The sequence below is a fragment of the Amblyomma americanum genome, chromosome 9 (assembly GCF_052857255.1).
Source record: "Amblyomma americanum isolate KBUSLIRL-KWMA chromosome 9, ASM5285725v1, whole genome shotgun sequence".
In the NCBI taxonomy this organism is placed as follows: Eukaryota; Metazoa; Arthropoda; class Arachnida; order Ixodida; family Ixodidae; genus Amblyomma; species Amblyomma americanum.
The window spans coordinates 75109370-75253548 of NC_135505.1; the positions used below are offsets into that span (position 1 = coordinate 75109370).

General features: G+C 44.1%; 2 protein-coding genes across 2 annotated transcripts; one reads left to right on the top strand and one right to left on the bottom strand.

The window, feature by feature from the left end:
* The first annotated feature begins 3551 nt into the window (after positions 1-3551).
* Positions 3552-36736, top strand: LOC144104657 (uncharacterized). The gene is made up of 13 exons (XM_077637792.1): positions 3552-3661; positions 5535-5663; positions 9519-9575; positions 11851-12234; positions 13829-14176; positions 17148-17233; positions 20776-20847; positions 22698-22902; positions 24372-24665; positions 30331-30431; positions 32812-33022; positions 34740-34915; positions 36481-36736. Exons 1-13 carry the CDS (start codon positions 3619-3621, stop codon positions 36574-36576), a joined length of 2202 nt encoding a protein of 733 aa, XP_077493918.1. The 5' UTR covers positions 3552-3618; the 3' UTR covers positions 36577-36736.
* An 8754-nt stretch (positions 36737-45490) lies between these two features.
* Positions 45491-116305, bottom strand: LOC144105357 (multidrug resistance-associated protein 1-like). Its single transcript, XM_077638499.1, is given in 29 exon segments — positions 45491-45693; positions 49227-49421; positions 54665-54831; positions 55523-55681; positions 57935-58081; positions 68201-68302; positions 71618-71744; positions 73920-74116; positions 74705-74870; positions 76786-76930; positions 78607-78823; positions 82772-82977; positions 86624-86804; positions 87793-87960; positions 88794-88970; positions 89774-89967; positions 90263-90347; positions 93595-93798; positions 95736-95990; positions 97415-97589; positions 98902-99066; positions 99970-100098; positions 101079-101143; positions 101223-101360; positions 105787-105821; positions 105824-105923; positions 108162-108287; positions 112612-112788; positions 116144-116305. Coding segments are annotated over 29 exon segments (4344 nt in total). The 5' UTR covers positions 116174-116305; the 3' UTR covers positions 45491-45581.
* Positions 116306-144179: the final 27874 nt, after the last annotated feature.

Consider the following 144179-nt stretch of genomic DNA (forward strand, 5'->3'; position numbering starts at 1 on the left):
TCCTATCAGCGTAGAAAAACATGAGGTCATCAGCATAAGCGAATAGTTTGAGTTCGTTACCCATAATGACAAAAACCATTTACACTGTGAATGGTTTTTACAGCAACTCTAGTGTTTTTAACCTTTATGCAAAGTGGCTTCTATTGCGAACAGCACAGGGAACAGTGGTCAACCATCTTTCACAGAAGGCTAACTGAGGACTTGTTGTGAAACACAACCATTTACAATCAGGCACGTGAAATAGTTTTTGTAACAAAGGCATATAAAACAAGAATAAAAACAAAATTGGCATGATTAAAAGAGAAAAATGAATGAATGCATGGGGCACCCGAACGAATGTTTTTGTGATGTTAATTTGCAGCTGTGCTAGTTTGTTATGGCGTCACTGTACTACTGCAACAATGTGCGAGCTTCATGCAAGTCAGACTGTACGGACGTCACCCCTCCTAAAAACACATATTTGATGAGGTACAATCCAAGTAGCCGTTGCAAGCTGTAGCCGATTTGTGAGGGCTTTAGCAAAATCTTTAATAGCAATAGAAATCTCGATAGGTGTGTAGTCAGCTGCATATTTTAGCTGTCCTCATCTTCAGTGTTAAGACTATATGACCTCTTTTAAAGTTCTGTGCCGAAAATCCAACATTACAACTGGTCTCAAAAATTCCTAGCAGTACAGGGCAGAAAACATATCAAAATGTCTTGTAAAATTTCCTGAGCAGCCGTCATGTGCCGGGGATTTCGAAACAGGCAATCGATAAAATGCATCTTGCAATTCACTCAAGGTTAAAGAACCACATATTACCGAACACTCGTCTTCAGAAAGCGGCGCTAGCATGGACACTATGTGCTCTAAATGACCATCATCATCAATGTTACAAATGTATGAAGCCGCAGCAGATACAACCGCCACATGTGTTTTATGATGCCGTTGCTATGCAGGCAGGATGTAGAGATGTAGCGCCGGGTTCAGAATTTTTACACCGTATTACAAATCCGAGCGAACCGCAATAAAATATAGCACAATGCTCTGTGTGAAGGACGTGTAGGATGGACATCATCTCTAGCAATTAATGTGGCTGTAATTGCGTACAGCGTTCATTCGTGCCGAAGCACCCACTTACAGGCACATAGGCGGTAATTTAGAACTATAAGAAAAGAAAATTAAAGAAATGCAGACTACTTTTCAGTATTCTTCTTGCGTTTAGTGAGGGAGATCGAAAGGTTTTCCATAAAGAAAGTGAACAGGACACCCACGATAAATCGAGGAAATAAGAAATCTAATTATTCTTTCAACAGCAAGGTCCACGCTAGGATGAAGTGAAGGTGGCGGGAAAAAATGTGAGTCAATGTGGAACAAACGTAAATAAGTTGTTACATGAGCAGCAGAGGTTGCTTTAAGAAAACGATTGAACAACAGATATGAGAGGAGAAGAAAAACAAAGTTAAAAGGAACGCCGGACCCAAAAAATTGTAGTGGGCCGTGGGCAATACTATGATAACGTTGTTAAACCGAGCAGACGTGCAAAAGCTTTTACTTAGCCTGAATTTCTCATGGCTTTGATGTGCTGGGTCGTCGGCAGGCCTGCCGGAGGTATTACACCGATAGTAATGAAGAGTGGCTTAATGGCACGCGGGAATTGCCGGCGACGAAGAGTTTTGCACAAGTTATCGACGCAGAAACCGGGTGAGAAACCGGAAAAGAAGCAGCAGTTCTCCAGAGCGAGCAGCAGCCGGCGCCCTCAGGAGCCTCGTATGACCTTTTTTCACCACACTTACATTGAGCATTAGGTATGTAAGCAAAATATTTTGAAATGTTTACACTGTAGACACTAATATTTAAAAAACCAACGTACATTTTGTTCCCGAGAAAAATTTAGTTAAAGATTGCTTTTAATGGCACATAGACAAATCGCCGATAATGCGCTTACGCAGAGTTGGAAAACTCATCACAAGAATTTTTACATGTGATTTCCTCCACGGAAAAGTTCTCGGTTTGAAAGCAAGCGACTTGGGAGGGACAAGACACAGCGCTTTGAAAGATCAGATATCTTTATACTTGCTAAAAATAATTTCCCACTCGCTTAGAAAACGTTAAATCATACACCGCTTTCTTGGCGTTCGCAAATTTGAGATCATATTTATCTTCAAGAAACAGAACTTTCATGGAAATATAAGTCACCTGCAAAGTAGACTTCATCTGTCGAAGGAAAGCCTACCAACTATCTGAAGTTCTAATAGTAACAACAAAGACATAGAAAATCCGTTTCTTTCTTATTAAATAATCCAATGAGAATGAACGAAGGCATTTTCTTTTGTCATTGAAACTGCGGACAACCGCTTATTTTTTTCTGTTCCGTCAACCTTGTTACTGCAGGTATGTTCTAGGCACAACGGCTGCAAATTAGTAGAGGCTTCCGCGGAAGTCTTGCTTAAGGCGCGACGCGCTAGAATTGCAACATCATAAAAAATAGTGCGGTCGCTAGCAGCAGGGTCTATCACGCAGGCAGAGAATCTTATGTTACACACGCGGAGCTTCGCCGCACTAGAAGAACAAGAAAATAAGCGGAAAGATATGAAGGGGAACGTATCGTCGCAGCAACGCTTCGCGCATAGAAATAAACATAAAACCAACAACATGCTCCTGAGCATCTAAAACCAGAGAGTAACTAAGGTCGGCTGGCTGATAAACGCGCCCTGAGAGCGACCATCGTCTTGAGCTGTCACCAGTCTGTGAAGAGCGAAACGGAAACTATGCGCCCGGATTGTTTTCGGCCGCGGTGCCCTCGTACTGCCCTCAAGGCATCCGTATCGCTCTTAAGAGGGGTGTTCCTCTATGCACTAGGAGTGGCATACAATTCAGGTTTGGCTAGGGCTATTTCGACGTTTAGTTTGATGAGCAGGAAAACTCGACGCGACGCCACTCTCGTGCCTGTTCGAATCTGCCGCTGCCCGCACAGTCGCATCCGGATTACCAGCGTTCCACACCAAATATTGATGTGAGCGTTTGCGGGGTTACACCGAGAATTAGTATAATGAAGATTTTTAATTCGGATTTTTAATTCGGTGGCAAAGAATTCGGACGACTGAAGTACTAAACTTACACTCAACTGTATTTGCTGTGCACTTCCTGTTCCAAAACACGGATAAGGCGTACTTTTACTCGTTATCTGTACACAGTGACAGGATTAGAAGTGAAGAAGGCATGGGCGCTATGCGAAGTTAAAAGCCTTTGCGCTTTAATAACAAAATGTATAGGGTTTCAATCCTATCCTGTATCGCCGCTTCAATGCTAAGCACATTTTTACGTATCCACGACTTCGTATGCGTTAAAACACCTGTAGCCATTTGCTTCCCGCATGTCGTCATTGCCTAAAAGGAAGGCACATCTTTATTTAGAGTATCCCACCGCAACAAGCTCGTTGGTGTCCTCACATCGCGTGCACTCTAGAAACTCGAAACCTTGAGACCTTATCAAAGAGATGTGGGGGAGCGTTGGCCTTCGACGCCATATCCTTTCCACAGCTGTCGTCGCATGTTGACTCTCCTTAGCTCTGAGATCGGGTTCAGCACACCCCTCGAAGCGGCTAACGAAAAAAGAGCTGCGGACCGCTTGGAACCATGAAATATATTCTCCTTATTGTCCTCCTGGATGCTGTAACAGGTGAGGTCTTGGTATATTACCGCCTGTTGTTTTGGTTTGGGCTCCTTCAACGCTACTGAAAAAAAGTTTATTGATTGAGGCACCAAAATTAACACTTTTGGAAGCTTTCTCACAATTTTGTAACATTTTCTTCTTTCTAAAAAAGATATTTTCTATGAACAGTTTGTGCCTATATTCTGCGAGCATATTTTTGATCTGCATTACAAGTCAACGTAAAGGAGGCTTGCAAATATTCGTTCAAGCAGTGGCCACTCGTTACTATAGACTGGCGCATTTGAAATTGAAGAATTCATAAGCGCTAACTGAGTCCTTTAAACAGCGGCGCTTTGCATAGAATTATGAAAAATGCTTGGAGTTACTCCGCAGATAAATTTTCAGAGCACAACAAATACCATGTTAACAAATTTTTAAAAACTTAAGCTGGTTAATTTTTTAAATGCCGTTCATAATATAGTTTCTATATTATTTTTTTGCCCAATTCTTAAGTTTTTACCTAAAACATCTAATATTGAAACTGTGCTAGGCAGCAAAAATTGGGTTGACGTATGCGGGTAGCAATGAAAGGGAAATTGCGACTTCAGCGGAGATGTAATAATATCCAGTATTCCTGAGCACTGAAAAATATTTAATATTGGAATTACCCAAAATGTAATTCACTTGAAGTTACGAAGTTCTCGTCACCAGAACGAACCTTTGTGCAAAGCTGTCTTTTGAATTATAACGTTCTTAATACATAACACGCCGCATTAGCTTAAATTTATGAGCGAATAAGCGATACGGCTTAATCGCGATATGCATTGTTTACAAGTTTTCAAGCCTGTAGGAAGTTCTCTACGGCTACTATGTTAAAATGGTTTTTATTGTATTTAACCCTATGATGTGAGAATGCGATTCTTTCTTTCAGTGCCGCCGCAGGTAGCCCAATAAATGGCCATATGACTGAGACGTCAGATTCTAAAGCTGGCTTATTTTAAACTAGAAAATATTTGTACCCATTGCGTCCTTGTTGAACATTGCTGCGCTGCTTAACTTACTTTCGGTACAATACTCACCTTTTGTGGATTTATGCCGTTGGGCTGGAAAATAGTGCACTTAGATCTACAATACCAACTAGCCCGAAACCTAACTCTACTGAAGTTGCGTTCATATACATCGCGCTCGCCTTTCCTTAGCGTTTCTATTCTTCAGGATGTGAATGTGAACGTGCTCCAGGCCAACATCGCCAGTGCGACAGTTGCACTGTGTTTAGTCCTTCTTGTTTCCTTCTTTGCCCATTTGCCGTTGCGTTGGAAAGCTATGAACCTAAATCTGCACTCTGCTGCGCTGCACAATTTGCATCAGAATGATGCACACCTATATATGAGGATTAGTACTGCGTCGGAGGACGAACTTTCTGTCTGTCCTCTCTAAACAGTGGTGTTCTGAAGCAGTGATAATAATATTAATAATTGGTTTTTTGTGGAAAGGAAATGGCGCAGTACCTGTCTCATATATCTTTGGACACCTGAACCGCGCCTTAAGGGAAGGGATAAAGGAGGGAGTGAAAGAAGAAAGGAAGAATAGGTGCCGTAGTGGAGGGCTCCGGATTAATTTCGACCACCTGGGGATCTTTAACGTGCACTGACATCGCACAGCACACGGGCGCTTTAGCGTTTTTCCTCCATAAAAACGCAGCCGCCGCGGTCGGGTTCGAACCCGGGAACTCCGGATCAGTAGTCGAGCGCCCTAACCACTGAGCCACCGCGGCGGGTCTGAAGCAGTGCAATTGTGTTACTCGATGTTTGGGTACTATTCTGATGAGGAATATAACTGAAAACGTTGAGGAGTGAAAAAAACTAATACGAAGATAACTCTTTTTTTTGCATCTTTTCAGCACTGATATCACATCACTGCCCCTTTACTGGGGATGTAATACCAAATCAGTTTCGATGTCAGGACGACCGCAAGTATATCCCGCTTACTAAGGTTTGCGATGGAGACGAAGACTGCAGCCGCAGTAGGAGTAAGCGAAAATTCCTTGTTTTCTCCTGATATATAAATATATATTTGAAGTGTTTTCCGCGCGACGAAAAGTTGCGACCACCACTCGCGCATTTTTCAATTGCGCATCTCTGGCTCTTCAACACTTCTTCTTTACAATGAATAAGTTAGGCAATATATGTGCCGAGTGACACGGGACAACTTGGAGTGCAAAATGGCCTAATCTTTTGTCATTGCAAAGTAAATTAGCAAAGCAATAGAAGGTGTGAAAAAAATCAGAAGCTATTGGTGTTTTTTTTTTCAGAACATCTCATTTGAACCAGCTCTACAAGCGCAAGTTTTCAACTGAATCTTGTGAAAAGAGGGAACATTAACAGTTTTAACGGACATACAACTCTTTTAATTTTTTCACCTGAGAATGTAAAATTCTAGTAGTCCGAGGTTCGAAAGTTGGAAACAGCAGTTGTATTCTCGCATTTAGAAATGAATTCCAATATTAACAAAATAGAAGTACAATGATCTTTAGCAAACGGTTTGAAGGTAGTATCACTCAAAGTACGCGTCTCTTTAGAGGGGTATTACAATATCCAATTTAAAGCTGCGTCCTGATTTAGCGAAGCAGCGCATTATTCTTCGCGGTTCAATCTGAACTCAGCATCTGAATGAAAATCGTCCATTGAAACCAGCTCTTCGGTTATGAGCACCATGAAAGTTACTGCGTACGTCCGATTACTTATTTTTATTATAGTTTATATGGAGAATGGTTGTTTCCAATGTGGAAAATCTCTTTATTCTGGTTATCTGAGTGCCTTTTGTTCGTATTTTATTTTTGTTCCAGGTCTCTCATAACAATCAGCGGATATATCCTTATCGAATCTTGTTTTTTTCTGAATTTCATCAATACCATCACCGAATCTTACCCTTTTGTTCTAATTCATCTATTGCGGTTAGGCAGATGCATTATTCGTCCCATTTGTAGTAGTATTATTTCTGTTCTTTTTTGGTAGCCGTAAATCTTTGCGTGTTTCGCACAGTCACTACACGCATACATTATGCCCGTACGCTAAAAGGGATGGCGCGATGGCAGGTCAAAATTCTTTGTTTTAGGGTTGAGGAATAAAATTTTGCATGCATATTGAAATGTACACTCAATGCTTAAATACCAGCTTTCAGTGAAGTATCTCAAGAAATTTTGACATTAGAAAATAGATTTTCTTCATTCTTGTAGCAACTACAGAAAGTTTGGTGTGAAAACGAAACATCGTAGCAGCCTGCAGTCACTCTTAGGTTTTACCCAATAGAATGGTTGCTGCAGCACCATTGTCCGAATATTTACAGAAGGCTAATATATTTCTACAAAAAGTGTTATATTCATGCTTGCATACATCACTTTCTGTAATCATGACAAATTGGTGCTTAAGTAAGTCCAAAATGAGGAAGCAATTAAAAAAAATTAAAAATATTGGACCCTAATGGCTTATGTAAATTTTCAACAAATACATTGCAACAAACCGCATAGAAATCTTTGAAGTTATTGTCCCTCTGTGCTTTCTGCAAGCAGGGCAGCCAGGCATAAAAATGCTGTAGAAAATTGAAAACCTAAATTGTAGAAGCAGGTCGTGTGCACCAAAATGTCTCAGGATTGTTTTTTTATGTGTGCGACAGTGAAAGGCCTCGCTTATCTCTTTATCTCTCTCGTTCTTTTGTTCTGCCTTGCATGCCATTTTGTTTTTTCTCTCGGTCCCTTTGAGCTGAGAGCGAGAGAGGGGAAACTCCCGCTCCGTCGCAGACATCGCGCGAATTTAGTCGCCGGCGCTGAACACTTCTTTCCGCCGGCTCTACACACGTCCTTTGTAATCGAGACAACTCGGCAAACCCGGCGGCGGAACCCACGCTGTCGCAAAAACGAAACTTTACCCGCGTAGGAACAGCGCTGTGTTGCTTTGCTGAGTTGTTTACGCGTCACAAATGTTTCTGCGTTCTCTAGAGGGTGTTTGACATTGAGGCGTAGGTCGGCCACTGACGCCAAATTGCCATGATCATCCCTGGATGAACTTACGTTCGCATGCTGCTTCACCATCGCATCGATAAGCGTAATCAGTTGGTATAAATTCCTCATCGTAGTCTCTCATCGTAGCACTGAACGATCCTCGTCGCTTTCACTGCCGCTCTGGTTTCTTTGTATTTTTGAAGGAACATAGAACGCGCTGATCTTGTTCGTCACTCATGGCGGCCCGGCACGCGCTATCTCACGCATGCTTCCTCTGAAACGTGTGACGTCACTGGCGCACAGAACCTCACGAAACAAGAAATGCTGTCTCGGAGAATTGGATCAGCAGACTCGCCGACTGCCGACAAGTCAGCAAAAGCGTGCACGCACGACACCGAAGCATACGGGCAGAGAGATATAGCCAACGAGCAGCCACACCTAATGCGCACTGAGCGACCCGTTGCAGGCCAGACCACTCGGCTATAAGCAGCAGCTACCTGGAGGCGATCGCAGTTTACCTTTTTGTGATTTTGGTTTCATCGTAGACATTTAATTCTAGTGGGAAAAAGACTGCCCTGACGACAGATTTCTCGTCACAGCAATGTGGAAGCGAGCGACAGCGCAACATCGGAACTATCGCGTATGGCGCTAGAAAATCGGCCATTTTCACAGACATTTCAGTCAGTATTTTGGTACACACGGTCAGAAAAACATTTTTCAAGAAACTTCTGGGCTGGTGTCGAGGAACATTTTTCTGTATATAAATGACAAAAATCCTTGATATGCTTACCCTACTGTTTTTTCAATCAGTTTATGTAGATTTCCGCAAATGTATCCTCGCCTCAGCCCGTAAGCATTTTCGATTAATATTGAAATGTTGTTTTATACCTATCTATTTTTTAAAAAAGAATTATGTAGTTTTTTGCATTATGAACATCACATATTTTCACTGTTCCATTTCTGTTTTGTCGTGGGCAAAGTTACGTTTTCTTGACAACATCCCTCAAGAGAAAAGTGTACAACAGCTGTATGTTATCGATACTCACCTACGGAGCAGAAATGTGGATGCTAATGAAAAGGGGTCAGCTTAAGGTAAGGACAACGCAGCGAGCCATGCAAGGAAAAATGATAGGTGTAACGTTAACAGACCGCAAGCGGGCGCAGTGGGTGAGCGAGCAAATGCGTGTTAATGACATCCTGGTCAAAATCAACGGGAAGAAATGGGCTTGGGCAGGGCATGTACTGCGAAGCAGGATAACCGCTGGTTCTTAAGGGTAACAGAGGGGATTCCAAGAGAAGGCAAGCGTAGCAGGAGGCGGCAGATGGTTAGGTAGGCGGATGAGATTAGGAAGTTTGCAGGCATAGGGTGGGCGCAGCTGGCAAAGGACTGGGTTGATTGGAGGTCATTGCCCAGCAGTGGGTGCAGTCAGGATGATAATGATGATGATTATGAATAAGCGTACATAGATGCTGAAAAGTCTTAACGCTTTAAGTTTGCACGTTGCCCAATTCATATGCTTCGCTATGATCGCTAGTCATAGCCTAGGAAAAGTATTTATTTGGTGGCTTGCTTGTTTTCTTTCTCCGTCGTTCTACTACGTGCTACTCCTGCCACTGACGCATTTCCACAAATCTGCTCAAACTTCTTCCCCCCCAGACACAAGAAAGGTGCACCGTGGCACACAACAGCGGTATCACGACACCGTGAGTATGGGTAGGGACGTGTTAATTGAAAGCGGGTGTTTGAAGTCTGAGGCGGTGCTGTGTCTTATTAAAGCTTTTGTGGCAGTGAAATATCATGAGAAACCGAGTTAATTTCCCACCTTGAAAACATCGAAAAATTTAGACAATCCAAAGCATATGTTCACTGCTGCTTTCTGGTTTCAGATTATGACCGTTACTCGTGGAGTAGGACAGCCCAGGACGAGGACCCCAACATATGTGGTAAGTCAAACTTCCCCGTAAAGTGACATGACATCCTTCTTTCTCGCTCTTTTTTTTGGACTTTACCGAAAGCACATGAATAGCCCAAGCCTAAATATAGTATATTTTTCGCGTAATAATGCTCTTCCTAGGCAGCGCAGATTGCAAACACCCGAATAAAAGATGCACAATTATGCCTTCGCATTTATTATTTATATCAAAGCAATAAAATTGTAGCCTTAATGCTTGCATATGTATCTTCACTTGCACAGCCAGAAAATGCTGTTTTAGGATAGCCCAATACCTACGGCAGAATATTTGGAGCACCTATTTTGTTTCAACATGGTCGCGTTCATTCTGGAACGAGGGTTAGTAAATAGTGGTTTCTGTCTAATATTCTCCGCCCTGATTATTTCGCGTGCTCCTTTAGAAATGGCAAATATTTTATTACTAAGCCTCACCAGGCCCCAACATTGAATCGCAAAAGAGGGTGGGAATCGGAAGACTCTGTTTGCTATCAGCCCATGCTACTGCCGTGCTCATGTATGACAGGGGTTGAGGAATCAGTTAAAAGTTACTATTAATGTGCCACAGGTGCTATATTGTGCGAAACGTACCTTCTAGTGTGACCTATCTAAATAAACAGAGCAGGCAAAACGACGTGCAAGAACGCCATTCATTGCACAGAGTAATGCCGTCGTATAGAACGCGAGCTCTGTGTGGAGGAAGTCAACTAGAGATAAAATGCTAGCGTTGGCCAAATTTACATAGATAATCAAGGCCAGTGCTAGGACGAGTCGTGGGGCTAAATAGTCGAGTGTAGGCCTGATATATAGATTTATCTAAGTTGGATGGCGACCGGAGCCGTCGATTTTAATCAACCAGTTATACCATTTGCACATGTCACAAAACTAAGCGTTGACTCAACGTCTCTTCTCTAAATTGAGCGCTGCTACCCACTCATTCAATCAGACTGCATATAAACACGCACGAGGTTGTTTTGAAAGGCGAGCTCTTTCAGCGCTCTGAGCTTTTTGTGATGTCTGCAATACACGGCGCTCAAATTTAAACCTTGCGAATCTGTATGGTATTACAATATGGCGAGTTTACTTATACTTCATTCTAAACCCATTTTTATTGCCTTCTTAAAGATGTCCATACAATTATAAGCGAGCGATGTTTACAACAGAGGCATCAAAAAGCATGACAGCTCCAAATCAGTCTCAGCGAAATGAACACACGCGAACTGATCAAACCACGGAAACGAAATTTTCCTATTGTACGGTCGAAGAACGAAAAATCGAAAATGTTTCAAGAAAGATAATAACACGCTTGATGGCATGAGAAAAAAAGACGGCGTGTACGTAATACGTAAAATGATGCACGGAAAACTTTGTAAACGCTGTATCCGAGGTTTTGCTTTGCATGGCCGAATATTTATGCACCGTTATAAAAGTATGATGATAAGGCGAACATGGGCAACAAAAAGCGCATTTTCGACACATAGCCAGTGCCTTTAATGATCGCGTTGTTGATCGAAGATCAGTTCTGGAATAAATAGTTTGTATGACTCTCACGTGGATAGAAATACGTAACTCTCTATGAGATGTGAGCACGCAGTGAACAAGAGAGGGGGGCCTCATGACGCTCAGCTGAAGTTTGGACAAGAAGACTTGCCTTAGTCTGGGCAAAACGTTCCTCATTGGCAGCGGTTCAATTATTCTTTCCCTCCAGGAAGAAAGCTCGGGGGTGGGGTTAAGAGGCTGTGCTGTGGGATGGGTGGGGGGGGGGGGGGAATCGTAATCAGGCGTGAGGGAAGGTAGTCTCACTGCTCTCAGTGTAATCAGTACATGAAGCCTTCTTTTAATGGTGGTAGGAAAAAGCGAAGTCTTGAACCTGTCATTAAAATACGCATTCTGGCGAGGGAAAACCTCTCTAGGCCACCTGCTCCGGAAGAGCAGCCGATACCTCAATTATTCTCCGCCGGCTGTAGAACACATTTGTCGGGGTGAAATAGCAGTATCTTAGCTTTCACATTCACAAGTGTCGTCTCCTGCTTGTGCCTAAGATTACAGCTATCGGCTTAATTTACAAACGACGCGGTCCAGATGACTTTTCCTTAGAATATACATTGATTTCTGTATACTGGCTGTATACTGGCGTTTATGCCGTAATGGTGAGGTTTAGAATAAGGTAAGTACTTTAGTGAGTAAGATCTGCTGCACTTGTAATGCGCTCGATACAACTGATTTTTAGTTTATGGGCGTCAACATTTTCTTGCATTTTTCCCGAACAGCAAAAGATTTTTTGTGGCAGACAATGGATCTCAGCAGCGAGACGAATCCCAACGGGTCAATCACGGTATCGTGGGCGTGGCGCCACGGCCACTCACCCAGCATCTACAACCTGGCCGGCTACTACATGATTGGACGCTCTGAGCAGCATAACTTCGAGGTCACTCTGCCGCCAACGCATACATGGTACACGCCGAACTGCATGCTTGTGCACACCGAGTACGAGATCTCGCTCTGGCCCTTCTACAAACGGCGGTCTGGAGATCTCAGCAGTGATGAGCTACGACGACACATGGCTGGCTCTGACCACCCGCGGTACTTGTCGCTGGTGCAGCTGGGGAAAGTAGGGAAAGCTACTATGCATAAAGTTCGAACTCCGGCTTCAGGTGAGTATATTTAAAAGAAATACCTCGAGCGTTTACCAAGCAGTTTACAGTGTTTATTGTCGCAGAGACTGCGTGTAAGCCCTTAATGTATTCTAGGATAGGTTTAGCGCATTATAGTACGGATCACAGATGACGGTACCCGCCTTCGGGTCATGAAGAGCTTGCATTGCAATCTTTTAGAAGGTGGAACGCGCGATCGCTCTTCTTTCTTTGCTGCTTTTGGAATGTAGCGTGGTGTGCCAGCGTAACCGTTAACCTGCGGAGATGAGGATGTGGTGCTAGCATACGCTGCTGCGAACGATGAAACATTCGTTTTGGTTTCCGTGTCAATGCAACTCAAATATTAACGCGGTAGCGTTAAAGGTTCCGTTCGGATGGAAGCGCGATGTTCGAGAGGCTAGTGATGTAGAAAACTGTTTCGCTGAAAAAAAAAAACATTTTGAGCAAGCGGAATCAAACCTCTGCGTTTTGGTTGGAGCCGCAAAACTGCAGTGTAGAGAGAGAAGGCTTCCGAAAATTTATATCAAATGCAGGAGATTTTGTCACGTGGGATCATTCCTGGCGTATATCTAAGTTGGGGAAGACATCGTTATTAAGAGGGTCATGTTACAATCGTTTGAATAGTGCCCGAGCACGCCGAACAATGGTTTCTGTTTTTGAGTCTTGTTCGCGCGTTATAGCTGTATTGCAATAAGAGCGTCCTGTTTTCACTTTAGGTTCAGTAATGCGCAGGGCACATAGTTAAACTGGTTAAGTCCTCCCAATCTGAATTTATTTTAATTAATGCTGCAATGTCGGCGAGCTATTACTGATTGATTGTTTAATTCACCGTCGCGCCATTCTGCGCTATAAAAATTAATGCTGCAATGTCGGCGAGCTATTACTGATTGATTGTTTAATTCACCGTCGCGCCATTCTGCGCTGTTACACGACGTAGTGAACATACTTGGGTTATTCTCAGTTTTAGATCCTTATCGATGCCTATTTGCGTGACTGTATATGCGATACTGATATGGGATACGCGGTGGGCCTAGTGGTTTCAGCGTCCTCCTCGCATGCGGGAGGTGTGGGAATCGATCCCCAGTGCTGCCGCGTACCCACCGGTGATACAATGAGTACAAACTTCCCCCAGGCATGATGCTCGGCTCCTTTAGGATGAAATGTTTATAAATGAGTCTTTCAACCCATCCAGACAAGATGAAACAAGTTGTGTCATGGTGCTCTTTGGCCCCAGATGCCCCTGTGCAGTAAAAATTCACAATAATCACTGATATGGGATATGTTTTGTGTGCGGCAATGATATGTGACAGATATGTGATGGTGTAGGTATATGAGAGAGATACAGACGCTATTGAGAATCCCCATTTCGTGATGCACGTAAGGCTGGTCATTGAGGGTGGGCACTCATGGAGGGTAGGGCTTTCATACGTGCAACTGCCGTGGTTGTGCCAAACCACACAACAACACCCTGCAAGCGGAGAAAAGGAAGCTTTTTGTAGCGCATACAATCAATGTGATCAAAGGTGACCGTACACAGCTAAAGAATATTGATGGAGTGATTTCCTCCAAGAAAGCAGAGTGCAATTTCTTTCAGCGCCGAGTGCGGTGGCATGGATCCGGCCACAGCTTGCAAAGGACGAAGAGGGTCATGCGGCGGGCCAGCTCGTCGTCCAAATCCGAGGCCCAGAGAGATGGAACTCTCAACCCGCCGGCTTCCACCTGCGCTGGAAACAGGCTGGAGCAGAAGAGACGGCTGAGAAGGATTTTGAACTTCCCCGGCTTGCCTACGATAGGTACAGAAAAGGCACGGACTTGAACGCCACTTTGTCACTGAAGCCGGGACGTCAGTACATCCTACACGCCAGTGCGCGAGGCCTGGGAGGTAGGGGAGAAATCTTGGCAGGACCCGAGACTTCGACGATCGTGGAGATTCCTCCTGTAGGTGAGAAAGAGGCATAGCAGCAACAACTTCTCCGAAGAAGGCTGTTAAATAAACGTCGGCATGGGGCGAGGAGGAAAGAACACACATGATTAAGACACCGGTAGTGTGGCAGAACTTCATTTATGGACAAAAATAAATGCGAAGTTAATCGTGCCCTTCGGTTGGTGGTGCAAGTGCGGTAACACTTAGTTACATGAGTTAAATGATAAAGTGGATATTGGGAAGTGTTGAGCTTATAATATTTCCCAGTTGGTGGCTCCCTTAACCACCTGATTTTTTATGCTTGTTGTTAGCGTCCTAAGCGTAACCCAGCAAAACATATGCTATTTAGAACTCACTTTTTATTAATATGGTCAAGCTATTCGTAGTTTGAAGGCTTTTTATAGCATACCGCAAAGAAAATATACACTGCTCAGCGGTGCGGTTTTTATAATATCATGCTAGACTTAAAAAAAAACGCTTTTCTTATCAACTATAAAAATTGAGATGCTGTTTTCCCTTCTGGTACCAATATTTTAATCAGCCCAATTCGATCAACTTTTCAAGGAAAAATCTCTCTGGCAGGTTGTTCATCTCTCGGCTGCTTACTTTTGAAAAAAACTACTTACCATTGATTTCTTCTCTTCTAGGGTTCCTGTCATGAACTGAAGATATTCAAAGCCAGCGAGAAAAAGAGCCTACTGTATTTCAGTATTGCTGTGCTAGCTAGCAATCTTACCACCGTTGTTGTTCGAACTGCTTTCCTACAGTAGTATACAACTAAAGAAATAGTTACTAACACTGGGCTATTGTCCGAAGCCTCCTGTATTACTCCACGGGCCAGCCGGAACAGTAAAGGAAATCAAGTTTTTAATTTGTTGTTACAATGAACCAGCCAATGATCATAATTCTAGAGCTTATAATTTTCTTCTCGTTATAACCTTCTTTTTGGGTATACAGAAAAGTTACAACAATAGAGTACTTTCTCGACGTGAAATAATTTTGTGCGGCGGCCTTCAATGTACGCGCAGCTTTACTGCAGGCTTAAGTTGTATCCGACTATAGTCAAAGCCCTTCTCCGCGGTTCTACCTCTCGTGTGGGTGTTGTCCTCTCACCGGCGGTGCAGCTTTCTAGCGGATAAACGAACAACGGGACTTGAGGTCTCTCACTCAGCTTGTGTAAGGATATTTGTTAGTAAAAAACAAGTAACACAACACGCACCCATCCAACTTAAAAGAAAATCGCCAATTGAATACAAAGAAATTTGTAAAATAAGCCACTGTAGATACTACTCATATTACGCGGTTGAATACGCACCGAATAAATAATATTTTACTATGATCGACATTGTCTAAGTACATGTAATTTATACGAGCAGGGCAAGAGGTACTGGTTTGAACATACGTATGTTTTCCATAAACATGAAAAGGTAGCTCAACAGTTGTTTCCTTTAAGTATTTAACTGTTTTCTGTACTGTGTCACGATATTTGTCAGTGAACGTGGATGTTCTAAACCTCCAATAAATATCAATATTTTGTGGCCTTCTGTTAATATTTTTAACAAATAATAGCACTAAGATAATTGCTGATTTAATATTGTATAATCTTCGTGCTAAGTTAGACTTTTCCTAATCTGTACTTGCTTTAAATGGTAAAATTCTGTTCAAAAAATAGCAGTGCAGAATATGGTTTCGTATACGTCTATCTAACGAATCTTATGGAGATTTATATTAAATATGCACGTGTTTACGAGGCACAGCAAAAGCTGATCTCGATGCTTTTTGGCTGTAATTTAGCTGGAAATTAGGCATATTACAATTTATCATATGCACCATCTCTAACTATGCCGTGTGCAAACCTGTAATACCAAAAACCTCCTGATGCAAGTTTCTTGCTTAGTTAATCAAACTGAGAAATCTTATGCTTTTTGGTGCTGCATGGCTTGTATATATTCTGTTTTATCCTCAACAAACATTAGTTGCAAGTCAGCGCTCGTCGTTTTTTTTTGCTCTTCGTCGATGTCTTTAGCGCTGTTTATTCATTATGTCACCGTACCAACTAGTCCAGATGACTCTACTATTGCTGAGGAAATCACTCAAGGGCACCGGGCAGATTTATGCCTAGGCTTATTCATTTATTTGATTAAGTACATTTCTTCGGTCCTTGCATGCAGCATTGTGCTAAAGCAATTGTTTTAAACTGTTTACCTGAAACAAGACGAATGCCTTTTTTAATTAAATATTGGTAACGCTCCAATCATTGGCAAAAAATACGTGCGCAATATTTATACATGCTCGGCACAGAGAGCTATTACGCAGAGGAAAAATAATTTTAAAAGTTATTACTGATTTAACGTCTTCTGCGGTACAGACAAATAGTAAATAGCAAAGCGATATGTAATATTGCCTGGGTTAACCTTTAGTTACATTTTGCAACCATGGCTTTCACTCGGGCATGTGCACTCCAGGCCGCAGCAGTAAAAAACCTTTACAGTAGCGAGTATTGGCACAGCGGACGAAGGGTCGATAAAAGTATCGCCGCACGTTCCGAGAGGAAAGGGTACGGGTGAGGGGGTCGGGGTTGGCAGCTGTGGCAGCTACAACAGTCGCTGCCCATGACCAGTTGGAATTCAATTGTTCTAGTGTTCGTCTTAGAGCACCTCCGCTAAGCTAACACTGCAACTTCTTCGTCACCTTCTAGCGATTGCATCTTCGTAACACAATTTGTATCATTTTCACAGGTATATACATTGATGACACCGTTTGGTACTTTTTGAATAAAAAAATAAAGATTGCATCTAGCTCAGATGCCCTCCTGTGTTATCCCCTGTATACAACTCCGAGCGTATGAAATCCATTTGCGAAAAGTTTGCTTTATCACACATGTTATCGAGAAGTATGAAAGAGAAATGTTTTGTTTGGTCATTTATGCACAACATGTTTCGTTATATGTTTGCGGAATTCAGGACGCACCGTCGCAACTTTTTTGCAGTTCCCGTCGACTTGGTAGTCGAAGTAGTTGATCCTACGAAGCTTATTCTTTCGTGGCGCGTTGGAAGTCCTGCGAAAAAATTTGCGGTAAGTGAAAGTAATCTGAGTCTTTCACGGACTTTTTCGCGAGTGAATGATTAGTTTACGACATGGCCATTATAGTAACTCAATATACTGTCTAGTGTGTCGAGGGTGCGCGCTCTCGTGGGACGCCTTCCACAGCCACCAAAAGGCGGCGCTGCCAACCGCTAAGTTGCTAGGTGTCTTGAGCCACCACTCGATTTAAAGGGTTCAGCCGTATCCACCCATCCATCCATGCTACCGCGCCGCGTGCGCGGAAAAACATGCCTACCTAGCACCGTTCGCTGAAAATCTGCAACATAAATAATTTCACAAGACTGACGAAGCGTTTATCACGCACTACCAGATCCAGTCTGGTAATTTTTACTAATTTTTAATTCTGCTGAGAGGCTGAGGAAGTGAAAAAGAAAAGTCAAATTGAATTCCCAGTCTCCAGCGAGAGACCCAGCTTACGAAGTCCTATCAAACACCGAAGCTATACACGCTAGTCGCAATAAGTCATTTTAATGATCGATTGAGTTTGATTAGGGCTCGTTTTCCGTTTACATGAACATTTCGATCGCGATTTTGCTCAATCTAGTACAATCTACTGCATTCGCGCATCGCGATCTCTCATCTCAGTAGCGATCGTATTATGCGGTTTCGGCGTAATGCTGACTGAGCGCAACCACAGGCATCCAGGTGGTTGCTCCGCGTAAAAGCTACAATTCTTATTCACCATAAAAAAATTGACCAGGAAAAGATTGATGGCGATCTTGCAGAAGTACCCGTGTGACATTGGTAATGAAAAATATCATTCATATTTTTTGCAGAGGTCCATACACTACCTTTAAATTCTGTGGGAATTTTTTTTCTATGCCCAAATGGATCTCTTGTGTCAGTAGAGGCCCCGTACTGTCGGATAAGTTTTGACGTTTCTGCTGCCGAACCGTGCCTACTGCAATGTTGATATAGCAGTCAACTGAGGTTCATTGGCTTCCCTATAAGCAAAAGAAAACAAGGGACACTATCAATCTTTTTTCAACATATGGCATCTGTCTACACAGCAGATACGAGCAGTCTCAATATGGCACACTATTCATGCATTTTGTTTTCAAGGCACAACTCAATTTGTACAGAAATGTTTTGCAGTCTTTTTTTGCAACAAAAATGGCAACGCAAGAACAAAAGAAAAATAGGGGTTGCATCACTGATTTTAATCTAAAAGAGTCTTTGTTAGCACGAACTGCAAAAAGCTACAGCAATGATAAACAAATATAACATTTTCCCATCACTGCTAAACGTTTATAACCAAATAAGCATGGCATTGAAATAATTGTTCAGCTACTGAACAATGAAATATCTAATGTTGGTTGCTATAAATAAGACTGTCTCAAAGGACCGGTCTCTTTCTGGCGAGCTAGTTGACGGTGCCTCGGACTGAAACTTTAAACGTTTTTTCGGCATAACTGTCCTCAAAGGACCGGTCTCTTTCTGGCGAGCTAGTTGACGGTGCCTCGGACTGAAACTTTAAACGTTTTTTCGGCATAACTGTCCTCAAAATTCTTCCCGCAGACAACGTATATTGAAGTCAGCTTGCGGTCTTCGCTTTTGTTTAGCCGCTCTCGATCTACAAGCAGTTCTGGGTCTGAAAACGCGCAGAACAGTGAGAAACAGAAATAGAATTAGAAATGTTTTTTTAATTTTAAAGGTATCAAATCCAGTCAGAAAATATATACCGCTTCAGAGAGAGTTGACGCTTGATATCAGCGTAAAAACCAAACAGAAAAATTCCTACACACATATATATACATAAAAATATATATCTCATGAAGGAGCCAACAGTCACCGATACCAAGGTGCATAGGGGAATTTTCAATTAATTTTTTTTTGTGCGTGTAGTGCTTATCAGTGGGATAAAATTAGTTCGATTAATAAATCGCTTAAAAAGAATTCCTTAAAAAGCAGCAGAAAAACATCCATGCCGCCGGTGGGATCCGAACCCACGACCTCCGAATATCGCATCCGGTGCTCTACCAACTCAGCTACGGCGACGGCTGTCCAATCTGCTGCTCTCGTGGGTATTTATGTTTATTGGGTGTAAGCGAACCTTGAGAATGTTCACCAGCTTCACCCTCGTCCATAGCGGCGGAAGCAGCACGTCCTGTATTACCGCGAATGCGACGTGGAACGTCATCTACTGGCGAGGGCGGAAACTGTGCGAGAGCCCTCATATGCTGCCTATGGCATCAAGACTGCCAGAACCGAGACCCTCGTTAAGCTATTAGCAGACAAATTAAGGAAATGAAGGGCTCGTTTGATAAACTTATGAATGGAGCCAACAGTCACCGTTACCAAGGTTCATAGGGGAATGTTTAATTTTTTTTTACGTGTAGTGCTTATCAGTGGGTGAATAATAGTTCGATTAATTAAGCGCTTAAAGAAAATTACTTATAAAGCAGCAGAAAAAAACCAACCATGTCACCGGTAGGATGCGAACTGATGACCTCCGAGTATATATAAGATAAGAAAGATACTCAAAATTATACCCTCCTTTCGCTGTGATCAGTACTGCAGAGCTACGGTGGTTAAATGACCTACGCATAGCCGGTACTAACGCGCATAAATAAAGCACGCATACATAAAACATATATCGACCAGAGCCCTTCATATACCAGTAGCCGAGAGGTATGTCGCAAATCGTTTGTCTACGTGTATACATGGGAACTGTGTTGGCAGTTTCTGGCTCATCCTGTTTTTCTTTTATATATAGAGACGGAATTCAGGAACCTTCTGCCTAATAATAGTGTTGCTGTCAACAAAGCAAGGGTAAACAACTACTCTGTGTGTGTGTGTGCCTCCTCGAAATCCAGCGTGGTCAAATTATTGTAATGAATTTGAATATAACATCCTAATTCCCTGCATAATTTAGCGAGCTGCATCCGACAATTGCTGGCGTAAAAAGCGCTGTCAAAATTTTTCAGCGATAAGTTGATAAACTGCTTCATTCTGACCAAACTTCTCGACATTGTGCACGGTTGTACTACTGGGGACAAGAGTTTCCGGGGCGCGAGTTCTAGAAAAAACATTTATTGTAGCTCCACCTCTCTACTCCATCGCCAGATATTGTGAAGAGATTAAGGGACATTTCTTTCTTTAATGCCTTCATACAATATCAGGCGACTGGGTTGTGAGGTCGAGCTAAAATAAACGATTCTCGTAGAGCTCGCGTCCGGGAATCTTTTGTCCCCAGTAGTGCGTACCGCCAAGAGAGCGCAATTTCTTTTCTAAAAACGTTCCCAACGTTCGTTAGTCGATTTTCTGTTACAGGTGCCTCTTTGCCCAGCACGCACGATTAGGCATTACCAAGTCTTAGGGCAGTAATTTAGCAGTATAAAATTACACCTATTCAATATGCTGAAAATGTTCTTCTCCATTCTAAAATTGCGTCGCCGTTTATTAAAGCTCCACATTTCTTGCTGCACGATATGAATACTCGTAGTGTCCTTGAATAACGGCCCAAATAATTTTATTCAATCGCTAGCTGTTCAATGTTTCAATCTTTTCAGGTGGCATTTATTAGGCGAAGATCATTGGAACAAAAATGTGTAGAAGAAATGTCCAAACTTGATTTTTCGTCGGTAAGTTCCTAAGTTTCTTGATCACCTCCCCGATAGAAAATTTCTTAACAGAGTTTTGTTTTTTATTAATAAATTCCTTAAGCAGCTACGCATGAAAATATACCCTTAAAAATTGTGTACAGACTGAGGGATGTTTTAAAAGCCTGAAACAGCGGCCATATCTAACTAGAATAATATATAGCAATGCGTAACGCAAATCACACTTTCAAAGCTCAAGTTCAGCATTCCGCCACTTTTTATATAATTTATTGAGCAGTAGTCGCTGTGGGAAAGTACATTGAAAAGAGCAATGCGTTGTGGTATCACAACCATAGCCTCATGTATCGAATATAAATGAACGTCGGAAATCTGAAAAAGCGGATCGAAGTTGGCCACCAAACAGGACGCTGTAAGTCACACCACATTTCTTGCTCTTTAAAACATCTTAAAATTTGGCCAGGCTCTAAAAAATTCTCACGAACTCCTAAAAAAAAACGACTAACTAACTATACCCGTTAGCGATTGGTGGGTTTAGTAGCGGCCTTTCGGTTGATGCTGCTTATTAATATTTCTTCTGAATACGGGTGGTCAAGGAAACGTTTGACTGATAGTCATAAGCAGAAACCTTTTTCGTCGAACGAGGATATGCTTTATAAAAACATTCATGATAAAAGAGGTAATATGATTCAAGATGACTTTCGCAGGCAATAAAATTTACTCAAAACAAAGAGCACAAATATATATGCACATGGGAGGGAGATATGTTACTAAGCTACATGTTTGCTCTCATTATAATGTCGTAACTGGTGCCAGCACACTCCCAGAAAGAGGTGCTGGAGTACTGAAATCAGTGATAACTTTCGATAATTTATGTGCTTAGAACACGCAGTTTTGTCGAGTTATTGCGTTCTATTCAACGACATCATCTGGCAGGTAACAGAAAAACATAGTTGATATGGAAGACAGCTGTGCAATTAATAACTACGTCGAAGGTTGCAGAAAGTTCCATGACTAATCGTAACCCCTTCCTAGAAGTATGGACACCTATCGCAAGTGAATAAGACAGCACTCATTTCACAGACTGGAAGCAAGCAACAGATATAATAGAAGCATATACATTAAAAATAATGCATTGCATTACAGGAAATAAGCATACACTAAAATAATAAATGTGGAAGTTAAAAAGTACCCCACATTCTCTTAATTTCCCTAGGGCACTCTCTTTGAATCTCTGAAATTGATTTGCAAACTGGGGCAGTCTCATCTTTTTGCTCTTTATGTTATATCTGGGTATATATGACTCATAACAGTGGCTTCATTATCACTTAATGCTAGTAAAATCAATTTTGCGATGAAAAGTTACTTTGATTTCTAAAAATATATTAAAATTTGATACCCAAGACATGCCTAAACCACTCTGTCACCACTGAGGTAGCCCTTGAAGGATCTGTTCGACCAGTTTATTCAATTTTTTCTTCTTCTTTTCTTTAATTTCTGATTTCTGGGGAGCTGGGAACTAGTCAAGCTCAATTTTGAGCTTTTTCTCCCTAACTCCCTGACTTCATTAGTGAAATAAAGGATTTTATATTATCATATATTGTTTTTAAGTTTTCTAGAATTACTAAAGCCTTCTTGCACAATGTCAGTTTTTCTGAAGCGTGTGTATGATCACGAAGTTTTCTTTGCAATGTTATTGTATATTGAAAAATATGTAATATCTCCACAGCAACAGAAACAATTAAAACAGGCACAGAATATGTGAACAAATCAGTGTTGCAGGACTCGCGCTTTCGCAATATTTTTGAGGCTTTATTCAGAATTCTCTGACGTACAGCAGTGGCGAGTAATTGGCCTTAATACTTTTGTTGCAGGAGCTGTCAGTGACACCATCGTGCACCGACAGCGATGGCAAAGAGATCATCCTCCTAGTAGGAGGCAGCGAGGAGGAGTCTTCCGCGTACACGCTTCCCGTGTTTGAACTCACCCCGTTCAGCGAGTACGAGGTCCGCGTCAAGGCTTGCGGGGCCTCCCTCTGCAGCCAAGACATGGGCGTCGTCTTTCGGACGCCTCCTTTAGGTATTAAAACCTTTGTTTTCAACTGCTTAAGTCCCAAAAATATTCATTAGAGTTCCGTGCACTGCAAAATATTTAGATTTCATGCAAATGGGGTGTGCAAGCCTCAAATCTTCAAATATTACATGACTCGAGGAAAAACAAAATAAAAATCTCTTTTTGCCTCGATTCGCTTCGCATGCCACCTCTACGCGAGTATTATGTCAGTCAAAAGCCTCTGATGACAAGGGATGAATAATTTCAGGGCAACCAGTCCAGTCTACCTCTTGCTAATTGATTAGGCATTATGGGCACCACAAGAACCAAAGCATTATGGGCACCACAGACAAATACAGTTTTCAAGCTGGTCTGCTTGAAAGCTTTACAAAAGAGATGACAATTTTTCTCATGACAAGGGATTAATAATTTCAGTGAAACCGGTCTAGGCAACCTCTTGCTAATTGAATAGGAGAATATAACACGACAGCATTTTAGCTTCAAGGCACTGTATGGTCTGCACAAAGAAGCTGCATAGACAAATTTAGTTTCGAACCTTGTTCAACTGTTTCCATTACTGCGTCTGAATTTCACTGGTCCTTTCTTTTTGTTCGTTTCTTTAATCCTGTGCGCTTTTTGAGAATCCACTTTACTCGTTCGTTTATGCTAAATGAGTAAAAGTAACTGGATGTGACACTGAGTTTCACCACCTCAGTGATTAGATGCGAGCTGCCAAGAATCTTCTATCGTAGACGTCGAAGACTACTAAGTCGTTTTCTTTCTACATGCATCTTTACTTAGCTGAGCAGCTATTAAGCTACCTTGATTCCCGGCCACCTGCAATTAAGCCATCTGCACGAATACTTGCGAACGTATTTACAGAGTTACGGACAACCTTGTGTCCATAACTGAGCAAGCAGCAATCGTAAAAGACACCCAAACAACTTGATGGCACAGATGTTCACAGGAATAAGCAGTCATTTAAGAGCAGACGAATGCTGCAAGAATTGTCGCAGTAAAAATAGATGTCTCATAAATCCATGAGCCAAACGCAGGAAGGCAATGAGTGCGGGCAGACAATAAAAAGCGAAAGTTCAAAGCTAATTCAGAGATGTTTTTGATTATCATCCAACAATAACCTCGGAAAGACAATGCGTGGCCCGCGGCACATAGTATGTATTAGGCTGTCTGGAAATTTAGCAATTCTCTGCTGCTTCCCACATGCGCGGCTTCATAGGGAAGAAAATGCCTCTTTCCGGATCAGCTCGGCTAATATTTTTGTCTGAAACATTGAAATGACAACTCAATATTGAATAACCTATTAGGTTCCTACACATAACGTAACTCATAATGATAGACGTTTAAGGCAACCGGCGAAAGAAGCGCTTTTGAAAAGCAGCTTCTGTGCTTTTATAAAACGTATATATTGTAGACGACTCCGTAAGAGCGGGTTACCCGTCTTAATTCAGTGTATTTCATTATTTGAACTATTTCAGAAATTTCCTCGCCCGTGTTCACGACGGTCCTATCAAACAACACGAGCTCCATCTACCTGGAGTGGGACTGCGAGCTCTCTCAAGAAGCCCCAGGAATGAATATAGAATTCGAGTTGGTGGTGAAGACGAATGCATCCTACCGGAATATTCTAACGGCCAACAGTTCAATAGGCATTAATGACTTGCTTTCAGGAACGCAATATGAGGTACAGGTACGCACCACTTTGGAATATGTGCCTGGGAAGAGGGAGTATGGCCCTGCGGTGAAAGCCATCGTAAGCACTTGGCCGATCGGTAAGAACACCTGCCTTTTACTGTACGTTGTATAAGTCCAAGCACGTTCCCATAAATTACAAATGAAATATATGTACTTAAGTATTCTAATAGAAGGCACGTGTATATTTGGTTACTTTCTATCTGTGGGCAGAGTTCAAGATTTCCTGTAACGGACGGTGCAGTGTAAATGGCCGTAAAATTGTTGGTTTGTCTTCCCGATATCTTCTCTGTAGAAAACTTTGGTGCAAAGAAAATATGCCGGCGTTGCGCCCACAGCCGCAGCTTCAGTTGTAGTTCGCTGGCAATTGTAGCGGCCAGTCGCCGCATTTGGACGTTGTGTCTTTGAGTGCTTTTTGTCTGAAGCTGGTTTGTGGCAGGTTGCTATCCTGCCCAGCGGAAGGTCGGCGACCTGCTCATATATATATATATATATATATATATATATATATATATATATATATATATATATATATATATATATATATATATATATATATATATATATATGTGTGTGTGTGTGTGTGTGTGTGTGTGTGTGTGTTGTGTGTGTGTGTGTGTGTGTGTGTGTGTGTGTGTGTGTGTGTGTGTGTGTGTGTGTGTGTGTGTTGTGTGTGTGTGTGTGTGTGTGTGTGTGTGTGTGTGTGTGTGTGTGTGTGTGTGTGTGTGTGTGTGTGTGTGTGTGTGTGTGTGTGTGTGTGTGTGTGTGTGTGTGTGTGTGTGTGTGTGTGTGTGTGTGTGTGTGTGTGTGTGTGTGTGTGTGTGTGTGTGTGTGTGTGTGTGTGTGTGTGTGTGTGTGTGTGTGTGTGTGTGTGTGAAGGGAGCCAACAGTCATTGATACCAGGGTGCACAGGGGAATGTTAAATTTTTAGTATGTAGTGCTGAACAGTGAAATAATAATACTTCGATTAATCTATCGCGTAAAGAAAATTACTTATAAAGCAGAAAGAAAAACAACCATCCTGCCGGTGGGATCCGAACCCATGTTTCGACCGCGGTCCGGTCTTTTTCAGGACAGCAGTGGTATCGCATTAGAGTGACGTTTTAAGCTTGTGAACTGCAGAGGAGAGCGAAAAATAAAGTAACACGCCAATAACAGCAAAAGATGAAAAATAAATAAAACATTGGAGGTCATGGCAGTAGAGAGGGGTAAGGTGGCGAGATGCGGAAAAAAAGTATAAAAAATTGGGAAAAAACTAGCAATGAGGAGACGGTCAAGAAAGAGATGGCGAAACAAGATAAAGGGAGAGGACGACGCTGTGGGGGATATGGGCAGCGCGGCGACGACAGGCGTACAAAAACCAAACAAACAGACAAAATACAGTTGGGCACAGCTGTGCATGCGTGAGCAAACTAGGAGACGCTGCGCATGACATTTGCCTTGTTTACATGAGCCCGAAAGTCAAGGGATCGAGCTGATCAATGTCAGCTTGTTTACATGAACTCGGTTTCACTTATTCCCCGTGAGCAGACAGTTGCAATGGTAGAGAAGGAAACGGCTAAGTTGTCACAAGCACGTGGGTAAGAACGCACACGAGGGTTCTGGGTTTCAGTGAACAATGCTTCCTACCGGCGGCTCAGATTGATTCTCCCTGGGCGGTTCGTCGTACCGACTTCCTCGGGGGTACCTGTTTGCGGTGGCGGAGGGCCAGGCTGTGTACAAATCTTTCAAGTTCTCCCAAGAAAAAATGAAGAAAAAAACTTCCAAAGGGCCACGGTTAAAATTTATCAGTGCTGTACGAGGCAGGATAATGTAAGGACGAGTATGAAGGCATGGGATGTATACCTGGATTTATAAAGGATTTATCGTTGTTTGAAAATCAGCTAGAAGTGTAGGATTATTATGTCTTGGGCCCAAGCAACCCAAGGGCCACCGTTAGCAGGACCTGCCCTAGAAGAGCAGTGGCGCATCTAAACTTGGCCGCTGCAGCACGCAGCCAGGAATGGCAAAAAGGCTCGCAGGTATCAATGAATGGAGAGAACGATCATTTCCGCATATATGGATATTAACCCATTATCGCTATCCTAGAAATTGCCATAGGGGATTACGGGATCTGAACGCCGGAACCGAAGGGAAAACCGAGCTGCTAGCGCACCTAATCCGCCTTTTTCATATTCCTGTGCTGCCAACTCGCGTAGAACACTAGAACCTCACTGGAAGGGTACTGTGCGCCGAACCCGGCCGGACTGAGTGCCGCTGCGGAGCACGTTTTGTTGGAATCTGTCAACGATGGCCTGTCCTGGGCAGCACCTGGTACCTGGAGGATTTCTGGGATTGGCTGATGGCTGGCTGCGAAGTCCGAAGCAGGCTGCTGTGCCCACCGAAGAGCAACTTCTTCAGTATCTACGATCAACCCGCATGCGATGCGAACGCCAGCTGAGCAAGGGCCGCCGCTTCAGAGATGAAGGCTACATTCGGAGCATAATGTTCAATGAAATATCCCCGATCAGTGAGGTTGGCGTTTTCCGCTGTGTATGCATGCCATCCATTATAAGGCGGATACTACATCGTGCACGCCGTAGCACAGAAAACGACTGGGGACAACAGTTTTCACAAACAATCGTTGTGCTCTAGCGCTGCCGAATAGCTACACGAACTACTAAAGCACAAGCGTACTCGCAACATGGCAGCTCTGCTAGAATTTCACTTTATTTTCCCACAGCACACCGCTGCATACGTTAAACAAGCATGCGCGTCTATAAAGACGAGCGCGAGGGGCGCACATTGAGTCATTCCGGCGATACCACGCAGCACTCTTCATCTTGGATATGATGCGAACACACGCATAACTCACATTCTTCTTCTTCTGCCTCTTAATACCTGACACATACCCACACCGGGGGATTGGCCAGGGTGTAGTGGCATAAACAAGGAAATTTTCATAGAAGATTATGACAAAACTCTAGCACCATGCGTGAATGCTCCCGTAGCTTCTTTTCGTTGTCAGCGCCATCGCGCGTTGAGAGCGGCTCACAGCACCTGCCCATTCGGCCTTCTTGCTTGAAAAAGCAAAAAGCGTCGGAACGAAGTATAAATGCCGCGGTGACATTCGAGGCCTTCCTGGCCATGAATAAAACCTTTTGTGATAGACTGCACATGCATCTAAACGCAGTACCTCAACCGTACCTGTCACAAAGTGATTCTCGCGCGGTCTTGACGTGCTTGACGGTGCCCAAGGGCGGCCACGATCGTCGAGCCGGCGAACTACTTTTATCCACGCTTTGCGTCGAAGGCGGTCCCGGGAAGCGTTCGGAAAGCGATAAAATCCGAGTTTGCTTCCCTTCACATATTGGACATTGCATCCGTATGTAACACATGTCGTATGCATCGCCAAATGCGTCGCGCTGCACGCCCGCCGGCTGCAGCAACGCACCCCGCGTAAGAAGCCGGTTTGTTTACACTTCCACGGCCGGTCTCGAGTGGAGCGTGCGATCTTTCCAATATGTTTCGCGACGCCGCCGCCAGGGGATGGGCGCATGCGCAGTCGCGTCGTGAAAAAGGTGGATTGGCAGTTGGCCTAACTACGCAAATTGACCATCATTTTTTTTTTATTCTCTCATATCCTCCTTGCTAAGGGCATACTTTTTATGTACAGAGGGCAAAACGCTTGTCTAGAACACGTCTTGGCATGAGTTTCGGGCTGAACATGCGATATCTAGCCATAACGTTTGGTTAAAAATAGCCTGGAAGTAAGTTTGCGCATTTTAGCTCATAGGATTTCATCTGCAATTTTTGCCGGCCTGGGCGCAGCGGCTTCGGGAGCTGCGGAATACACAGCTCGGTCGTTCAAGACATGTGTTCGGCCCTCTGCACGTGTTGTTGCAGGAAAGCCCGCCACTATTGCTCTAAAGTAAGCATTCCAGGTACTCCAGACCGTTTGTGCTGGAGCACGGGAATGCGCAGCGCAGGGGAGGCAGAAAGCGTTGACTGGAATTTGTGGCTTGGTGTTACGAGCAGTATTGGGCAATACTGAGCACGAGTCATATCAGTGCAGGCGGTTTTACAAAGCCGCGTTGACGGCTAAATTTTTTGAGCAGGAAAGCCGAGGGCAACCCATATTTAATAACTCTCGTAGCTAATACGAGTATTTCTAACGGACAGCTAGAAAATCTCTTTCGGCAACCAGGTGCCCTAAGTAAATGCTTAAAAGTGAACTATAGATATTAGCTTAATGGCATTACAGGAAAGATAATTCCCCTTTCTTTATGTGTGCCTGAAATTACCTGACTTGAAAAATTAATGCTGCGTTTTCTTGAAACGTCTTGAAGCCATCGCGTCATAATCTTAAGGCGGCGCTTTGGTGTTCCCTCAAATATTTTACTGTGCTCTGTGCTATTCTTGTGCTTGCAATTCAGGGTTATTCTACTGACAACACTGCCTTTGTGTCGGCACACGAATGCCTGCCCGTACATATACCTCTTGGTTTTCTACAGAACAATGCATGCAGCTTTATTTTTAGTCCTTTTAAAGGAGTATAGACATCTAACTTTTGGGTGGTTGTTTTCTTGTTTGCAGCAATCCGTAAGACATTATGATACACGGAATGTTATGTGGTATCCTCCCACGATCGCTATATATTTTATAATCAAATTTCTTTCTCGTGGACTTTCGGTTTCAGCTTCAACAGCAGAAAAATGACTGTGACGTAACACAAAGGACATAGATCACGTGAGGCATGAAAAACTGCAACCTAATCGATTCTTCTTCCGGATCTTCGTTGTTATTCCGGATCTTTAGGAAGGCTGGCTTCAGCACTGTAGTGAACTAAAACGATAAAGCAGTGACCATATCCCAGATTTTCATGCGTCACGTCATCTAAAACCTCTCTTGCTTCACAGCCAACGTTCGGTGGCTAAAATCGAAACCGAAATATCATCACAGAAAAATTCGACTATGAATTATTCAGCTCTCGTACGCGCATATCACATGGCGATTCTTGCATAGTAGCGTCTTTCAAATCATTATAGAAAACAAAACGCGCGGCCAAAATAAAGTCTCTTACTCTTTTAGGAATTTTTATGCATGTGATTACCGCTTGATATCACCAGTCAGGCCATTCACCGCACGCACAAGAGCATTGCGAAAAATATTTTCCTATTTAATTCCTGAATTATGGTCAAGCGAGCTTCTAGTTCAGTTTCCTGCGTATGCCGGTTATAATTTGGTATAGTTTCAGCAAAAAAGAAACAATTAAAAATTATAGAGACCGGTACGTTACAATGTATGTAATTAACAACTCTGTACTTTCTACTCTGTACCCTTCAAGAGATAATTTCTTAGCTTGCAGGGGGAAAAAAAAACTCGTGTATAAGTGTATTTGAATATTCAGAAAAATTTCTACATGCTCAGCCGCCTGAAAACTTGGAATTTCATTATGTCTTCATGTCACAAAAGTTAACACAAAAGAAAAAAATTTTTGTCTAGAACTCAAGCAAAAACGCTTTTCCTGCTAAAAAAATGATATTAATTAGGTCTTGAAGTTCATTACGATGTCGAGAAAAAAATGCCGTATTGTTATTCTTAGGAAAAACTGAAAGAGAAGTGCTGTCCTACGCAATTATTGAGACACTTTTCTGTCTTGATGTTCTTTAGGTTTTCACAGGAACCTTAGTATATTTTAGCCGTTTAGGAAAAAACGTTTTCTGAACCTTTCTGCCTAATTCTTGCAATGTGTACATTAAACAGTACCCCTGGCTGCAACGCTGTCTACAGAAAGCTTCCAAACTGCTCCCGATGTCGTGGTTGTGTTTGGCGAGTTTGTCAACAGCACCGTCAGCTACGTTGAGGTAAGCAGTATATGCCGTATGTCTAGAAGTTTAGGTTAGATTGCCAAATTATGTTGTAGGAAGTGTCGTGTATTTCCAGTCAACAGTGCGACAACATGCATAGAACTAGGCATACCGTATTTCCTCTTACTAGTCATCTGCTATGTTGAAGCCTTTCTTCTTCCTTGCTTCTCGACTAAAACAGGCTCTCGTTCTACATAGTCGTTTTCAAGACACATCTCAGACGGCACTCTGTGGCAGCCCCGCTCAGAAATTTTTCAACCGGAATGTGCTCGTACCTCCAAAGAAACATGTGAAATTAATAATTTTTGCCCTCGTTGGCTGCGCTGAAAACATTAAATTAAATATTTCTATCTCTACAACAGATTCCGCTTGCGTGTAGGGCAGCTTGTGGGAAGCAGCATACAAGTGAGGCAGATAATCTCCGAGAATAGCGGTGAATGAAACCTAGCCCAAAAGAAACTTTCATAGAAAAATCACAAGCGCTACCTGTCTTTGTACATCTGATGAATGAACAGGCGCCTCTGCTTGCGTTGTTCACATTAAGAAGTTGCTATGACAAGGCAGGTATAGAAACGAATAGCTGGCTACTGTATTCGCTAAGCTTACGTGCGTTCTAGGTGGACTTCATCCGCTCTTAATCGCTTGGGATGCGGGTAAGCACTTGACTGGTACACATAAACAAAATCGGCACTTTCTTCGGTGAAGCTGAGCACAGTACGGATATAATTATAAAAAAACGTGAAAGCTGTCCTTCCTGACTGATTTCTTGAAAATACATCAGTAAGGTGCTTTTGTCCTAGCCTCCTCTGAGGTTCAGTCACTATTGTGTTCAGCTGCTAATCCTGATCTTGCTCCATAGGCGTGCGGCAGCAGTAGGAAGTTCAAAGTAAAGCGTGCAATAGCAAAACGTGCGTCTGCTGCGCGATGCCTGTCCACAATAAAAAAATATTAAGTCCTCTAGTGCGACAGCTCTCAAATCGCATGTAGAGCTTCTGGACGCCAACCGCACGTGCCATAAAAGTGGTTTACTTGTGTACGAAAACTGCCATGCTGAGAAGCCTCACAAACATAAGCACTTTATTTCGCTCAATGCTGAGTGCATGGGAGTAGGAGGGTAGGCTTATCGCTATATACTGTGGACCATAACGTCCATGTAAGATGAATGTACTTTAAGCGCTAAAACTAGCACATGGCACGCACCGACTGTCTACGAAATAAATTGTTTGGCTTCTTATAGCTCTCTTTTTTTTAAGGAGGGGGGGGGGGACGGGGGGGGGGGTGCATTTTCAGCTAGGGTTTTCATAAAGTGGTGGTAATCGTACGGTACTCAGACTGCTGAAACACCTTGTGCCAAATTACGAGGACAGCATTGCTTGGGGAAGCAGATCTTTTTTATCGTAATTGTCTTTGTCGACTTATTAAGTTGTGGTCAGAAGGAATATATTACGGTTCCAGTATAGCGAGTGCAATACAGTACATCTCATATCTAAGCGTAATCGAGTGCAACAAGCAAGTTTTTTTTTTTCTTTCAGTGCCTGTGCCTTCAAGTCTTTATAGCCAGAACTAGATGGGGCGGAAAGAATCATTTGTTCTAGTGCTCGTTTCTGATAGTGGCAATATGTTTCAGAGCTTCTAGAAGTCTCGAAAATGTATTTAGCAGGGTTGAGAGAGCTATGATCTAGAAACTTTGTTGGACTAGCGTACCTGATAGGAAGACTGCATCGTTGCTGAAGGCTACACTGTTCATCAAATTGTACGCGAGTTTTCTACAAGTGGCTTCATGTCAGCCAAATTTTATTCGTGCCGTAAGCTCGCTTTGATCCGCAAATGAAGCTTAGTGGCACATAAATCATTCAAAACAAGAAAATTCTAAGCTCAAGACCACGAGAGCACATTGGTATTCTTCACTGCCAACACAGCTCGAACACTGCCTAGTAATCGCAAGCAGACCCTATATTGTAATTTTTTTTACCCCTTTGGTGCCATGGCTCAAGCTCATATGTTGCCTCATGTCCTTCTTGTACAAAGATTATGTAGTTTTTTTTGCATGCTACGATTCTATATCACATGCCGCAGCCATGAGAAGTGCATTGAGACCTATTGCAACGCACTAGTGTTTCGAATCGAGAGCGCTGAAGTATTTTAAGTTGTATACATCACAGAGCACATCACTGATTATTCAGATTGAAGGCGCACTTTTATACTTTGAAGATATAGCATTTTAAGTTAAATTCGCTATAGAGAGAAATGTACAAACGAGAATTGATCCCTTTAGATGCCACCTCCAGTAAAGATGGAGAAATTATCGATCTCTCTTATGTGAAGAACTAAAGGTTGCTTCTTTCGTTTGTGATTTTTTCGCATTTTGTCGCCACAGGTTTCCGCAGACAACGGCGAATGGCTTAGATGTGGAATTTCACCGGACTGCAAGATCGTAACGCTGGAAGGATGGACACCGAAACAAACAAAGGGTTACGCAATCATCTCCGGGCTGGAGCCGTACAGAAAGTATGAACTATCTGTAAGAGGATGTAATCAAAATGGGTGCGGCAATGTTGCAACAACATCCATCATGACGGCAATGAGTGGTAAGACTGACGACCTATGGGCAATCAAAATTTCTCGATTTTTAATCCCCCTTAGAAGTGATACTGGTTGCTACGTTGAGCTTATATTAGTTATGTTAATACGAAAATTGGTATTTAATAGACATGTAATCTCAGAATTCATTGAAACCTGTTTTTATCCTCACATGCTCAACATTTCCAGAAAAAAAATTTCGAAATTATAAAATTGCACTATAGTGTTGAGTAAATATTGATGGAAATAATCCATTCTTTTGATATGTGCCAGAATGTTTCTTTTAGACTGTTTTTGACGATTACACTGAACAGGTAAGACTGCCGTAGAAAACCAATGTGGGGGGCTTTTTACGACAGCGACAACGTTAATAGAAAAAAATGCAAGACTGCATTCGTATGGTCTGCGGATATATTGAGTTTTATATTGATATCTTACATTATAAATAAAAATGAGGTTATAAACGGTCGTTAATTGCAGCTCTAAATGGGTTTGATGGTATCTTGCTTCTCCACTCATCCTCCCTTATTTCCTACGTTGTTTAGTACGGTTGTCGTACAGTGATGATAAGAGAGGGGGCACAGTGCGAAAGCTGCGAATGAGAGCCAATCAGCTCACATGAATGGGTTGTTTCTATCATTTCAGCATGTATGCAAATGCTACAGAAAAATTATTTGCTGTTTCAGACTATAAGCTCCGCTTCTAAATTGTTCCTCGAAGCGACAGCTTTTTAGTTTTTTTGTCGAACAGAATAAATTTACAGGGGTAGACCTGCGGGAGATGGTGGATTATACTTCTTTTGAACAACGCAAAAGACGCGGACAAGCAATGTGTCCTTTGTGTCCCTTTTGTATGCGTCCGCCTTTTTTGCGCTGTTTAAAAAAAGTAAGAATAAATTTTGTCCTATTCCGCATTCTTGACAAGTTTTTCTTTCTAATTTAAACGAGACAAGTGGCGAGAGAACCATCCAAACCAACTCCACAGGATTCAGTAGATAGCTCAGGTTAGAAATGCGATTGTGTCTGCGCTAACTGCGCTGCTCCACCGCTGGACGTCGTAGCCAAGCTGCTTCTACTGGCGTTGTCTTTTCATAGCAGGTAGAGAACACAAACGATGGGAACTCCATCTGTGTTCAAGTGTGTAGTCGCAGATGGAATGCCAGGGAATATCTTTCGGCATATTAGCATTTGGCACATGAGTGCAGAGCCGGAGCGGTATTCAATCACAAGTAAGGTGCCGCATCGCCTCACATGTGGCACTGAGGGAGATATGAGCGGCGGGTATGAAAGACGGTGGCGGCACACCTACAGTAATTGTTATCCTAATTCTCTATGAGTATGGAGCAACGTATATTAGAATAAAATAGCAAGCCTCAAAATTTGCTTGAAATAATCTATTATAAGTAGACGGCCGAAGGAGCTGCACACAAAAAAACTAAATATTGCTCCTCAGCTATCTTTGGACCAGCGTCAACTTTGTGACGAGCGAACGTAGAGAGACCAGTTTAAACACGGAACATGTGTATCCGTCTCTCTCGATGTCCCTGCGTTCCAAAGTTGACGGTGGCCCACAGATGAAATCATTACAACCGGTCAAAAGAATGCCATTTTGTGCTTTTTCCCCTTAGTACAATAGCCCCTTTGTCAATTTATACAGCAGGGTGGCAACAGAGTTATTGCGTTCATTCTAATAAAAATACAATGTTGTATCTTGGCTCTCATGTAGAACCAAGCGAGCCTACTGATTTTTCTATAAATGCTACAAAAGAAGGATCATTTACTCTTCAATGGGAGGAAGTGTACTGCCCGCTGGCCCGCTCAGTGGTTATTCCGTGTTTGGAGAGTGCGACAATTCAGGATACATGGCTACAACAACAGTGGAGCGTTTCGTCCTTCTTTCTGGTGAGAACTGCTTGCAGCCCTTGGCCACTACGCATTAAGCGACATGCTTTCATCTAGTAGGCGTAAATTTCGACTCCGTAACCCGGAATACAGAACCAAGGTTTAAGTTAATGGGAGTTCAGTGAATTACGTTTTTTGTATTCCTTATAAAATTCTTGCTCTTGTATTATTGCTATAACAGGCATGTATGACTTATTATGATACTTTCGAGTTCAATGCTAGCATGGCCTTTTGGTTGTGAAAACAAAATTTGGGACATCGCAATAATTTTCTCCCACGAATTGGTGCGTATATATAAAAGGCTCTTGACCAAATCAAAATTAACCTAGAGAGGTCTAACACACAATGAGTATCCTTGTAACCACGCCGTTAAGGCAGTCAGAGAGACTCAGGAAGGATCTTCAGCGAGACAGTTAAGAAGGCGTGAAAGGGACGTTCAAAATGAGTCTAGTCCCATCGTATCCTCAAAACGGAACTATAGTCTTAAGGCTACCAAGAGTTGTGAATACACTCTAGCAGAAAGTGGTCAGTTGATTAAAGCTATATTGTCTCATAACTGTCACTAAAATAATTTGCTCTCGTTTCCTATGTCGGCAGTCAGCCCTTTAAAAAAGCATAGCAACTGCGGTTTACTTAAGGAAAGGTACGCAATTATCATTTAATTTGCTATGCTCCATTTTTCTCGAAGCTGAAGTGTAAAGCGGCTTAGTCGCTTATCAATATAGAGTGTAAGCATGAAAACTTGATAGCATCTTCACTGTTCACACGTCAGCCTCTTAATCCGTACGTGTTTTTTTGTAAAGTTGAAAAGATTTTGTGGGAAGGTGTTGTTCGTCCAAATCCCCTAGAGGTGCTGTGAATTTGGTAAAGACCTCTAAAAATGACCTCTGAGGTCGACTGGCTCGAACAGTAAGCACAAGAGTGAAACTATCTTGCAGGCGAAGATGTTTGTCATGACAATATTTCTCGAAAGCTCCTGTCGTGTTTTCTTCTTGAACAACTATGTGAATTCAAAGAATGTTAAACATTTCGTCTATTATGACCCATGTATTTTCGTGACACATAGCATAGATGAGAATATTAATAAGCAGAAATAAACTGTTGAACTTGCTAGGTTTAGCACTTTAGAGAAAATGGTTTTGTGGCTCTTTGCCCGACAGAAGTGGGGTGCTTTCCTACGCACAAGGGTGACCAGGTTTTCAGTTTAGCGTGATAGCAACTACAGCATTGCAACCTACATAATAAGTTTGGCAATGTGACAGTATTATTAATGAAAGTCCGCATATTGTGCTTCAAGGCCCAAAATATTTCCTACTTGAAATGCTAGCAACAGAAGCTTAATGCGCATAGTGCAAGCCTTCACTGTGCGTCTCATAAAAGAATGGCTTTTTTAAATAAAAAGTTGCAGCAATCATCAGCCTAAACGGAAGCACTGCCATGTAGGATTCTTGACATAATATTGGTTCCCGGGTCCCCAAATGAATTAAGTGTGGAAATTAAAGGCACTAACGAAAACTTTTCATCACGGTTGATCCTTGCACCGTTCTAATTCCTTCACTGCGCAGGTCTTCCGTCCGGTGCGAAGGAGTGCACATTCACTGTCAGCGCCTACAACGAGAACAGTAACGGCGCACAGCTGCGTGGACCACCTTCGCGGCTGACGTCGCCTTGGCCACTTGAACTCTGACTGGCACAATGGCTTTACTACGATGGAGACCGTGGGATGATGCTGCAAACCGCCGCCAAAAAGAAATGAATTATTAAGATGCTCTGTGTAACGCGGCATTTAGACTACCTTATTTCATAAATACCCTTAGATTCAAAGAAATCTTTTATAAGCCTTTCCTTCCGCTTTCTCTTGCACAGCATTTCTTGCGTTTGTATATTTATTGCACCACCGAGTGTCTTCGAAGCGCGTACCACAATATTCGGCGAAATGTATCTTGGCCAAAAAGTTATTCTTGCCCGAAAGTCCGTAAAGCTCTCGTGGAGAAAAACAGCACCACATTTTATTGCCCCTTAGTCAGTTATATGCTTTTCGTTCATAGTGAAAACGAAAATAACCAAAAAATAAAAACCAGAAAGTAACACGTGGTAACAGACAATGCTTCAGGAAATCTTAATTTGACAGGTCTACTGATCAATTTTTGGCGAGAACGCAATGCTGTTGTCAAGCTGGAGAACAAACTGTTGGTTGCAGGAGTGCTTCGGAAGTTCGCGGCTGGTGATGTCTTTTTGTGGATTTCTTGTGCGCTCAAACCTATTCGTTAAAACATTGGCCAGGGTTGCTTTGAAAGATGCGCGAGATTTTCGCTAATTTACACGACAGCATCAAGTCAACGAGATAACGACATGACGACATGACGTCATGTACGTCGACACGGGCACACCGTAAGTATGCCGCTTCTACGCTGCCAATACACCAGGCTGCGCAATTCAAAGCGCCTCCGCATTTTATACTTATCAACACAATATTGAAAATTGTAATATTTTGGCTTAACCGCTGTCTATCTGCAAGCTTGTCGGAAGCCGCTCGCCACGCCACTTTCGGAGGTGTCAAAAGATGTCCCTACTCTGTGGGGCATTATCTCTCTATCCACAGTCGAAGGCGAACAGTCTCCACGGCCTGAAATTCGCCGTCGAGCGATGTTGTCTTATGCGCATTCGCTACATTGCAGTGCAGCCATTTCTGGTTTCGCCATCCTGCTGGTGTCAAAGCTTTTTAAACGGCAAATTTTGATTACAAATGTTTCAAAATGCAACCCAAAAGATAAAGCCCATTGGCAGAGGTTTATTTGGTTTGCACGCTGATAATAGCAGGAAAAAAAATACGGGTAAAAATACAGTTAGAGAGACTGGTTTTCTAATAAGCACACCAGAATGCTACCTAAAAGTGAAAAAACCCACTACCAGATGTAAATGAAAATTAATTTTTCTGCTGCTAGGACTTGGTCAAAAAGAGCAGAAGAGGCAGCAAAAAAAAAAACACATTCTAACCACTCTCTTACGCATTCGAAAACGCAGTATTTATCTATTGCGCCACACTTTTCTTTCGTTGAACATGTTATTAATTACAATTATGCGTGGTTTTAAAAACGCGAGCTCTCTACAAACATTAAAAAAAAGAGTGCAACTCAACGCACTTAAGCAACGAAGCAAAAGAAGAGTCAATTCGGAGAAAATAGCTAAAACATCATAATGCGACACATCTAGGCAACAAAACACTAGAAAAAAGGCAGTGAACACAGCGCTAAGAGTGAGTGCTACTCTGGTTCAGACTCAGTCTGGGCACAAAATTTTGTTATTTGTGAGATTCACAATCGATTTGCTGAAATCGTCTTCAGCAGAGACAACAGATTCTCCATATCGGTCCATCGCGCGTGATTTCCAGGCGCTGTGCAATTCAAATAAATCTAACATAGGAAAGGGCTTATCAACAAATTGCTGTACAGTCAGATATCGCGCAGAACGTGGAGGCAAATAAAGCCTTTTTGAAGTTTTCGTTGCATGATCCGAAGGCGAGTATTGCATCTTTACAGTTCATAAAACATTTTTTTTAAAGCAAAATTTATTGCCCCAGGGCATCAATGATGGGTGAAGGTGTGAAGAATGATCTAAATGAATGGAAAAGGTTAGCTGATTTGATGAAGTCCAGTAGAGATCGATGGTACGGTCCCTGAATTCAGGCAATGTATGAAGAAGGGTTGCTTGGTGAAAGACCTGCAACCATCAGGTGCCGGATCCCTGCTGGCTTGAGAGCTGGGCAGTCCCACAGTAAGTGATGAATGTCGGCCTCAATGTCCTCGTGTTTACATACCGGACACCCTGGCCGAGGAAACAATTCTCGGTACTGAGGCCACTTCCGAGTGATAGCTGGTGTGAGGGCAACCCCGACCCGTATCCTCCTAAGCGCAACCTCCTCTGCATGGGTAAGACCGCGGGGCAGGGTTACCGCACACGGAGGGATGAGAGCACGTGTGCGGCGCCGGAGGAGCTCCTTTCTTGATGAAAGGAGGGTAAAATTGTCCAAATGAAGGAGCCGAGGCGGTGATGAGTTTGGATTCACAAGGCGGGTCGCTAAATCTGCCTCCCTTTGATAGGTCAGCAGATCCCGTGGGACCCACTCAATACGTACTGGCTGCGGGATGCGTGCCGCGAGCCGGTGGATGTCCTGACATATCGTCGGACAGCGGCTAATACGTCGTACCAACCGGACAACTTGAAAGGCGTCAGTGCGGATGACAACGCGGGCCGTAGGGAGCATAGTTAAGTCGGCCACAGAGCAGAGTGCTTCTTGAACTGCAACGAGCTCAGCACCAAAGGACGAAGGGAGTTCGGAAGCTGAAACCAAGAGGTTTGATTCAGGGCAGGTCTGCACGGGCAGTAGATAGCTGTTGTTGCTTTGCAGTCTTTTATGTTTGCGTCTACGTAGACAACAATGGATTCTTAAGACAGGCGAACATCTTGTTCCTCAAATTTCTGGCGAAGCAATGATGCCGAATGAGCACATGTTGGCCGGCGATTATCTGTTGGATTGTCGCTGAGCTGTACAAACTTCCATGGGTGAAGAACAGGCGCTGGCGGCTGAAGATTGGAGTGTGACGTTGCATAAGTCCTCAGTGCATGCGTGGAGTGCGATAAACTGGCCTTAAGGCTGCGCGCTTCACGGCGCTGCTGCACCAGCTCATTAATGGTATTGAGCTGCGCATTCTCTTGTAAAGCTATGGCCGGTGTGATGCGTGGAAGGCACGTAATGGTCCTCATAGCCTTTCGGTTCACGGCTTCAAGGCGATCCCATCGGGCTCTTGTAAGATGTTGAAACTGGGCTTGATAAACAATACGTCGCTGCAGAACTGCCCTCACCAATTTCCGTGCAACGAAGAAGCCTGCTCCACCAGTTTTAGGGGCAATTCTTCTAATCAAACCCAAAGTCTAAATAGCTTGCCCTTTTGCCTGAGAAAGCCATGCAGTCGCTGATCCTGATTGGTGAATCGTTAAGCCAAGGATTTTTACACTCGGACTTTCCTGTAGTGGGGTTCCTGATAGACAAAGACCGATTGGAATTGCAGCAAGTTTACCGCGCCCCCAGCGGTTGGCGACTGACGGGTATGTTGTTTTATGCACGGATAGTTGAAGTCCGATGGATGTTGCGTAATTACAGGTAACATCCAAGGCAGATTGAAGGGCAGCCTCCTGAGTACGGAGATCTTGGTGAGTACTCCAAACCGTGATGTCGTCAGAGTACTGAAGAAATTTTATGTCATGGATGTCATGTAAGCGCCAACCCAGCGAGATGAAAGCAATATTAAATAACGTCGGCGACAATACTGATCCCTGAGGCACGCCGCAGAGAGGAACAAATGATCCGACCGCTTCGCCGCTGAGGCGTATTGCAAATTTTGTGCCTTCTAAAGATGATTGGACAAAACTATGCACTCTCAGAAGGAGATGAAGCATGTCAATGGAGTTCAGAATGGCTGCATGACTGATGTTATAATATGCCTTTTCAACGTCCATTGCTAAAACAGTACGCACATTGCCGCTGTGGGTAGATTACAAAACTGCAGATGTTTTGAGAGCCAACCCGTCCTCTGCACCAATATATGGACGAAAGCCGATTTGTGCTGGGTGATAAAAACCGTGCTGCTCTAGCCACCATGACAGTCTTGTGGCTAGCATTTTCTCCGCCAGCTTGCACAGCGTAGGAGTTAAGGAGATAGGTCGCAAGTTGGCGAGGTCCGTCGGAGGCTTTCCTGGTTTCGAGATAGGAACCCTAGCAGCACAGGTAAACGGCCCAGTGTTGCCACAGCATGGTCCCATCCTGGTCCCTTGTAGGGCCAGCTTTGCCAATACAGTTCCAATGTTGAACCAATCACTTGTGCTGCTTGGGAATCACGACAGCGGATTTCCAGCTCTCGGGCACTACGCCATCCAACCATACTTTGTTTATGGTGTCAAGTAGTCGAGGGAGTGCAGCGCTACTCAGGTTCTTGTACACCTTGTACAGAATATTGTCCGAGCCGGGCGCTGTTTTCCGTTTCGCATCATCTATCGCAGCCAGCAACTCAGGCATAGAGAATGGAGACGCAATTCCATCTACGTCGACATCAGACGACATTTGATATACATGCGCTGGGATGCCTGCAATATTTAAACTAGCAGATGAAGAAGACACAACATAGTATTTTGGGAAAAAATTTCGCGCTGCTTCTTTGGCGAAATCATCTGGTGACAACTTAGCCGCGAAGCATGCGGTTGCCGCTGTGTCAGTCGTACGGCAACCGCGTTCCATTGTACGGAATGTTCGCCAGAGAGAAGAATTCGAGGATTTAGCAGAAAATTGTTCACACCACACATGCCACTGCCGCCGAGAGAGGTCACGTTCATATTTGCGTGCCTTAGCTGTAAGATAGTGCAATCGCATACGTGCCTGCGACGAAGTAGGGTCTCTCGTAGCAGCCAGCTCGGCTTGACGGCGTGCCGCCCACAAGTTAAGAAGGCCGAGGTCTGGTGCCGGTCGACCAACATCAGTCCAGGTGGTAGTTGTAGCACTGTTGAGCGCAGTTTGTATGCGCTCAACAAGGATTGGCCAAGAATCTGAGGAGAGATTGTCCATACAGGAGCAGAAACTGTCCCAGTTCATCGCAGAACATTTGTAGCGTAAAGGTCGGAAATGTGAGGTGTGAAGACCGATGATGATAGGGTGATGATCACTTCCCCAGCAGTCTGGCTCCATGTGCCAGGAGGGAGTACCCGGTCCCCACCACCACGTCAAGTCTGGAGCACAGGAAGCACTGCGAGTCTTGCGCACTGGCCGTATTGCTGTCCCAGGAGGGTTGAGCAGCACAAATTGGGCATCCGTGAAGGCGTCCCGCCCACGCCTGCCACGAGGGCTTGAAGTGGGATACCTCCAATCCAGGAGAGGGGCATTAATGTCGCCTCCGACTAAAATCGGACACCCGGGATACTGCCGACGGACACTTGTTAACCAGCCAAGATTAATACGGGAGGAAGCCCCACCGGCTGGTCTAACATAAAATGAAACGACCACAACAGTTCCCTTCTTAAGTTTCGCAGCCACTGCCACTACCTCTTGATACGACGTGCACCAGTTTTCAAGAGCAATACGTACATGTGGAAAACGTGAGTCCGCATACACCGCCGCCTTTCCCCTTTCCCAGAGGAGCAGAAGTATGTACACAACGGTCTATCATTGAAGGATATCATGTAGGCACTGTCTATCATGTAGGCACTGAAGCCTGGAATCGATGGCAAGGCGTTTGTTTCCTGTAGCAGCATGGCCCATACCTGGAGCTTGTGAATTTGTAGTCGGGTCTTGAGCTCTCCCACCTTCGTGGAAATACCTCTGCAGTTCCACTGCAGCACACCAGCACGACTGGAACTTGCCATTTCTAGTTACTAGCCCAAGTGCTGTAGAATCACGGACGTCAGGTTGGACAACTGGTTGACCATAAACCAGAGCAAAGAAGTCGCAGAGTGGTCCAGTGGCAGTGCGGTAATCTGGGAAGAGGCAGCAGGAAATGACACTTGTGGGCGGCAGGAATGCGATGTTCCTGCGCCATTGATAGATGCAGCGGATGATTCTGCTGCCCGTCTACATCGAGCGAGTAGTTCACGGCGTTGCCGGAGCTTGGTGACCTTCGCTAAAAGACGTGCAAATTGTTCGTCGACGGCAGCCATATCGTCATGCGGGAGTTCAGGCACACTGCTCTGCTTTGCTGGCTGTTTTCGGATGCGTTCCTTTCGCACAGTACCGTTAGAAGACTGCTGAGCTGAAGGATCATGCGAGGTGTGCTCAGGGAGCTCCGGCCACTCGTCGTCATTCCACTGGAGAGCTGCGAACCGATTGGATGTCTGCAATGAAGTTATACGGTCTTGTATTGGCCAATGCTTAGTCATTCGACGACGAGCCTGTTGTGTTGCCTGTTATTTTGTCGGACAGCTTGTAGATGTTATATCGTGGTCATCGGGTTTGCAAAGGCCGCATCGATAAGCCACTTTCCCTTCCGATGTACTTTCACCGGAAGCAGTGAAGGGGCAGGATTTGCACATATGTCCAGCACGGAAGTAGTTACAGCAATATACCACACTCGGTTTATATGGCCGAGGCAGTAAAATACAGCAATAATAGTACAGACGGGCTGGTAGTGTCAGAGGGCCTTGCAAGGGGACTATGCAAGAGTGCCCCTTTCCCATGCGTCGGGCCTGGATGACGCGGTGCGTGGGACAGTACAGCTCACGCTGGAGGGCAGTTTGATCCTCAGTGATATCGACGTTGTAGACGACGCAGCGCTGCAAGTCGGAGCCTTCAACTAAATACACTTGTACTGGTACTGAGATTTCGCTTGTCAGTGAAATACTGGTGAGCGTTTGCAGCTGTTCTACGGCAGTCAGTGTCGGAAGCCACACTGCAATGGTGTTGATCTTTGTCCTGGCTGTGAAGCCCCGAAAACCTTTGGTTCCGAGGCACGCGTCCATGTTAGCTTGTAAAATTTTGTTCGGTATATCTGTGAGGCTATTGTTGGCCAAGGATTTAATGGTCACTTTGTAAGAAGACGATCCGGGTGTAGGAAAATAAAGCAGCGCGTAGCAAAACAAGACACAAAGGAGAGACACAGAACGACACGAGCGGTCGTGTCGTTCTGTGTCTCTCCTTTGTGTCCTGTTTTGATACGCGCTGCTCTATTTTCATGGATAACCAACTAGCGCAACAAGCAACACTTCCGGGTGTAGGCTCCACGAGGTCTCGATCGTAAGACAAGTGCGCTTAGCTTGGGATCCATCGCTTGCCGAAGGTGGAATCGGTTGGCTGTCGTTTGAGAGACGCTTGTGAGTTTCGCGAGGGCACTTTTGCACGGGTAGGGGTGCCGATAAGTCCATTGGAATGCCCTGTTCATCATGCCGTGTGGGTTTAGGCCCATGCGGTGGTGCAGAGTTATATGGCCATGTGCCCTGGTGGCAGATCACTCACGAGCAATCCGGCATTTCGGGAAGGCAGGAGGGGTGCATCTGCTGATAAACCGGGGGCACAACGCTGGACCTCGCGCCGCGGATCAGGTGCCGACTGCGTGGCAGGTGATGCCACGAGAGACGCCGGCATAGCTACCTCCGCCAGCGTTGCAGCGGAGGCACTAAGCCTAGCGTCAGTGCCCACCTCAGCTGCACTCATGCATGGTTCCCAGGTGGCCTCAGACGGTTGTAGGACGTCCGGAGCTTCTTCCGAAGACGAGGATGCAGGTCTAATTGTTGATAAAGCAATTATCAATCGTTTCAGGAGCATCATTACAAAGATAACACTCAGCCTGAATCACATTTTGTTTCATCGTTTGAGCTGTGTCGCATTTAGCGCTTCGGTATGCTTCGTTCTTGCCCCGCCGCGGTGGCTCAGTGGTTAGGGCGCTCGACTACTGATCCGGAGTTCCCGGGTTCGAACCCGACCGCGGCGGCTGCGTTTTTATGGAGGAAAAACGCTAAGGCGCCCGTGTGCTGTGCGATGTGAGTGCACGTTAAAGATCCCCAGGTGGTCTAAATTATTCCGGAGCCCTCCACTACGGCACTCTCCCTTTCTTCTTTCACTCCCTCCTTTACCCTTCACTTACGGCGCGGTTCAGGTGCCCAACGATATATGAGACAGATACTGCGCCATTTCCTTTCCCCCCACAAACCAATTATTATTATGCGTCGTTCGCAGTAAAGGTTTCCTTATCTATGTCTTTTAAACACATATATGATACGTCCCACGGCCGCACAGGCGAGGCGCTGTTCCATGTTCAAGTTACCACCTTATGCATATGCCTCATGCTGCCTTCGTCATTTGAAGCAGGTAAAAAATATGATTCTTTTATGATAATCACGTTATATATTAAAAAAGACTAATTTTGTTGATGCATGAAATTTGTGGAAAGAAAATTATAAAATTCTTTCAATTGGCATGCTTCCGAAAAATTTATTTTAAATAAATGCTGAGAGCAGAAAAAGTGAAAAAGTGACATAATTGTACTAGAATCTCTTCGAAGAATCTACAACTGGGCTCTATGGCGTTAAGGCAGGACTTGCACCTCTGGGCAAGCTTTTATTTCCTCTTGCTTGTGAGTGCTTTTATAATGAAAGCGCTTCACAAAATATGGTGTCTAATGTTTTTTCGAAATAAAACACCCCTAGCTATGCAAACTAGCAGGAAGAATAGGCATGACAGCTGCAGTATCTTGGCCACATAGCCACAACGGTGTTCTTGGGTTGTTTATCTTTTGAGGTCTAGTAAATGAGAGTGTCTGAAAATATCCACCCCCCCCCTTCCGGCTTACGTTGTACTTCCAAGCTTGAGCACGTTGATAACCGTCACATACATTGCTGCGCTAGACACGTAACGATCGCATATTTTGAAAAGCCCAAAACAGAGAGACCAATCTATTTTTTTTTGTCCTTTTCAGGAGGATCATGCTCGAGCACATACTGTTTTGTAAGTTACAAGCACATACTGTGCTTTTAACCTGCAAAAAAATCAAGCACATCAGCATAGCAATGCAAACATTCTTTGGAGTTATAAGTAGTAGGAAAAGTAATTTATTTTAATTTTCAGCTCTATAATAAAAACAGGACACCCGAGAAGCGGGAAAATAAAAAAAGAGCTTTCTCGGGGTAGCAATTAGACAAGTTTCGCGTCCTTGGCCAGCTGGTAGAATGCGGATGTCTCCCGCTTGAGCAGTTCTCGCGGTTCTTCGAACTCCACGATGCGGCCGCGGTCGAGTACCATGATCCTGTAATGCGTGAATGAAAGAAGTACTGTGGTTTTTTACAGTGAAGCATATTGCGCAAAGCCGCAATGTCACTAGGCCGAACTGTCTTCATTACCCATTATATGGGCTCCTATTCACTACATTTCGTGTCGCATGGTAAAGTTCAGTGTTTTCCGTAAAAGCTAGAAAGAGACTTCAACTGTACGGCACGAGTGCCACATGAATCACGTACCAACTAGCCCTACTTAACGCTTTACTGCAGCAACCGAATGTAGCAGAAGCGTTATTTTCTGCACGCCTAAATTACTCTCATTATCCGGAGTATGTTTGACTGGTGCCTTATATGTAACGCTCTTCCTCTAGGCAACATGGTAAAAGCTCGCACCTCTGTATACGGCGAATGTGAAGTGTACGGTGCAAGGAAAAGGTGAGCGTGACTAACGCGGGTGGTGTAAGATGAGCGGAAAATCCCAAAGTAGAAATAACAGGTGCATTTGTAAATTGGTCTTTACTGTGCGTGTTTTTCCAGCTGTTTGGACGCGAGATCAAACAGAGTCCGCTACCTTGCTGCGCTGCGGCGAACCGTCTTTTGTGTGGACAAGTGCGCAGTTTCAATGCGTTCTTGTATATTTGACAGCCTCTTGTGAAATAAATGTGAACATGCAATTATTCTAAGCTGCATTGAAGGCGAAATTTGTGTGCAATAAATATGTCATGCTGGATCGACATCCTTTGGTCTTCGGCACAATGCTATTTGCCGGGCTGCGTCTCAAGTAGCGACAACGGCGCTAGATGCCGTGTCTAAGCAAAAAGAGCAGGTCGCTGTCATCTCTAGAGCAGAATGCAACCACACAGGAATTGCATATCCTCGTCAGTTATGTTTGGCGTACTATTGGCCCTCACAGACAAGTCGGCTTGCAGACTGCTGTCAAACAGAAAGCAATGTGAACGGGCCATTTTGAGCCGTCTGTATGCATGATCAGGTTTTTTTATTATCTTCTTTTATCAATTTAATTCGAGGTGAACAAATAAACCAGTCTTATGACGAAGGACAGAGCAGAAACAAGGTATACACTACGAGTGTAAAAGAGTTGTCACCAAAGAAACAAGTCAAGATTTCATAATCAATTTCCACGTTTGGAAGTCACCTGTTTTCTAAAAGCACTTTTGAACACTGTGGCAGAAAGATTCCTGCAAAAAATTAAGAGCCGAGATGTGAAAATGTTTGAGCGGACAGGAACTAAACGGATAAAAGAAACAAAAAAGTAGCTTTAAGGCAAGGCGTTAACGTTGTGCTTTCTGCGTCATGCAAAATTTCCAGCCTTTGTTCACGTACTGCAGGGGCAGAACCAGAGCTACTGCGTGTACTATGCAGCATGAAAACTGTCACATTACATGTATGGCACGTGTAGTGTGCCACAATCTCCTGACCTGCGAAAAAGTTTAGATCGGCCAAACAGGCCGGTGCATCAGTGGTTGTCTGCGAGAGCACAAATCTTTGAACCCTATTGTCGGAGCAATCGAGCTTCGCTACAGCCGGGATTGCGCCTGCTGCCCGATGTTTTCGATTATTAGTGTTCTAGGTACAGGCAAGGGCAAGGTGTGGAGCGAAATTCTCGGAGCTTATCAAAATAGCCTGAGATTACATCAGCACGATTTATATCTCTTTATTAGAGAATTGTTTCCTTTCGCAGCAGCGTTAGCACTTTGGCTATCTACCAAACATCGTTAGTGATGTGAGACTTGGTTGTTAGGCTGCGTAGGATCGGCTTGGCAGGTGCATGTGTTTCAACAAACCACACTTAGTTCCAGTCGCAGTATGTGCCTTGTCTGTACTCTGTCTTTCGTCGTTTGACTGTATTTTCGTTCAAAACCATGCACCAACTAACCCAGATGGCGACTATTATTCAAAGTTACTTGATTGTGAAAGGTACTATCAGCAACAAATTAAACTCGAACTAGAATTCTAAAAAGCAAACAGCAAAGTGAGAAGACATTAACTAGAGCAAGCCTTACACTATATAAGCAGGGTAATTTTAATTTGAAGGTGAGAAGACTGTCCTTTTGAAGTGTTGATAACCTTCGCTTCTTTTGCCTTTCCTGGAGCTACTATCTGCTCGTTTCGGTGTTGGCATTTCAGTTCTCTTGTTAGCGTTTCATTTCCTGCTAATAGCTAAGGCGTTATTGTTCTTTGCTGGTAATTTTAAAGGCTCCTGCGTATCCGTCATGCCACAGCAGTGAGGAGATGTTTCCGGAGAAAACTGCGAAAACATTTGCACTTCACATAACGCCCAGCAATAACCGCCATTGCAAATATTACAAGTTCAAGCAAGATAATGTACGTTCGTGTGTGCCTAGTAACATAGCTCCTGGGCTAATTAATTGAGCTCTCTACCGGACAGCCCAAATTGTTTCTAACAAGTAAAAACTAAGAGAAGAGTTCGAGCATCATGTGACACGACAATCTGTGGGGCGAAATACTATGGCACTGAATATCATACCCACTTAACTATCTGGCTTCCGCTTTGCGTGGCAGCATTTATTTGATGAGAAGTAATGCACAGTAATAGTCGCAGGAATACGAAGACAAGCCCTTTCTTCTTGAACAGTGAATTTACATATAAGGTTTCATTTCAGGTGCCTATATTGCAAACATCCCAAAATTATGTTTTGCTTAATACTGAATTCACTCTCCGATAATTGCAGTCCTAAAGCAATTTTTATTCTTTCAAAGGTTCATGAGCAAGCCAAAACCACATTCGTGACCAGTCGGTTGCTGTATCTTCGCAGGAATATATTCACTGCTTACGCTCCGAAGTAATAAAATAATTTGCAGAATGTCCTGAGTCCTGTTGAGCGTGTAATATTCCGGTCACACGGCCATTCTGTGTCATTTTAATCCAATTATATTCAAGTTTACTGAGTCGCTCAGCGTCATACGATTCACTAAACTGATGTTGCCTGTAAAACGACTCGCCTCGTAGTGAGTTCAAAGAACTCACTCCACTCAGCTGAAACACTCTATACACTGCACACTTCGAAATTCAGGTTTTTTATGTGCAGAAAAAGGTCCTCTGTAATTCCAGCGTGATCTTTCCTTGGGTGAATAGGTCAGAGGAGTGACTAGTCGCCAAGTAAGAGGAGACGTTCGTTTGTCGTCTGTGAAACGCCTGCCTGGCAGAAAAGTGTCAGCTCTCTATATAGTCCACTTAATTCTCGACTCAAGCACACAAGCGTACCAGACTGTGCGTCACTTCTTGCGGCAGGTCAGCGTCGAGGATTCGAATGAGTGCGGACCTAAAAAATGTTAACACAGCACATTATATCCCGCCTCATATTTACTAGTGTCTTCGCCCAAGGAAACGCCTGTCTCCGAAGTCCGGGGCAGTGGTTTCGCCTTAAAAATGTAGAGGAGAGAGAGCGCATACGTAGTGAGTTGCTCAGGCTTGTGACAAATACCACTCGCACAAGCCAAGAATTCTGGTTACCTCTATTTTAAGTTTACTACAAAAGCAAGCGCAAATCAATATCTTAAAACCACCTGCCACACTCACTTGTCGTAGTCCAGGATGGTGTTCAGACGATGCGCGATGGTGATGACGGTGCATTCGGCGAATTCACGCCGTATTGTGGCCTGGATGAGGTCATCCGTCTCCATGTCAACGGCGGCAGTCGCCTCGTCCAGGACCAAGATGCGTGACTTCCGCAGCAAGGCTCGTGCTAGGCATACAAGCTGGCGCTGGCCGACACTGCGCAAGCGTGGTTACAAGCTGTGAAGTTTGGCCCCACCAATGATTGATCATAAAGAATATGCGCAAGATACGTCCGGTTCTCAATTTACAGGGAGACAAAAAATTGTAATCTAGTTAGTAAAACATCTGAAGTGGCATATCAAAGCGATATACACTCTACAAAATTAGCTCGGTTTCTTTCACCGCTAACATGTTAAAGATTTTCTTCTCAGGCGTTATGGTGATTTGATTACGTGGCATTTCGTGACTACTGAAAGAGTGACTGTGGAGAACTCTCTGTACGGCTTGAGCAAAGCAAAGTACACAGCTATATGTGTTCAAATCTTCTTCGTTTGTGTTATGACAAGCCGACTAGCAGTAATAGAAAACGGTAGTGAACTTGATTATGTGATAAATGGTCGTATCCAGCACCTCATTAAAAATTTCGTGAGCGTTTCACTCCGCAGTACATGTTTCGATGACGGTTTTCAAACCGTTCTGAAACTTCTTTTTAGCATTTTGTTGTAGGAATCTTGGCAGTTTAAACTGGAACTGAAATTGTTTATTCGCCATAATGCAAAAAAAAATTAGAGACGGGGGACTGTAAAAAATACCTGGCCTTGTGAAGCTTGACGGGCCTACAGTACCTTATTTCCTCAGACAGGCAGCATAACAGATAAGCATATACCCACGCATATGCACACATATACAAATATATATCAAAGTGTACATGTATGTCTCACATATATTCTAAACTCTTTTAGGGCGTCAATGATTTAGATGTTAAAATGCAAACAAATAACACAGCCCCAGAATATTAACTGAAAAACACAATGCATTAACCGGAGCTCCCAGCATATTAGTGTCAAAATAACAAAGTGGATCGAATTAGAATGGTTTAAACGTGTTGATATTATGTATGTAAGGCACTGTGTGCCGTAGGTTGACCGCGGCGTCGGTACTCACCAATGCTGAAGTGTCTTGTGAAATAATTTGGAGCTTCGCTCTGGGGTTGGGCGAGGTTCCATAGATACCTAATATAACTATGGATTACCAATTAATATACACGATTCAAGCAATATCTGTAGAGAATGTAAGTTTAAATCACGTCAGGGTTATAAAGAAAGCTATTTTAGATGATGCGCGAAAATTGTTCTATATGTATCGAACATATTTCTTCTGTAACCGGTGAATACGTGCTAGATTGGTGGATGTTGTGTTTTTTCATACTAAGTAGGAGCAATATCAATGTGAATTAGAAGGAAATGAATTATGCAGCAAGATTTAAACGCCTGTGAAAAGAAGGTCTAGAGCGGCATATTACGCCAGTTTTTTTTTACTAATCCCACTGCAGGGTCGCGGAAAAGATAACAAAAACATTTGAATACCGTTCCATACTTCGGAAATTTTTTGCTTGGTCTTGATGTGGATGCATATGATCATCATTTTACCTCAATATATCTTCTTTTTTTCCTTCCAATTAATTTTACGGCATTGACTTCCAACAATTCCTATAAAGAGTTAATCGTAATGTTACATTGTTCTACATAAAGATGAATGTCGTTACTCGTAACAAAATATATTGGTGTCATATATTAAAAATATTAATATTAATATATTAAAGTACAGCCCTAAAATGCAACTCTGGGCACTACACAATAATCAGTTGCCGCTTAACACAGGACAGTGTTTTTTTACTGCTTCTGTTTTATTACATAGGCAGGATTTGTTAAAAGATAATGTCTGTCCTCTTATGCTATAAAATTTTCATTTCTCTAGCAAACTGCTCTAATTAACTAAACAAAAATCCTCAAGAAAGTCTACGAATACCAACTACTCTAGCTCTGTTTTCAAACTTCTTTATTATATAGTCAAAACCAGCAGGGTTCTGACTTTTTTGGCGGGGAAGGGGGGTGCTTGTAGTAGCAGTGAGCCTCAGGATCTGGAGAAAATTATGGAATCTGGGGATAATTTTTGCGATGAAAACTTCAAGAAACCATCCCAAAAATATCAAACGCGTGCCCTAGGAAATCACTTGTGCCTCCCTGCTGGCGCTGTACTAATTTTCTGTGATTCGTAAGATGTACTAAAGATATCCACAACATCATGCCCCTCCCTTTGTAAACTGTGTGCATTATACGGCGAAGGGCCTGTACCGCAATTTATAAACATACGGGCGTTGTGCCAGTTTTGTATTATGCATCTAAGTGAATAATGTATAAATATGCCCGGCATAGGCAACATCTCGCTCGCCATCTCTAGGCGCTATTGAATACTTTTCTGCCCTTCTAGTTCTTACGGCCGCCGCATGCCGGTGCCACTGCGACTCGTCAATGTGCTCTAAGGCATCGGCGCAGCGCCGCCGACTGCCCTCGCTGCGCCGCCGCCGCCGTTTTCACTGGGCGCAATAGCGTGCCCTCTAGATATGAATAGATATATTTTCCCCGAAAATCTAGCGGCGTTTTAGATTTTGTTTTGTCTTGTTTAATTCCCTGCCTGAAGCAGATAATAATGTCAAGGAGCTGAACAAAGAAGCAGTACAAAAATAAAAAGCAACTTTGCTCGTCTTCTCCAAAAGTTCTCCAAAAGCGCAACATGGCACGGGAGTACTGAACCGGAGTGCCTGGGTTCGAACCCGATCGCGGCGGCCGCGTTTTGATGGAGGCGATACGCAAAAAGCGCCCGTGTGCTGTGCTATGTCAGTGCACGCTAAAGGTTCCCAGATGATCGAAATCATTCCGGAGCCCTCCGCTACGGTCCTCTTCGTTCCTTTTTTTCTTTCACTCCCTCCTTTATCCCTTGGCGTACAGCGCAGTTCGGATGTGCACCGAGATAAGTGAGACAGTTACTGCGCCATATCATTTTCTCAAAACCATTTTTTTTTCAATGAGAAGAAAGATAGTAAATTGGGTTTGGGGGAAATTGGGGAAAGGAAATGGAACAGTATCTGTCTCACATATCGGTGGACACCTGAACCGCACCATAAGGGAAGGGATAAAAGAGGGCGCGAAAGAAGAAAGGAAGAAAGAGGTGCCGTAGTGCAGGGCTCCGGAATAGTTTCGACCTCCTGGGGATCTTTAACGTGCACTGACATCGCACAGCACACGGGCGCCCTTGCATTTCGCCTCCGTCGAAACGCGGCCTCCGACGTCGTGTTCGCACCCGGGAAATCCGGATCAGTAGCCGAGCGTCCCTGAGCCACCGCGGGGGGTCAGTTTCAAGGAGAAGAGAGAACGGTCTCGGAACATCGGAATGACGACTCGATGGTCGTGGGCACTGTGGCTGCGGGTGTAATCAGCGATGTCTAAATACGGCATCAACGCATCATAAGTATCTCAGCTGGAAGAAATCTTCACCTAGGGTTGCAAAAAAAGTATTTCAATTCTTTTCATTGCGGGAAAAGGCCGCTATAGGAGAAGTTCTATTAAGCAAATGGTGATTAATATTCAAAACAAGGGATTTCACCAAGTGCCCAGTTAGAAATGCTTGTGTTATAACATCTAGTCATTGTTTTACAGGTAAAGGATGAACCAAGCAATATTTTGTCTTGGTCATTGAAGAGGTCTGTTTTATTTGGAGTTAAGAATAATCTATAAACACAATCTCATTCAGAACAAGTGGAAGTACGGCTAAAATATCGAGTGTCATGTGCGTAGGCGCCGGGTAAGCAATTCTAGACGAATTGACTGACTCTGCAGCAACGAAAAAATTTAACTGAGGCAAAGCAAAAAAAAAAAAGAAAACAATTGCGACTTCGACGCAGAAAACAAGAAAGGTTCTGCTCATTCGTGGAGCAGGAAATATATAAACACAATCAACATTATGCGTTTGATATATATGCCTTTTTTTTAATACGGAGCCTAAAGAAACAAAATATTTACAGAACATTTTACATTTCTTCCTATGTATTCTGTCCTCTCAGCCCTTAGTACGAAAAGCCCTAAATTTTGAACCAGTTTATCAAAGAAAGCTGTAGGGAAATAGCTGTTTAAATTTTTTGTTTAGATTTTCACGCCGATGGCGCCGCCGCCGCAGTCAGAAAATGGCCTTGCGCCGCCGCCGATGAATGTCTGGCGCCGCGCCGCCGACGCCGCCGCCACCGACTAGATAAGATCGCCACGCCGCCGCCGTTCGAAACCGAGGGGCTTGCAGGCCTCTACTCCTCAAGAAGCTTTCGTTCCGCCATTAAAATTAAAGGCCTTTTTTTCTAAACGGCAGTTATAAGATTCCAGTACGAAAGAATGAGTCTAATATCTAGAAAATAACCTCGGCGTAAATAAAACGATCCTTAAAAAAGCGGCAGGTGCGGACGCGCTTCTTCCAATACCTTGCTCATTTCCAAGAACGTTGTCGTGATCGTGATTTTTTTCCTAGGCCAACTTCCAAAACGATTTTACTGTTCTTAAGCGCTTGCTGCATGTCTTTACTGTATTACACACCGTATCCCACAATAACACGGGAACCATGGTTGGGGAAGTTTTTCATTCATATCTGCAAATACAATCGGGGCGCAACTGTATTGTTATACAAAGCGGTAACTCTTTTTTATGTGGAAACATTTATGTGCGTAAAATACCCATTCCTAAGCTTTTCTTTCATGATATTAGCATTTTTGTTTCTATTTTTGCTCTCATCATTTCAAGATTTTTTCATTTTACAATTTTTCTTGGTATTAAAATTCAGTATTTAATATTTTAATGCTTACAGTGCAGTAGAACGTTGACGTCTATATATGTGCTAGCACTTTTCAGCGTTAGTCAATCCAAAAGGTAGTGAGAAATAATTCCTTCGATAACATCTCCAAAAAAAGGCGCTTTCTATGAGGCAGCATATATTTTTTGCTGCTGATGGCATTTGTCGACAAACCCATTCTAGATGTAGGTGTATTGTGCAATAAAACAAGCAACTTTTTAGAATTCATAATTTCTGGATTATTTCTCTTTTAGTGTTGTAGACTGAATGTCATTATTATTTAACACAATTTTCAGCAAAATTTCAATAACACAAACATTATTTCGCTTTCGCACCAACTATTCCAGTTTAAATGCACACTATCAGAAAGAACTTTATTTAATATCAATTTAACGTCCTACTGAAAATTGTATATAAATACGTTATTTAGTAACAAAAATTAAATAACGTAAAAATGCCCGTTTTTAATGCTGTAGAGAGATTTTCTTATCGAATAAAACGATTTGTTAGTTGTGAGCAGTTTTTTTATGTATGATTGTTAACGCCCAATCCGATGCAAGCTGGCATACCTGATATTTTCTCCACCTTCTGCGATGTTGTGGGCAAGTCCGTTCTCCAGACCAGTCACATAATCCTTCAGGTGCGAGAGCTCGAGTGCCTGCCAAAGCTCTTCATCTTTCATTTTGTCGAAGGGATCCAGGTTAGAGCGCAGAGTACCACTGAACAGAACGGGGTCCTACCGGTCAAGAAGTGCTTATTAACCGGATTTGAAGAAAAAAATGATGTGGGTAATGAAATGCTAGATGAAGAACTGCTGAGAAAACTCGGGAAATCCTAGCATCCTGGCCGCATTCATTAAGCGAATAAAGCACCGTTCTGCAGGCAAAATCAAATTTACATGTGTAACATCTTCTAATTAAGTTCCTGGTGATGATTATGGACTCTTATGGCGCAAGGCTATCTATGGCCAAAGAGCGCCATGGCACAAGGTATTTTTTCGATTGCTAAAGGTGAGATAAAAGACCCATTTTCCAAGCATTTATCCTCAGATAAGCCGAGCACCAGGCGACGGGAAAACTTGTACCTGTTCTCTCACTGGTGGGTAGCCAGCGGCACTAGGTATCGAACTCCGCTCCTGCTGCCCCGAGGATAAAAAGTTTTCTCCGCCAAATAAAAATAGTACCTGTACTTACTGAAGAATCACTGACGAAGAATCCCTTAAAAACTTTCGCCATGAATACACAATCAATAATTGTTAATTTCGACCGCGCCGTTACCACATATTGTTTCACGGACGCTACAAAACCACAAGCTTCCTGCAGTTGTGATACCACCTGACTGCTGCTAGATGGACAGAACAGCGGCTATAGATTTTGTTTTCAAAATGAGCCTTTAAACGTGGCACCAAGCACGAAGCCATAACAGACCTGCGGGATGATAGTGAGCTTCGAGCGGAGGTCCTGCAGGCCGAGGAAGGAGATGTCGACGCCGTCGATGCAAACGGCACCACTTGTGGCCTCGATGAGCCGGAAAAGAGAGAGCGTGAGCGAAGATTTGCCGGCACCCGTCCGGCCCACGATTCCCACCTGGTATGCAGTGGAGGGAAGGAGAGAAAGACCGTCGCATTACACACGATGTCTCACTGCGTCTAGTGAGTGTTCTTTCTCGTAAAGCTAATTTAATGCGAATGAAAGAAGAGATCACCTCGTCCTACTTATCGTACAGCGACTTCAAAGGGAAAATTAACAAGAACGAGAAACTATGCTATATTCATAGACTGTACTGACAGAACTCTGGCTACAATTTTTCGCCGTTAAAAGGCGAGTGCCTTACTGTGATAATGAAAAATGCTGCCAGCAACTGAATGCCCAGTTCACACACCAAAAAGATGAAAATCAATTCTAGGAATTTTTTAATAAGATATTCCTAAGACGACTTCAAAAAAAAAACAGAACAAACCGCTGAATCTCCCGGTTATAGAGGGTAAATGAAGTGAAAAAACACTGACATTGAAAGAGCGCTTCGTAGGTTGATCATGCCAGTCTTTTTAGCAGTATCCATCTACAGGTGTTGTCCCTGTACTGTTCCTAAAAAAAAAAATACGCGAAACTTGTCTCCAAACCCACTAGAGGCAATAAGGCGAACAATATATCATTGCCTACATAATGAGCCGTAAACAGAGCAATCTGGAAGCGAAGCCTGTAAAATAAATCCCTAATTCAAGCCCTTCAGGGCCAGGTCTACGTCCTTCAGAAGGAAGGAAATATGAAAGGAAGCATATACCTGCTCAACGTGCGATAGCAACGTAGAAAACAATAAACATTTTATGGTGGACTGCGAAGCTATATATCAAGATTTTTAGAATGGCTGGGTGCCTGTTGCAGATATTATCGTTTTTAAATACACTGAAATCTCAGTTACCGTTTTAGCAGCAGAGAAGACAATAGTACTACTGGCGTGAGGCTGCAGTGTGAAAATTGCAGGAACCTTCCGAGAACTCAAAATTAAATTCTTTAAAACACAGATTTAATATAGCTTAATAGTACTTAATTTACTTCCTTACTTAATAGCACTTCAGCTTAAAATAGCCTAATTGGAATAACACTGCCACAAAAATTTAATAGGTAGGGTGGTACTCAAGACTGCACTATATGAATCGGGATGCCAAAAGGATTTTTCTACCAGACATAATGCTCTCCTGATCACCTATTATGCTTATGGAAAATTCACCGTGTCGAAACAGTGGGAACAACCCTTAAAGCTATTGTTGGCTTGGACTTCTGAAATTGTTACACAGATTGAATTCAAGCAGGCAGATTGCGCTGCATTCCAAGAGTATGACGTTTTGGATCCCCTTATCTGAGCACAACCAGTCCCGTTGCTTTCCTAACAAAGTCATACTTTCCGCTAAATTAATATTTCACGAGAAGGGAATGACCAATCGTGGGTGTGGGTTCGATTTGCCAAGAGCGGCTCTGGGACTACCGAGAGAGGTTTCAAAGGTCTCAAGCCACACAAATAATGTTTATTTCAGCTTTGTATTTAAATTTGACCTGTTTTCATTTCAGGCACGCTCTCGTAATGTTGCGGTTTCTATAATTAACGTAAGATTTGCTTTGATATTATTGCCTCCCCAGACATAAGGCGAACATGCGACATGCCACTAATTACATAAGAGACCGCCCGCTATTACTCAACTTTGCGACTGATTCTCGCAAAATAAGTTTTTACATCATTTGCTATAGCTATCTGTCCTCCACTACCGGAATCTGATAAGTCTCCCCAGGAAACTATTTCGTTGGATCGCCAAGCCACGTTTACCGCTAAAATGAACATTATTGTACCATGTAACACAGCTAAATCAGTGGTCACTTGTGAATTTTCAAGAACAAGGGAGCATATGTTCTTGCAGGGAAGCAAGTTCTACGTCCAACATCTGTTGCTATTCCAAAAATGGGGTATTTCACTGCGAACTGGTTGTAGCACCGCTTTCTTTGTTTGCGCTCTCCTCCGGATGTTATATCAGGTATATCGCACTAGAAGGCTGTTACTTCGCATCGTATCAGCACCGGCTACTCCTACACGCCGGCAATTGCTGAGGCGAATGTAGCAGCTTCTTTAAGGGCGTACATGCATTTTTACAGGCGTGACACATTGCTGCGCCAAAGCAAGGCGCGCAATCTCCCATCGGGCAACACCACTCTCGGTAAATTCTCTTGAGGGTCACGGATTATTGGAAGCAGGGTAGCAAGACTAATGACGACATTGTTAAAGGAGACTGGTCTTCTCAGACACTGTAATCTGGCAAGTAGGTCTTTTATGTATCGAGATTTTCCTGCCTTTTCTCCTGCGTTGATGTCACAGGTAACGCCTTTGAGGACGAGTTCGAGGTCGTCTCTGTAGCGGGTGCAGAAGTTCTTGAAAACCACTCGCCCTGCCTTCGGCCACAAAGAGTCAGGCTTGAAGTCTGGCTGCTCCCATGGCGCCTAAAGTAGAGAACACAGGAGCATCAACATTTGCCATATGTGTCGCTCAAGACGGTTCGTAAGAGAAGTAGCGCACCACTCGCAGAGGCACACGCCGCGCTGCACACTTTCCTCTGAGTTTGTATTTGTAACAATATAACCATACATTTGAGCCTAATTTCTCGTTTTACCGGCCCCCCAATGTATCATCAAAGCTTCTGAGTGGTGAACCTATTATAGTTTACCTATTGTAGCAGCAGATGCACGCATTACAGCGAGACAATCAGGCGGTACATTTCGAAAACCAGTGCTATGATTTTAATGCTCACATTTTTGCCACTGAATGTGGATTGGCCATATTTGCAACTATGGGTGCTGTGGCCGAATTCGGTTAAAATTGAAACATTAGGATAAACTGTGATAATCACTTCAAGCTTAAGACACTAAGAAGACACTGGGAGAAGCGAAAAACCACAACATAACACTGTGTTGTGTGCCTTTCTGTAGTCTTCTTTGTGCACTTTTACACTTTACTAAAGTGCAAGTGTTTATCATCACAATGACATTAAAAGAGCAAGACTGGGATGATTTCTGTGTGTACTTATTCCTGGATTTCGGCTGCGGCAAAAACTTTGTAATCTTTAGATTAATTTCTGGCTTTCACGTCGAGGTAATTATCCGTGAAATTTACATCCGTGCTCTCTACCTCTCGGTCACAAGATACAACCAGCGCCTCCTCAGCATAACAGTGATCAACACCTCCACAGATGTACGAGAAGCACACTTTACGAACCACTGCACAAGATTCTCTAACACATTGTCGGGTAGCTGCCTTCTTCCCCGAATACACATCCACCGTCCAACACTGACGAAAGAGCGCATTCGCATCCTTGAAATTTGGAATTACGTCCTGCAAGTGCACATTCTTCCGGGCAACGTGACACGATACGACCATAGTGGCCGGCGCCTCGTGCGTGCGGAAGCCTTGGAACGCCAATATGGGAACAAGTACGGAGTATTCTAGGCGGACGCCGCCGGCCCACGCTATGGGGGTTGGCGCACGGTCGCAGTAGTTCACCAAACATCCGAGGTGAGCGGCCTTACGTTCAAAGCACAAGACATAACACATGCGGAAGAGGTGGCAATCGCGCTCGCCGCCAGGGGCCTGCAGTGACATCCAAATTGACTTTATTCCCTATCTTGCGTACGGCATATTTCAAGAGAGAAATTATCTCGGGGCCCCCGAGCCCCGCTCGATAATGTGGCCCTCGCACCCGGGCCTCGATTGCAACGAAGCGGCCGACGCCGGGCATCACCCTCGCCTCTCCTCGACGCGGACTCCGACCCCAATCCGGCTTTTACCGTTAAGGAAATCACCCAACGTTACCAATTCGCAGTGAAATCTTTCCTAAGCCCTGTAAAAGCCTCACGAAGGAGGAGGAGAATTTACTCCTTCGCCTTTATACTGAAGCACTGCTGTGCCCGGCAGTTTTAAAACATTCCGACACCGCTTGCGCAGGGAAGTGATAACACTGTGAGGAAAAGTCTTCGGATATTTTCCACATGGTGTGGCAATTCCAATAAACCGAGCGTCTTCCCCCTATCCCCAACACTGCCCTGGAAGACTGGGAGGCGGCTCTGCTCGCCTGCTCTGACCTTACGAGCCAGAAGGCCCTGGTCCGGCACGCCTGAGCTGCGTATACAGCCAATTGGCTCCTGTAAGCAGGAGCCCACCTAGCATTTGTAAGGAACGGCTACTTAAGGACCGCTCCAAACCCTGCCTCTAATTACTTCGTTTCGGACAATAGTTTTCAGTCAGTCAGAGAGTCAATCAGTCAGTCAGTCAGTCAGTCAGTCAGTCAGTCAGTCAGTCAGTCAGTCAGTCAGTCAGTCAGTCAGTCAGTCAGTCAGTCAGTCAGTCAGTCAGTCAGTCAGTCAGTCAGTCAGTCAGTCAGTCAGTCAGTCAGTCAGTCAGTCAGTTAGTCGATCAGTCAGTCGGACGCCAAGGCCGGCCTCATGCAGATATTTTAAGTTAAGGTATGGTTAAATCGATTTTACCGCCAGCCTTCGGGTAATTATTTCGGGAAGCTTGTGTTTCCCTGTGCCGCGTTACACATTCTCATTGCTCGCGTGCTCTGGTTAACTCATTCCTTAAGCTGATTGTATTTTCCACCAGAAGGGAGAAAAGACTCATGTTACTGGACGGTTGGCCACAGGTTTCCATGCCGGATAACGCGCGTCTAAGAGAGCAGGGAGCTTATCGAAGCACACTGACGCACTAACGTGCTCTGCCCAAGAATGACCAGGTGAGCTGGTTGGCACGTGTTATGTTGGGGCAGGAACAAGACAATCACAAAGGTAAGACGAGCATTTGAATTAGTACTCCACTGCTCCGGTTCAATGCTAGGCCTAGCCTGCTGCGTACAGAAGGCACCGCTGTTACTGTCATACAACTCTTTCTTTCTCGAAAGAAAAAATGTCGTTCCAGGTCTCGTATCCGAACAATCTTATTGCTATTACCTCCTATCATATTAGCGTATATAAATAGGGATTTCACGTACAGCTTAAAGCGACAGCAGGCGAGCTGCCCTGCAGTTAATCTATGTAAATATTCTCACAGCATGTAGTCTAACTTGAGGTAGCAGCTATGGATTTGTCGCTGCTCCTTACAAATCATTATTAGTAACATTATTTTAAGCCTACTATCGTCATTAATTGTGAAATCAGCATATCCTTCTAAACAAACACTCGCCAAAGTCATAAAGGCAAAAAAAAAACCGTAAGAGAATTGACGTCTCGGCACCACTACGGGTGCCTTGTTCAAAGCGAGACGGGCTGCTGCTTATGTAGAGAAAACGTTGCGTATCGTGTGGATGTATATCTCGGGTAGATTGCCCTCAGTCCTGTTAATCACTTGGCTTGTCATTTGTATGTGAAGGGATTCCTTAGGCATGCGAGTAGATAATGATTTTTCTTTTTCAAGTATGCGCGCGGAATCCACGTAATCAAGTGGGTCGTATTTTGCTGGTGTTCGGCGAGAGCGTTAGAAGTCACTTTTTTGTTTTTGACGTCACGCTGGTGTTCTTTGAATCGTCTCCTGAAGTCCCCTGTTTCGCCTATATAGGCTGCACCGCATTTTTTGCAATGAGTTTTGTAAACTACCCCGGGGTAGCTGGCCTTTACTCGTACCAAATGGTTTCTGAGCTTGCTGGATGGGACATGGGCCACTTGGATATCGTAGTCAGCCAATATCCGGCATAACTTTTCGCTGACACCAGGGGCATATGGGTTGGCTGCACGTGTTTTCTTTTTGGCCGCTCTTGTTTCGGCTTGAGGGGCCGCAGCGTGTCGTTCTTGTGATTGCAGTACTTGACGAGGGTGTCCGTTCTTTGAAACCTCCTTTCTTATGCGGTGGACTTCACGAGTTCTTTTGCGTGGGCTTGAACAAAGCATGAAGGCGCGATTGTTAAGCGCCGCGGCAACTAAGCGTTGCTGCCCTATTGGGTGCGCAGGATGAAAATTCAGGTACTTCCCTTTGTGAGTGGGCTTCCTGTACACGCTCGTCGTGGTGCCGTTTGCTGTTCGCTCGGTGAGGACGTCTAGGAAAGGGAGGCGCCCATTGCTCTCTTCTTCCATCGTTAACTGAACGCTCTCTTGAAATGAGTTCAGGTGCCATAGAAATTTTTCCGCATCCTGTCGTCGAATGACGCAGAAACAGTCGTCGACGTACCGCAGGAAAAGCCTAAGTGGCGGGTCGAACGACGCATGCGCATGACTCTCTATCCTTTCTAGGGCCAGGTTGGAGCAGACTACGGAAATGGAGGCTCCCATTGCGGTCCCATTGGTGTTTTCATCCCATTGCGAAGAAGGCACCCGTAGTAGTGCCGAAACGTCAATTCTCTTACGGTTTTTTTTCCTTTATGACTTTAGCGAGTGTTCGTTTAAAAGGTTATGCTGAATTTTTCTCGCCAGACGGGTTTCCGTCGAACACTCAACTATGTTGCCCTTCGCGAGAAACATGGGCCGCCTGCTGTTACCAAGATTCGACAATTCGTCAACCTCAAGACAAGGCTGACTTCATTCCAAAGCCACCGCCAGTTCAATCTTCGTTGCAAATCACATGGATTGATTCCCGAGTCTCTGCGGCTACCGATCCTCGTGCGTACGCCAACTGGAAGGCAAACCATTGCTCAAGCTGAAAAGCGACTACCGCAGGCAAGGATCCTCGAAACAAAATGCACAATCAAACGCCTGGAGAATGACATTTATTGTGCCCAACAGTTCCTGGAAAAGCTCATTCCCGCGGACTTCTTTCATGTTCTTCTGCATGCCAACAGCGAGGGCGTCAAGAATCAAGAATTGAAACATATGGCCCAAAATGCCAAGTTCAAGCAGCTGTTGGCCAGTCGTCCAGAGGCCGGGGTGCCAGCGACTATATGCAACTTGTCTTCGCACACGCTTGACCAGGATGAACGCAGCCTACTTCTCCGAGGCCTCAATTTCAATACTGGCGGTCCTCCAAATGCTGTTCACATGACCTGTGCGGTTGAAGAGGCTATACGCAAGGTCGCCCCCAGCTTACAAAGCGAAGCGCGCTCAAGGGCCATTGGAGCTGTTTCTAAGATTGCTAAAAGCAAGACTTGCACTAACACACCCGCAGAGCAAACAGCATTGACCAGGCTGCAGAAGAACAGAGACATCGTCATCTTGCCTGCTGACAAGGGTAACGCCACTGTCGTTTTAGACCTCACCGACTATGTGCGATAAATGGACGCCCTTCTGGAGGACACAACGACGTACGCCAAGCTGGCGCGAGACCCTACAAAGAAAATCGAGTACGAGCTGCAAGAACTTCTTACTGATGTTTTCAAGTTCGTCCCCCCCCCCACCCCCCTCGACAAGGGCTATCTTTACAATCGCCTAATTTCTCACAACGGCTCGGCGGCAGCTATATACGGGGTGCCAAAGGTACACAAGAAGAAGGTACCACTTCGCCCGATTGTTCACTTCACACGCTCACCCCTGAACAAGTTGTCGGGATACCTCGACCAGGTACTGGCGCCTTTGGCAGGAAACACGCCTACGCACGTCAAAGACTCGGCACATTTCATTGACAAACTGGAGACTGCGACTTTTGGCGATGATCACATTATGGTGTCATTCGACGTGAGGTCCGTGTTTACTTGCGTGCCGGTGGACTTCGAAGTCGAGTGCAGCAGGAATGCCCTGAAGAACGACTTGTCTCTGCCAGAACGTACGACCATAGAGGCAGACGACTTGTGCCGGCTCCTTAAATTCTGCTTGTCAAACACATACTTTGTGTTAAACAAGACGATGTACAAGCAGATCTTCGGGACAGCTATTTGAGCCTCCATTTCCGTAGTCTGCTCCAACCTGGCACTAGAAACGATATGGAGTCGTGCGCTTGCGTCGTTCGACCCGCCACCTAGGCTTTTCCTGTGGTACGTCGACGACTCTTTCTGCGTCATTCGACGACAGGATGCGGAAAAATTTCTATGGAACCTGAACTCATTTCAAGAGAGCGTTCAGTTCACGATGGAAGAAGAGAGCAATGGGCGCCTCTCTTTCCTCGACGTCCTCATCGAGCGAACGGCCAACGGAATCACGACGAGCGTGTACAGGAAGCCCACCCACACAGGGAAGTACCTGAATTTTCATTCTGCGCACCCAATAGGGCAGAAACGCTCAGTTGCCGCAGCGCTTTACAATCGTGCCTTCAAGCTTTGTTCAAGCCCATGCAAAAGAACTCGTGAAGTCCGCCGCATAAGAAAGGAGGTTTCAAAGAACGGATACCCACGTCAAGTACTGCAATCACAAGAGCGACACGCTGCGGCCCCTCAAGCCGAAGCAAGAGCGGCCAAAAAGAAAACACGTGCGGCCAACCCATATGCCCCTGGTGTCAACGAGACCTTATGCCGGATATTGGCTGACTACGATATCCAAGTTGCCCATGTCCCATCCAGAAACCATTTCCCATGTCCCAGCAAGCTCAGAAACCATTTGGTACGAGTAAAGGACCCGCTTGAAAATACCAGCTACCCTGGGGTAGTTTACAAAATTCCTTGCAAAGAATGCGGTGCAGCCTATATAGGCGAAACAGGGGACTTCAGGAGACGATTCAAAGAACACCAGCGTGACGTCAAAAACAAAAAGTGACTTCTAAAGCTCTCGCCGAACACCAACAAAACACGGGCCACATTGATTGACTGGGATTCCGCGCGCATACTTGAAAAACAAAAATCATTATCTACTCGCCTACTCAAAGAATCCCTTCACATACAAATGACAAGCCAAGCGATTAACAGGACACAGGGCAATCTACCCGAGATATACATCCGCACGATACGCAAAGTTTTTCCTACATAAGCAGCAGCCCGCCTCGTTTTTCATCCCATTGTGAACAAGGCACCCGTAGTGGTGGCGAAACGTCAATTCTCTTACAATTTTTTTTCCTTTATGATTTTGGCGGGTGTTCGTTTAAAAGGACATGCTGAATTTCCCTCGCCAGACGGGTTTCCGTCGAACCCTCAACGAAGTTGTGAAATCAGTCTAGCTTTAAATGATTATTGTTGTTCTAGCGAATAGAATGGCTGGTTTTTAACAAGACCTTTGAAAATAACCAGGGTTCTTAAACATAGTGACTGCAGAATTACCCTATGCTTAGGCCTCGGCGTTCAAGCAGCATATCACGCTGCAGTGTGCAACAAATGACAATGCTTTGCTTTCCCATGCCTGCTTCTTATTGCCACATACATGTCTACTCAGTCGCCTTGTAAATTGAGGATTATTGATGCATTATTGTTTTGTGTATACTGAAACAACATTTCGTAATAATATACTTGCTGGCTCAGACTTTCTACGCAAGCAATATCCTTTAGCTCGCTGACAAGGAGTAAAATTCCAGATTTATGGCTTTTAAAATTGAAAGGTGGGTATTGAAGAATGGAAATTGCGCAGTATCAATCTCACATCTTGGTGGACACGTGAATCGTGGCTTAAGGAGTGTGATAAAGGAGGGAGCGAAAGAAAAAGAGAAATAGATAGATAGATAGATAGATAGATAGATAGATAGATAGATAGATAGATAGATAAATAGATAGATAGATAAATAGATAGATAGATAAATAGATAGATAGATAAATAGATAGATAGATAAATAGATAGATATATAAATAGATAGATAAATAGATAGATAAATAAATAGATAGATAGATAAATAGATAAATAGATAAATAAATAGATAGATAAATAGATAGATAGATAGATAAATAGATAGATAGATAAATAGATAGATAGATAAATAGATGAATAGATAAATAGATAAATAGATAAATAGATAAATAGATAGATAGATAGATAGATAGATAGATAGATAGATAGATAGATAGATAGATAGATAGATAGATAGATAGATAGATAGATAGATAGATAGATAGATAGATAGATAGATAGGTAGGTAGGTAGGTAGGTAGGTAGGTAGGTAGGTAGGTAGGTAGGTAGATATATAGATAGATAAATGGATAGACAGATAGATTGAGAGATAGATAGACTTATAGATAGATAGATAGATAGAAAGATAAAGAGATAGAGAGATACATAGATGTATAGATAGATATATAGATAGATCGATAGATATGTAGATTGATAAATAGATTGATAGATGGATCGGTAGTTAAATACATGGATAGGTAGATAGACCGATGGATAGATAGATAATCGATAGATAGATAGATAGATAGATAGATAGATAGATAATCGATAGATAGATAGATAGATAGATAGATAGATAGATAGATAGATAGATAGATAGATAGATAGATAGATAGATAGATAGATAGATAGATAGATAGATAGATAGATAGATAGATAGATTGAAGATGGATGGACGGACGGACGGACGGACAGACAGACAGACAGACAGACAGACAGACAGACAGACAGACAGACAGACAGACAGACAGACAGACAGATAGATAGATAGATAGATAGATAGATAGATAGATAGATAGATAGATAGATAGATAGATAGATAGATAGATAGATAGATAGATAGATAGATAGATAGATAGATAGATAGATAGACAGACAGACAGACAGATAGATAGATAGAATAATAGATATATTGGTAGGTAGATAGATAGATAGATAGATAGATGGATGGATAGATAGATAGATAGATAGATAGATAGATAGATAGATAGATAGATAGATAGATAGATAGATAGATAGATAGATAGATAGATAGATGGATAGACAGACAGACAGATAGATAGATAGATAGATAGATAGAATAATAGATAGATTGGTAGGTAGATAGATAGATATATTGATAGATAGATGGATAGATGGTTAGATAGATGGATAGATAGATAGATGGATGGATACATAGATAGATAGATAGATAGATAGATAGATAGATAGATAGATAGATAGATAGATAGGTAGGTAGGTAGGTAGATATATAGATAGATAAATGGATAGACAGATAGATAGATTGAGAGATAGATAGATTGATAGATAGATAGGTCGATAGATAGAAAGATAGAGAGATAACGATATATATGGATGTATAGATAGATATATAGATACATCGATAGATATGTGGATTGATAGATAGATTGATAGATGGATAGATAGATAGATAATCGATAGATAGATTGATAGATAGAAGATGGATGGATGGATGGACGGACGGACGGACGGACGGACGGACAGATAGATAGATAGATAGATAGATAGATAGATAGATAGATAGATAGATAGATAGATAGATAGATAGATAGATAGATAGATAGATAGATAGATAGATAGATAGATAGATAGATAGATAGATAGATAGATAGATAGATAGATAGATAGATAGATAGATAGATAGATAGATAGATAGATAGATAGATAGATAGATAGATAGATAGATAGATAGATAGATAGATAGATAGACAGACAGACAGACAGACAGACAGACAGACAGACAGACAGACAGACAGACAGACAGACAGACAGACAGACAGACAGACAGACAGACAGACAGACAGACAGACAGACAGACAGACAGACAGACAGACAGACAGACAGACAGACAGACAGACAGACAGACAGACAGACAGACAGATGGATGGATGGATGGATGGAAGGAAGGAAAGAAAAATGGAAGGAAGGAAGAAAGAAGGAGGGAAATGAAGAAAGAAATAAAGAAAGAAGAATTTTTTATAGCATAAATATCGAAAAGTGGGTAGCATGGAGGCCTTCTTTCGAAATATCATTTAAAATAAACGTTCCAAAATATGATTTCAAAATATCAGTATACATTTTTCAGTAGTCACCGCAAAATGAACTGGAATATTTGCAGTTTTGGCATTTCTGATCAGTCACTTATAACTGATCTTTATAAATACCGCTGTAGATGACATAGTCGTGCGTATCACGGAAAGGGGCGGACGACCCGCCGCGATGGCTCACAGGTTAGAGCGTTCGGCTACTGAGCGATAGGGAAGAGGCAACCGTGTGTTGTGTGGCGTCAGTGTATTTTAAAGATCCCCGGGTGATCAGAATTTTTTCGGAGGCCTCCAGTGCGGCAGCTCCCCTTTCTGTCCTTCTTTCACTTACACCTTCCTCCCTTCCCTCACGGTGCGGTCGCGGTGCCCATCGAGTATTGGGACAGTTACTGCGCCTTTTATATACTGGTAACCAACCACAACATATAAAGGCCTTGAACTCTGCGCACCAACACAACGAATGTTATCACCACCACATCAAACGACGCCTTTTCACCAATGTACTCCAATGCTATGAGCTCAATTGCAACACTTGAGGTTGTAACGGCATAAAAGCGAAAGATATTCCTTAGCATGTCCGTATTCATTGATATCCCTAAAGTCTACCCCCCCCCTGACCTAACTGTCGTTAATGAAATTCACACCACCAAAACGATAAACGGCTGTTGAATTCTTCCCTCCGTGGTTTGCAGAGCTTTGGAATTTTGTTCTAGCGCGTTAATGTTTCATGAAGTCAAGGAATTTTAGACGACCTCATTACGTTTGCAAAATATTTACGCCTTGCTTCCTTCGAACTAAGCATTGCAACACTGAGTAGAATGGAAATACATGTTGAAGCTTCCACCTCCTGTGGAGTTCGTGTGTACTCGAAGCATCTTTCCACGGCCACCAGATTGGTCTCCATGTTGGACGTTGCCCGAACAAGCATGTTCAACGTTGAAGTGATCTGCGCATAAAACAATCGAGGAGAAAAATATTGGAAGTCACTAACGCTTACGAGAAGCCTATCTCTTCCGGGAACGCTGAAAAACTTCTATTTTGAAAGAATAGAAAAGCTTGCTGTTTAGTGCCTTGTTTACCTATTACAAAGGCGTATGTCTTTTGATGCACTCCACTCTGAAGGAACAAAAATATCAAGTCCTCTGCAGCCATTTTCGATTGACTAACTTGCTACATTTTAAAATAAAAATATGAATTTCAGGGCTCCGACCGCCTACAAGAAAGTTAAAACTTTGCTATCAAATATAACGTATAAAAAACTTCGCACTGCACAGAAGCCACCAGAAAAAGGAAATAGGTTTCAGATTTGTGCCTGTACAGCTGATGTATCGGCCCTCACATTCATTGCGATGTGCCGTAATATTGGCGGAGGAATTCTGCACGTTTTGCTAGTGTCGCCTTGAGTACACGAAAGCATCAAATGCAGTGGGTTTCGGACGTTATGAGATTCGAGTATAGCACACGCTGCTTGACAGTAGCCATGTCTTAGAGCCTAAATGCGACATCTGCACACCTATACCATAATCCTTCCGTATTAAGGCTCTTACAGCTAAATATAGCCAGGGCTTAAACTATGCCGAGCTACTCTAAGACGATGCGGCTAAATGCATGTCGCTGGCTATTGTATGGAGCAAATCACGCTATGTTTGTATCGTGCTCAATTGCATAATTAGTTGAGATTATTTATCCAACTTTGCAAGCAACGAAGTTAGGCTAAATTTCCATTAGAAAGTCGTAGAAGTTGTAGTTGTGTGTAAAACGACCCATTGAACAGTGTATACCTTCCATCTTTTACGTATTATTTTTTTCAGCTTAACCAGATGCCTCTGAAATACAAAAAAAATATATACATCACGTGAGCCCGAAAGACGCGGGTTTGATCCCGGCCGCGGCGGTCGAATTTCGATGGAGGCGAAATTCTGGAGGCCCGTGTGCTGTGTGATGTAAGTGCATGTAAAAGAGCCCCAGGTGGTCGAAATTTCCGGAGCCCTTCACTACGGCGTCCCTCATAGCCTGAGTCGCTTTAGGACGTTAAATCCCCCATAAAACCATAAAAACCTATACATCACGTGATCTGCCCGCTTGCGTGCCGTAGTTACAGTGACGTCAAGCGTTCCTAGTAGACGCCAAGAGATCATTCAGCCGGGAGTGCTGCCGCTTAAAAGATGACACGGCAGCCACGCAAGAGCTGGCCGTGCGATTTACGCATGCGCAAGCGGTAAGGGCAGTGCGTGCTTGTCGTTATCTTGATCCACCGCAAGGGAAGAATATGCCGCTGGCGTAAATCGCAGAAAAAGCGCGTTCGTCGCGGCCCTGTGACCTTTCAAGCGGCAGCATTCCCGGCTGAATGATCTGCTCACGTATTCTCGGAACGTTTTAGAGCACTACAATCGCGGCGCGCAAGCGGGCAGGTCACATGGGATTTTTTTTTTATTTCGCAGGCATCTGCAGTAAGTAGCAAAATAATACGTAAAAGATAGTAAGTCATGAACAGTTGAATAGGACGTTTTACGGGACCGTTTTACAACCCTTTCAAATTGTATTTTTGTCTAACTTCGTTCCTTGTTAAGTTGGTTATTTAATCACAACTAATTATACAATTAAGCAGCATACAAACATAGCGTAACTTGCTCCGCATAATAACCAGTGATATCGATTTGGTCGCACCGTCTTAGAGCAGCTCGGCATATTTTAAGCAATGCCTAAAGTGTGCTGGGACTCCCTGTATAACAAGCCATAAACTGTTTCCATTTTGATATGTTGTGTCCAATATATTTTCATCAGCAATAACACATGCAATCTTTAACTATAGTTCGTAGTCACGATTACAATAGAAGCTTAGCGCAAGTGCCATCAACCTCAATAGAGCCGGAACTTCATATCCTAACCACCCTTTTGCGGAATCTGATCAGCCTAGTGACATCACAAATATGTAGTTTCTCGTGCGCGTAGTCAGTAGTGCGGAAAGCTCAGAACTTATTCAACTACTTCAAGTTCCTCTAAGCTCTTCCGCATTCATATAGTCCTCCTCACCTCTTCCGCTTAAACGGCAGGCGACGGCGCAGTGAAAGCTGCATCCCTAAACCGTTTCCTCCCTCCCTTATATTCCGCTTCACTCGTCCGCTAGGAACCGTGTTTAGGCATGACCCACACTACACTCTAGATCCTAAACCCCTCTCCTGCTGCAGTAGAAGCGGAACAGTGCCACACATCGGCCGCGAAGCTATCCGAACTGCTTGTGAACGAACCGGTCAGCCGCGGGCCCACTAGTTTTTAGTGTCACGCGTGTCTCCGTGGCGGAAGGCGAGCAGAAAGGCCTGCCGGTGTAAAACTAGACTGCGAGTTGATTAAAGCAGGTTTAAATATTGTACTCTAAATTTGGCAAGCAATAAGGATTCACCATTAAAGTACCTCTTCAAGAAATGATATGCAAGAGTACTAATTTCGTCTCTAGATCCTTACAACGCTGTGGACACAGGTATAAAACTCCAAGCTGCAGGCTCACATCCTGCCAACATCGCACAGCAAAATAACGCTGCTTGGAGCAGTGTCTATAGAGAGCAGTTATCACCAATATCGCCGATTTGTTTAATGAGGCTTTAGTAGCGACAGGCTCATCTTTACTTATACACAAATGAAGCATTTTTACCATATTTCAGAACAAATAGGACACCCCTAACAGACAGATGTTTTCACCTGCGAAAATGGCACCGATGTGGCAGTTTGAAAAAATAAAACCTTCCGCTGGTTTAATATACAGAAAGGATGCGTGAGACAGCTCATTCGTTGCCTCAGAAAAGAGAACGAAGATATCAATAAAATAAGTATCATTTTTGGTCCCCATTGAAAAGTTTTTCCTTCCGTCAGCCGCTTGCTTTCGTAGACTTAACAGGGCTGTGAAGGAAACTTCGAATAAATGGTGGCGTATACTAAAACTGATGACTTTCAAGATGTCAGATATTGAATCTAGATGGTTCTCAACAATTTCTACAACGCCGAATTGGACCACACGCACTTTTTTGTTTCGAAGTCAGCGCTTGTATCACCATTTCATACAGCATTAACTAACAGGAAGACGGGATATCAATGTCAACAAGTTTTCTTTCTTGGTTGTTCCGCTGTGAAGGATTAAATTATGTCACCAGTAGTAGGAGGAAAATAGTTTAGGAGGAACTTATGCCAAGCAACATCTTCTGCTCTATGACTGTCGCCTCATGTGACCAATCATGTCACCAATAACCAGCAAGCTTACTGCACCTACCGCAAGTGCGTAGCTCACTGAGAGGCCCGCGAGCCCTGGTGACAGTGTTTCCCGGGTGAACACGGCCAGCAGCGCAGCTATCAGGACGATGCTGTAGCCGAGCGCCTCCAGTCGGACGGCCATCCATCTGCATGAGTCGATAACGAAGCATTAGGTTCAAGATTCAGTTCTCGCTGATCTAAATATATTCTTCATTATTAGCATTCCAAGGACATTATGAGACTGGCTGTAGTGTAGACATCGTTGTAGTGCGTCCAAAGGTAGCCTTTCGACGACAATGCTTTTCGAGAGGTGCACTCATATTTATTGTTTTACCTTCACCAAGTGCAATGCATCAAAAGATTTGGTAACTACTAGAAAATCAGCGTCCTTGAATTAAACATTAGTCATGTGAATACAAGCCTATATAAAATCTATTTCGGACAACAAAAAGTGAAACGGATTGTACGGGGTTCACACTGGTTAGATCTAATAACTGTTTTAAAGTCACACGCCTAAGCGTTTTAAGTGTTCGAATTTATAAGAGAAAGTGGTGTATCAGTATAGCTTTTGTTTTAGGGTGAAACCTGATTTTTACACATTTTCCTAACCCGAATGCATTCGTTAAACATAGGGTTCAACTGAATTTTCTCACGGGAATGCCTTTCTAAAGAAAAGTGCAAGGGAATGAATTGCTCGTTAAACACACGTTGCATTTCAATCGAGGAGAAATGCTAGAGGCCCATGCACTGTGCGATGAAGGCGCACGTTAAAAAATCCCAGATGTTCGAAACAATACAGAGCACTCCACTACGGTGTCCCTCATAGCCTGAGTTGCTTTGGGACTTCAAACCCCATAAAATGAAAACCATACTGTAATCTTTTTTTCATAAACATCCACTCACTTGTGAACCCTGGCTGCACGCATCGTAAAAAAATTCTTGAGTTATAATCTTGTGGAGCACATATGTACCATAGCTTTAATCATATACCTTATATCTGAACAAAAACAGATTCTGTACGGCATACAAAATCACAGGGTGAATTGTCTCCTGTTTCTAACATAAAACACGTTTAGTAGCTACACCTACGCGTAGTGGCTGTAGGATAACACAGGCTGCACGATGAAAAAATGAACCATCTGCACTGTATTGCAATATAAATATTGTATACATGGTGCCGAAACTGTCCGGCACAGGTTGTGATCAAGAACGTCCAGCCGAAACAACAATTAGCCAACACGACATCCCAACGCGCATCAAAATTTACTTTCATTTGGCTAGAAAATTATATTCCAAAAATTTCGAAACTAGCTACAGAGCCCTCAGGCACAAGTTTTACTATTAAACCAGGGAAATTTTAAATAAGGGGTAGTAAAAAATTAGCAAACAATATACTGGCTCCATGCTTAAAAAATCAATATGGCACACGGCGTTCAACGAAATTCTGTGTTTCAAGAAAGAACTTTCAATCGACCACTGCTGCTTTGTAAACATTCTAACCTGTTATTGAAACAGTACCTTCCAGAGGCACCGTGAGCTACGAACAAATTGACCTGCACGACTGCCAAGGACAAACCTAGCAAGCTCTTCTGTGTACACTAGACACCTCATTTTTTGCTCGAACTATAAAAATAGAGAATAAAAGAATCATTTCAATATGAAGAGCAAGCACGAACTTTATGCCCTTGGAAAGATAGCCGAAAGAATTACTTAGCCATCTTCGTGGAACATAGGAGTAGTGTTTAATCATCTCACAATTACTATAGCACCTTTTGGCAGTGTGATGTACCAAGCCACAAGCGTGCACCGACTGAGAACATTCGCGGTAGCATGCTCATCAAGGACGCTGTCATCAAAGACGCTGAATCCGGCACATGCAGTGCTGCCGAAAGTTTACACTATGTGCATCTCCAGCCCACTTCCACACCTCCAGATGGCCATAGCAATGTCCCGGCCTTGTTCCGGCCGCTGCGCTTTCACTTTATTATTTTTTTTAAAGCCAACTCTACCGTAGGAACATCAACTGAGAATAAGCAGGTAAATTTGGCAGCTAAAATGGCGTTCGAGGTTCATGTCAGGGCTCTAAAACATCTAAAAATGCTTATGTGCGAATGACCTATCTGCGGCAAGGCTAGGCTCAAACTGCTAACCTTGTACTTTTTATAGCAGCAGTATACCTGCTCTAGAGAGGAGCTGGCTAAAGTACGGCCGTTTCCTACAAGTGATGAATGCATATCAAACCTGATGATTTATCGCTTAACTTTATCGCAGTAATCATCGCAAAAGTATTCGTCCGCTCACATTCGGATAAAAGAGCTTACCGGGCTGCCACTATGCTGGGGAAGTAGCTTCTGTGGTTGATGTCGGTAAGTTCGTTGGATCTGGCCACAAATTTCTCGCCGGCTTGGTACGCCCGGACTGAACTGCAGCCCGACACCGTCTCCGAGAAGTGTATGTAAATCGGGGACCGCGAAATGGACTCGAGGCGTTTCAGCTGGCGCGAGGTGACGTAGAATTTCTGCACAAAGCAGAGAGCGCTCATCAATCATGGAAAGCTGACTGTATGCATTGTCGTCATAAGCCTTCTATGTCCGCTGCAGGACATATGCCTATTCTGTGCAATTGCCCTGCCCTGTTCCCACTGCGAACACCTTATACTCCCAAACTTCTCAATCTCATCCGCCCATCTAACTTTCTGCCGCCCCCTACTACACTTGCCTTCAAGTGGTATCCTCCACATTACCCCTAATCTACCATCGGCTATCTTTTGTTTGCCTCACATACTCTGCCCAAATCCATGTCTTTTGACTAGAACCGTGCGTATAAGTTCCATATTCCGCGTGCTGTACTCGGCGTGCAGCTTTAACTGATTTGTAGTGTTAGGAATACTCAGCGCTACGAACCTCCTAACTTTCTTCAAACGTTTTATATTTACCTCTTTTAGACTCCTTCACTTTGAAGCTGGTATGCTCCAACCTGTGTTTTAAAGGTCCATGTTTGTTTGGTACAGTTCCTAACCAGGTACGCCCCACAACACTGTTTAAAGACTGCTCGAGGCAACTCTCATGGCAATCACTTTTAGAGCGGGAAGCAAATACGATGGCACCTGAACAGAGTAGTAAATGATGAGAAGTGGAATGAACGCCGCCAGGAAAATTGGGTTCTCAATGGAGATCAGCGTGAATGACACAAGTGCCTTGAAGAACTGGATTAGTAGCATTCTCAGGTTGAATCTCAATGTCATGTCAGTGGTGTCGATGTCTTTCGAAAACCTGCTGAGAAACAAAAATTACTCGATGTTAGTAAAGACTGAATATATTGCAGCGCCATAGGTCCAAGCATTAGATTTGATTGCTTCTTAGTATCCCTTTGTCTGGAGTGCATACGCACACAGAACTAAAAGAGAAACTCGTGCCTGCCTTCGTCAAAGATCATTTTAAAAGGAGGCCGTCTATCAGTAACGTTAACGTTATTGATGTTAACTTTCTGTGAAGGTTACCATTTTGAATATGTGTGATTCTCTTCCAAAAGCAGTTTTAAAATATATAACCGAGTATATATTGTGTGGGTTTAGACAGCAGGAAGTCTGGCGCCTCAAACTGCGTTGACGCTCGAAAATAATTGCTTTCGTTTATCTTAGAATGTGGTAAAGCTAGGCAACCTAGATATCTAATTCTTCTGACCCTGATAAGCAAACACCACGAAGTGTGTCACGAAAGTGATGTCTTTCCTCCTCTTTGTTGACAAAGATGTTCTTTTCCTTTTGCAAGCATTGTAATATTTCTCAGAAAAAAATACCGCACACGCACTTGAACGTCGTCAGCGGTGCTCAGAAAATAAAAGAAATGACCTCAAGATAATTATGTATTGCCTCAGGACGTATTATCCTATGGGGCAGCCCGGGCTTACAATGTACGGGGAAAGGCTCAGTTCAACTATTAAGGGTTCAAAGTATTTCTCACATGAGCCATCCCACCCATCGGTGACATTTTTGAGAACATACCATTGAAGTAAATTAACTTCTCGTGTGTGTGTTTTTTTACGCAAATTATTTTGTATTGTGCCGTCAGAAGTGCACAAAGAAGCTGAAAAGGAGTCACGCAGCCCCGGAACTTGCGCGTAAGCTCCATTTTTACAGTGAAAAGAACGTCCAAAAGTATTGGAGGCATTCCTGGTAAATAACAAATTCAGGGTTACAAAAAGCTGTAAACTTCCGACTGTGATAACACACAACAGAATACTTTGAGAAATCAAAGTGTACTACGTCTAGCAGTGCCTTTTTGCTTTAATTGGTTTGCCGCTTGTCAGTGTTTTCATGTTAACTTAGCAACTTACTAAACAAAATAGTCCAAAAAGTCAATTTGACAATCTATATTGATAATCTTATTGATAATCTTGTGGATACCTTACATATTTCAATTATTATGCAGCTTTTCAAGGAGTGGTGTACTTGCGTGCAGAAAACAAGCTGTTTTTGTTTACCTTAGCAAAATCCAAGTAAGCTTTTTACATGCGATTTATTCATTTAAATGGCACAAAAAAATAGCTAGAGGTCTGCGAAGTAGATGTTTGAATTACATTTTTTTTCTCGGATTAATAATCTCTATTTTTTGCATAAAGTAACGTTCCTTAGAACATAAACGAGTTTCCTGTCTACATTGCCACTCTTAAGATGCAGAAAAAGAAGAGTGGAGGAATAACGAAATTATGATCTCGATCATGCGCGTTACAACTGTGATGTGCAGGCAGAGGATAGAGCAAACCTGATAGAAACAGGTGGACGGAGGGCAGACTGTGAGGTCCCCTGAAAAGCTCGGTACACGGCCGTCATTGAAAAAGAGATCTCAAACAGACTAATTGTTTAGAAGAAACCGAAACTATCCATCTCATTGGATTTACAGGACAAGGACAATGAATGAAGTGTAGCATGCAATGTAAATTCAGCTAACGACAAACAACTGAATTAAGCTTTCGCAAACAGAAAGACTGGGAAGAGAATTTTAGGAGTGGTAGAAGCGTAAGCGTGAACAATTTATAGTTAGAGCAAAAACGCGTGCTAACAACATAAGCTAAGTTGTACCATGCATTTCCTCTAGTTCGGCATACGTAGCTTTGCAGATCCGAGAATGCGTATGCCGCTTACATTTCAAAAGATAATCGTGAGAAAGCGAGCGAGAGAGAATGCACCTGTTGAGAATTCTGCCCATCGGTGTAGTGTCGAAGAAGGACATCGGAGACCGTAGGACTCGCTGAAGCATATCAGCGTGCAGAATCTTGCTGCCTTGAATGGCAGCCAAGTTGAGAGAAATGGTGCCCACCAAAATAAAAACAGCTGCAAAAAACGGCGCAAAGTATTAAGACTTGCACGCCTAACAAGTATTGAATGTGACTTTTTTTGCAGTTTGCGCACAAGCTAAGAAAATCCTGCAGGATTGTTGCATTATCACATCAAAGGAAGGATTGAAAAAATACCGGCTTAAACCAATTTGTGAAATGGTTTGGCCAAAATCCTAAACCGCTCCATGTTAATCATGAGAGCACAAACATAGATAATAACACTCAAATAAGTCTTTTACTGAGATTATCTCATAAATTATCCCAAGCACCTTGAAAACGGAATGACTGGAAAGGTAAAAATGCCGTATTTTCGAGGGATTCTGGTACACCGCTACCTATGACTGAGAGCTCGTGGCAATTGCACTCCACCCTGTTCTTAGTCTTCTAGTTACTTTTATTTATTTTTATTTATTTATTACAAATACTGCTATTCCCAATTGGGATTGTGGCAGGAGGGCTTAGTAAGGTTAACAGAACGCGGTCAAGCAAAATCGGAACATTCAACTGGTCAGCATGTTAAGAAAAACAACAAACGGTAAAACGAAAATACAACCGAGCTGTGACGAAAACAATCAAATAACACATAAAATAAGGCTAATGTCGGTAGTATTATACAAAGAATAACAAAATGTTGAAACATTGCTAGTTGTATAATACGCATTGTAGGGGTTAGCGGTTACTACATGTTTTAAATAGTTGTATGGCACTACAACTTCTAACATTTCACTGCCTAGTATAAACTCGCATGACGGAAGCCAACATTCAACGAATCCAATGACTATAGGGGCTGTCTTGATTTATAGTTCTAGTTTTTAATCAATGAGCGATTGATTAAAAACAACCACATGCGCCCTTGGAATCGGAACGCATGACCTCCAAATTTCGCGCCCAGATCTCTGCCGACTGAGCTAAAGCGATGGCTTGCCAATCTTCTCCTTTCGAGGGTGTTTATGTCCATTGTTACGGGACCTTGAGAGTGTTCACCAGCGTCACCTTCGTCCATAGCTGCGGGCGTAATACATCCTGTATTAACGTGAGTGGCACATAGGTAGATGGTGAAACAAGGATGTTCCTACACGACGCTGTATGTTGCTGATTATCCACATTATCTGAGATGCGCAGTTTTATGCTTCTAAAGAACAGCGGCTAGCCACGCTTGTGCCAGAGGATGAGGCATGCCGTCTACCGAAGCCGTAGTACCAGACAAAAGCATACACATATTCTAACTGGAAAATCTAAAGTGAACACATGAAAGACGCAATGAAAAGGCGATCTTTGAAACCGCTACTCATACAAGCGATGATTAATGCACCAAACGCGCATTGCATCTTATAATCGCTTTGCATGTTTTTTTTTTACTGTACAGATTGCTGATTCTCCTTCCCCGTAGAACATACGAACTAGCCTGTCATCATGAATGAAAGTTTTTTGGAAAGCTAGGTAACTTTCTACTCGTGCCTACTAAACGCTTAATTAGCATAACGACCATGCTGGAGTTAATGGTGTTGACTTCTTCCAACTCGCCAGTTAGATACATATTGATTACAATTCTCTCACCTCTCTCTGGCCGCTCCACTGAACCACGATAGCATAGTACGTCTCTTCATTTATTACCGCAAATGCTTCATCTTTCATTTGGTGCGACAAATGTTCCTCCACTTTCGTACTCACTTTCTTTGAGGCCGTAAATGGCGTACATGCCGAGTCGAAAATTGCGCTGCACCGGGTCTGTAGCGAGCTCTGGCTCCAGCGCGTTGTTGCTCCAGAGGCTGAGCCAGTAGCTGGTCATGATGTTGAAGGTGTGGGAGAACACGTACGAGACGAGCATGAGCACCGTCAGCTTCTTGCCCATGGTCTTGATGTATGCCAGGTACACCCACCACTTCACCTACAAGGATGGGCACGCGCAATTTCATAGCATTAGCTGGTTTAGCTGATTAAGAAAGGCGTCATTTCTGGCAAAAAAGAACGAATGTTCCTCGCATGGATCTGAACATCAACCAGCTGCATAATATATGATATTTGTCAGCTATACATTGCTGCTGAAGATGGTGATTACGTAGTGCCGTGACACTGGCTGAATCCGCAAAAGTTTGCACTGCTGTTGTGGTGTGTTTTTGCCTTTGGGAAGCCTTGGTGAACGCATCAGCAGAAGTCCAGCCATGAACGCTGGAAAAACTGCGGGGAACAAGCGTGCAACTTACATATGCGAGCGCGCCAAACGGTCAACCCAGGTATAGAATGCTTTAAAAAATGCGGTTGCCATGAGGACGCAGCAGCGCATGTGGCGCTGTGGTTGCTAAGCCATGTCATCACGTCACAGGCATCTATTTGGAATCAGCCCCTTGCCGATAGGTATTTATTGCGTCACCGTCTGGTAACCATGTCTACCCAGGACCCTCAATCGACGTGGCGGAGGCGTCAACGCAGCCCTTTTTGCGACGCCCAGATAATCCCCGTCTAAAAAGGGTAATGCTCAGCGTGAGTAAGCGTTTAATTTACGCGCTGTTCGACTTCATTGCTTCCTTTAGTTGTGTTGCCGTAAACGTGGCTGCCCTGGCTTTTGAATCATTGCATACGCAAGTCACACCAGCCAGCGCTGCCCGTTTAATTTTCCTATCATCCCAGAACCAAGGCGATATCATAAATTAGTCGTTCTTGCGAAAAACTTACAAAAATGCCGTAAACGTGTTTTGTTCTATCTCCACATGTGAAGAAAGACGTGGTGCCGCCATACCACCACATTCAATTCTACTTACAGCAAGAAAACTTGAGTGGTAAGGACCAATTGGGTCATTAATATTTTCGCTAAGAGACAATCTGCCGTAATGCTAACTCTTTGGTCAGTATAGACTAGAGGGCAAGCTGGTAAATTCGGTGATATTATGCGAATACGGAAGTCATGAGCGAAACACAGGGACGCTGAAAAAAGAAAAAATTGGAGGACGCTTAAGCTTCACCTTTTAAGAGTGAAACGCGACAACCCAGAATGTCTACGGAACGCCATCCACTGTTCGGCGCGACGTCTTGCTCATTGGAAACACCTTTTAACCCAATTTTCGCTTTGTATTTGTTTCATAAAATTAATTGATGAACTACGCAGTCTAAAGTTTTTTATTTACCATACTCAAGCAGTGGCTTTCACATCATTTTGATACTTCGAGCAACCGTTTTCCAATTTTCAATTTTACATAAATAATTAAGCACAATGACTTCACTAACTCGTCATCGCCTATCACACACTAATCAGTCATCAATCACTAGAACCACAAATTACTATGATAAGATTTTTTTACGCAGCCCCCGATTATTTTCGATACGCGGTGCACACTACGCCGACGGCTTTTTCACAGAACGAGATGCATACGCTGTCGCGTAAGAGAGGTAGACACGAACGAGCGCGGGAATACAACCTTTCTTTGCTAAGACAAAAGTTTACGACACAATACAGACCACCCACGCGCCTTTTCAGCAATCTCTCTTAGACAGCTGCATCGATATAAGCTCTGGTCTGTTACTTTTTTCTTCCTAATTCTTACCTGTCACCAAGATAGGCACACTGCTTTTCTGTTGAACACACATACGTAGTACTTCAACTGATTGTTGATAAGGAATTCCTGTTAGGATCCCGCTAATATCCGGTCCTTTCGCTCCGCAGCCACCAAACTGTCTTCCTAGTTAGGCATGAGGCATACCTTAGGTTTAAGCAATTGATTTTTCTTGCTTTTTTTTATCTTGCCTATGTACTTGTTCGAGTACATGCGTGTTTTTTCTGCACGACCGCAGGGCGCACAGATCGCTCTTCTTTTCATTATAATTAACACAAAAGTGTACTATTTTCTACACTAATCTGCCTATTCGGAAATGATTTCATTGTGTGTTAAAAGGTACTTTATACAATAAAAATGGGCTTTTCTCTTCGCGCGCTCTCTAATGCGCTTACAAATGCCTATTCCACCTGTGTCTCTGAGTAAAAGCCAACCAGAACACACAGATGCAATATGAGACATTCTGCAAGGATTTCTGATGATGTGTGTAGATAAACTCTAATGCCGCATAAGCTGAATAATCAGTACATTTCTACCACAATGCTGAATATTAAGCACCAGACATATTAATTCTTTCGGCTAAATTACGCTCATTCAACGTAGCTTGAGATTTGGTGGAGCTATCTTGACCCAGCGGAAAGATATATGAGGTCAACCTTGTTCAAGCTGCGCGAAATTGCACAGGTAGGTGAGGAATGAGAGACTGCGGAATACTGAGGACTGCCACAGAAAAAAAAACATTTCTTCTACTCTGCTTCTTTTGGGTTGCAGCAAAAGGCTACCCAGAAAGGCGGCGTTTCTATCGATGCGCAAAATGAACCTACAACTATATCTCGACACTAACAACGCTGAGCTCGAATTGGGGCGAATCTGTAGACTTGCTTCCATAACGACAAATTTGCGCTTTGATTTTTTTTGAAGAAACAAAGGACTATGCTAACCTGAGGACTACAAAACCGACTGGAAATTATAAGGTAGGTACAAATATACACATGGAATAAATGTTTTACGCGCTAGATTGAACATACAAAGCTTATGTCAATGTGTCAGAATTAGCTCAAATTTATGGCAATTACATTTTGACAGTGATATTCTTTGTCTGCTAAAAAGTTATGTAATTGCGTCACCATGTCTTCGTTATTGCTAGCATTAAATAATCGAACGATAACATGATAGCAGCGGGAAAGAATACAAATGAACAGGTTTTTCTTCTATGCAGGCCTCTCGCTTCGCTCATTCATTATTCCAATGAAGATCTACTTCTTGAATATTAAAGGATAGCTTCCTGCTGCAAGCTGCTCACTCGACATAGTCCCGTTATAAGAAACTGCTTCTTTCGAACAGACGAGCTTGACGTCCCGTCTGTTCTCCGCCAGGTAGCTGCACGCAGTGACCGAACGCTCCGCGAGTTCCACCTTGGACGATTAACATCTGGACGCCCCATTCCAGTTGCAGTCAACACTGTGCTGCGCGTGTGTTTTTATTGCTCCATAATGAACTATTCACGCACACAACCTGGACACATTTCTTAAATAAATTGTGTAAATAGTTTGTGTATATTACCTCTCCCCATATCCTCCCTAACTGTCCCCTCACATCTTTCATTTCATTTCTCCATTCTGCCTGCTATCATTTATTTCGGCTGCCCCAGTTGAGGTACTTCAGTATCGATGGCAGATGGCGGGGCTAGCAAAATATTTTCCTGCATTTTTAATATTATTTTAATAAAAACCACTTACTACTGCTACGCCTACCTGTCTGCGTTGGCTGGTGAGCTCAAAGTCGAAAAGCAAGGTTTAACATCAAATATTAAGAAATAGCAGCAGTAGTGGCACCACCTCTTTCCTTCTCAGTGTAAACACCTGCTCTTTCCCCAGAACCCTAGGATACATGGAAAAGTCCTCATAAATATGTAAGGATGCAATCTGAAGGCATTATTAGTGAAGAAAGAACGGTAATGCTCGTTGGTCTAACGTGAATAGAATGCTTTCGAGGTTAAGGTACCATTTAAGGACGAGAGCAACAGCCAGTTATACCAGCTCTGTCTTTCGCTTTAATGTGGCGCATAACTTATGTGAATAAGCACGAATCGCATTCAGATATAAATCGAAGCGGTTTCATTACTATATAAAGCCTCTTGTTTTTTTGGTGCTCTACTGGGCTGTCTTCCTTTCGTCTACACGAGCAGTGAACACTAAGGCTGGTACAATAAGCAGCTCAGCACACGCCGCTGTTTCTTCTGGTCTCCCTAACTCGCGCTTACGACGCATTTGTACGTTTCTACTCACCGAACCGACTTGGCAACTCTCCTGCCCGGTCAGCTTGGCTCCAGCTGTAGGAGGAGTTTCCATGGTCTTGACAGGTTTCCCTCCGACGGTAACAGAGCCATCGCGGGTGCTGCGTTTCGAAGAAATGTGGTGCCGCCTGCCGCCCCTTCCGGTGTCCGAAGCGGAGTCGCCGTCATGGCCGCTCAGCCTGGAGAGGGGCCTGAAAACTAAACATTTTCACAGATTTGCCTGTCTGGTTGGGTTTGAAGATTTATAATACTTATAAGACTTATAACATTGCCTACAAGGTCAGGCGCGACAAAACGTTATGCTCCTCACAAAGCGCACATTACAGGTATGTACATGCTCACTTACAAACCTGAATGTTTTGTTCACCATTCTACTTTTAAATGCATTCGCGGCAAAACTAATGTATTTGGTAAATATCCACAAAAATACCTATTCCAAATTCTGCATCCATGCGTTGCATCCCAACAGGTAAACTGTTGCGCAAGCATTTTCAGCTATTTCCCTGAGAGTTGATTGCGTCTTTTAAAATTTTTCCTCTCACAACAGCGATCACACTTTAACTCAATCTTTGCAGCCTGCTTCGCGTGCGAATCGAAGAAGCGACCGTTATTTGATGTGCACCCGAACTGGATGTGAATGCATACACGGGAAGTTAACCAGAAAACGTCCTGGAACGGCTAAACAATATTTTTTTGCTATGATAAGCATTATACACAGCACTGAGAAAAGGTAAACCGATGATAGCACATTGATAAGTTGGCGAAAATAGAGAGTACAGAAGTTAAAGTTTCACCTGTGAACTGAGTTTCCTCCTTAAGCAATGAAGACATGTTCACACTAGTGATCGTGAATGGCAAGCTTAAAATATATTAACGGGGGTGCAGTAAACTTACGGGATACAAGAGCTACTCAGAACGCTGGCAATATCTTTGTTCAGACTATATAACCACAAAAAATTATTCTTAACACAGTAGACAGATCATGAAAGCATCCAAAAGGCAAGGAGAGAGAAATAGACGGACACAGTGCGTTACTTGTTTAATGTTTCGCACTGGATAACCAACTAGCTCAAAAGTTGCCGCTATTGAGCTATAGTAGTTACAATGCAATCAGTACAAGGGTGAAGGTTGATAACATTGCATAACCTACGTTAAATAAGGAATTATAAATTCAGAAGGTGTGAGGTTGAAAAAAACCTCCAAAACACTTTTGGCGCGGCAAACAGCAGATACTGGCACAAAGGATCGATAAACACATTGTCCTGCACAACAAGGTTAAGAGTATTAAAGTGTCTATTAAAATAAAGATGGATTTCCATTTTAAAATGTGGCGACAATATCGGGCACTGCGCTGCTGTGGAAATGGACACTGAACGACTGACAAGCAATGCAAATGGCAAAGTAGCTGGTAAGGTCAGGGAACTTGAAAGCAGCTAAGGATTCGGAACACAGTTGGCAAAAATCTTGCCACTGTATATGCACAAGCTTCCCAAAACAATATAAGAACGCTAAAAAAATGTTTTACATAAGAAAGGCGATGTCAAAGATCTAAAGAAACGGTCCACTAACTAGAATAAATAGATTAGTGCCTCTTGCTTCGAAAATGTTAGAGCTCTTTCTATTACACCATTAAACCCCCGGTTTCATGGTGGTATGCAGTGGCAGCTAGACCACTCCGGAGCATGTACGATCACGTCTAGCGTTAATATCGTCGCACAGGCGCTATTTGGGATCGATGAAGGTGACACCAAACACCTTCAAAAGCGTCTGTGGATTACGTTTTTCGATTACTGACCTTTATGATACTGGATAGTAATGATATTAGATGACAAGCCGGTGGCACAATAAAGATAACGCAGCCATCGGCGAAGTGGTAAATGATTCGTTTTGTGGGAGGGTGATGGATGCAGCTGAGACAGAGCGTAGTGCCCTGTGTATGCACGTATCTGAAAGGTCACAGCCAAAAGATTGCTCCAGTTCAAAACACGTAGAATGCCCCCAGGCAATGACTGCAAACGCGCTCCAAAAAAAGCTGAGTTCCATGCCAGTACATTCCTCACATGAGCAATCAATTGTTTGACCCCTCCGAAAATGAAAACAAAATCTTCATACACATCGGAGCGCATTTAGTGTAGAATGCAGTTGAAAAAAATGACAGTAAGTGTGTATCAGATAGTGCTGCACATCCATGTTACCACTGCTGCAGCAACCATTGATTTTGTTGCTAGGAGAGAGATAGAGAGAATTATCAACGGAAAAACATTGAGGTCAGCTTGGCGGCGGCCGGTGTGATGCCCTACACTTGCGAAAGGGAAGGGAGGGAGATATACAAAGGAGAGAGGGGAAGGTAGATGACATTTTCACGTGTCCGTTTGTCATAACTAACAGGGTACCCTGAGAACACTCTGAAACTTTACACCCTTGAGGTGAATCCTGAGTCTTTCAAGAATTTTAAAAGCGTCTTCACAGTTATTCTCTTGTATGTGGGTTCAGTCGAAGGACCCAGAATCTTGACCTCTGTAAGGGGACGAGGATCAATGCAGCGGAGCTTTAGAGCCAAACAGTAGACATTAAGCACATTAGAGTGACCTTGAAAAACCGCGTGCAAATGAGGCAGGCTCCTTTTGGAAATTATTATGAAAAAACCTGGCGCTATCAAACGACGACACAGTTTCCCCTCTGTGTCGTCGTTTGATAGCGCCAGGTTGTTTCATAACGAACGTGTACCAACTAGCTCAACTTTCTGCCCTGTTCCTTTCGGAAAGGTTACTGGCCAATGCACCATATTAAAATTATCACTGATGTTTTAAAAAAAACCAGTTATCTATTACAGCTCTCGTCTCGCAGCGACTCATCTCTAGGAGATTAGTCGCTGCGATTTAATGAGATTTATTGTGTAAAAATCTGGACAAATAGTCCTGGTCTGAATGAACAATTAAACGATAATTAGCTCAAATTAAGTAATGAACTTTTCATGTTTTGATTTTCAGAGCCAATGTTTGCGAATTTGATAGCCCTGAGCATTGAAAGGGAAATTTTATATACGCTTTGTGCTTCTAAACAACATCGAGCGTCAAAAAATACGCATTTAAAATCTTTGCAAGGAGTTTGAGGGCGGGGGGGAGTCCCGCAAAGACAGAACATTGAATAATGATAAGTTCGCTAAGTAAGCGTAGCAGGAGGCGGCAGAAGTTTAGGTGAGCGGATGACATTAATAAGTTTGCAGGCAAAGGATAGATGCAGCTGCAAAAACAGGGTTAATTGGAGAGACATGGGAGATGCCTTTGCCTTGCAGTGGGTGTTGTAAGGCTGATGATGAAGTTTATTAATAGTGAACAAGAGGAGGGCAAATCATACCCATGGTGCAAATCCCTAAGACACCATCGGCGCACTTAATAAACGTTTCAGAACCCATAGAAACTAGCCAGGTTGCCAGTAGAGCTCACTTAAAAGGTATTTAAAGCACTTTAAAGCATTTTATGCTGCTCGGCTGCTTACCCGAAACACGCGGGTTCGATCCAGGCCGCGGCGGTCGCATTTCATGAAGGCGAAATTCTAGAGGCCAGTGTATTGTGCGATGACAGTGCACGTTAAAGAGCCCCAGGTGGCCGAAAGTTACGAAGCCCTGCACCAGGGCGTCCCTCATAGCATGAGTCCCTCTGGGAAGTTAAGCTCCGACAGGCCATAAGCCATAAGCCAAGCCTTTTAACTTTCAGCATCTTAGCATCTTTTTCCTCTACTATGGCATTTACGCCGCTCGGCGCATTTTCCTTTACGCACCCGACCAGTTCTTTGGAGGCGCCGACTCGGGATGCAATCTTCCCAAGTAGCTGCATATCCTCACCGGGTACTCCGCTGATCACCTCGTCTTCCTGCAGGAACTGCTCTAGGAAGTCGGAGAAGGCACCGCTGCGCGTCAGCAGCTCCTCGTAGGTACCCATGTCGGTTATTTTCCCGTCATGCAGCACCACTACTTTGTCCACTTGGGGCAGTACTGAAAGCCGGTGGGTCACCAGGACGCGTGTCTGCGTGAGGTGCACGCCAACTTATTTCAGCACTAATGAATACATCGCGTGCTTCGATTCTCCGAGAAGAACAAGCCGAAGTGTGTTTATGCGCCTATCTGAAGTCATTTTGAGCAGGATGCAAACCGTTCTGGACGTAAACTTTGGGCTGGAAAGGTAAATGTTAGATCGCTTTCTGCGCACTAAGAAATAAAGAAAAGAATTGCGAGCACTTCATTTCAGCCTTATGTGTTGAATCATCATAATGAAAGTGACCAAAGTCTGTGGCGTCGATTTACAACTTACGTGCGTTGTCTACGGCTTGCGGCACAAGTGTGGAGTTGCAGTAGGAAATTTCTCTGCCGTCCTCTAACAGCTTGTATTGCATACAAGTACTGCATATTTTCTATGTGTTGACAACACAGCCGTGAAATTTGCCTGTTTAGAAGACGTGGAATTAGAGATGAAATTATATACTTAAAGACCTCTGTTAGTACTCATGTCAGAGCATTATTAGCAGGCCGAAAGTTCTTTATGAGTTTAGAACTTGCTTTAAATTGGTAAGCTTACATGTAAGCAAGCTGTTTCATATTTATTGCAAAAAGGAGCAAAACATACAATTGAAGACAACAAAACGGCGCATGAGCCATTTCGAATCAAGTTGTTTTAAACTGCATCAAAAGACTTTTGCTTCCTAAACATGCACATTTAAAATACATTTGAGGCATCAGGTAGGGATGCGAAAAACATTTTATTAGTCACATGCCTATCTTGCTACAACACACTCATCTACAGAATTTTATGTAATTTTTGTTGTGATCGTTAATTTTAAATTTTGCGTCTAGTTTTTTACCACGCCAGTGAGGAAATTGTTGTTTGCTTCGTGCGCTAATAGCTTGCGCATCGCTATGTTAAGAAAAGATACCAGCTACTATTGACCGTTCTTATTTAGCTGTTCATTGAGAATACGTATTTCCTTTCACTTGTTAAAGTCTCCAGTCATGCATACCTTCTTCCTCAGCAGTCCCTTCGGTCCTATGACTTTGTCCAAAACATAGTTGCCGACGTGTGGGTCTACGGCGCCGAGGGGATCGTCAAAGAAGTAGATATCCGAGCCGCTGTAGACTGCCCTAGCAAGGCTGATCCGCTGTTTTTGGCCGCCGCTTAGGTTAATGCCCTGTTCAATAGAAAAAACCATCAGGCGGCTTCTTCTTGCTGGCACTGATATCACTTGCTGGAGCACTCTCTCTCTTTCATCTGGCTTCGGTGTATCCGAATGTTTCCTAATTGATATTAACATTATTTGACTCTCAAGCTTAAATATTTGAGGCATTGTCCCGCACCATGGGCCAAAAAACTTCTAGCATTGGCACTAATACTAGCTTATTTTCCAAGTATTAAGGAGGTTTACATGCGCCGTTTTCTTAGGAACAGAATTCTCGCAAATCTTCTTTCAGTTTGAAAATTAAATTTTTTCAGCGAGCGTAACCGCCAGAAATAACATCACAGACAGTACTAGGTATCATACTAAAACGTGCAGCCATGAAGCTTCATCCAATTTCTTCACAGTACTTAAGCATTTATGAACACCGAAAATACATACTGAGCACAATACACACGTTTCCTATAATGCCTACAAACTGAGCAATCTAAACAGCAAGCACATTATAAATTATGAAGAAACAAGTACGAATAGTCTGTGCTTTTAAATTTAGCAGAAATATTAGATGCGCCTAAAACAACAGATGATAAGCAAAAGAAATTCTAACCTGAAAGCCGGGTTTACTCGCAGTTGGTGGGGTTATGACTATCGGTTATCAGTACATATGAGTATTTCTGGTCTAGGACACGGTTCTTTTCTGGTTTGTCGTTAGTCCGCGAAATGTACCAGTAAGTCATTTGACAATTTTCCTAGACATGGAGATTCTGTAACAGGGAGTTTCTCCAGCATGGTGTTTCTCTAACATAAAGTTTTTCCAACATAGAGTCTCCAACATATTCCCTACATACCTTCTCTCCACCCTCTGTGTCATCTCTTTCAGGCAAAATCTCCAAGTCCTGTCTGAGAGCGCAGGCTTCAATCACTTGTTCATAGCGATCGCCGCCAAATGGCTGGCCAAATGTAATAATATTTTTGACGCTTGCGTTCTGGATCCAGGCTTGCTGTGGGCAGTACGCGACGGATCCCTGGACGCAAAAATGTGATTTTTAGTGCTTTAACAGGGTAAGATTTTTTAACCTAAACAGTTTTTATAGCAAAATGCTTCATAAATTCCAGGAACATTATGCACATGATACAGATCAAATATTCGAGGATTAATTGGCTATTCTAATCGAATGTTCATTGGATTTAGTGGCGAGACTGCGAAACGGATGGCCGTTATCATTGCAGCGAAGCCCAGGTCTTAAATATTCCTGAATCAGTACTGCGTGGAAATAGCAAAGGTGAAAAGTGTGCCTTTGAAAATTATTACCCTGGCCGTCCTGCGTTGCAGATTTACAGAATATGCGTCTGTGTATGAGTGTGTGTGTGTGGGGGGGGGGGGGGGTTGAAATGCAGCCGAAACCATTTTCACTATGTGCAATGAGAGAAAGAAAACTAAGTGAACTTTCCTAGGCAAATTATTCTCAAAAACATTTTGAACCACAACGCCGATTTAGAAAATTGAGGAAATTAGTTTGCCTTTGACGATGACGGCCTACAATTTCGCGAATAAATCTCCTGTATTTAGAACTAACATAAGTTTGTTTAGGGAGTCTAAATATTTATTCCATTTATTTTGCCCTGTTACGTATGTAATGTTCGCCTCCTATTAGAATGTACTTTCAATGACAGAAACGAGAGTGTTCCTTAATTGTTATTGATAAAATTGGTAAAGTCTAACAGAATCACCTGGTTAAGAAATAAAATATTAACTACAGAAATTATATGATATGATACTACTATATTAACAATAAGCTATAGAATTATTCTATGCTTATAAACTTACATTAATGCAGACTGCGCATTTTAGCTTCACCAGGTCGCCAAGAAATGCCGATACAATGGACGATTTTCCAGATCCCACCGAGCCGACGACAGCTGTCAGAGAACCCTTAGGAATGCTAATATTCTGATTGTTCAATGTGGCCTTGGAACCTTTAGACCACGCAAAGCTTCCTTCATTCATTGCCAAACAGTCGCCTGCAAGAAACGGCTCAAAGGATTATCACAAAATACCGGACCTGTGGCCGAGAGGTCTATTCAAGCGCAGCAATTTTAGGGGAAGTATAAAAGCAGTCAATAAAAAAACGAGCTTAAGAGTTTTATTTCTAAAACAGCCGTGACGACATCAAGGCAGCGCAAACTAGCAGCATTAACTGTGGCCACTTTCTCTTGCGTCCAATATGGTAAAATTATCAGGGAAAGTTTCTGAGGAACGACGGCCATTTTGTGTATCATGCTCAGTTTGTGTTTTCAAAAAGTGAAGTGCACAAACCTTCGCCCATTTTCCGTAATACAGCGTCTGGATCCAGCTCGTCTGAGCTGAGGTACTTGTTGATTCGGCCCAGAGACACGAAAAACTGCAAGACGAGGATTCGTTATATGTTACAGCGACCAGCGTGGCTGCCAGACTGGAAGATTTACAGCCATACTGACGACCTGCACGACGAGAATTTAAGTTTCATAGCGTCCTAGTTATCAGACCCCTTGGACCTTACCATCTGCGAAACTTCCCGTGGTGAGTCAGTTTGTAAACACTTTATTTAATCTCGAGAGCATTCGACGTAGATTACAACAGTAATATCTATTAAAAACGAAGGTCTGATTGGGCGAAAGGCCTGCGCTTAACGGATTATCGGGACGCCCTTGGTCAACAGTGTGAACAGTTCAAGTAACAATAATTTGATATTCTCGACACACGTGCAAAATCCTGCGAACAAAAATTACGGCAAACCATTACGGAGGGCAGCATTTTGACTGAGGTTATGACTCCGATTCTGACAATGAACTTAGGTTGCGCGAGGGTTGATTATGAGTGGCATGGAAGTGGGTATTTTGGTACACAAAGTGTGGTAAAAGATGAAGCACAAGCTGAGCCCCATGCCCGTGGAAAGCTTGTACTGATTGCATTGTGTGTGGGTACCAGGCACCTCTTGCATGCCAGCCGGATGCTCAAGCCAGTAGGCTTCCGGCACAGGTGAGGAATTTTTTTTTGGCATGCGGGAGTAGCCTTGCAGTTACAGTAGACAACTTCTGATTTGTACTGGCATTTTATTTTCAAAGAAAGCAGAAAGCTCCCCATCGTAGCGTAGGTTTCTGCTGTAGATCTTTCATGTAAGAACCGTATTAAATAGCTAATCGTTGTGGGCGCCGTCAGAACTTCTGAGGCAGCACCAGTCATACTGTTATTGTAATCTTTCGTTCATAACATTCACTAGTTCCTCAGTTATTTCTTGTAAGGTACCTGTCATCCAGATATCGAGAATGCTGTGAAGCTTGCGTATGAATTTTCTCTTTCTCCTGCGGGAAACGATATCTTCCAGAAGACCAAGTGGAATCCCTCGTCTCTTTAAAGGAGCGGGAAGGGCACCTCAGCATCATCTCCATACTCCGTCTTCTATGCTCAAGAAGTGTGTAGGATAACAACTCTATATTGTTAATGCATTGTTTGTGGTGATCTACCATCCCCTATTAGTATCACAAATGCAGTGAAGATACATGATCACATTTCGAAGAAGCACACAATACGACTCCCGGACGAACACACGGACGAAGCAGCGCTTGTCGGTGGGCTGTGTGTTTCTGCTGTATGCGGTCGCTTTTATTCGCTGCAGTTATGATACAAAAATGCCACCACCTAGACCAAAGCGGGTTTTACTCAATCACCTGTTAGGTGCTGCGCTGAATGTTAATTACTGTTGAACTTAAGTTGAGCTTAATAATTTAATTTATCTAGACGCCCTTTTCCTCAATGTTTGCCGTAACATATATAATACTCAAAGATGGGAGACACTGCGCATGATATTGCGCATACACCGGCACCCTAGAAATGGCGCAGCTCATTTCTTATTAGCTTATTGAGGCTCACTCTTGCGTAGTGTCCTTAGCTTCATTTCTTAAGGAGTAACCTTGGGACCGCTGGCAAAGTATGTTGCTTTTGTGGTAAAATCTAGAGTGATCTGAAAATGAGTGCAACTCACACGCGCAAGTGGAAAAGGCCACAACTCTCATACAATAGACGGAACAACTTCATTTTTTCTCCACTCTGCATTCACAGTGCCCATAAATAAAGTATAGTTTGACAAGAAACGAAACGAGTACTTCCCCAGAACCCTACTTCTCATCGCGGCAAGAAAGAGTTGTGTTTATATATTTTCTGTATTGGTAGTGTTCAAGAAATGCAAAAAGAAAACTCCAAGTCACAACTTATTCTTGTTTCTTAAAACTGTTAAACTTTCCTCGTGTTTTTTGAATCCACGTTCTTTTTTTATAAATATGATTCCTAAAATTTAATGCCATTCTCGAGAATTACGCTGCCGAACATACCATAGGTGATGGTGAGCATCGTCAGGCCTCTGCTACGCGTTTTTTGTTTGTTGTTACAAGATGCCGCTGTTCGGCTTACTCGTTTAGGACGACACGTTGGTTCACTCTTCGATGTAGGCAAACGGCTAGCGGCTCGTGAATAGTGCGATGTCAGCGGCGCAGAGTAAAGAACCCCTGCTGGCCGAAGGTTTCTGAATACCCTCTTAACCGCATCCATTTTGGGACGCTAAACAAATAAACAAATCAATCATCATGTATATCCGAAGTAAATGCTGAAAAGCAATGTGAGTTATTTTTTTCCTTTGCCGGAATCTTCCAAGAATCGACGATCATGCGCTGAGACCTTTCAGGACATCTTAAAGTCGGCCGCTTTTCTTTGTCTTCGATTATACAAAGAAAATAAATGCTAAACTCTGCAAGATGAATCAAATACTGAGGTGTAGTCACCATGGCTGTGAAAGTGATGAGCCTAGGCAAGAAGCCCATTGGGACGCGAAGAATGTTCAACAGCGAGAGAGAGACAAAAGCTTTGTTGGCGTCTAGCACATTCGTCGTATCGATAGCGATGAATACACAAAAGCTGGCAAGCGCAATCAGAAAAAAATAAAGAAGACTGAATCAGCTGTCTCACTACTACAAGCGTACAGAAATAGTCAAGACAAAAAGCGCTGCTTGCTGCTGAAACCTCGCCCAAACACCATGCCAATATCGTAGTTTGTAGGATGCCGAGTTGTGCAAGTGGGTAACCACTACAAACAACCAAAGGTTTCCAATTTGTCCGTAAAGCTAGTAAGTTCAAAACATAGGCTCGTAATTTTGTTTTATTTTTCGGAAGCGCAGCATAAGTAATAGCAACTTCGGGCAATTTTTTAATCGGATTATCCTAAAGAAGCAAGGCCCAGGCAATCTTAAAGTATTTCCAGTTTGTTTTGAACATAGCATTAAGACGACAGATATGCCGAGACATTCGTTCAACCGTCGCAGAGCAATTGCTCTGCACTGGATGTCACGAACTTAACACGACTACCAAGCTTGACGCGTGCAAAGCGTGTCCCAGAAAACAGTCAGTAATTGTTCGGTGCGCAGTATTCACGCCACATGAAAATTATCTGGTTCATATTGCATAACAGCTGGACAGAAACATGTATTTTAACGATTAATGGCTCCTATGGTTACCATATCTTTCGCAACTGCCGAAGTGCACAATGGTAGCAGAAAAATTTCACACGTTCTATTTCCATGACATGCAATTTAAAAAATCTAGAAAAACAAACGACTTACCAAAAATGGGGCGGAATGGAAAACAAACAAAACGAGAGAACTGAGATAGGCCTGCGCCCTCAGGGACTTCATCTCTTCATCTCGAATAGCCTGCACACGCTGCTGGAAGGATTTCTCCCAAGCATAAAGCTTCAGCACCTTTATGCCGGCCAAAATTTCGTTCATCAGTTTCAGATGCCTGTCCTTGTCTTTCATCAGCAGGACCTGTAATCGGGAGGCGTGGCAGCAACAAGGTGCGTTAGGCTGTGTTTTAGGACTTCTGATTGTCATCAACATAAAACATTATTAAGCTCGCTACGGTACAACACACTGCCCCACTTCCACTGACGAACAAGCCTAGATCAAGCAGCGACAGCAATACGTGTATACGGGTAAACGTTACCATGCTCGTGAGTTCATCTTCGGTCGCTGACCAAGTTTTATTGCGTTAGACGTCCTCGTACTCGTCCGCTAGTACTAGTTCTAAATGACATATTAAAAAGTGGAAAGAAGGGTAGAGAAGAGGAGAGTGGCCATTCAGAAGCGGTAAGAGGAGTAAGGTGCATTGTGGCAGGTGAAGCAGTCAGTCAAAGACGTGTAGATTGAGGGTGGACAGAAAAAGTCAATACACCTCAGCGGCGTGACGCGGGCCTAGAATTCTGTTTTACATCTTAAAGCGATCGTACCTACACTGAATGAATTCCTTTCTCTGAAGCCTCTAGACATGTGCCCAAGAAATGACGCCCAAAAAACGAGTTTTTACCCATGAGCCAAAAGTAAATATTCCCAACTTTCCTGGTACTAGCTTTTCATTGATTCCACCCATTACCGTCACTGCGGAAGGTATTGAAAAGCTTATCGACAAGCTGAAATTATCAAGTAGCCCTGGCCCCGATAGCATTTCTGCCAAAGTACTTTTAAAGCAACCAAAGTGCCAACCAACCGTATATTGCAGATAATATTTGCCCAATCGCTCGCTCAATGCGCTCTTCCGAGAGACTGGAAAATTATAAAGGTTGTTCCAGTATTTAAAAGTGGTAACCGATCTGATTTATCAAATTATCGCCCAATATCCTTAATACGCATCACCTGCAAAAAAATAGAAAACATCATTTATTCTCGAGTTGCCTTACACCTTGACAACAACGCGTTCTTCTTTGCTAATCAACACGGCTTCCTCTCTGGTCTTTCTTGTGAATCGCAGCTTTTTGATTTCACCACTGAGAAGGCACAACCAATTTCAATGGCCGCCATCTTGTATTCCAGAAAGATACTATGCCGCCATTTTGTCCCTTGACGTCATACTCGCAGAGTTCCACCTTTATCCACCATTTTGGACCGTGATGTCATCACTTCCACGTGGCAGGTGGTTTTTTTTTACAATGCTGTTGTAGATGGCGCTACAAGTCTCAATGCGAGATGCGCTCTTCTGTAGTTCCAGCGACAGATGGCGCTTTGATCTCAGGGTGGTAGCAGACCCCACGAAATCTCGAAACGTGATGAGTAAGAGCTCACGCTCTTAAAACTATATCGTGTAGAGAATTTTTTTCGGTCTTTATTCAGGTATTTTTGTGGATTCATATGCGCATTTTATACTCCTATATATATAGAATAGAACTTGAAGGACATCATGTTTTGAAAAGTTGCAAAGTTAGCTCAGTTTTTTTTCTAAAATACTAAAAACACTAATATTTGAACTGCATCAGTGAATAAGATGAAACAAAATAAAGCGCAGATGGTCAGCAAAGATATACTATTCCTTAAATTTTTCCGTGTTATGTAAGCAGGGATGCTTGGTCAAAGTAATCACTCTTTAGTCGCCTTAACATCAGAAAATATGCTGTGCCAAATATCATTACACAACAAGCAACAGCCAAGTAAAAGAAGCTTGCTCTCAAATTTCGGTCTTTTTTGCGATAACTCCCCGAGGGCAACCAGGAAAATTCTACTTTCATCGTAGGATTTCACACTAGGCCACTTCGCTCAGGTCAACACTGAATATGTGTCTTCGTTCTGCCATGCTAAATAAGCTCAACAGCGCCACTGTGAATATGAGCCACTTTTTTTCGTTTCTCTGCGCTTCAATTTGACGTCCTTCATATTGATACGACTTTCTATAATCATTAAAATTGCTGAGCAACAACAAAACAGTCTACACCAACCTGGTACTTTTTGACGTTTGCGGTTACAACACCGTTGATGGGTAGCAAGATGAACATCACAACTATGCCGCCCAGTGTGGCGATGCCCAGCTGCCCCCAGAGCAGCCATATCGAGACGCAGATCAGCAGGGGAGTTACCCACAGGAGGTTAAATATTTCGATGTAGTCCATCACTTTTTGGATGTCCACAGACATTAAGTTGACAATCTCTCCCGTTGTGTAGAGACCCCTCGCGACACTGGAGAGAACAAGGGTCTGTGGGAACAAGAGGAGCGAAACCTTCCACATGGATGCATAGGCAACGTTTTATTGAGATATCTGAACCACCTTCATCGCCGTGCTGTGAAATTGATGAAAGACAAATATCTGCGAACACATTTCATGCTTTTGAGGTAAGAAGCTTTATATTAAAAAGTTTGTCTTCCTCCCGTATCAAGCATGGTTGGACTTATTTCTTATCCGAATTTTCGAAACACTCACAACACTAAGTTTAGCAACCTATCTGAATATAGTAACCTAATCTGAAAATGTAAACCCAAATATATAATGCCTTCAAAGTAATAACGGAGCTCAGGGTAAAACAAAATTTATCATTGGCAAAGCTCCCGAATTAGTTGTTTCCTGTTCTTGCCTAACGCGCAATAAAAACCTGACTACACGACGGGTTTCACACTTCGTGTCTAGCGAAGGCCCTTTACCTTGAAAATCCAGACAAGCTCTAAACCAAAATATTGTGTACCCGCAGCAACCTGGGTGGTTTAGCGATTACCGACAAGTGAGTGAGTCGGGTTCTGTCTGCTGCAAAAGTATTGTGCTTCTAATAATTATTGAGTATTGGCGTGACATGGAGGCGGAGGCTTTATAGAGTAGCTCTTATGGTCTTTTCCCAAAGCCGGTAATGACGACAAGCGATATTTTTTTTAAAGCAGCAATAATCATGCTTTACGGCCTGGATTTTAAGACTTTTTCGTAGGAGCATGTGACTATCATGGGCGCTACTCGGGATTTTTCTTTTTTGAATACGTTATACGGTGCAAGGTAGACAAAATTGTTAGGGCGCATTTCTGTGATGACATCGAGAATGGTTGGGTACTGAGGTTCATGTATTTTCATGCTCAAGGTGAATGGACGACCTTACTGGTAGTCCTAGCTATTCACTAAGGGGATGCTCATCAAAATATTTTTGTTCAAACGTCCCCAAAACACGCTTCACCAGGGCTTTCCTGGCTGCATAGGGGAAATAGAAGGTTATAAGGGGAAGTGCAGTGTTCACAGTAACGTTCTGTGGTCAGGATATCAGGCGTGTACTGAACGCAAGAATCCGTTGAGCGCTCACCCGTGTTCCTCGAAGTACAAAGTTCTCAAGTTGTGTTATAACGCCTGAGTTATTATATTTACTCTGGAAAAACAAAAATAAAACTTTGCAGCAATTGAAGGCTGCCACAAGAGTTGCACAATTCTGATACACTCGGGAAGGGGAAGTGCAGAAATGTGCCCTTTCCTTTGTTCCTAAGAAATGAACGTATACGATCAATTCAGAGCACCATGACCTAACCGGTGCATCCTGAAAATGGAGAGTCACTCAACTGTGTGAGTCAACTAAATCGAAACCAGGATTGAACAGATATATAGTTGGGACCCTTCATAAAACGTGTGGAGTAGGAAGAGCTCAGAGTTACCTTCTTGTAGATTGCGTTGATCATTGCTGAGCGCATTCGCATGGATATCACACACAAATGGTAATCATACTGGTCATTTAGTACGTACTCCAGCATGGCCAAGAAGAATATGGTGAGGATGAAGAGGAGGCCACGCCATAGGGGGCTGTTGGAGCTCACAAAAGAGATGAGCATGCTGCGGGCATGAGACGAAAGATGTTAAAACCATGTGCAAGCGCAGACGCCCTTACGGCTCATTTGCGGCTCGCGGTGAAAGGTACCTACCACATCAGTGTGCATTAACGAGGGCGAAGAGCAGCCCAAAGCTGGATTCACACGTTACAGCCGAGATCATTTCCGGAGATGTAATCGCCGGTCGACAAACGCCAGCTGTACTCATCCCTTAAAGCGGTTTTCCTCAAAGCCCACTTGCTGCAGTAACGTGGTGGTGGTGGTGCTGATAAACATAATATTAAAAGAAGAGCTGTGTGCACACCCCACTCCTAACTAACTCGGTGGCGGCCTTAGTCCAGGGCTCCTATGGTCTTGGCACGTAGCAGCCTCGCCTTAGTCAGTATACATAATCATGCAGTTGACTACCGCCGCTCAATGAAAGTGGAGTACTAAGAAAGAGCGTGCTCAGACTGTCGGGGAATTCGCATTACCATAGAGGTAAACATGTGATGAATTTTGAAGCGCAAGCTCCACTACGCTAGGTTTTCAAGAGGGCAGTGTCAGTGCAGTTTATCCTTCAACTGCCCCGGTTGGTTGAGAGAGGTCATGTGACCTAATTACGTCATCACAATCCGCCCACCGCAGCAGGTGGCAACTGCCCCATCGGAATGTGAGCAACCTCCCTCCCGTGTGAGGCGGAGATTATATTGACTATTTGCCGATAGACCACGTGAACTTTTTACTTCATCTGCTGAATCAGCCACGTGATCTCGAAACGTCCCGTCTAACCAGCGACGCTTCAACTTCGGCACACGCGGAGATGGTTTCAAGTGAGACGGAGCGCCGGAAGTCCAACTTTGTGATCAGACTCAGCGAGTCTGACTCGGCTACACGTGCATTTCATCGACGCTTTAAAGACAATCCGTTCGCAGTTTGTGTTGCGTTTGTGAACGTAGACATGCAAATGAAGGTTTTGCTTCTAACCAGGGTCAACCAAAGCTTCAAACCACAGCTGATTGTTTTGTTGCGCCTTCATCCCAATATGGTCTTCGCTACTTCAATCACTCGTTCAAAATCTTCCCAGCCCAAAATTCCACAGCCACAACCGTCAACAATTTCTCGACAAAAAGTAGTTTTAAAGTAGGTTTCTTCTTGAACCAGCCGCGAGATTTTCTTCTCTTTATTACCTTAATATGACGCTCTATTTTTTCGATACAACAATTGCTCACATTTAACCTGTAGTCGAGTAAATCAAAACTTTTAAGGACAGAAGCAGTGAAAACATAATCATAATCAACGTTCGCATGTATATGTTATCTTGGGCGAACACTCACTCCAGGATTAGCGGGTTGACGAAAGTCAGCAAGCTAGACACCAGCTTCAGAAGTGCCACCAGTGTAAGTTCCAGCCAGAAGGTGCTGAACAGGGGCGTCATTATTCCGACCATGGACACCACAGGCCGCCGACCGTCTGCGTCGCACTTCGGACTCACCAATGCCCTGGGCCAGAAAAAAAAGTTGACAAGCATGTAGGCTCTGCAGCGTACATTGATACACCAAGAGAAAGCTGCTTATTTGCCGTTTGTGTTCAGTTATCGCCTAAGACATGCCGTAAAGTCTAAAACACGTACGCTTAGAGGGTAATTATATTGCCACAATGATGGCACTTGTGGGATTGTCCCGTGAGCGGTGCTGGAACTGCTAAGACCTTTACCTCTCGTGGCTGGTCACGCAATGGTTACCCCACCGATTCTCTAAGGTCGGTGGTCATATCATCTTCCGAACCTTTGTTTAAGAGCTTTCGTTGTCAAAAAGTCGTGTAGCTAACAATTTTGAGAGGACGAGCGATAAGCATATTTTTGTTGCTAACATAATGAAAAGACATGATTGATAGTTTCTGTACGAAAAGAGCAAGTCATAGAAGTTTGAATCATAACCGACTATCTCAGTCTGAATAAATATATGCCTCAGACAGGTATCCGCATTTTGAATCCTTCGTAAATTGGGGCTCTTCAGCTTTCGAGGCAATATATATTGCGATAAAAACATAGACGCCAAAAACCAGGAAATATTAGTCAGCAAAGCGTCTTTATTCGTAGGTTTTTCGTTCTTTTTTAGTGGGTTTCACACTGAGAGCCCGAAGACCAAAACAGACACTTGTACCATTGCAAGCCCTTCGCTGTAAACGGGCTCAGGTTTTTCCGTTGTATTGTGTTGTACGACGGATCTTCGAAATATCAAATAAAATAAAAAAAAATAATATAATTTAAATTCACAACTGCATATTTCTTCAATGTGCATGATTTCGTCTGTGAACGGATTTTTCTAGCTGTGGCACATAATACAAGGATGGTTTAGGAGTTCCAATCACGAGGTCACAATTGACAACCTACACGCACGTACCCTCTCTTCTTCTGTTCTTTCTGGAAATGGCAGCAAAATTCTTCTACGATCTTGTCAGTCTGATTGGATTGTTCCAGCAGCCACATGTCTTGCATCTGCAGAGGTCTCTTATATCCGAGGATGATCATTCGGGCAAAATAAGTAGAAAGTTGTAATAACAATTACATAGATTCATCGATGAATGTAGCATTTTAGGCCGGAGGAAAAGTGGTGAAATTAGGATGTAGCCTCTTTTTAAACTCCTGTGAGCCAATTTATTCGCAAAAGCAGAGGAACTACCTATTTAGCATCAGTGAGCATGAATATACGTCACAGCATTCAAAGAAAACTTCCCACCGGTTTTAGCACTGCACTTCATAAAAAAGAAAAGACACAGTTGAAGATTAAATTATTCAAACCCTGCAGAATCGCGGCAGGAAAATGTTCACTTCTTGTGGTTTTGAGACTCACAGGTGTATTTTGGACATGTCGTTACCGTTTTCTGAGTACTGACGACAACCTTCACATGAGTTCTAGCTTCTGTTCTTTGCAGCCGTTGAACTTCCAGCAGCAGATTAATTGCGATTCGTTTGTACACCGGATTCGAGGAAGATTTCAACTGTAAAATGATATTTTTGAAAACTAGATATTTTGACTCTCTTGTAGTTGTCAAATACTGCACTTTTTTCAACTATTTTTGTGAAAATGTAAATAACAGTTCTAGGGCAGACTTCAAAAGTTAGATGCTTTCAAAATCGCAGCTCACAACCGCACGGACATACACAGCATTTAGTTTTCAAAAACTGTTCACGGTGCGAGGTTCGCGCGAACAATAAGTCGTTTTTCAAAATAAACAAACGAAATTTATTTTTTACGAAAGTGGCGCTGGGAAACTGCAGGAAGCTTCTAATTGGTTGAATAATACTTGCTACCAACTCTGTGAGGGCACTTCCTCTCTTCAATGACCACAGCTATTCAGTTTCCTTGTAATCTCGCAGCACGTTGTAATCTATGTGGCATGCAAACCAAACCGTGCTCTACATCCTTGGAAATAAATTTCTGATTAAATGCAATAAAGAAAGCTGTCACGAACGTCGAAGATTAGGAATTGATCAAACGCGCAAGCGTACCTGTTGAACCACGAGAAGAAGAGCTTCGACAAGAGCGACGCGTTTCGTTCGGGACAGTGGTTCTGCTGTAAAAAATAATAGAAAGAAGAGTCATTTCATTGCACGCGCTACTCCGCACCGCCTGCAGTGAGGTAGGACACTCACAGGAGCTATTTTTGTGCTGGTTGTTTTCCTGGTGTCAGCCAAGTAGCTCAAGAGAAACTGTGCCATGAGCACGGGACAGTAGATGACGATAGTAGCGAAACGCCACTCCATCTGGTCATCCCATATAGATCTCCTGTCCTACATCCACAACACAAAGAGAGATAATTAGTATTACTTGGTTATACACGTTTACGTGCTGCAGAGTTGTAAGTTGTCGTTGAATATTTTGAATACTTTAATAACACGGCTCAGTCTCTATCATATACAAGGTGTTTCACGTAACTTGAGGGAATCCACTCTTTGCCCCTCGCCCGCAGAAAAAGGCAAAGTCTTTCCTCAATCCCCTCCTTCGTGACCTACCGCTACCTTTCCCCTCCTGGGCGTCCCTCATATCGGAAACGGAAATCGCAGGAGAGACGCTCGAGTCTTCTCGTGGGCGACAACTCCTTTCTCCTTCTGTTCTGCAGCGGCCGCTCTGCTCCACACGTGGAGTGTCAAGAGTCGAAATGGCGGCGCCGACGGAGCAGAAGGATGCATGCTACAGCCCAAAGGAAACCAGACGCTCCTTATGCCTGCATACCTGTCGCGTAACTGGGAGAGTCCACCCATTATGAACATACGAATATATAGTTTGCCTACTGGCTATTACTCGGTGTGCTGTTCGCGTCCACGGGTGGGGTCCGAGCGAGTAGAACGAGGCTAGGGCCTGAGGACGGAATGCTAGCCTAGCTAGATATCCCGCAGATCTGAGCCAAGCCTTAAAAAAGCGATATACGGCAGCCGTATGTCATAAATGGCAGTAATTATGTTACAGTAATGCAATTACGGTAATTAAATCACTTCTATTCATACTTTGTTATGTAATTCGTTACTCCGGAGCAGCAATTTTGCGGGATACTAATTAATTACAGGCGACATTAATTTTGCTGAATAATGAGTCCGCTCTCCTCCTTATATCGGCCATGCTTTGGCATTCCGTTTGCGGGGAAGTACGCGCGGCCAGCAAGAGCGAGCACTCCAGTGAAGCAGCGCATGCGCAAATCAGCGCCGCCTTGGTGAAGAGCTTATAGGACTGCTGCCAAGCGCTGCATACAGTCGCACACAAATGCGCCGCAGGGCCGTCAGGAGAGCTCCCACCATGGCACCTCGTATTGCACCTATACGAGCAGACGCACTGTGAGTGCTTCAGCGAGTACGTCCCTCCAGACTGCTTTATATACCATGTGTTACAGGGCAGACTGAGTAATTTTCAAAAATATGATTTTTTAGGTAAAAATTGCCAGGCTTGGCGGACGCGAGAAAACCGGTGAATCATTCTTACTAGTAAGATGGTTAATTAATTTTCAATAATTAACTCTTACCTATTAGAGTTAAACACCTGGTTACAATTACAGTTTTGTAGCCGGTCGTTTGTAACCGCCATATAAGTTTTTAGAATTTCGAGAACGCGATTAGCCTCGGCGCTTTGGCCCAAAAATTTTGGCTATATCGGGCCAAAATACATGCGCATTTGAAGAGGATGCAGGCAAAGCAACCCCTCCAGGGCACGTAACTAGTCAAAATAGAAAAAATTTGTCGAGCCACAGTGGCAATGGTAATCGAGTTTCCGAAATTCTAAAAACTGGTATGGTGATTACTAACCACCTGTCTACAGATCTATAATTGCAACCAGGTGCCTAACCTTAATAGTTAAGTATGTTAATTATTAGAAATTACTTAACGAGCTTACAAGTTAAGATGGTTCATCGGTTTTCTGGTGTCCGCCAACGATGGCAATACCATGTCCCAAAAGCCATATTTTTACCTCCGAAATCCTATTTTTCAAAACTTACTTGAATTCTTCCCTGTAACGCCCGAACTGGCAAGAAGTCAACTGACATCTGACAACTGAAAACAAAGTGGCGTGCGGGTTTTTGGGAAAACATTTTTGGCCACATTTGATGCTCTATTTTTAAATAAAGGGCAACATAGGCGACATTCAAGCTATATACGCCAACGTTCCTCCAGGAAACAGCAGAATTGGCAGGTTGTCTGCCCATCTTTTCGGGATGATGCGCGTGTGAAAGCAGTGTATGCAAGTTCTTAAAGAACGTGTGATTACGCATGCGACCTTATCAACGTCAGCAAAGCGGCTGTTCAATGAATAAGAACGACATTTCTTCAAGGCGGGGCAAAATTTGCGGCGCCAAATATGAAGCAATGTGGCGGAGCAAACAAATGAATCTGAAAATTTTGCCGGAACGATGACCAATGCGCAACTTCTACGTGTCGAAACTGCAAAGTAATGTAGAAGTTTTTCATTGCTTTTGAGAAGTAATTTTAATGTAATATCGTTACTCTTTGGTAGCAGAAATTTTAGATGTAAATTTATTACTTTTGCGAGATTTTTAAGAAATTAATTCGTAATGTAATTTAGTTACTTCCCAAAAGTAATTTTTCAATGTATTCTGTATGAAACAAACGACATACAGTTTGCGTTAGGGGCCCTTCTTGATTTTTTCGGAACTGTGTTTAATGTTTTATTCAGTATTTTTTGCAAAATTCGTTTTGGTAAATTGTAAAACACGCCCATCAGTTTTTTTTACGCTACCTATCTCTTGTGTCGTTACTTTTTTCAGGACATAAAGAAAACTAGAAATAGATAGAAAAAGCCAGCCAGCTTTTTGATGCTACCTATCTCCTGTGTCGTTACGTTTTTTTTTTCTTTCAGGGTATAAAGAAAACGCCCGAGAAAAAATGACAGGAGCTTAAAATAGTTTAACCGAGGAGACGTGCGGAAACAGGTGTTTATTCTTCAGGTGCAGAGGCGCTTATGCTCCGTCTTAAGGAAATCAGGCGATGATATCTTTAGTGGGTCATTGCCATATATGCAGAATTTGTCAGTCTCCAGTTAACATTCATAGATGGCGGCGAGTCCTCATACCACTAACAGTGTTGTGGCGCAGCGGTTAAGCGATGCGCCACCTGTCATAGCCACCCGTAGGTATTGACGACCTATGTCACTCTTCACGAGCAACCTCTCGCGCTGCTGGTGCCACTCTCCTCCAAACTTACCGAAGTTACTATCTAAGCTTAGCGAGTAAGCTACTGTAGTAACTCAGGTTGCTAAGCAATGGGACATTATTGGACGGAGAACGTACGCATGCTGACAAGATTCTTGGTTTGCGCTGATAAACGCATCAATCCTTTTGGACTAAGAATCACGACGATGACGATGACGGCGCAAAATTGAAGAGCCAGCGAACAGAGCCAACGCAATAAAACCAGGTGATGGCATTCTTGTATGACCGCATTGTAGCGTCCCCGAAAGCGCTTTGAATGCGATCACATCTCGAACGGAGCAGCAGGTGCTGCTTTCCGCATAGTCGCGAAAGTGCGTAAGCATATAATTCCGGAACATGAAAACCGCGGGTCGTGCAATGAGATGAGTGATAGACAGGCCACCAACGACCAATTCAGAACCAGTTCTCGCTGGGCCGCTGCACAGAAAAAGAAACAAATGAAGGAAAAACAATACACTAACGCAATTCAGAGCAGCCTCGGCTTTCTTTATTTGTACGATTCTGCAACCTGTAGAGGTGAGAGGTTACCACTTACTTTGGCACGGTTAGCGCGCACGTTTCGTTCCTTCAATACACTGTTGGAAGCGCTGCAGTGTGTCTTAGTTTTACGAGGTTTAGCAACACAAAGAGGCTGATTCTGGGAGGAACGCCGTTGTGCAGAGCTCTGATAATTTTAGCACCTATTATTTAACGTGTGCTCCACCGAAATTCGGCCATTGTGGCCGGTATCGAATCCCCGTTTTTTTGGGTCAGCAGCCGACTATCGTAACCACTGTACCATCGTTGCGGCCCGCTGCAAATGGTAACGCATAAACGCAATGACGTTATTCTTTTTATATATTTGAAAGGCTTTCTTGAGATGCTTGTGAAATGCACCACACATTATTTACGTGACCACACAAAACTTCTTCAGTTGTTTCCAAACGCCTCGAAATACTTAGTGAAATGCACTTGGCTCTGATTTCAAGAATAGACAATTATGTTTTCATCATTTTCGTTTCTTAACTATTAATATATATATCCGCACACTCCGCGGAACGCCATATGATGACTAACAATTTCATATTTTCCTTTAAGCTGTGGTGTGCCCCTGTTTTTTTTACTTTTTGGCTGAAGTTAAATAAAACACATTTATAGCAAGGGCAGCCGTTGCGCCATTGACAATCTTATGTACGTTAAACTTCCAATGCTGTCAGGCATGTTGCTCCCTCCAGACTGATCACAGTGACTTTTTCAATCTAACGATAGTAACAGTTGCCGTAGTGATTTCGTTTTCCAAAAAGGATCTTCTATTAAAGGCGGAGCGTGATGTGAAAGCAGGATGCAGAGAGGTTCATTCTGTGTGAAATCGTAAAGTGGTGAAAATAATCTTAAAAACAATTCAATTCAGAGCACATTTGCGTTTTTTTAGCACAGCTGGGCTGCCTTTTTTCAGTAACCTTCAAAACATATTAACGCGAGAAAATTTATTGCCTTCCGTGGCATACGCAGAAATTCCTCACCTCACTGAAGACTTCCAGCAGGACTGACCGGTACACACAAGATAGGCCAAAGACATCAGCAACCAGAACATAAACAATGGCCCGGATGTGCATACTCCACGTCGACGAGCTGTCGTTAGCAAAACTAAGGCCAGAACCTGATAAGTTGGAGGAATTTAGAGCACAGAAAATCAACGCTAACAGTTTTTATTAGGATAATTTTCTTCTTTAAATTTATTTTCTAATTATTAGACTACTTCTTCAGGCGTCATATAGCGGGTATTATGCACCATACTAAAAATTGCTTAACCTGAGCACAGCGTGAGAGAAAAATCACTAGTAGCACTCCTTTAAAATTTTTCAGTGCTCACCGCTCTCGGGTTAATGAATTAATAGAAAAATAAAATAATGATTTTTATAAATGAAAACGCTTACAGACACCTTTCAATATGATGACTTCCTCTGATTTTTTTTTTGCTTTATATGATACCTAAAGGAAAGAAAATAACTTCTATATCCAATATAGCTAAGGGGCCACGAGTGCCCAAATCGTCTTGCAAAACGGAGTGTACACCAGCCCGCGTTAAGAAATTGGAGAAGAAACTTCAGCTCCGCCTTAAGGGTATGAAGCGATAGCTGTAGTGGGGTAACGACCATATGTGCTGAATGTGTCATCCTCGACTTTCTATTCCTAGATACCTGGGAGTCCTTATGCAACCATTGTCCGTAAAGTTTCGAGACTGATTTATTTTCTTCTCTACAAATGATTCCCCAAAACAAATTATGTTCAGCGCCATCTTTTCGGGCTAACCTAAGTTATTTATGTTAATTGATGTGGCAGCTGCTAGATGGCACTAAATGTAAAAAAATACATTGTCATTAGTCGTCTGCGCATTCTACTGTGAGTGAATCTGGAGATATCGACGTCCACTTCGAACACAATGTAAACATAAAATTCTGTGTGAGGCTTGGCCAGACAGCCAAACAGACGTGTGAACTCCTTTGTGGCGCTCATGGCAACGAGACATTATCGCGGGTGCGAGATTTTGAATGGCACAAGACGTTCATTTCAGGGAGAACATTGGTGGAAGATGACAGAATGGCTGGCGCGCCCTTCAACCTCACCGAAAGAAAACAACGTGGCTCGGATCAGGGAAATCGTTGAGTAAGACCACACCATTACACTTTGCATGCTATCGGAAGCTGTCAACATTATTGACAACAAGCCACCAAATTTTTCGTGACAACTTGGGAAACCAAGGCTCAATGCCAGACTTGTGCCGCACTCCTTCACACATGACCAGGAGGACATGCGGGCATCAGTGAGCGCTGATTAGCTATCCGGGGCAGAGAAGGATGCGGCATTTGTCGACAGCGCTACTGCTAAAGAAGAAACACGGTGTTTTCAATACGATCCTCAAATAAATAGGCAGAGTGCCGAATGGCGGTTCACAAGCTGTCCGGGGTCGAGAAAGGTGCGGCGACAGAAGATCAAGACAAAGACGATGCTGATAGTTTTTTTCGATGCCAGAGGTGTCATACACCACGAGTTCGTCTTAAAAGGGCAGACGGTGAATCAGGTGTTTCATATCCGCGTGGTCCAACACATGCGTGATGCACTGCGACACCGTCGTCCTTACTTAAGGGCATCTGGGCAATGGAAGCTTCTCCACGATATTAGAATGCCGTACACTGCTCTCAGCGTGACACAATTTCTCGCCAAGCACACCATTACAGTACTTCCCTATCAGCCATACTCACCTGAGCTCTCATCACGCGATTTTTTTCCTATTTACTCGTGTGAAGAGGGCCCTAAAAGATCGCTTGGTGGGGAGCGTGGAGGCCATCCAAGACGCCGCGTGAAGGGAGCTGACAGCCATGCCAAAAGAAGCGTTTTGAAACTGTTTCCAAGACATCAAAAGACGTTGGAAGCTGTGTAGAGACTGCAAGGAAGAATATTTCGAAGGGATGCTGCACAAATGATTTTTATGTTAAACGCATTTTTTAAATATTTAGTCTCGGAACTTTGCGGACGAAGGTACAATTCTTGGTGCAGTGGTGCATCGGTCAAGCGATAGGCCGGCGATGGGAGGTGCTGCCAACGGAGGGCCTTGTGCGTCCAAGGTTGTTCTTCTCCAGTGATCAATAAATATGTAAACTGGCACTTGCCACTGTTTGCAGTTTGCTAACTATCCCGTGGACAGATCATGAGGATGCCGCAATGTCACGTGGCTTACGTGGCCCACCTGATTGCTAGGTTGCTCTCTGGGCACCGCCTGCCGGAGTCATGCCTGTTATTTTTCCCTCGCGACGCCGAAACTGTAATTTGTGCGAAGGGGCCTATAACGCTATCGCGTTAAAGCTGCATGGTAAAAAACTTGAATGTAATCACTCACGAATGTGACCATGCGTACGAGGGGAGAGCAGTACTCGACCGGAAGCAGGAAAGATCCTTCGACATACCGCACCAGTGCTTGAAGAACTTCGACCAGTGACACAAGAATAAGGATGAGTGAGAGGAGCTGGAAAAAAAGGAAAAAAAATCAACACGAAACTCCTTACTGCTCAGGCAGCGGAGTGGCTTGGCATGCGAGTTCATAATTTTGAGAACCCAAAACTACTGATCAATTTTTTTTGTGGGGGAGTGCGCCAGATATAAGCTTAATTTTGCGAACTTTAAGACGAATTTTTTAGTCAAAATTGTTTACTCAAACAGCAGTGTGCAGTGCAGCAGTGGTGTTAAAACTGCAGCGGTGGCGAAAAAAGGCATATTTCTTTCCTTGTCGGGCAACCTCAACTCTTTACTTCTTTTGCAGTGAGTTAGTATAGCATAGTCCCTCCAACTTCCGCCTAAAGAGCACATACCCTGTCCGTCACCTTTTTGCTTAAGGTGAGCTCATTAGCTGCTGCTGAGGCAACGAATGCAACAGTAATTGTAACACTTGCAGCGGACTATCGGAAACGATCCATGTTATATAAGCTGTTGCGTAATACGTGCCTATTTTCTTAGTAAAATAGTTAAATTTAAACACAGTTTTGAATATCACGACTAGAATTGAAACAAATGATAATGGCATAACAAAACTGCTTTGACCGAAAAATTATAAAATGCAAATAATTTCTCTGTTCTCGTCAATATAGTTCATAAAGCTGCAAATGTTATGTTTACCTGCCGGTCGTGTAGTAATATTGCGCACGGGAAGTGATGTATCCTCTATAAATGATTTGTGAAGTTAAACCCTGGATTTGATTTTCTTCTTTGGAGAAGTAGATGGAGTGGTAAAGTTAATCACTTCAACGCTAATAAGTGGCCGGGCGCATAATAAATAGTACAAACTCATACACTATGGACGCGCACAATATTCTTAGTAATTGAATAATTTTATAAAAGCCGTATTTAGCTCGTAGTGAAATTCTCCGGGAAGAATTTTTTGCTGTGTTAAGCTGCAAGCCTTGGCAAAGACCGCGCAGTTTATTTCTTGCAGGCAGTACTTGGTATCCCTTATAGAGTTCGAAGCCCATTTCTTCATATGTGCAATTATGCACCGTAATAGTTGAGACGGACAGCTCTCTTTTTTGTGACCTACACTAAAACTGCCGGTACCTAGCTCCCAGTCTTTAAAGGACACCTGCGGTAGAAGCTCCAGTTATATTCTTCCAAGAATCTAATCTTCCCCAGCAGCTTGTCGCTGTTATATCGAAGTGCAATTTGCGTCCTTGCGGGCGAATATTTTTGTGGCGCCATTTCGTAGTGAACAAACGCGTCGTAAGTACCACGAGCAACCTTTTTAACAGGTTTCTAACCTCACCCGTTAAGTTCCATGCTCCAGTTTTGATATTCTCGATGACGATGGCTTCAGAAAAAAGTTTCTTCTTTCCCGAATGCCTAAAAGCAACGGCATTCAGTTATCGAGGGGGGCTGAGGCAATATATAACAGGTTCGGCGGCGCCTACCATGCATAACCGCTACAGCCGAATATGACATGAGCGATGCTTGTTCTAAAACACAAATTTTACTCTTTCGTACCAGGATGAAATAAAAAAAAACTGAGGCCAGTGATCAGTGTAGCACAATGTTTAGCGAAAGATTGAGGTGTCGTATTCGTCAGGCGTACGCCGTAGCAGTGTATTTTCTAGCCGCCCTTTCCATCGGACTGGAGTGGCAAGCCGCTACTGTTTTCTCTTCCTGCGCAGTGGCTAAGTCGATCCCCCCCTCCCCCTACCCCGGCCCCCATTCCTTGGCATCGCACGTTTTTGGCAGTGACCAAACTACGCTCTCCAGCATTAACCACATTATCCTTCCGCATAACTAACGCATCTCAGGCTATACACCCTAAGCCAAAAACGACTAAAAGAAGGTGAGAGGTTAGTCTCTTTGGGGACGAACTGATTTGCCACAACCACTAGTCCTTTTCGGGATCAACTGCAAAGGGGGCTACTGTTGGTTCCCTAGGAAAGGGGTGCGCAACTGTTAGTCCCCGGGAACAGGATTTTAAGAAAATATGCAAACGAAGCGCAATTTGCGGCGAAAATTAGAGCGGGATTGTCCGGGCGAAAGCAATTATCACATATGTATAACAGAAGGCACACAAACCACTACCACTTATTAGAACAAGAAAGGAAACAGAAATCAACACATATAAAAAGGCCAGGATTCGAACACACCACCTTTAGAATTGGAACCAAGCACAGATATAATCATGCCACTAAAGCTGACAGTGCGGAGTTTAAAGTAAGCACCGTATGTACGGATGACACAGAGTGTTAGTGCTTAACGCTCGCAGTCTAATGAAATGTATTGGTGCTCAGAGCAAAGTATGGTGATTTTTGCTTTCATATGATTTTGCAACAAGATAAGATAAGGCTTAAACTATATCCACAGTGGTTTAAATCGCGTTTTTTGGCCAGAAAAGAAGTGTCGAACCGTGCCTACATACCAGCCGTTACTTGACAACTGCAAACTTTTGTTTTCGTTTCTTTTTTTGCGGATAAGGTGATCTCATTTGTTGCAACAGGCAGCTGCTCATCGCGGCCTGTTGAACGCTAATACAGAAGGCCGCGGTTCACTTCGTTTTCTTACGGGTGGACAGCGGCTTGGGGGAATAAAATATTGGCCGCTCATTGTTTCGCTAAGTTTCACCGGTACTTACGCAGAATCAGCTAAGCTCGTAAACAAACGGCAACGAAATGAAACTACTGATGCTCGCTTAACGCTCAGCCTTTCAACTCACATTCGGTGCGTATTGAACCTTGTAGTACTTGTTTATGCGCTTTCCCAGCTGCCAGTCGCTTCGATTCTACGAAGCTTTTTTCTCACGCAAAACAGTCGATCCTGTTCGGCACGGACAGCGGCGGTGCTGTCACTGGTCTTATGGCTCAGTACACTTTGGGAATTTGGCGGCGAGAGCCCGTGAAATCCGCCACCGCCGCCGAAATGCTGCCTCGTTCACACTTCCCAGACATCACTTCGCCGTTCTTGGCGTACACAAATATGGTTATAAAAGTGTATAAGGCGACGCTGTCGACGTACCATTTGCGTATGCAAGCTTCCATACGTTAAACGCCGGGATTTTGCGGTACTTTACGCCATATCTTACAATCCCTCTTCTTGTTTGCAAACAGAGAAGAAAACATAAGTGCAGACTAGCGGCGCCATGTGGCAAACATTTTTGTCAACAAACTGACGCACCTGTTACGCCTAGCAGCGACAAAATCGTCACCCTAAATGAAAAATAAAGCCAATTTATCAATAATACGTTTTGTTATAGGCCAAATGAGACGAAGCGAAAAACCTGTGCCCCATTTGTACCAAGTGAAAGTACTGAAAAGGCAGTAACAACGACAAAATCAGTGTGAAGCGAATGGTCCTACTTTGAGGGCGCCGCCATGTTTGAGGAGTAACGGCAAAGCAGACGGAGCAAATTGCTGTCGTTCGTCCTTCAGTTAGTCCTTTTCAGGCCAACGACTAGGCAGTTGGTCCGTCAAGTCTGCACACGGCACGCACGCGGTCGCAGTTGCTCCTTTCGCGCTGCGAACGGGGACTAACGACTGCTATTGCTCCCAAGGGGAATAATTTTGGCTAAGATTGTGCCACGCCAGCGGCGAAACGGTGTCCAGTTCCGACTTTGTCACGTGGTGCCACTTCCGCGGAATGGTCTTCTACCTAAACACCGCTTAGACCTAAGACAGGGTCCGTCTACGACCTCTTTCTGGCGGCTACATAACTAGTGCTAGTCGGTAGTCATGGCAACGCGTAATAGAAACGAGGCCACCGGCTCAAACCTGCCTATACGAGCGAGTTCAAAAGTGCTTCCCGTGAAACGCGACTACGAGCAGGCCGTCATGTTCTAATGACTACTCTCTCAGTTCTTCGTAATACAAAAATTGTCATTATCCTAATATTTCTGTGTGTGGTATTAGGAAGTATTACCGTATAATGAATGAAAATGAGCCACAGTGAAGACCGTACAGTGAAATGTTGCTGACTAGGGTAGAAATATGTAGCCCCCTTTTTTACTCCTGTCAGCCCAATGCTGAGATGATGTCGGCGACAAGCCTGAACCAAAGCTGCACGCACGCTCTGAAAACCCCTCTGAAACACCTTCGGCGTGCGTTCGGCCCGATTTGTTACCATTTTCGTCGTACACGACTTAACGAGGCGCCCAGCTAGGCGTGGATTGGCCGACTACTCATGTGCCAGGCGCAGAGGTGCCGAGGTGAACCAGGTACACCAGGCATCTCCAGAGAAAAGATAAACATCATCGGGTGCGTTCACATCTTCCATGTTATGCAGAGATCGAACAGAAACCCGAAGCAGAACCACTGGCACCGAAAAGAGACACAAACCACTTTGGTGATATTGAGGAACGTCCAAGGCAGCGGTGGTTGTTGGCTCCTTTTAAAGGCAGTTATGTCAAGGACTGAAGCGACCCAGAGAAAGAGGCAGGGTGCCCACAGCAGCACAGTTTCCTGGAAGCAACGTGAAAGGTCCGGTGTCTCCGTGTACCACGTCAAGGAGGCGTCCTGCGGATTAAAATCGGAAATACGGTACCTATATTCTCCCTAGTAGCAATAATTATTAGCGGCACTGCATCAACTCCATTCACAGGCATCACCCATTTCGCAATATTGGTCACGTGCACTTTAATCCCTATGCGGGATAAAATATTTGCATGGTTCGATGCAAGAGGACCCTTCGCAATTTTAGGGTATCACCATGCTGTTAACGTGAACACAAAATGCAATATATTTTTCCAATATCCAGAGAGTCAGTCTGAACGTGGTGCCTCGTTTACAAGCAAACATCACTCACACCCGTTTTACGCCATCTCTAATAATATTAAGGCAAAATGTTCTATTGTTTCACTAAATGTTCGGCGGCTACGCAGCAAATATGCCGCGCAGTACCAGCAAGCTATGTCACTTTCGCAGAATACAATTGTGCGAAGCATATTTTTTCAGAGGACGAAGTGAAAGGAGAAGCAGGTCGGAGATAGAGTGCGCAACGAGTTGGCACAATGGTTCATTTCGTTTTTTATTCGTAAGTTACAACACTTTGAGCTTTATTCCAAAGGAGTGTATTTTAGGGGTTCACTAATTTATTAGCACTACACTGAATATGCTGCTGGATAAAAAACAGTCGGGTGAGTTGGTCCGAGGCGAGTTTGTCTCGCCTCATTTTCTTTTGCTTTGCTCTTTTTCTCTCAACAACTACGCTATTAAACATGCTGATTTCTGCCTAGGCATCCGAGAACTTGTCTGGCATCTTGTTGGCAATAAATTTTGAAAGAAAAACACAGTATGGCATAGCCAATACTCCAAACTAAATAAAAGTTTTCTAAAAGCCAAATATTGCGTTTTTTCTAAGATCGCTGTCTATCAGAACATCAGGAATAATTCCACATATTTACCCATTTTCCCGCAGCCTTTTCAATTTGAATAAAATTATAAAATCATTAGCGCTCCCTTGCGAGAATCTTTCATATCAAATCTATACGCGCATTGACCAATAACTTAATGTCAAATGATAAATATGACGTCGAAACTTCATAAAATGTTTCGCTCACAACGTAAATTGACCTCGAGCAGTGATCGCTGTCAAGATGGCTTGAGCAAGCCCAGCAAATGTAATACGCACGCTTTATGAGACGAGCTTTTGGGCAAGTTAGTTGCTTAGCTTCGATACTGCAACGCGAAAAAAATACGAACACAATTTAAGGTATTGTCCGTGTTGAGAGTGTTTTCCTTCCAATGTGTTCTTTTTTTCGCGCTGCAGTTAAGTCGAAGGTAATACGACATGCTCGGCCTAATTCAAATGTTTTCCGCTGGGCTCAATGACATGTAAATGAAGCCTGTGGAGATTAAGAGCTTGAATATTTACCATTAGTCAAAGAATTCTAAGCTACAGGCAGCAGAAGAGTTACTGCTTTGAATATCCTATTTAAGCTGCCTCTGTAACCACCTTCAATGCGCTCATTTCTGAACATTTTGTCTCTTTGAGAAAACAAAATCTGGGGCCTTCGGCAAAGCGTAGCTATTATAGCCCATGCTATTGATCAGATGAATTAGCGTTCGCCACTGCACTGGGGAAGTATACAGATAGACACCTTGTAGGGAGGAAAACGTGACTCCTCCTTGCGGGTACACAAGGCGTCCAGCCAAGTGGCTCCTAGAACGGAGCACTACAATTGTGACGTAGCACAATTTCCGGCTCAGTCGGTTACGAAGATCGCTACGCAAAAGCTTTGCCATCTCAATCGAAACTATTGTGTAACGCACAACCTAGCGAAAAGAGCAAGCAGTTTCTATTGCATCCGTAGGGCTTTTCCACGGCACCTGCTTGCGCGCGCAGGAATGAGCTTCCACGCTGTGTCAAGCTCTCACGTCGGGTTCTTCAGCTAACTGGGCTAGGCCAACATAGAATAGGCAAAAGAATCGTACAATCCAAATGCGTACCTGTAACGGTTAAGAGCGTTTATTCGCGTTTCGAGCAGCTTAAGCACCGCACTGCAGCAGTTTTGTTGTCCGATTGGACAGAGCTAGTCACTACACGCGCATTTGGTTGGTTCTTTACGTTCTTCCTGTTGTTTACGTTCTTGAAGTTCACTAGGTTCTTTACGTTCCTTGTTTTCTATAGCCAGTAGGTGCGCTTGTCATTTGTTGACCGGGGTAAGGGCAGTTATCATATGTATGCTCTCTGGACGATACAAGATTATCCGAGAAGGACTGCATTATCTGGCGGCAGATTCCAAGACCTCATGCGGTCTGCTCGACGATTTACGCTCTCTATCGGAGGCGTTATCTATTTCGCTTAAGGAAACAGCGTCCAATTTGTCATGATGTTTTCCATATCGTCGCCCAGCAGGCATGTGCTGCTATAGTCGCCGCCAATCACTGTCATGGTCAACGGCACAAGTTCACCTGTTAGCATGACGCATATCATGGCAACTGCCTCTCTGCTTTCCTGGCTCTGTGGCTCCGTAAATTTCGGTATATAAGAGTTTACATGAAGGGCGCATGTAACGGGTAGAAAAGTTGAGAGCGCGTCTCGTGTACATATATGTAGCGTCTGATACGCTAGAAGAATTTCCGTTATGCCTTTGATAGAGTGTTAATGATCGAAAGGATCCGCAGGTTCCTATACTACCAGCAGTTGAGAAACTATTGGCTCACGCCCAATATCTTAACAGCTCCCCAGCGCATGCCGTTGCCAGAAGCTGAAGCAGTAGCGGTAGAATTTTGGTAGCGTTTGGACACCGGCAGTCAAAGCCTAACATGACCAATCAGTCTCGCATAGCTACGTGTCTTGGAGTTCAACATTACTCGTTGAAAGGTGGCGATATATTCACCTGACACTAGGAGACCAGAAACAAAGGCAACATGAAGCATATGCTTTGGAGCGCAGAAATGAGCCATCAGTTGCACTTATAGAAAAAAAAACCAGCAACTGGAGCTTTTTGGCCTGGTGCAGCCGCTGAATTCAAACTAGCTGTTAGCACATACATAGAGATTTAAAAAGTGTTTATGGAACAGCCCTGCTCTTGCTACTCTCTCTCCCTTTCATCTATATCAGTTATTGCTTAAATACCTACGCAACGAAAATACGCACTGGCTTGTGTGAAGAAATTGTTCTGTGGGAATTGACTTCGGGTGTGCGTGTGTAAAATTATTGTAGCGTGTTAGAATTGAGTGTTCCATATTCCTTCCGAAATTCCAGGTTATTGTGCTGTTCTGTATCTACAATTTCCATCAAACGCTCTTATCTCGAAAATAAAATTGGTAGGTGAAACATTAAGCGATGCGCAAGCCTTTCCAGAAGGCTTCAAACATCTGCACAAACTCTTGAATTCTAACGCAAAATTTTTGCACTCTAGCTTACCCATAGGGGAGATCCACAGAAGGCATCCATGATGACTGTCTTAGCCTCGCCGTCGTGGGGTCTAGAAATGCGGCACTCGGCTTCATCCGAGAGCCCAGCACCGCTTTCCAGTATTCAAAGCTCCAATCTATGCCTCGTGCTGCCAACCGCTGCGGGGAGATAAAGGTGACCTACGACTGTCGCAAGCCTCCCCATAACCGCATCTCTCTGGAGAGGATGCCAACAAGATAACGTTTGAAGAATCTGCCATGTTGGAACCCCCTCAACTACCCGCAGCCTAAGCAATCTGTATTCCGTTCAGCAGATATTTCGCAACAAATATATCATCAACAGGAAGTCTGCGTCCAGCCACTTACAGAGCCAAGACGCAGATAACCGAAACTCTGACCTGATCTCAAAAAGTATCTAGGCAGTAAAAACCTAGTGAACCTAGAGAGAACTACCAGCTATTTTGGAATAAAATATCTAATACTAAAATCCCCTAGCACTACGTTACGGTTAGTGTTACGGAATCAACATTTTCTGGAGGAGTGATTAAGTACATATTTTGCTGTGATATCACTGACCGGATAGCGTTTTCTTTCAGGATCCAGGCATAATCATGTAATGAAGGAAATGAAATTGGGAGTGTGTAACAGCTTTACTTAGGCTGAATGGATTCGTAGGAAGCGTTGTTTAAACGCAACAATGGAGTGACTTTATTTTAGCGCATGCGGAAGCGTTTCTAGTCAGTTTCTCTAAATGCCAGTGCCTTTATGCCCTACCATAGTAAATTCGTAATCAACTGGGTATCCAGCTAAAGGTTAAGGGGCTTTTTAAAGAGATTGTGTCAAGGTGCGTAAGAGCAATGAATATAATTGAGAATCGTATGGCCTAGCCTTCAATATTTTTCGTTGCGCAAATTTACATTATTAGTAAAGGCTAATCAACTAGCTATTTAAATGTCGCCTTCGAAAACAGGGTGTTAATTCAGAAAGTGCGGAATATCTTGTAGAACCGTAAAACTGCAAATTTTGCAAGTCATATACGTTGGTTTACATTCGGAGTGGGATATATTGTTGGACACAGTTGTGATTGACTGCATCTCTGTACAAGGTCTTACTAATAATAATGTAAGGATTTCATCAGCTTAAGGATTAAGTTACATAAATTTAAAGCTTTTACTGAATGTAAATGGTTATAGCATTGAAGGAACAAGCCCACGTCAAAATCATAATACAAGGGTTTATTATTCCATTCACAGGTGTGCACTGTTTTCTCAATCACTAGATTCAGAACAGTAATCCGGGGGGTTTGAAGATGGGCGAGTTTAACAAGTATTCAAGTGTGATGATGCAGATTCTACCGCTAAATACAGACATATCATTAGCAAGTGTTCCATGTAAAAGGTTTGAGCCCGTCATATATTTCAGTTTCTCTAAATTCTTGAAATTAATTCGGTTTTCTCTTAACATCATGGCTTCCCGAACTATTTTCTCATGATATAGAAGTCAATTATTTGCATTACGGGTCACTTGACGGTTTAAACGCGAAGCCTTTAGCTGACTGCATATTCTGAGATTTTCGGAAGGCATTTGGTCTTGTTATTTGCCCCTTTCTTGTTTAATTATTTTCAGTTCGTTTCTTCTTTCACTTCGTCCTCTATCCGTTCCCTTACGGCACGGTTCAAGTGTGAGCCCACATGTGACACAGATACTGCGCCATTTCCTTTCCCCAAAAACCAAACTTCAATTTTCCAATTCCCATCCAAAGGCGGTCGCAGAGGTCCGGTTCGAAAACGAGTACTTCGCTTAATAAACCAGCGCCTTAACACCTGAGCCTTCGCGGCGGGTTGTGTGTTGGTATTGAATTGGAATTGGTTTTGGGGGAAACAAAATGGCTCAAGATTTGTCTTGCATCTTGGCGGGCACCTGAACCGCGCCATAATGGATAGGATAAAGGAGGGAGTTGAAGAAGAAAGATAGAGGTGCCGGAGTGAAAGGCCCGGAATGATTTCGAACACCTGGGAATCTTTAAAGAGTCAACGTGCACATACATCGCATACATCGAAACGCAACCACCGCGGTCAGGTTCGAAACGGGGTACACCGGATCAGTAGCGACCCACCGTGGTGGCTCAGTGGTTAGGATGCTCGGCTACTGATTCGGAGTTCCTGAGCTGGAACCCGATCGCGGCGGCTGCGTTTCGATGGAGGCGGAACGCTAAGGCGCCCGTGTGCTGTGCGATGTCAGTGCACAGTAAAGATCCTCAGGTGGTCGAAATTATTTCGGAGCCTTCCACTACGGCACCTTTTTCTTGCTTTCTTCTTTCACTCCTTCCCTTATCCCTTCTCTTACGGCGGGGTTCAGGTGTCCGCGGATATGTAAGACAGATATTGCGCCATTTGCTTTCCCCAGGAACCAATTTTATTTGATCAGTAGCCGAGCGCGCTAACACATCAGCCACCGCAGCGGGTAAAAAGAAGGCAATTTTAGAGGGTGAAGGTGGGCGAGGTAGGCGCTGGACGGTAGATCTATGGTGGCGTGGGTGGCTGGGCATTCCCTTGCTCGTGCGCTGCGGTGATAAGGCTGCTAGACCTAAGCCTTTCTCTGATAATGAGTGACGTGACGGAAGCTGTCTGCACCAGTGGTGTCAGTCATAAGATTCTCACAAATAGAATAAAATGCAAAAACTTAATTAACCACCAGTTGGTAAGTAATGTATGTGTAATGATATAAAAATAACAACCAAAAGAAAACTAGAGCAATTTAGAAAAAAACCATAAAAACAAACAGAAGAATATAAAACAGAAATTTAAAAAGAACTTGCTGCGGTTTAACTACTGCTGAACCTGGTTAGAGAGCGAAAGCTGTGCTGAATTGGGAAATAGGCGCGGTTTGGCGTCCCGCCGCGGTGGCTCAGTGGTTAGGGCGCTCGACTACTGATCCGGAGTTCCCGGGTTCGAACCCGACCGCGGCGGCTGCGTTTTTATGGAGGAAAAACGCTAAGGCGCCCGTGTGCTGTGCGATGTCAGTGCACGTTAAAGATCCCCAGGTGGTCGAAATTATTCCGGAGCCCTCCACTACGGCACCTATTCTTCCTTTCTTCTTTCACTCCCTCCTTTATCCCTTCCCTTACGGCGCGGTTCAGGTGTCCAAAGATATACGAGACAGATACTGCGCCATTTCCTTTCCCCAAAAACCAATTATTATTATTATTATTTGGCGTCTGTAACGTTGAGTGCAGACTGGATAGCCAGCGCGCCCACACTGCCATCCGGGCAGGTGGCAGTTAAAGGTTCATCGCGAAAGGTTCATCGCGAAAGAATATTGATTTTCTAACATCTGAACATCTGATTTAATATCTGCTACGGGTCGTGTTTGGACCCAAGATTAAATTAAACTCATTTTTAGAATGTGGCTGCGGAGTCCCTGAAGCTTTCTTCACCTGCGCCATGGGTTGGCCTGGTATTGCACCGCCTCCGGGATCGGCCAGCTATATAATAGCGCAAGTCTTTTCTTTCGCTCTTTGCTCTCTTATCTTTCAACTCTCCTGCCTTCAGCACGTGGCAGTGATTGTGGCTCAGCTTGAGCCAGTGGGCAGGCCCGTGCACTTTCCTTTTCATTCTTCCTGTCAGCAACAGGAAGCAAGCAAGTCACCTCAACGAACGCTGCGGCCTATTGCTACAGTGCCGCGTGTACGCCAAAACGCTGTAAGGGGTAATGTATGATACCTACATGTCTCTCACTACACAGCTACTACCTCAAAGGGCTATTTAGGCGTCCACTGACCCAGGGAGCCAGTTATGCTCCCTTGCTTTCCTCAAATTCATCGGAGTCAACATGCATGTATTTTTCAACGCGAACTTCAATGAACCCAATGAACGCCGACTGCCTATAGAAACAGAGGTGAGAGCTCAATTTCAGCGTCGCTGTCAACTGAGTGACGTCATATCTGTCACATGATTCAAATTCGATTCAAAGGTCAAACGCGCGCACACAGCGCACACGGCGAAATAGGCCGCAGTGTTCACCGGGTGACCAACCTATCGCGATCAACCATTAGCCACCTCCTGCAGCGTGGCAGGGTGGCCGTGTTGCCTATCCAGTGTGCGGAACGCACTCTACGTTACAGACGGCAATCTGTGTCTGCTTGCCCGATTGAAGGTCGTTGAATGTCACTCTGCGACCTACCCGCTGACTGCTTTACCTAGCCTAGTGGAGCCTTTCTCTTCAAAAATGACAACTGGAGGGAGAAATAAAGGAAAGCAAAGTGCTTTCGCATTTCACGCGTAAGTAGGCAAGTGCAATCCCGTAGTCGTTTTTCATTAATGCATGGAAATAGTGCAGAAAAGGAAACTCTGTGCGCGCTTACGCTACAAAACACGAGGCTGCGTAATACGAGGATTTGGTTAGAGCTGGTGTGGTTTGGTTTATGGGGGTGTAACGTCACAAAACGACTCAGGCTATGAGCGACGCCGTAGTGAAGGGCTTCGGAAATTTCGGCCACCTGTAGTTATTTAATGGGCTCTGACATCGCAGAGTACACGGGCCTCTGCCTGTCTGTGTACTGACGCGTATATGAGCAATCATGAGTATGCGAATTTTGAAATGGAACCCGATAAGAATCGCGTATTTCAAATGACCTCCAAGATGGATGGATGGATGGATCATAGAGTTTCTTAATATTAACTTGAGGGAAAGCTGGCTGCGCTGCACCTGAACCTCCATGGGCGCGCAAAGCTTCATGGGGCGATGAGTTACTTGGTGTGAGACACTAGGTTTTCTTAGGAACACAGAGTGGCGTTGCTGAGATGTCCCATTCCGTATCCACGGCGCGCTCAGCGCGCAGACGACTTCGGCGTAAAAGTAGTCTGCAAAAGCCATAGTAGCGAAAACGCAACAGCACACGACGCCAATAAAATGTTTTGTTTTCCGAAATGCAGTGGGAAATGCTCTTAAACTGTTGAAGTGACAGCATTTTTTTCAAAAACATAATTGTCTTTAAAAGTGTGCCTGTTAACCACGAAATATTAGCAGTTGGGGCCTGGAATGCTTGGCTAATAGGAGAGTAAGCCATCACTTATTTTGAGAAACTTTGCATATACATGCTTGTTATTTCATTATATTTTGGCCAAAAGTTGTAGTTCTGCAGTCGCTAGCTCTCCGCCCCATGATGCTTAGAGCACCCATGGTGGTATAGGTGATTTCGAGGAAGCTCCATGCAAACTCCCATAGGCAGGGCGCCAGCTTTCCCTCTAGTTAATAGTAAGAAACTCTATTGGATGGATGGATTGAAGTAGGAGCGTCCTCTATGAAGCGGCGTGATGGTAGTTGCTACCATGCTCAGCTTTTTCTCTTCATTTTTGTTTAACTCTGCTGTAAACTGTTAATAATATTCGCCATTTTCTTTATAATACGTCTTCCTACACTTTTAAATTTATGTCACCTCTCTCATTTTGAGCCGCCAATCTTCCAATTCCTTTTTGGTAATTTCCACCGCAGATTTATTTACATGAGTATTGTTTGTCTGTATACTCTAGGGCCTCAGGAAGTGTGACTGTGCCTGCGTCGATATCGGGATGGATACGATCATAATTTAGTACGAGGTGTTATATTGTTTCTACAGATTTACCACACACAGCACATGTGTCTTCTTCTTCGTTAAATGTCTTTTATGAGCGTTAGCTCTTATTCATTAAATTTTGAGATTTCGTGGGGTCTGCTGCCACCTTTACATCACAGCGCAATCTGTGGCCGCAACTGCTCATCACGTTTCGCGATTTTCTGGGGTCTCCTTTCCAATATGAGATCACAGCGCCGTATGTGGCAGCAAGTAGGAAACATCACATCTCGCATTGAGACTTGTAGCGCCACCTACAATAGCACTTTTGAAGCAACCACCTGCCGCGACCAATGTTGACGGCACTGTCCAATATTGTGGATGGAGGTGGAACTATGTGAGTATAAGGTCAAGAGACGAAATGGCGGCATAGTTTCGGTTTCTTGAATCGAAGATGGTGGACGTTAAAATTGGTTGTGCCCTCCCATCTCTTTCGCCCTACCCTCAAAAGAACGTCCGATAATAGGTAGGAAAACAGCACCTTTAGGGACCGCTATTTACGAATATACTTTTTCCGCTATATATATATATATATACTCCGACAACAATGGGTACCCACCTGGGGACAGTTGTGTACCGAATTTTGTAGCCAATCAAAACCTTACGGGTTGTGGTATAGAAATGAAACCTCAATTAAATACCAGGTAAACATTGCAGTCATGCAATTACTAATTGAAACGTTAGAATATTGCACCGCAAGCCGAATTCTAGGCTACCTTGACCTCCCAAACGAAGCAAATTCTGTTTGGGACGTATCTTGAGGAGGTCTAACTCGACCATGGGTAGACGTGCATTGTATTTTCTCCGACAGATCGCGCTAGGCGGCGATCGTTCTGCTAGGCGGCGTGCGTGCACGCGTAGCCAAGCATGGTGGCAATCCACCCCGTTTCAAAGGGTTACATTCCGTTTCTGGAGACGAGCAGCGCGTTCTTTTTTCTTTCTTCGTCCAGTAAACTAAACAGCTAACGCTTGTCATTTCAACGTCTTCCAGGCGGTGGCGGCCTTTTTTTCTGTAGCTGCGCGTTCTACGACACCCTGGCCTAGCTTCAAAGACGAGGGCACTGCCTCTTGAGTTTTCATAAAACGCTTCGTTCCTGATTTGCTTTTTCCAATATTGATATAGTTCTAAACTATGCTTTTTTCTATTGAATCTATTCTCTTTTTACCTTCCGCGTTTTTAACCTGACCTTTAATGCTCTTCCTTTCTCCTTCCTTGTGGCTGACAAACTTACTGGTTAGATATCTAGTTCCTTTCCGCCAATGTGAGTCAACGCTCTTTCTGTATAGGTATTTAAATACCTTAGCTGCCCACCTATTATTGTCAAATTTCCTCAGGCGTTCTTCGCATAGTATTTTACTATGAGCTTCCCGTGCTTTGTACGATGCCCAGCGCATATCCTCCTGTACTGCCTCTTGACTGGTTTTCCCGCGGGCACCTAGTGCTAATCTTCCAACAGCTCTCTGATTTACTTCTAATCTCGACTGAACTTCTGCCCTTAAGCATAGAACCGCATTTCCGATAGTAAGCCCCGGCACCTCTATTTCTTTCCATATACCTCTCAGTACTATATACCTGTTGTACACCCACAATCCCCCATGTTTCATTATTCCGGCATCTCTCCGCCCTTTTGCTATGAGTCTGTTCGTGCTTTGCCGTGTATATCTCCCTTCGTTTACCCATACCCTGAGATATTTGTATTCGGCCACTCGGGGTATTTCATGGCCTTGTGTTGTAAGCTCCAGATAAGTTGTATCGTTGAAATCCATCACACCTGATTTATTTGCGCTAAACCTGAAACCTAAACTGCTCCTTCCTCTCCACAGGAATTAACTAACGTTTGCAAATCTTTATGACTATCTGCTATCAGTACAGTATCGTCCGCATACACTAAACCCGGTAGAGGTTGCTCAACAACCGTCCCGCCTAATCTGTAAGACGGATCATAACATAGATTGCTTCCTTGAAGCCTTCTTTCCATATTGATCATATAAAGCTTGAACAGAAGCGGTGATAGAGAACAACCTTGCCTTAATCCTTTGTGTACCTGAACAGTTGTACTCTTAATTCCTTCCCATGTTATTTCAACTTCGTTTACTCGACATATTTCATGTAGAAAATCAATTACCTCATGAACGACGCCTTCATCTTTTAATACGTTCAACGTGAGTTCCGTGTTCACGCTGTTTTTCAAGAAGTCCAGGAAGGATAAATATAGAGTTCTGTTCTCCGCCTTAGATATTTCTATGCATTGGGTAAGCACGAACAGGATATCATCTAAGCGCCGACCACTTCTGAACCCGTTGGGAAGTTCTCCGAGTATTGTTACTTTCTACCCATGACGGCATTTTTTTCTGCACCGCCTGCATCGCCAGCCTGTATATAACTGATGTTATCGTAATGGGTCGGAAGGATTTTATGTTCGTGTTATCGCCTTTTCGTTTATAAATAAAATTCAGTTTTCTCTGCAGCTGTGTGCATTGTGCTTATTTTATAAGACTATCTCCAATGCTTTAATCAGCGTTTCCTTGCCTCTGGGGCCAAGTTCATTAATTAGCTTAATTGGAATTTCGTCTCTCCCTGCAGACGTGCAGTTTGGAATATTTCCAGTTAAGACTGGTCAGTCCTAAGTTGTTTTCTATTGTGCTGTCCTGTGTTGCTCCCTTGTTTGGGGTGATTACCATATCGTCTTTCGTGAATGACTCAGCTATAACCGATTAAATGAAATTCACAGCATCATCTACTTCTAAACGTATTTCCTCGTCATCGTGAATCTGTTCCTTCTTTCTGTGATTCGCTTTGCCCAGCCAGCTTATATGGTTCCAGAATTTTCTTGCCCCCTTTAGTCGCATCGCGAGCTTCAGCCAGCCAGCCATCAAAAGACTGCTTTATCTTAGCCCGGACGAGGACCTGCACTTGCTTTTTATTTTGTCGATAAGACACCCATTTTAGGCCTGTTTCCTCTTCAGATAACTGCGCCCTCTTTGCTTCTCTGTGTTCCCGTGATTCCGGCCGTCGTTGTTCCATAGCCTCCCTAATTTCCTTATGTCACCAAGTTCGTGGCTTTCTCTTTCCATTATAGCCAGAACAGCGCGCACTAAGACACGGACACGAAGGGAGACACGCTCGTGTGTGTCGTGTCTCCCTTCGTGTCCGTGTCTTAGTGCGCGCTGTTCTGGCTATAATGAGTTACCAACTCCCCCAAGCATCTGTTTTAACGAATTTCTCTTTCCTCTCTAGCGGTTTACTCGTTTTACTTCTTTAATTCTTGCACTAATGAGTAGTTCTAACTGATTATAATCGCACATTTCCATTGGATGTTTCTCTATTGCTTCCTCTATGCCGGCCCCTTATTAGCGCTATTTGTTCGTCCTTTAATTTTGCGTAATCTTCTTGACTTCCCTGCATTTCTCTTTTGAGCAGTTCTCCCAACTGTAGACTAATGCGCTTATGATCACTTCCGAGGCTGTACTTCCTCTCTTTGTCTATTTCTGATATTGCGAGCTTGCTATACATCCCCTGCGACATTCAGCAGTAGTAATCGTCGTTTGACTTTTATGGGTATACCGCGTCATTTTCCCCTCACATTTAGTTTCTCTATTTACAATAACTAGGTTGTGTCGCTAAGAGATGCTTTGCATCAACTTCCCGTTACAATCGATGTATCCATCCAGACCCTCGATGTGGCCATTCATGTCATCCAGCAGAATAATATCGACACCTTCTCCAAACTGCTTTATATCGTCATTGAGACACATAACTATATCCTTGTTTTATTCTCTGCATTTGTATCCTTTCCCTAACTAAACTACTGCTAGACAGGTCCTTTTACCGGCAATTGTACCTGATACCCAGACATGTTCTTTGGAAGTTGACTTTATTTTTTGCCAATTTGTTCCTTTATGTATCAGCATACCTACTCCTCCTTCCTTCCTCCTGGTTGTTGTTCTGTTCCTCCCTTCCCAGGCGTAGCCATCAATAAACGTTGGGTCTTCTAGATCCCCGAGATGTGTCTCGCACAGAGCGTATACATCTACTTCTTCGTACTTTAGCTTCTGTTCTAATTCTAACCACTCCGCTCTCTTTCTACCGCCTTGCATTTTATGTACCGGATCCAAGTGTTAAATTTCTTTTCCGTAGCTTTCTTCCTGGACCTCCTAGTGGCTGTTTTATTGGTGTCAGCCGCCATTGTTACACTTTCTACTTTACTTCTACCTACCCCTACCCCTTGAGCCGCAGTGGACCCCTTAAAAAAGCCAATGCCCTGACTGCCAGGCGCCAGCCTATCTCGGCTCCTAGCCTTCCATTATAATGAATGCCATCTCGTGTAAATCCTCCGCCAAAGCCTGCTCAATGCTCTTCCCTGTTTATATCTGCCACTTCAAAGCATTTATCTTGGCTTAACTTTCTTATCTCTCGATTAACAGCCACGGTGTCATTGGCAACTTCTCCGTTATGTCCTTGCACCTTCGTCACTGAGCACACCACAATCTGGACTTGCTGTGCTATCGCCCTTAAATCGTCAACTCCTTCCGCTGATCTCTCCACTAATTTTGCTCTTCACCATTCAGGACATCATTTAGCCGTGCCACTGCCACTATTAAATTGCGCTATGCAATATTCTCAGAAAGTTCGCTTTTTTTCCCTCTCAGTACTGCGTCCATTGTCCTGTCTGGGAATGCTCCGACTGCTACTCGCTTATCACCCTTTACACGCTCCTTTAGAGTTCTCTGGCACCTGCTCATATTCGACTCACCACCGATAAACACAAGGGTATTCTCTTCCTCCCAGCTAACTTCCACTTTATGCTGCCTCTTATCAGTCACTGTGGCCTCATTCCATGGGGTTAGCTTGTTCCCCTTCTCTCTATCGCCTCCAGACTTCTTAGCTGCCACGTGTGCATGGCTGTTCCTGTCTGAACCTGCCTGACCTACTACCTTATCGCTGTCCATGCCAGTGAGGACCCATCCACGTAGCTTTTGCTGGAATGTCCGCCAATGTGGCCTCGCTTGGCAGCCATTTTTGCCTCTAACATTTGACTAAGCTGTTCTTGAAGTTTGCGCTTCTAGGCCCTGTCTACCTATAGCTCTCTTTCAAGAACATCCTTACGTAACGCTAGGTTAGTGTTCGCTCCGTTAGCCTTGTCTAGGCGTGCACTTAATACGCAACCCTTGCACATAAAATTCGCGCCTTCTGCCTACTATCAAAAATTGCTAGATTGTCTACAGGCTAAAAATAAACACCGGGAAGCACGTGCTCAAAAAAATTCTGCCTACCGCAAAAGATCGTCACCTAAAAAAAACGAATAACAACCTGCCTAAACTACTCAAGTCACAAATGAGCGCTACATATCGATAGCTGCTGGCCGTAAAGACCCGGCAGTTGGGCCATTAGCAGCGCCATCTATGCTGCAGAGTTGAAAGTAAATGCGAAAAGCTTGCCCTTAGGTACGATAGATATTGTTATGACTGGGTGTTCGGTCTGGTATTATGGAGTATGTTCAAACCGGCCGGTGCTGTGGCTCAGTGGTTAGGGCACTCGGCTGCTGACCATAAGAGGTGGGTTCGATCCCGGTCACGGCGGTGGAAATTTGATGGAGGCTAAATTTTAGATGCCCGTGCGCTGTGCTATGTCTGTGCACGTTAAAGATCCCCAGGTGGTCGAAATTTTCCTGGAGATGCCCACTACCGCACCTCTTTCTCTCTCCTTTCGCTCCCACTTTCCCCACTTCAATTAATAATTGGTTTTTGGGGAAAGGAAATGGCGCAGTATCTGTCTCATATATCGGCGTACACCTAAACCATGCCGTTCTTCCCTTCGAGTTTCCGTACTTCCCTTCACCCGCCGCGGTGGCTCAGTGGTTAGGGCGCTCGACTACTGATCCGGAGTTCCCGGGTTCGAACCCGACCGCGGCGGCTGCGTTTTTATGGAGGAAAAACGCTAAGGCGCCCGTGTTCTGTGCGATGTCAGTGCACGTTAAAGATCCCCAGGTGGTCGAAATTATTCCGGAGCCCTCCACTACGGCACCTCTCTCTTCCTTTCTTCTTTAACTCCCTCCTTTACCCTTCCCTTACGGCGCGGTTCAGGTGTCCTAAGATATATGAGACAGATACTGCGCCATTTCCTTTCCCTCCAAAACCAATTATTATTATTATTATTACTTCCCTTCGATAGGAACGAATTTTATACAGCAAACAGATGATACAGAGCATTTCACAATCACTCGTACGAGCACATACAAAGTGATTTACAATACAACGCAACTCTTGCAAAGTAACACTCGAGAGATAATATAACACAGCAAAAGCTTACAGCACTTCCCTTGCGGCACGGTTCCGCTGTCCACCAACATATGCGAGACAATTAATGGAATATTTCCTTTCCTCAGAAACCAATTTCGATTTTCTGTACTGTATAAAGGTGTTCAGGCTATGAAGGATGCCGTAGTAAAGGGTTTCTTTTATTTCGGCAAACTTCGGCTTTTTAACAACCCGCCGCGGTGGCTGACTTGTTAAGGGGATCATCTACTGAGCGGCAGTACACCGGGTTCGATACTAACCACAGCGGCCGACTTTTGATGGATGCGAAACGCGAAAGGGGCTATCAGGGACGCCGTAGTGAAGGGCTCCGGAAATTTCCACCACTGGGATAATTTAACGTGCACTGAAATCGCACAGTGCACGGGCCTCTAGAATTTCGCCTCCGTCGAAATGCGACCGCCGCGGCCTGGATCGAACCCCCGTCGTTCGAGTCAGCAGCCGAGTACCATACCGACTGAGCCAGCATGCTGGTGAACACATTGCGTTCTCTTTGCTTGTCTCTCTGCCGAATAAACTGATTCCGTTGCTTGTCTCTCTCCTGTGTTAGTGCACTTTATGTGCCAAGCTTTTGTTGTGTTGTAATATCTGTCGAGTGCTACATTGCAGGAGTTGCGTTGTATTGTAAATCACTTTGTATGTGCTCGTAAAAGTGATTGTGAAATCATCTGAATCATCTGTTTGCTGTATAGAATTCGTTTTGCTTGTGAACCTTTGGTTCCGACCCATTTTCTGACTTGCGACCGGCGAAACCTGTTCACCAAACGACCATCCTTCCCTGTGACTTGGTAGCTGCTCTCCGGCTGAGCTTGCCACGCTGAGTCGATCTGGTTTGAGACCGATACCACCACCCCCACACGCGCTAAGGGCATCTGGGAGTGCACGGGAAAGTTCGCAAAAATGGGCACGGGAAAGACGTTGCACCGAACGAGCGATGGCATTGCGTTGAGTCAGTGGAAGCACCGTAACACGGAGCCGGGTTCCACTGATAACAGTGAAGCTTAAGCGCTCTCTGATTTTTAGGGATTTTTTCAGGAAAGGCAACCGAGCAGTAACTACAGCCTTTTGATGAAAATACACTGCGCTCTGCGCGAAAGACGTGTACGGGAATGAAACAGTCGACTGAGCTAAGAGGAAACTATGAGTACGACGTAAAGTACACCTCCGTTCTATCTGAACCTAATTTTTTTTAGCTCGATCCTCTAAGAAAAATAAAGACAGGCGGGCAATTTGTTCGACCTAAAGTGCGGTGAGGCGGAAGCCGTTAGCTTGGTGTTGCTGCTTGTGTCACTGATGCGTGGTTAAGATGTTAAGTACACATTTGTTTGTGAATCTTACATGGTGGAGACCTTGGAGGGCGTTTGGGAGGCATCCGTCTGATTCGACGCTTTTCTGCAAACATTCTCTAGCGTCCTAGGCAAGGAAAACAACACACGCGCTGGCAGTTGTCTTTTGACAACGTTCACCACGCACCAGTTCTCGCGCTGCTTGGGGGGGCCGGTGTGAGCGGCCGCCTTTTGCGATATGTTCACAGCTTCCTGAGCGGGTGCACAATGCACGTACGAGTAGGAAGTAAGCTCTCCGACCCTCGCCCTGTGGACTTGTGCGTGCTGCAGGGGTCTGTCTTGTCACAATTTCTGTTTAATGTGGCCATGTCGGTGGTGCTTGGGACCACCGGGTGAGGTGTTCCGCGTGCGGCGTTGCCTTCAGGGAGCTCTGACCGCAATCGAGCCTGCTTGAGCGGCCTAGGTCTGTCGCTGAGTGCGGAGAAATCGGTGGCCATGGCCTGCGTTTCGCGCTCGCACCTTGCGCCACTGTCACTGGACCGGACTGCGATTCCTTGGCGTAAATCGGTGCGGTATCTTAGCCTGGACATCGACTGGCGCCTTTCCTTCTGCCCCGCGGCTACCAAGGCCTGTCTGCAGATAAAAAGGACCAACGCCGCCATGCACATGCTCACCGCTCGAGGCAAGGGCATCTGCCAGCAATCCAGGCTGCGGCTATACAATGCCGCAGCTTTGGGGGCGGTGATCTATGCGTTGCCGCTCGTCACGGTGCGCATGCCGTGCTGGAAGAAGCTCGAGCTACAGCACCGCAAGTCCCTGCGCGTGTGCCTAGGCCTGCCCAAAAACTCGCAGTGCGCCGCAACGTTGGCCGAGGCAGGATCGGAGCCACTTGAGCTCCAAACAGCGCGCCGCGCGCTGAATTAAATCTACCGGCTTCAGGGCCGGCTTCAGAGCTTCAGAGCTGGCCAGAGCCGTCATATACGAGGAGCTCCAGAACCATCTCCTGGTGTACATTGACGGCTCAGTGGCCCGCGACAGCTCCTCCCTTGCAGCGGCGGCTACCATCCCCGCCGTGCGACTGCACAGCCAGCAACACGCAACCTTCCTCAGCTCCTTCACCACGGCTGAGTTGATGGGGATCCGGCTCGGGATGGACCTACTGCTCAAGTTCTGCCCTCCGCCGCCCAGGAGTGCTCTGCTGTGCGACTCCCGTGCCGCCGTAAGCCGCCTGCAATCCAACGGCCGCGATACCCCACTAGTGCGGGACATTCGATCGCGCATCGAACGCCTCGCGCAGAGAGGTGCGCCATGCGTGCGCAGTGGGTGCCCGGTCACCGCGGCATCACCGGCAACGAAGAAGCCAACGACCTTGCGACAGCCGCACATCAACTACCTCCCAGTGATCTACTCCTTGCGCTGGAGGACGTGCGTGTGGTCATACACGACCATCTCCGATAGCAGCACCCCGACCAATGCACCGCCGGAGGTGAGCGCATCGACAGCATCAACGGCTGTGGAGGAATTACGCGGTCGCAACGTGCAATGAGCCTCTGCGCGCGCATTGGCTGCGTGTGGCCCGGGTAACGACGGGAGCGTCACGGAATCGCGACGAGTAATATTTGTGACGGATGCGGTGCAGTTGAAATAGTAGAGCACATGCTCCTTCACTGTGCCGCGTACACGGATGCTCCTCGCAATATGCTTGAGGTCTATATGGCGCAGGGCATACTACAAGACTCCCCCAAGACGCTATTGTAGCCGCAGGGCTGTGCGCGCACCCGTGAGCGAACCTTGTTGAGCATCTGTGCGTTCCTCGAACTGACAGGCTTGACGTCCTGTCTGTTCTCCGCAATGTAGTTACACTAAGTGACCGAACGCTCCGCGAGCGCTACCTTGGGCGATTACCAACTGGGCGCCCAGCTCCATTTGTACTGAACATAATGCTGTGCGCGTGTGTTTTTATGCGAAGCATACTAGCCGCACAACCGAGCTCTTCCTTGCTGCGCCGCGCGCGGCCGCGTAGCTACCACTTGACCTACATCGGCGCACCACGTGATATGACGTCACAACAGCTGTGAAAGCTGGGGCTCAACTCGTGCGCTCGCTTGCGGACGCGCAGCCTCCGCCGGCGGCCTAACTCCCGCTCCTACCGCTAGGAGATACTGACGTCACGCAAGTGTATAAAAGGCGACGCACTCGTTGAGTCAGTTGAGCAGCGAGATGTCGGCCACGGAGAGGGCGGCTCGCCAGACCGCAAAGCGCAAGTTACAGAGAGCCACGGAAACGGGAGAAGAACGAGAAGTACGGCTTGCCAAGCGACGTATGCTTCGCATCCTAGGCTTAACCATAAGCTAAGCCAGGCCATTTTTTATTGCTCCATCATGAGCTAATCACGCACACAACCTGGACACATTTCTTGTTGTGTAAATAATGTGTGTATATTACCTCTCCCCCTATCGTCTCTTCCTGTCCCCTCACCTCTTTCATTTCATTTCTACTTTCTGGCTGCTATCCTTTATTTCCGCTGCCCCAGCTCTGATACTTCAGTATCGATGAGAGATGCCGGTGCAAGCAAAAATCTTTTTATTATAATTTTAATAAAAACCACTTACAACTACTGGCAAAAGTAGCATAGTGGTTAGCACGCTCGGCTGCGGAACGGAAGGATGGTATTCTGAATCAAATCATGCAACAATATTTTTTTTCTTCTAGATTTGAAGAGCGTAACGACTGGACGGACTGACGGGCACGACCATGAGCCATGAGAGGTTTTCGCTGTAACATTTGGTGCCACAAGGGTCTTCTCCGGGTGTGTTGAAGAGTGAAACTTGCGAACAAAGTTAGGGAAGCGCCACCGTGCGCTGTGCGATTGTACTGCACGCAAGAGATCCCCAGATTCCCTAAATTACTCTTGAGTCCTCCACTACGGTACAATTTTATGCTTTCTTCAATCATTCCCTCCTATATCCATTTCTTTGTGGCGTGGTTCGGGTGTCCACCGAGTTGCGAGAGACACCTACTGCGCCTTTTCCTTTCCTGAAAACCAATTTTCATTTTAAATTTAAAGGGAAAGCTTTACTATACTCCTCCGTTGCCTTTGAGCCGTGCGCGCCGTGTGCGGGCGTTTGAGCTTGAAACCACCTTGAACCACGTGACAGCTTTGACTTCACTCAGCCACCGTTGCCTCCGCTACATCCGAAACCGAGCGCTTGCCTCTGTTTCTTACCAGCCGCCGTGGCTAAGAGGCTAGAGCGCTCGGCTACTGATCCAGCGTACCCGGGTTCGACCCCGACCGTGGCGTCTGCATTTAAATGGGGCAAAACGCAAAGTCGCCTGTCTGCTGCGCGATGTCAGTGCACGTTAAAGATCCCCAGGTGGTCGGAAATATTCCGGAGACCTCCACTACGGCACTTTTCTTCATTTCTTCTCCCAGTCGCTCCCATCGGTTCGGCGCGGATGAGGTGTCAGCCGAGATTTGACACAGATACTGCGCCATTTCCTTTCCCACAAAAGCAATTTTCAACTTTCATTTCTGTTCTTGTAGGACGTCGGCGCTCATTGTTTTCATTGGCGTTGGCGTTTGGCAACGTTCTAAACTCCGAAGATTTTGAGAAAGGAATGGGCGCATAACTGGCTCCCTGGGTCAGTGCACGAATGGAAAATAAAATTGTTTTTTGAAAAAAAAATGGCGCCATAATTGCCGAACATATCTCAGTGCACACGGGAATCGCACCGTAAGAGAGGAGGGAAGGTGGGAGTGAAAGAAAGAGATTAAAGGTTGCCGTAGTGGACGCTTCCGGAAAAATTTAGACCATCCCGGTATTTTTAACATGCACTGACATCGCACAGCACATCACACGGGCGCCTTTTTACTTTTGCCTCCATCTAAACGCGGCCATCTCGATCCTGTTCGAATCCGCGTACTCAGTGGACGCCTCAATTTCGCTTTGAGGTACGTGACGGTGGTGGGAGAGAGATGTGGACTACCTTCATTAGCGCTCACAACGTTGTTGCAGACACTGGGTAGTGCAGCAATAGTCCGCAGAATTTATTGGGTAACCAACATCTCGCGATTAATCAATAACTGCCACCTGCCAGAGGGGTGGGATGGGTGCGCTGCCTGTCCAGTGTGCGGAATGCACTAAATGTTACAGACAGCAAGCCACGTATAGGATGAAAACAGCTTTTATTAGACGAAAAAAATTCTTCCATGGTGGTCCCCTTCTACTCCAGGTGTCCACGGGCTTGCGCTTCATATAAAGCGCGATCCACCCGCCATTTCTGGCCTGCGGTCTGAGCGGTCTGCAAAGCAGCCTCCCAAGAAGAATGAGTGTGATTGAGGATGGGGGTACTGACTGTGGGAAGCACATTCTCAAATCTAGTAGAGAAGTGTGGACCAGGGCACGACACAGGTGTTACAATGAGGAGGAAAGGTGGGGCGAAAGCATGAGAGACGGTAGGGTGAAATAAAGCAGCCCGTCTGTAATTGTCGCCATGTGACGCTGGATAAGGGTTACAAGGTACTGTGGTGTGGTGATAGTGTCATGCGGGTGAGTTTGTAGAAAGTGGTGATTTGATATGTATACAGTACCGATGGGGCCTCTTGAACAGGGTTGGGTGCCTGATCGTCAGGGGTCCGACAGGAGAGTGCTCGGGCCAGCGCATGAATGCGCTCATTACCGGGGATCGAGGCATGCCCAGGGATCCACGACAGAGTATCCGTTCGGTTGAGAGAGGTGGTTGTGGCAAGAATACGGTGTGTGGCCGGCGTCGCCACCAATTTTAGGTAGTGGCGGTATGCGGCCTGGGAATCTGTGCAAATTTCGGTTACGTTTTTGTGAATGGTGGAGTGGGCCATCCAAATTGCGCTGGTGGCTCCTTCTGCCTGTGCCAGCGAATTAGTTCGGATAGTGGTGGCTGCCCCCACTGGGTGGTTTTATAGGCTGCGACTGCCGTGAAAAGATTCACTTTATTTATTTATTTATTTTTTTACGATACCCTCAAACGCCGATGCATTGCATAGGGGAGTGGGGTGAACATTTGCAGTGAGCATTTGTGACGAATCTTGGTTGAAGAGGAGCAAGTTGTATATGGCAGTTTTTAGGAGAAAACGATATTAGTAACCCAACTGCAAAAACATTAGAGTAAACAGTAAGAAACCATTAAAATCCCGACAAAATATTAGCAACAACCAACCAAAAATGAAAAAAAATATAGATAACAAAAAAACAGCTCAAATTGGTTCTTTCACGAGTACGAAGGCATAAGTGAAGACAGCCATGGAAAAAGAGGAAAGAAACAAATTCAAAGCCGACTACTAAGCATATAATTTTTATGACGTTACATAATTGCAAAGAAGTTCAAAATGTCATGACTTCATTTGAGCATTATAAATGAAAAAATGTTTCAACACTTAGGTTACGTCATCAACAAACATAAAATCGGATAAAGCTTTCCTGAAAAGGGCATAATCATTGATGCTTGCGATATCAGCCGGGAGGTGGTTCCAGTCGCCGCATGTACGTGATAAAGATGAGTAAGAAAACATGTATGTGTTACAACGAATATATGCAACCTTGTGTTTGTGGTCGACTCGTGACGAGCGATAAGCGGGTTCTAGAATGAACTGCTGTCTTAAAGTTGAATGGTGGTATACTTTGAAAAAGAGGCATAAACGAAAGAAATTTATACACAGAGACAAACAGGGTAGTGAAAAACTGTTCTTCATACTTGTTACGCTTGATGTGCGGTGATATTTAGATAAAATGAAACGAGCCGCATTGTTCTGTACAATCTCAATGGACTGACACAAGTTAGCCTGGTTAGGGTTCCATATGGAAGCGGCGTATTTTAGTTTGAATCGTACGTCTTATAAAGGAGTATTTTTAATGAAGCTGAGGTCTTGCTGTAATTTCGACGTAGATACCCGAGCATGCGATTAGCGTTGCAAATTATTTGTTCAATGTGCGGCTGCTACGATAATGTTGAGATTATGAGCAGACCTAAGTACCGATATGATGATATGGCTTCCAGTTCAGTGTTATTTTGGCGGTACTTTGGAGTATGAGTGAAAAGACGTGATACATGCATTAATTTGCATTTTTTGGTGTTAAGCTCCATTTTACACATTTTACACCAATTTGCAATGCTGTCAATGTCCGACTGTAAAATTTCTATATCAGCTTCGCTGCAAACTTCCCGATAGACAATGCAGTCGTAAGCGTAAAGATGCACGGAAGATGTCACATAATTAGGAAGGTCATTAACAAATATGAGGAAAAGCAATGGGCCTAAAAAAACGCTGAGGGACTCCAGATGTTACATTAGTTAGGTTTTAATCGAAGCCGTCAAGTGTTACGTATTGACAGCGGTTAGTAAGAAAACACTCAATCCAAAAACGAAGTTTATGGTCTAAATTCAAAAGCGACAGTTTAAACATTAGTAGCTGACGGTTAACCTTATCAAAAGCTTTCGAGAAGTCCAGGAAGTTGATATCGATATCGGATTGTTTGTCAAGAATAGCATGCAAACGAAGTGTAAGGACCACAAACTGCGTTTCGCAGGAAAATGAATGTCTGAAGCCATGTTGCGCATGTGTGAAAAATGAGTTCTCTTCCAAGAAGTTGAAGATATGCGAATACATCATGTGCTCCAAAATTTTGCAAGGAATGCTTGTTAATGATATAGGTCTGTAATTAAGATTTGAAGCTCTGTTACCTGATATGTACAACGGAATCACCTTCCCGGTCTACCATTGCAAGGGCAGTTCACCGCATTTAAGAGACTGCCGCAAAATGTTTTCCAAAAAAAAAAAAATAGATGACCACACTTTTGTTTGCTTCAGAAATTTTGGATTTATGTAATCAATCCCTGAAGAGGATGAGATTTTCAAGGAATCAATTACTTTTGCGCTGCCACCCGGATCAATGATTACTGGGAACATCGGACAACACTTGAAATCCGGAAAAATATCAGGAACATATTCTGCAGACACGGACGAAAAAAGAATTCGAGATGACAGTGTTCAGAACACAAGGGGACTCGACAGGCGGAATTGGCTCTCCATAATCATCGTGAAGACAAATTGCTCTATTATCTTTCGTGTTTATAGTGGACCAAAACTTCTTTAAATTGTTTATTAACATGTTTGGCAACGCGCACTTAAAGAAGTGATGCTTGGCATCCAGGTCTGCATCAGTACTGTTTTGAAACTGAGAAGTAGGCATCCCATCGATTATGCGTGATATGTGCTTTAGCTAGACGAAACAGCCTCTTTTTCTTGTTCTAAATACGGGCGAGTGTTTTACTATGCCACGGGGCCACGTCGACGTAAAAGATATTGGGGCGGTTATAAAATGTCTTGGTGTAATAGTTCGCTCGAGCCTGCCGCCGATCCTGTTGGAGGCTAGCACTCATATTGCATGGTAGGGGCTTCTGATTGATATATGTGATCCTCCGTGTGCAGAGAAATCATGTAAGGTATGGGATTTGTTGGGGTGGGAATGGGTGGATTGAGACGGAGCTGTCGCTGCATGCATTGTCCTGTTTACTCGATACGCAAGCGGACTAATTGGTTGGTGCGCTGAGACTCTATTGATTCGATCACGGTATTGTTTGTACTAGTGGCCAGGAGACGCTTTGTGCTAACCGTCCGTGGAAGACGCAGGGCGGTGGTGACAGCTTCAGTATTAGGATGTCTGCCTCCTGTTTTTGGCGGTGATTGAGTATGTAGTATGGGAGGTAGTACACAATGCAGCTAATGAAAAATGCATCTATCATATTGAGGGCTCACGTTCAGACAGCCCATGATTGCGTGCTTCCACCCGCATGATTAGTGCACCGACCTGTTTGGTCTCTCTTTGCAAGAGCTGAAGGGTGGCAGTTGCATCGAGTGTGTTGTTAATGAGAAGGCCGAGAAATTTCACCTGAGACACAAAGGGCACTGGAGTCCCGTACTTGTGGAGATCAGTGCAGGGGGGGGGGGGGGGGGTCACTGGGGAGGGGTTTCAGCGGCAAGAGTTCTGATTTATTTAGAGAGCAACGGAAGCCTGTGTTTCCTAAATTGGTGGTGGTAATGTCTATGACAGGTTGCAGGATATCCTAGGCTGTTCCAAGCGATCTTCCCGTGGTCTAAAGGGTTATGTCATTTGCGTATATGGCTGTGTTCAGCCCCGGATAGCAGCAAAGGCCTTTGCCAGTGGCGCTAGGGCAAGGTTAAAAAACGGCTGTGGTTTAGCTATGGTTAATCCTAGAGTGATCCGATAGCTACAGCTGGCTGAGTGGAACTCGCTCAGTCGAATTGAAGTCGCTGCTCCGTTTCGCTGGGCGTTCCTCCTTCATATTCGTCCCTGGACGTGGATTCACTCTCTCTCCCTCTCCTCCTCTCCACACCCCCCGAAACTCGATTTCGCCGACTCTGTCTACGCACCACGTCTAGTCGGTCTACGCACCACGTGACCAGCCACGTGACTAGCCACGGCGCAGCCACGGTGGCGACGTGGTGGCCACGCTGAAGGCTGGAAATGCTAGCGTAATGTAGCTATCTCTACAAAAGTAAAGGTGATAGGACCGCTCCTCTTGAGGTTCTCTGGTTAGGAGGGTGAAAGGCTGGGAGGCGACATCCCCAAGGTGGAGTACTGCCGTGCGTCCCTAAAGAATAGCCCGAACATATTGCCATATGCGGGTGCCGCAGCCCGTTGTGGCTAATGTCGTCAGAATATGGTCATGGCTTATTGTGTCGAAAGCCTTATGAATATCCAGGCTCGCGTATGGCTCGCGTAGCCGCTCTACGGCGCTTTGAGTAAAATAGAGACTCTTTAGGCACAAGAAGTACGTCTTGCACCGAGGTGTTTGGACGGAAGTCAAATTGAACGATGGAGAGAAAGCCTGTTGTTTCTAAGAACGGTTACAGGCAATCGAGAATGGCATGATCGAAGAACTTGCTGACGCAGCCCGTTAAGGAGATGGGGCGCATTATTTGAAGGGTGACAGGTTTTCCCGGTTTGGGTATAAATCGCATGCTGGCATCTGTCCAAGATGATGGGAGCGTCCCAGCGTGCCAGTGGCTAATAAAGAGCTCCGTGATATCCTGGTGGGAGACTTCGTCCAGATTGAGTAGTGCCTTGCACGTTATGCCCTCCTGCCCCGGCGCCTTAGAGTGGTGAATAATAAGTGCTCGGCGGACTTCGTTCAAGGTGATGTCGGCATAAAGTGCCGGATTAGGTGGAGGTAGATTAAGTTGCGTCTACTCGCCCCCTAAACCACAAGCCTTCTCTCTCTAACCAGTTAGAGCAGTAGTTGAACCGCAGCTTTTCTTTGCACTCTAAAGTATAAAGTAATATCATACAGCCATAAAATCAAGCATGTGAGTGCACTAGACATCTTTTTCGCCATAAGAAGTTTACCTATTTTAACGTGTAATGTGTTGCATGCTTGGTTTACTAATTTTTTTTTCTGTACGTCAGTAGCATACTGATCCACATCCGTATGCAAAAATTGAAATAAGAAATTCTAAAGACGATTACGGTACTTCCTATTTCCAAATTTGCGCGCAACTGGGTAGGTGTTTTGATTCTTCGGTATATTTAGGTAGAGAATGTGAGAGATGCATGTGTTTATGAACAGTTTGAAGCAATCTTTATTTTCTAAAGGCGCTCTTTCTTCAAGCGGTACTTGCCTCGCTGTCTTTGATTGTCGTGGAGGCAACTTTGTATTCGGAGAAATCAATGGAGATATGTTAAACCTGCTGCACCAATGACAAGTTCTTAAATGAAAAGGAAAACTGGTTTTCAGGGAAACTAAATGGCGCACTATCAGTTTAACATATTGGTGAATACCTAAAACGCGCCGTAAAGGACGGGATAATGTAGGGACTAAGCGAAGAAAGAAAGGAGGAAAGAAATAAAGAAAGAGAGAAAGGAAGAAAGACAGAAAGAAAGAGGTGCCCTAGTGGAGCGCCCCGGAATAATTTGTGACCACCTGGGGATCTTTAACATTAGACATTCGCAGCCTAATGTCACACGCGTATATTTCGGAACAACTGTGTGCATAATATGTGCCACACCACCATTCCTTTGCCGCACAGGACACAGGGTTTCACAGTTATACATGTCGAAATACACATTATCTTGTGCAATTTGGAACCAAGTTTGAGTGAAGGCCAGTATGCAAAAGTTGTGATTCAGTGAGTCTTAGTATCTACCAATATCTACACGCTTATTTTAGAACTTCGGGTTTTAAGATGGAATGGAGTTATTGATTTCTTCCGCGCTTGATCTTTTATAAATTTGCTGAAGGAGTTTATGTCGTCTTAACAGCAGTTAATGGACTGTTCAGCCATGAAAATAGGCGTTTCTCTAGACGCATCGCTTATTCAAGCGATCCAGCGATTTGTGTGGATGCGGACTTTATGTGGAAGGCCGCTTCACTCTGCTTGTTTCCGGCAAGGATGCTAACTTTTTTTTGCTATGCAAATTGATACGATCGCTCCTTTGCCCTGTTCTTAGCTAGCCACTGCTGTTTCCGGTTTTGTGAAGTCTTGTTGTCAAAAAACTGAGGTCGGGATGTTCTGTTCGCAGGAGTGCTTTTTGTTCGGACCACTCGCCATTGAACACATCAATCAGCAGCGCTTTCGGCAGTGGTCTTTTCACTGCTTCCAAAGCTGCCCTCCAAGGCTTACAAGCTTCTCTTCGCAGTGGAGTCCACGAACAACTGGCCGCGGAAATCCGACAACTATTCACTGTGTAATAAATAAAGGGCACGACATATCTACCAATGGTTAACTGCGTGGATGAGGTCGCGCAAACTGCTCACCACGACGGCGATTTTGTGTTCATCGTCTTTTCGAGATCAGACGCAGCGAGCAGGCTTCGCGCTCTTGCGCGGGACATAACGCTTGCCGCGTGGAAATCCGGCCAATTTTCTAAGTCACGTTTAAAAGCCTTGGACCCACATGTTAGGCTGCGGCTTCCATCCGACCTACCACGACGTGAAGAAACTTTTCTGTGTCGCCTGTTGCTTGGTTTGTCTTTCACTAGCCATTACTCGTTCTTAATGGGTATGGCTGACAGCCCTCCATGTGTCATGTGTGGGTATGGCGAGTGTATATCCCACATTCTTTTTGACTGACCTGCCTATAGCACCGAAAGACAGTCACGCTTCTCTGTACTGGAGCGTCTAGATCCAAGCCCACTGACAGAAATGAAGATTCTCGGTCACTGGCCTTTTCAAATCGTTAGCAATGAAGGCCTCCAAGGCACTGCTCTGCTTCTTGCGAACTTCTGGCCTGCACGATAGGCTGTGGTTTTTACAAACGCTGACTATTCATAGTGGCTCTCCTTCCTCTTTCATTTTTATCCGTTTACCCCTTTCGCGCCGTGTAGGGTAGCAAGACGATTATTCTTCCGGTTATCCTGCCTGCCTTGCCTCTTCTTCTTCCTCCTCCTCCTTCTCCTCCTCCTCGTCCTCCTCTTCCTTCTCCTTTTTCTTTACGGCGCGCCAAGCAAACCGCACGACGACAACGGTTGTCTTCGGTGGTGTGAACGGCAGCCTGTGTACGGCTTCTGTTTCCTTCGGTGTGACTTCTTCAATGTTCTGCTTTCGTACAATGTCGTTTAACTTACTTAGCAAATTATCAACTCCAGTTTGGTTGAGGACATGAATTTCAAGGTCCTGTCGGTGCCAATATTAGTACAAGTCGTTTAATATCGGTCTAGGACCTATAATTTCTTCGGTCGTTGTTTGCTGTTCCATTTTTTCCACTCTCTCGTTGAGGTCGCCAATGTCCTTTCTTTGCGAGTCAACCAATTCCATCTCATTATCGTACTTACCCGACAAAAAGCTGATGCTCGTCTTATGCTTTCAAGTGTTCCTTTGACATGAGATAATCAATTCTCCCAGAATTCAATTCCTCTTCATATCGGTTTCAACCTCTGATCTATTAAAGGGGCTCTGAAACGCCTTCCGAGGAGAGCACATTAATTCACTTAATCACAGTACTCTGTTGCCATAAAACCCAGAGCAAAATAATACCCTTCTACACGCAGCAGGCTACCCGAAATCACGCGCGAAAGTTGGCGAGCCTTTCCCAGCGACTTTTTCGTGCTCGCATCCTCCTCCGTCACGCGCATCTACGTGTACGTGCTGAGAGATGGCTATTGGTTAGATTTTTTCAGACGTCAGGCAGCTACCGTGGCCGCGCCCAATAAGCCGCTTAGCTCCGGCGGCTCAGAGAACTCTCCTCAGGAGGTGGGGCCATCGGAGGAGCGCCTACTTTCCAGCGTGCAAAAAGTGTCGAGAGAAGAGGGAAAGGCTGAATATGCTGAAATTCAAATTTTGAGCACAGATAACTCAGTTTCTACGAAGCGCATTTAACAAATTCTTGCTGGAATTGCTTCACACTATTCGTGAAACGGCGTGCTTTAATATCCCAGGCATGCCGCAACTTCATTAGAGCCCCTTTCACAGCCCCATTAAACTACTGCGCATCTTTTTTTTCTCCCCCCCAGCTTCAGAATGCTGGGTCGCCGCTGTGGTGAAGTTGATTGCCTAACCAGATCATGTCACAGCAGGCTGGTCTCATAACTAGTACAACGGTTCTCAGTGGTTTCCAGAATCACAAAACGATAAATGTTGTTACCTTTCCGATGTGTGTGATGTATCTTCAAAACAAGTGAAATCATCGCCAAGGACACATAAGACAGCGTTCGCCTCCGCCTCATTAACTCACTCCTGCTGGTAAGAGCCTCTGCTATGTCCGCGTCTCTCTGCAGCTGTGTAGAGGGCTAACCGCAAAACAGACTTGAAGATAATGGCTCAAAGCCCGGCTGATTTGACCATCAACTAATTTCCACCGTTTGGGAGGGGGTGTGTTTTTGACCTAAAAGATGCTTTGGCAGAAGCCCAGCAAAGACTCCGCTGTTGGAGCCGGTGGTGTGAAAGCCACGCGCTGCCAGGTCTCAATTAACAGCCTGAACAGCAGCGTACGTTTCGCGAAGATCAAATTACTTCGAAAACTATAACACAAATGAATATCCAAACAGCTGCGCTGCAACTGCTCATTCTGAAGTACTATTGTTATCGTCCACGGGTTTTTGTTGACTACGGACATCTCTCGGCCCTTTCTTGGGGTTTCCAAGGGTGCAGTAGAAAGTGTGAAAGACAGATGGCAGGACCATGCAACGCCAGTTGCTTTGAAGGACGACGCGCCAGATTTGTATGTGCGATGTGCAATCGGTAATATGCAATCATAATATAAAAAGGCAAATATATACCTTACTTTTCTTTCTTGTTTTCTCTATTAGAGTCTTCCACACTTTCCACGTTACTTTGTTCATTTTTTATGGCAGTAGTTTTGACTGTCCGAAAAAAATCAGAACGCTCGTGTTCAGCCCCAACTGTGCTAGATTTAGCCTTTATGCCCCACGTTTGTTTCAGGGCAAATAAACCCTACACAACTAAGTACATTGAACTCTTAAAGAAGTTTTTGATATCACAATATTATGTATTGCTCACCACTTGTAACTGTACTTAAAGAACCTTTTCGTCTACAAAACTGGTAACTTTGCCTCTACGAGCTCGTTGTGACTACTCGTAAAAGGTCGCTTGGGTGAAAATGCTTTTGGTGACCGCTAATTTCTGAGTGCCTTATGAGTGATGCAGACCACGTTAATGTCAGTGGATTTTTCTCTGCTCAAGAAACAATCTGAAATTTTCTCAGTAATGCTCAAACCACATTTCCACAATTTCTTTATCAAAAGAGACCAAGTGTATCCTATCTTATGTGAAATAAGCAGTTGCTGTGCAATCACAAATAATCAATGTTGACGCCTAGGAGTAGGAACAAAATTCCTACTCGCGTAGACCAAAATAAGGGTGATGTGGAACTATTAACGATCCACCTAATGATTATCTTATGCCCTTGTGCACATGCGGCTGGCGGATTGTTTTTATTTTCCATAAATATATTGTTGCTCTTATGAATAATAATTATTGGTTTTTGGGGAAAGGAAATGGCGCAGTATCTGTCTCATATATCGTTGGGCACCTGAACCGTGCCGTAAGGAAAGAGAGAGAAGAAAGGAAGAAAAACGTACCGGAGTGGAGGGCTCCGGAATAATCTCGATCACCTGGTGATCTTTAACGTGCACTGACATCGCACAGCACACGGGCGCTTAAGCGTTTTGCCACCATAAAAACGCAGCCGCCGCGGTCGGGTTCGAACCTGGGAAGTTCTCACGCCAACTCTACATTGCGACTTTCTCAGTACATATCCATGTACCTTGCATTGCTTCAGTGCGCTGGGCACTGACACTAAAATGGTGGTAGTGCAGGTCCTTTATCCAACATTTTTATCACCTGAGGTTAACCAGTAAAAATATAGTCAGGCTAGCTTCGGACCGTTATGAGATAACTATTGATGCCCATGCCTGAGCAACAGTCATCCTGTCTGTTCTTCGTATTTCGTTCGCGCTATTTTTTACATCATGAATGGTCACAAGACAAGTCACTCCTACGTATCTCTCTGTAGTTCCGGCGCGCGGAGTTCAAGAGGTTTCACGTCTCCTGCTTTAAATAATGCCTTTTCTTGGAGATTCAAAATGCCCGTCGGTGATTTTTGTAACGAAGGTTTTTTAACGCAGATTTAATCTAAATGATACACTGCAGAAGGGTTTCCGGGTTTTTTCATCAGTGATTGTTGACCGAAGGAAAGCGAGTATTCGAAAATTACAAGCTTTGGAAGAGCACGGTTATATTGGAGCTTATCACGTACTATTATGTATATAATTTTCTAGGCGCACTGTTTCTCAGTCATCGGCATCAATGATCATCTCATT

Excerpts from the sequence above, each read along its gene's own strand:
- LOC144104657 (XM_077637792.1), top strand. The coding sequence starts at position 3,619 with ATGAAATATATTCTCCTTATTGTCCTCCTGGATGCTGTAACAG. Across the intron at positions 9,576-11,850 it reads CGAGGACCCCAACATATGTG|CAAAAGATTTTTTGTGGCAG; the intron begins GTAAGTCAAACT and ends TTTCCCGAACAG. Across the intron at positions 34,916-36,480 it reads GCGTTTCGTCCTTCTTTCTG|GTCTTCCGTCCGGTGCGAAG; the intron begins GTGAGAACTGCT and ends TTCACTGCGCAG.